Genomic DNA, 105,339 nt, shown 5'->3' on the forward strand with positions numbered 1-105,339 from the left:
TATTCCATCGACTTGGGAGGTGGCTTTTCCTCAATGGTCACCTGGCTACAGACATTCCATCAGGCTGCAGACATATTTCTGTACACATTTCTTGGCTGGAGAACGGAATTGCAGAATTCATATAAGAATAAATTTCGAAAAATGGTTGTGTTTTGGTTCACATATTGTTTCCAAAAATGAGAATTGGGTAGATTTGCCTTTATATGTTACCTGAATGGAATTTCTCCCCTCACATCCCTAAGTGTAAAGGTAAAGGTAAAGGGACCCCTGACCATTAGGTCCAGTCGTGACCGACTCTGGGGTTGCGCGCTCATCTCGCATTATTGGCCGAGGGAGCCGGCGTATAGCTTCCAGGTCATGTGGCCAGCATGACAAAGCTGCTTCTGGAGAACCAGAGAAGCACATGGAAACGCCGTTTACCTTCCCGCTGTAGCGGTTCCTATTTATCTACTTGCATTTTGACGTGCTTTCGAACTGCTAGGTTGGCAGGAGCTGGGACCAAGCAACGGGAGCTCACCCCGTCACAGGGATTCGAACCGCCGACCTTCTGATCAGCAAGCCCTAGGCTCAGTGGTTTAACCACAGTGCCACCTGACACCTGTAAAAATACCATATATATACCTATATGCTGAAGAATTATCTTATCATACTTTGCAATGCAGAGCAGCTGGTATTTGATCCCAGCTCCCCCTCCCCAACCCATTCCTGCTTAACTGAGAAGCAGAAACTCACACAAGCTAGGCAAAGGGAGAGGATTGTGGGGAGCAAAAATGCAGTTGGACACTCTGCACACCCAAGTGAGCAATGAAAAGGCCAATGGAGCATTTTAGGTAGACTTTTGGATGTGAGTATATTGCCATTAGCATTTAATTCCTGTTGTTGTTTTTTTAAGTTCAGAATATTTACAGAGTATCATAGTGACTTAGGGGGAACTGCCACCAGGACTTATTAAACCAATCATCTGGAAATCCCTCTGATGAGTTCCATTTGGGAGGAACACGGCCTACTTTTCTAGCAGGATAGCCAAGGATTCTGGGAGCTGGGTGGGCAAAGAGTAAAATGAACCCAGATCTATTACAAACAGGGGTGGGGGTGGGGAAATTGGATTCAGTTAGCATTTAAAGGAGAATGTATTTAATTTGCCTTTCTCAAAACAGTATGTGAACTGAAACAAAGTTATCTTTCCAAAGTTGTACATGTCTGAATTTCTTAATTCAGTTCTCCTGCCTATGGGTTCAAAAATGCACATGCTAAGGCAAAGTGTGCGTAAAAATGCATGTATTGGTGAAAATGATTTGCAAAAATGTGTACATTAGGCCAAGTCACATACAAATATGAGTATATTAGAAATTTGCATTAAAATGCTGAGTATTTTTTAGAAACAAAATAATAATAATGAATGAATCACAATTGGATATGCAAACATGGAGAGCCAAAACTTCAGATTGGAAAAGTGAGAAACAAAGAGAAACCAAAATTGGCAGATTCACCCATCCTTAACTACCAATCACCCGTAGGGTGCCTTCATGATGAAACCTGTAGCCCAAAGTTTGAGAACCATTGTTCTAATGCAATCTAATGAATTTCACAGGGGAAACTAAGCTCACATCTCCTCTCACTAGGATAACTCTCATGGGTTTCTGAAATGGTTGTTGCCGTATGTGGAAAATTGCTGGGTTATTTGTGTTCTAAGAGGCCTCTTCTTACAATTCCAGAATTATGAGGAGCTTTGCAAAATCACCATACATTAATCTTACTTTTATCTCATTGAAAATGCATTTAGCATGAAAGGCTTTACCAGCTGCACAGTTCCCCTTCCAACTGTTAACATTAAAAGATTTTGACAGAGCCCTGTCATGGACACAGTTCAGCCTGAAGCATCTTTCAGCAGCCACATCCTCTATGGGCTCCTGTTAAACATTTGCATAGCTTTTTTTGGTAGAGGAAAAATAAGTGTTGCTCCATCGACACTGGAAGCACAGCTAGGTAGTTTTAGACCCTGGATTTACTTGGCGTTGAAGGGGAGGCCCCTTAGACAGCCATCTGTATTACCAATTTTGAAGTGCACGGTTAATGTTAGTTTTGTTCCATTGTTGCCCAACAAAGAAGAGTTGAGCCCAAGGCGTTCAGTACCTCAGAATTAGGTGTTCTTCTTTCCTTCCTTATTCAGATATCAATTAACAGACCATCAGGGGTGAGCAACATAGCACAGCATTTATTTACAAATGCTGGGTGTGGTGTTTTTTATAAAACATATGTGTATTTTTTTCAAGTATAAACAACCATGTACAACCATGGAAAATGGCAACAAAACTTGTCGTCTCACCAGTAGTAGCCATTACACCCCACCCCAATTTTCCTAGTGAGAGACTCCAGAAGTTCTGGGCATAGCTGCCAAGTTTTCCCTTTTCTCGCGAGGAAGCCTATTCAGCATAAGAGAATTTCCCTTAAAAAAAGGGAGAACTTGGCAGCTATGGTTCTGGGTGCTTTACCCAGCATTCAGCTTCCTTGGAATGAAGGTCAGTGGAGACTGTGGTGTCTTCAGGATATATGGTTTTATCACATATATACGAAGTGAGCATCAGATGGGAGTATTAACACAGCATTAACACCCCAAAGGATCTTGCTTCTCCATTCACTACTGCTTTGGACCCAGAACAGAGCAAGGCACGTGTCTTATGTCTGCAGCTCCTAGCATTCAGCTTTTCAAGTGAACGCTGAGAAAAGAGGGAGCTGTGGACCTCTAGGGCAGCTGAGAAGGAATTATAAGACTACAGGGTCCTTTGTTTCAGCCTTTGTTAGACTGCAGGAATAATTCAGCCAGAGAGTAAAATTAAAGGCTTCCTTAACTGGAGTGTCACACTTGCACAACAAGCCTACTTCCCCAAAAGAATTGGGCATTTTCAGGTGGGGAAAGGTTGGAAATGCACTGAACAAATTGTGCATAACACTTGCTTGACGCCATGTCATCTAACCTTCCTACAGACAGGAATAAACAAGTCATCTGGACATGACCAGAGAGAGAGAGAGAGAGATTCCTGATATGTGGGCCATTAACAAAAAGCTGCTTATGGGATGCTTTTGCTTTTGCATCTGCCATGGAAAGATCCTGGAATTCATGCTTTAAATTTTGACGTCACATGTTGTGAATAAAGCCGATGGTGGAGAGGGGGGGGGAGCTATCCTGGACCACAGGTCAGTCTCTCTTGTTTTAAATGTCAGGACTTAGTAATAAAAATGTATAAATAGAATTCACCCGGATAGATCACAGAGGAGAGCAAAGAGATGGTTGCTATTTGCTTGAATTCTCATATTCAGCTAAGTGATGTTGCCATTCACTCCCGAGACATCCAGAAGGCAGCACAATCCCATATTATATTTCCATACATGTTGAATATTCACTGCCCAACAGGATAAATCCCAAATGGGCAAGACTGACCATACATTGTTCTGATCATCTTGACGGAACCAAGAGTTGAAATCTCTTGCCACATAGCAGTCCCAATCACTGTGAGGTTATACTGTTCTATTTAGAGAAGGAGCGACTGATTACATATATTGCATAAGCAACCCCTGATGCAAAGCAATAGCCTTGGAAATTAATGCTCAGTGTGGGTGGTGTGTCATGACAACAGCTGCATGGATCACTAGGTCTCACCTTCCGTGTATTAGCATATCCACAGATCTCAGGGACAAAGTGCCTTTTGCACACAAATGCATGCTTCCGTTTTTTGTTTAAATGGAAAAAAGCAGCTTTGGTAAGGCGCCTTTCTTAAATAAAGGAAGAGAAGGGAAACAGGAGAGTGTAACCCTTTCCCCACCAATCATTGATCAAAGCCATTCTAGGTTGACCAAGTGTTTTTGCCAGAACAGTCACACTTTTGGGGCTCTGCATTTGGTGATAAGACCCTGCCAGATCCAAAATTTTGAATTGCTTCTCTCTGGCAAAATGAAAGGGGAAAGTTCTCAATGTGAGGTAAGCAATATACCGTACTTTCTTCTCAGCTCTGTTATGATCACCTTGAAAACACCACAGACCCACTTTTTCTTCATAACAGGAATAATAGGTGTTGCCCAATCACTCCTATCAATCTTTGTTGTCAATCCACTGGCGAGAGCCAGTGTGGTGTAGTGGTTAAGAGCGGTAGCCTCGGTTGGGCTAGTCACACTTCTTTGAAGTCTCTCAGCCCCACCCACCTCACAGAGTGTTTGTTGTGGGGGAGGAGGGGAAAGGAGATTGTTAGCTGCTTTGAGACTCCTTCGGGTAGTGATAAAGCGGGATATCAAATCCAAACTCCTCCTCTTCTTCTTCTTCTTCTTCTTCTTCTTCTTCTTCTTCTTCTTCTTCTTCTTCTTCTTCTTCTTCTTCTTCTTCTTCTTCTTCTTCTTCTTCTTCTTCGTCACTGCCACTCTGAGAGCAAGAGGTACCTGTCAGGTTTTCAAAAGCTTGAGTTTTTGCTCTGATTGTCAAAGTGATGCTAGCTTAATCTCCTTAAGGTGTCTAAATGTCCCTTTGAAAAACTGGTGCAGCTCCAGGTAAAAAGCTATTTCAGCTGCTTTGTGAATTGACTTCCCAGTGAAACTGGAAATCCTTGATACACGGCCAGTCCAATCTAATATAATATTTAACCAGTTTTGTCCAAACAGCACTAGTCTCCTTGTCAAACACGGAGATCTTGATTGTGACTACAGGTGCTTTCAAATGAGTGCCAATTATGGGATTGGTGTTTTTCACACATGAAAGGTTTTTTGCTTTTATTTTTTGCAGAGTCCACACAACGTCATTGGCATCAAAATGCCAGCCACTATTTCCCTCCATTTAATTCGGATTAACCCTTTTCGAGAAAAATCCATGCAATGGGAGGAGGAAACAGAAGAAAAGGGGTGAAAGAGGAATGTGTGGCCATGGTGCTTGTTTGCGAAGCCATAATTTGGGAAACCATAGACAACTATTTGTATGGAGAGACAAACAGGATCCTTCTTGAGGCTTGTCAACCACTGGTAGTTAGAAAGGATGGTCATATTTCATCACTTATTTTTAATGAGGGCTTTTTTGTTTTTGTTTTGGGCCATGGCACCCGTCAGCAAAAATGGCTTGGAAGGTGGGAAGTTCAAAGCTCATCAGTTTGCATTGTCACCATTCTGAGCATGAGTTCATGTAAGAGATTGTGTCAACAGTTGATGACTCTAATTAAAACTGATTACAATCAGAGCATGTTTGATGGGGTTATAATGTCCAGCATGTATGTACATCTCTGAAATCATATACCAATGAAAAAGAAAAAAATGTCACTTGTGCCATTCAATTAGTCTTAGCATCAGTTGCATTTAGTTATGTATTCTCTCACCTACAACTCGAATCTGAGACTATTAATGTAGAGGCTGAGCAATAAAGTAGGACATATCTGCAATCATGACTCTGCTTTTTGTTGTCAAAGTGGTTGTTTTGCTCTCTACTTGATGGATGGGAAAGTAGATCAAACTTTACTGATTCATCTTCCTGGGAGCATTAAGACTGCTGGGCCAAGTTGTTTGCCGATACTTAACTGATTAGCCTACTTTCCCCTCCATGAGCTGGAAACGGTTCCTTTGATTTAAAAATGCAGTCTTCTTTTATTTGACATCTGCCAAAAAAAACCCAACACAAACCCCTCCTTGCTACAAAAGCTGAAAGCACTCACCACAGAGTTGTCTTCCTAAAAGCATGAGCAATAATAGTGCTTTGAAGTCAACTCACACAGTTCATCCTCTGTAACAGTATGGATCAAATGCTAAGTCCAAGTGCTTGGCTGTGGTCTGTTTTAAAGTGTCCTGTGCCTTTGGATCAATTGCATTTTGTGTAAGAGCATCCCTTTCCCCTCTGATCCATTTTTAGCCCAATTAAGGATATGGATTAGGCAAAAGTTAGCATTCATACAGTTCTTTGAATATTCATAGCATTTCATGTGTATCATCTACGACGTAATCCTTTCAACAACCTTATATGGTAGGTCAATATTATGCTCCCAGTATTGCAGGTTCAGTGGTGGGATTCTGAGGCTGAGATGGTGAATTGCATATGGCTACTTACTCGTCCAAGCTTTGAACTGGGAACTCCTCAGCTCATACTTTTAAATACTTCTTAAGCCCATTTAATGCACCAGATGTGTGATGGAGTACAGGATGTGTCCTAGTTGCATGGAAGTCTAGGCATGAGCAGTTCATGCCTATCCAGGCGGCATGGCCCTACCACCTGGTCATCACATGAGCACTCCTTTAAGCAGGTAAATGAGGCGTTCATTTCTTTAAAACTGCTTCTCTTCTCTGTAAGAAACTGCTAGCTATACACTAACAAAACCACGAGGCACATTGGTGTTGAAAACGTCACTAGAAGGTGCATATACCAGTACTTGTACAGTGAACCTAGAGAATGGGCAAATACTGAGAATTTGGGATATGGTAACTTAACATGATGCATGCATACCTTGGTAAACTCTATTGGCCATATGTCACTGTCATCATGATGCCTTCTGCTTTGGGATTTTAGGAAGAAGAAGCGGGAAGTGGGCAGATCTCCCAGAGACCAGGGAGCATGGCTAGCTTCTCCTCTGAACCCAAGCTTGCTGAGGCTATGGGAGACGCAACAAGAGACACTATTGGGATGCAGTATTCTGAACACTCTCCATCAAAGCTAAGGTGTATATATGTGTAAATAAAACTATATAATCTTAAAGACACTGTAGTCTCCTCTGTGCCTCATTTCTCCCAAAGGAAACACAAAACCTGGTTAAGTGCCAAGACCCCTGGAATCTGACACCGCTTGGAGATTGGTGTGTCCCATAACAAAGCTGCGTGCATGTATGCTCTTTATACAATCTAGCACATTCCTGCCATGAAACTGGAGGGTGACAGGAGTGAGGGTTGAACTGGGACACTCAGCATTTGGCACCTTGCCTCCTACACCACCAGTACTCTGGCCATTCTGCAAACCTATATACTGTAGAGGGTCACCTAGGCAGCAGTAATCATCAGATGACATCCCCACCCCCCAAAAGGCCAATCTTGACCCACTTTGGCCTATGAAGCCCTGGCTTCAGGGCTTGGTCCATCAGTCCAACAGCAACTTATTGTTATGAATAGCTTCATACTCCTAGTGCCCTGCCTCATTTGGGACTCAACTTTTGACTATGCCTGTTTGGATTACATCTGCCTTTGCCCTTTGGCCCCTGTCTTGCTGCTTCGGGCCTCAGCCTTGCCTTTTTGGACTGCACCCATGTCTTGTCATCTGACAACCAGAAGCATACTCTTGATGACAGAAATGTTATGACTGCATAACAAAAGTTGCCCATTCTGCTTCCCCGGCCATCTTGACCATCTGAAAGCAGCAGTAAATAAAAGCACCACAGATTCAACTCAGAGAGAGAGTCAGGATATTGGCTTTCAGTTTTTAAGGACCTTGCTATCAGAATCCTTCATGCCTTTAGATTCTCCAGAAATTATTGCGGCTACAGGTGTGGTTCAGGGACACGGGTGGCACTGTGGGTTAAACCACTGAGCCTAGGGCTTGCCAATCAAAAGGTCAGCGGGTTGAATCTCCGCGACGGGGTGAGCTCCCGTTGTTCGGTCCCAGCTCCTGCCCACCTAGCAGTTCAAAAGCACATCAAAGCGCAAGTAGATCAATAGGTACTGCTCCGGTGGGAGGGTAAACGGCGTTTCTGTGCGCTGCTCTGGTTCGCCAGAAGCAGCTTAGTCACACTGGCCACATGACCCGGAAAAACTGTCTGTGGACAAACGCCGTCTCCCTTGGCCAGTAAAGCGAGATGAGCACCACAACTCCAGAGTCGTCGGCGACTGGACCTAATGGTCAGGGGTACCTTTACCTTTACCTTTAGAGGTGTGGTTGCCCTCGAAATCTGTTCAGAGACTTCAACTAGTGTGTCAGTCCAATTTTTAACAAGGCAGATTTAAGAGGCATATTACTTTGCAGTAGTGTTCCAGTCACCATTCTGATTTTACCTTATAGATTCCCAGATGGCTTCGCCATGCGGCAACTTTCCTTTCTCTCAGTGTCATGCCTGCGGTTAGTGGAGGGTAGCTTCTCAATGGCACCTTCTGTGTGCTCACTCTCAACTGAGAATTGAGGTGCCACCACTACCCACACACCTCTCCTTTAGAATTACCTTTAAAAGCCAGGTAAAATGAGGCAGCACAGTACCACTTGAGGGCTCCCTGTCTTTTGCATGCATGTACTGTATGCTTTACAGCGAAGATATTTAAAGGCTAGTATACTTTTTGAATTGTTAGCCTTCTCTGAAGTTTGAGAGATAGCATGGGTAAAACAAAAACAAGATCAAGAAAGAGAATATATGGCCATATGTGCCACCCACATCATTACACGAAATTTGGCAGATTTAGTTAGAGTAGTGGACTGAGGGCAGCTGTGCCTCTAGATCAGCCTTGCCCAGCTTGCTGCCATCCATATATTTTCAGCTACAACTACCATCAGTCATTGCCTGCACAGCTACGCTGGTTGGGGTATTGCAATCAGAAACATCTGGAGGGCATCTGGAAGGCTTAGTCAGATCCTGAAATCTGAAATAGTGCCTGGGTAGGCTTGTGAGCCATGTGGCTCACGCCTTGAGAAATGCTCTTCTAGAAAATTAAATAAATTGGACCCCTTGCATATTCAAGCCTACCTGGTTTCAGAAATCCTTTCCAGACTTCAGAGTTGGTGCAGATTATGTCATCACTGCTAAATTAGGTATTTTCTTTGTTGCAGGCTGGAAACCGGAATCATCTTTCTGCTGGGTCAGGCAAGTGAGGCAAGTCCAATTACATTTATCTTGCTGAAAAGTTTCCTTTGTCCTCAGGAGCAACAAGGTGACGAGAAACTAAAGCTGAAGAAGTCATAGGAATATACTTGGCATAACAGTGATAATATATTTGTGGGTTGAAGAAACAACGCATGATAGCACAATATTCACGATTCCTACCAGGCTAATGTACAACCTTTATGGCCTTTTAAATAAGAGAATAGAAATAAGAGGAAAGATAAATGCATGCTTATTGAGAATGCAGTCCTTGCAAACAAACCTGCCGGCACCATCAGTTTCTTGAGAATTGGGACGCTTTCTCTAATGCCTCAGTGCAAAGCAATGTTCTCTTGCCAAAGCATTTCAACATAAATATTTTAACAGTAGCTGGATGGATAGGAAAATAAACCATGAAGTTCCCACCTCTGGTTTCCTGCGTCCCCTTTCCTCTGTATCACCTGGATTCTCTACAGCCCAGACAAGCCTGGATTGGACACACTCAATCAACCCAAGGTCCTTGACCTTCTGGAGAACCTGAGCCTGTTAATCCTTATTATTCCATGCTACTATACCACCACATACCCAAATCTCTGTACCCAGGTCAAAGAAAGGCAGGAACATAAAGTGTACCATAAAACAGAGAGCATTCTGTTAAAAAGGGCACACTGCTACTTAACTAAATAAATAGAAGACCTTTAAAACTATCGATACAGAGACAAACGACAGTAAGCTAGTCAGTAAGCTTTAAGCATCTCAGTTGCATCTGGGAAGAAGCTGAAATAGAATATTTGCTGTGCATGTAAAAAGCTATTGTACTAGAGCCCATTTTAGGTTGGATTCCGACTTAGTCAGAACAGATCCACTGATAACTATGGGACATAAGCTAGTTGTGATTAGCCTAAATCCCGTTGATTTCAATAGGCCCACTCTAAACAGGACTAGGCCTGAATCCAACCCATTGTCTAAGTGGTTTGCCTCTAGGGAAAGGGTAGCAGAAGTGGTTCCCTTCAGGTGTTGCTGGACTACAGCTCCCGTCACCCCCAACCCTTGGCTGGGGCTTCTGGGTGCTGGAGGCCAGCAACATCTGGAAGGCACAACATTGACCACTCCTGCTCCAGAGGGTTGCTAGAGCTTTGCAGGGCAGTGGCAACAGGAGCTGACTACAGTCTCCATCTTTAGCTCAGGAGGTAGACTTGCCTGAAAATGCAGAGGCCCCACCCTCATTTGTATTAGCCAGCACGGGGCTCAAATCCACAACCTTTGGTACTCTGAGCACCACGTTCTGAGCCAGTCAGCTGCAGGAGGGAAGAAAGTGTGGGTGTTCTATTATCTATCCCTACTGTTTCCAGATAAGGATGATGAAAATGCCTGTCTGTCCTGGAGAGCTGTTTCCAGTCAATATCAATACTGAGCTAGATCGCTCAATGGCATAAGGCAGCTTTCTCTCTTGGGCTTCTTGTGTTTCTATTCAAATAGGCCTGAGCAGCTTTATGGGATCAAATGGGACATGGTTGACACAGTGTCTATCCTAGTTGAGCAGGTAGATGCAATTGTACCCTCTTGCCACCTGCAGTGGCAGCACTGAAACATGGGAAAGAGCAGACCAACAGCTCCCTCCACTGGCAAACTAGCATTGTTGCGGAGATTAAGGCTCCTGTGTAGGAATGGACAAACCTATGGTATGTTTCTATTTTCCATGGTTCCTCATTTTTCCAAACTTAAGTTCAATTCTCTACATCTGTTTGTTATCTTTTCAAAAAGTAATAATGAAAATGCATTTGAATTTTAGTGTGAATCTCTCTTAATATACGCTTTGGAGTGCAATTTTGCCTAATACACAGTTTTGCAAGCAATTTCCCTAAAGTGATGCATTTTGTATGTTGTTTCTATCCAGTGTGCACATTTTTATACACACTTCCCCAGGGAATTCATTTCTCTACATATAACTTGGCTGCAGAACTGCACTGCAAAATTTGGAGAAGCGTGAATTTTGAAGAGCAGTGGCGTTTTGGTTGGCATCATGTTTCAGGAAGAGCAGGTGAATTCAATTTTACTTTAAATGCAAACTGAATTGAGTTTCTTCTCCCTCCCTACTCTTGTGTCTGTGCGGAGCAAAAATGTGAGGACGTCTTGTTCATTGCAGCATTCTGAAGCAGCACTCTGTGGCCAACCACAAAAGCATCACCGTGTACCATACAGAGTTTTCATTTATTTTGAGAGACATGCAAAACAATTTCTACTTCCACAAAATGACATTGTGAGGCATTAGAGGAAACAGTTTTACAACCCGCTATTTTATTTGTTTTGGCAGTCAATGTTCCTAAAGCATTTCCAATATAGAATTTTTCTAGTTTATATCTGCATAAACAAATTGTTCATAATAGAAACTTATGAAAGACATTTAAAAAAATCTCCCAGGGGCTGGCTAGTCCTGTACTTTTCTCCTTCATGTCCTGTTCTTATCGTCTGATCAACCTCATTGTGGTGGTCATATACACTTTTATATTCTGGAAACTTTATAGCAGAGATAGCATTACTACCGGTAGTTTCATTCAGTTAAACTCATATCTCTCACAGCCCTTCTTTTTATGCTTCTGCCCTAAACTTGCTATTCTGGGGGACTTGAAATCATACTAGACATAAAATCACAATGTGCCATTTGTTGTTGTTGTTTAGTCGTTTAGTCATGTCCGACTCTTCGTGACCCCATGGACCAGAGCACTCCAGGCACTCCTGTCTTGTACTGCCTCCCGCAGTTTGGTCAAACTCATGTTCGTAGCTTCAAGAACACTGTCCAACCACCTCGTTCTCTGTCGTCCCCTTCTCCTAGTGCCCTCCATCTTTCCCAACATCAGGGTCTTTTCCAGGGAGTCTTCTCTTCTCATGAGGTGGCCAAAGTATTGGAGCCTCAGCTTCACGATCTGTCCTTCCAATGAGCACTCAGGGCTGATTCCCTTCAGAATGGATAGGTTTGATCTGCTTGCAGTCCATGGGACTCTCAAGAGTCTCCTCGAGCACCATAATTCAAAAGCATCAATTCTTCGGCGATCAGCCTTCTTTATGGTCCAGCTCTCACTTCCATACATCACTGGGCATCAATGTGCCATTTAATTTACCACAATTCTTTTAATTTCCCTTAAAATTCCTACACATGTTCTGTCTACGTGGGACCCTCCAAATGAGCTTGTCTTTGGACAAAACCCAGTAGTAACTCTGATGGTAATCTACCCAGAAGAGATAATGAAAGACAGGGTTGTGATTTGTGGGGTTTTGTGTCTCCCAAAAGGCAGGAGATGGAGGATGGTGCCTGAAGGGAGGAGGCCATAAGATTCCCCTCTGTCTCCCCCCCCCCACTGCCCCCCAGGACCAGGAGGGGACTTGAAAAGGGGCATCAGAGGAGGGAGGGAAGGAAAGAAAGAGGGACAGAGGCCAGTGTTGCCCGCAGGACCCATGACCATCATTCAAGGCACCCCAGGGTGCCACGGCACACTGGTTGAAAGCCACTGGTCTAGACCAAGGATGCCTAACCTGCGGCCCTCCAGGTGTTGCTAGATTCCAACTCCCATCAACCCCAGCTAGCATGGTCTAAAAATAAAGGGGCGTATGAAATCCAGCAACATCTGGAGGTCCAGAGATAGGGGGGCACCCCTGCGCTAACTGAAGATTTTTTTTTGTGGGGGATGCAGAATCAACACTAGAGCATTTTCTTCCCCTGTGGATATTGTTCAGGGCAATTATTGTAAGCACTGGATAATATTTAGCATTCAGTAATAATGACAAAATAACATAGAACATGGCTTCAGTTTCATTTATATTTTTCAATTTAAGCTGTACCAGACAGGAATTCTTTCTCTCGGCAAATTAGCTAAAAAAGAATGCTTAGCTGGTGAAATTGGTGCCTCATAAATTTATTAAGCAATATAAAATCAGATCAGGCTCGATGGCTTTAGAGATGCATTCCCCTGGAACTTGTCTTACTTCCTATCCAATTATTAGCATTTCAAAGCTCCCGATCTCCCTTTTGAGCTTCGTAGGAAAGGTTTTTATCTGTATATTAACTTTCTCTACTTTGTAGCTGTGGGATCTCTCTATTTTAGCTGCTAGAAACAGCAACACTGTGTCCTAAACTGGGGTTGGAAAGCAGGCTAGCTCTTTCAAAATGGCTCCATGACCTAACAGATATCATTACAGTAAACCTAAACTGTGCAGGGAAAAGAAATCCCCACATGAGGGATACATGTTCAATGTGCTTTGCTTAATTTGGGCTTGGGAGATTTACTTGGGCTGTGCACTGGATTTGGCTGAAACCCAAATCTTGAATCTGGGGCTGCCAGGAGATGGGGTGTCAAGTGGGGAAGCGCTTGAGAAGGGGCACCCTACAAGACTGAATATAGCTGAATCTAGCCTGCACATATCAGACTTATTCCCCATCAGCTGATGTCAGTGTTGCATTTCATATGGAACCTGCTGGATTGTGGTTTCATCCACCCTACTCTGTAATGGTTAAAGGCCACACCTGCCAATGGCCTGGGGACTTTCTAGCCAATGGTTGCCTCCAATCCAGGTTCAGTGATAGTTGATGGGTGGTGCAGCCTGAAACCTTGTGGAAACACCATGGAATGAGTCCATGGCTAAGCGAGTCCCATGTCATAGCAAAGTCCAGTTCTCAAATTTCAAGGGGCTCATAGGGTCCCTTGTTCCCTTTACATTTGTTGTGGCTCCACTGACTACTCTTGCTAGAAGGTTGTGAGGAGCACAATCCAAAGCTACTCTCCGTTAACGTTTTTTCAGGTGGGAACGGAACCACTAAAGTTCAGTGCCACCAATTCCCATCCTACAGAGTCAGTCCAGGAGAATGTTGGTATTGAACACCACCGAGAAGTCAAGCATTATCAACGGGGTTGCAGTAACACTCTCTTGATAAAAGCCATTCATCACGGTGACCAAGACTGATTGGGTCCCAAAGCCAGACCTGAATTTGGACTGAAATGGTTCAAGATCATCAATGTCTTCCAAGAATGTCTGTGGTTGTACTGCCACCATCACTATTAGCAGCTGGCCGATAAATGTGCAGCACAGTTTTTCAATTGTCCAGAACAGGTTTTCTTCTTTAGGCATGGATATATAACAGCCTCTTTTACAGTCATTTAGAGAAAAGATCCTGTCTACTGTATCAAGGGTTGCCAGTTATAGTTTACTTCTGTCAGCCTCTCTGTATCTAATAGTGGGGTGGGAGAGCTGGAAAAAAAATCACCTACCTATGTACTATCTGAAACCAAAGCGGTGCATTGGTTGCCAGATGTGAAATATATTGGCATTATTTTCAGCAATCCCACCCCACTATAAGGAATGTGACTAAATAAACATGTGGTTAACTCTGATAACAGCCACAGGGTGATTATATCAAGCAATTGGAAGATACATATCTAGTTTCAGTGCTTCTCAAATAGTTTAGATCAGTGGTTCCCAACCTTTTTTTGGCCATGCCCCACCTAAGCATCTCTAAAATCCTGATGCTCTCCCTCTGTGACATATAATTCTTATTGTTCAAAAAGTGAACTCCTATTCACATGGAGGAAGCCTAAAACGCTATTAACTTGGTCTAACTCATTCTCAAATTGCCCCCCGTGTAACCTCCCTGAAAACTTTATAAATCAGGATGAGTGCTGAGTAAACAGGTTGTCTAGAAGTGAGTTTCATCTATGCACCTTCAAGAAAACACAAATATATACTGTATAAGGAATTTGGATCTTCTTCTTTCTTATTGGAAGCATGACTTAATCAAGATGAATGGGTTAGCTTTAGAGTGCTATCATACTACAGCCATCTATTAAACAGATGTTGTTGTGACTCTGCTGTCAGATTTATTTATTTTTTAATGCAGCTAAGGAGATAAATACTGTGTTGTTGTGCTGGAGTGGGATTGCTAGTAAAAAATCTGGATGAGGACAGAACTTACGCACATACTGCTAAGGAGAGGTCATTAGGAGGACTCCAGTGATCATTAGCAAAATTAGGCTGTAGCTTTTTCATTGCTCACAATTCTTTTACAGTAGCCTTGCTGCATAGCAACAAGAAAGATCACACCATTAAGTTTGGTGGGAGGGAGGGATTTTGAAAGCATTGCTCTTAGCAAATCGCAGCATCGTTACATAACTGATTTCACTTTCAGCTGTTGCAACCAATCCTTTTACGATCGCTCCTTCCACAATCATCATTCAGTTTAATGCCTGGCAAATATCGAGCCTTTTCATCTCTGTTCTCAAAACCGTAATGGATATTTGTATTCTGCACTCGGTCTTTGTTTCCTCCCTTGTTTGAATTGCGAATACTTGCCGGGATATTTTGTTTTTGTTTGCCATACTATTATGAATTCCATGTCTCAAGCTGGTTATTGGAGTGCACACAATAGTGAATTGCTAATATTTCCCCTCTGATGCATATTTTGCATTGAATTCAAAATATTATTAATCTCTAGAATAAGAAGTAAGTACCTGCAAGCAGGACCTGAGCACAAGATCACTCCTCCTCCTGCGGTTTCCAGCAACTGGTATTGAGAAGCCTTCCTGCCTCCGACCATGGAGGCAGAGCATAGCCATCACGGGTTGCTTGTGGTTGATAGCCTATCATCTACGAATTTGTCTCATTCTCTTTGAAAGCCATCCAAGTCAGTGGTTATTGATTTGTTTGCATTAGTGGATTTTGCAACACAGTCCTGGGGAGGATCCCTTAGAAATAAGTCCTACAGTGTAGAAAGGAGCTTGCTCACCTCTCGGTAGGTGTGCATAGGATTGGAATCTTGCACACATACCTGGGAATAAGTCCCACTTTTTACCCATTTCCTTGCTGTTCATTCACCCCATACTTTCCAAACTGCAAAAAGATCTTTAATAATAATATTAAAAAGTGCTTTAACTTTAAATGTGCTTAAAGTTCCGGTATATGCTTGAATCCCTCCTGCAAAATACTGACAAGTTGAACTTGCAGGGGGGAAACTTCCCTAAGAGCATTTCTTTTAGATGCATCTCCCAGCCACCTATACTCAGACAGGGAATTCTGGTATCTCTTCTGCCCCAGGAATATTTGCTTCTAATAGATCTCAATGACAGGGGAGATCTCAAATCTCATTCCAGGACCTACACTTAGAGCTCTTTATTGCACTAAAATGGCAGGTGCAAATCATGCTGCATTGATCCTGCTAACTCCTAATGACCTAGCCAGTCTCCATCAACTTCATCATTTCAAAGAGAGATTTGTTATCTGCTCTTAAGCTTCGTGCAAGTACTTTGTGAAGCAATGGGGATAATTTCCCATCTCTTGCTACAGTGCCTCTAACCCTCAGTTTGCTCTAAATAGTAGAAGTAAACATGCAATGATGGAGGAGAACAGGGGCCATGTTATGCTGTGGTCCAGTGCTCTCAAAACCCAGATCTTTTTTGCTAGACCTGGGGTCTCCTGACCCTTCCTGTTTTCCAAAAAAAATATTGCTTATAGGCAATCTGAGTGCACTACTAACTGCTGTGTCAGTGAAACGACAGCCACTCTCCATCTTAATTGACCCAGAAGCCTTTGCTTTAGTTTTAACATGTGCATTAGCAGCAGTTCTTGCTAATAGACTGAGAGGTCATGTGGAGGGCTCAATCCTCTCCTTTCCCTTCCTAGGAAGTGTGGGATAACACTCGTTCTGGCGTAACATCACGTAACATCCCTTAAATCAAATAAGAATGATGCTCCATAAATAGATTGCCTTAGAAACCAACTTAGTTTGTTCTTGGTATAAGCTTTCGTGTGCATGCACACTTCTTCAGATAAAAACCCCACCCCACCCTCCCACTACCGGTATATATAAAGGTCTGGTGACTTCTGTTTCAGTGTATCTGAAGAAGAGTGCATGCACACGAAAGCTTATACCCGGAACAAACTTACAGTAGTTGGTCTCTAAGGTGCTACTGGACAATTTTTTTATTTTTATATATATTTCGAATGTGTCAGACCAACACAACTACCTACCTGAAGCTAGATTGCCTGGAAACACCCAAAGTGTACCAGGCCCAGAAAAACCTGCAGGTACTCATAGCTCAGAGTACATCCTACAGTGGACTCCCCTGCCACCCACTCAGAAAACCAGCTTACATTCGCATCTATACATACAAATGGATACATGAAAATTTATGTCATGATCTGTGCCCCAAATATTTTAACTACTGTATCCCTGGAGAGGGAGGTATTCTCCCTCCCTCCCTCCCTCCCTCCCTCCCTCCCTCCCTCCCTCCCTCCCTCTCTCTCTCTCTCTCTCTCTGTTATCTCTTTTATTTTATTTTCTTAATCCCATGTGATGTTTGATCTAGAGCTGGAGAAGAGGAATACACTCTAAGTTGAAATAGCTTTTAATATGTTTAGTATTGGTAGCCTTGCACTCTTCCTTTTTCTTCTTCTAGGGAACAACTCTTACCTATCTTTCCAAATATGGTGAAATTTAACCTATGAAACACCACAAGGAATCCCCCAACATCCATCAATAGATGTTGTGTCAGCAGAATAAATACATTTTTGGAGAAATTCAGAACACCTATAACATGCCATTGACTTGGTATGTGTTGTTTTGAACACAGGGAATTGGGTATTCATTGAAGTTTTCTGTACCCAAGAAGGCAGTCAAACTTTTCTTTCCTGGGACTGATTCAAGTAATTTAAAAGGAGAAAACTGTTTTTGATCCAACTGTGTGATGGAAAGCAGACTTACTTGCATCCTTGTTTCATTCCCATGTTATGATTCTGCTAGGATGAAGCTCATAGAATTTTGATTATATCCACATTGTTGGAGTTTCATATATCAGTGTGCAATGGTCCCCTGACTTATATTGCTCATTTCAGAACTGAGGCAGAAGATTTAACACCGCCGCGGTTTCCGCTTCAAAACAATTGTGAATGTAGATGATAACAGATGGGAGTGTTCCTCCCGAGTGCATGTTTGTGCCAGATATCCTCTTTACAGCTTGTTCTGAATTGCCTAGATTACAAGAGCTGCTTAATTCCAGTGAAGGTGAAGAAACAAATAGGATGCAACATGAAAGGCAGATTCTGTGCATCCTAATGAATTTGCTCTGCTTATGTAGAGAAGAAGGATAAGTGACAGCTCAGATGGGCAGGCAAAGAGGCTGCTTGGTAAGGAGAATGAAAATTTTCTAAAGGCTGCTCTTCTCTTGAGAGTAATAAAGAAAAGAGAGGGGCTGCAGAATTTAATGAGAGGCTTCCCTTCTTAGATCTGATAACTGGGAGGAAGGGATGTAACACATTTGCCACTGGGGCTGGGGCTGGGGCTGTGAGAGATATCAGCACCAGCGACCCAGTGAAGAAGGCATGGCCTATGTGGGGCTAACACCTATCTGCTTCAAAAGCCAGGAGATTCAGCTGCAGAATGCAATTTTCTGGGGCACTGGGAAACAACGGGAAGGGGAACTTACGTACACCCAGTGCTTTTTTTCTGGGGGGATGTAGGAGTACGCATACCCTTAAGCATTTTGTGAACCTAGGTTTAGCCTTGTTGAGGGGCAGTATTTCAATATGAGTAGGAAAATGAGAGTACCACTTAACTTTTTTTAAAAAAGAAAAAAAGCACTGCATACACCTTTGCCCTGCTGTGGTGACTACTGCACAGTTGTCTGTTTTATTGTGTATTAAATATATTGTAAGCTGCCTCAATAAACTTTCGTTAGTAGGCAGGGCATAAAGGTAAAGGGACCCCTGACCATTAGGTCCAGTCATGACCGACTCTGGGGTTGCGGCACTCATCTCACGTTATTGGCCGGGGGAGCCGACTTATAGCTTCCAGGTCATGTGGCCAGCATGACAAAGCCGCTTCTGGCGAACCAGAGCAGCACACGGAAACGCCGTTTACCTTCCCGCTGTAGTGGTTCCTATTTATCTACTTGCATTTTGACGTGCTTTCGAACTGCTAGGTTGGCAGGAGCTGGGACCGAGCAACGGGAGCTCACCCCGTCACAGGGATTCGAACTACCGACCTTCTGTCCAGCAAGCCCTAGGCTCAGTGGTTTAACCCACAGCGCCACCTGGGTCCCTGGCGGGGCATAAATACACCAAAAGTTGGGTTTTTATTGTATAGTTTTACATTTTTTTATTGCTGTGAACCGCTTTGATATACATTTTAATGGCACAGCAGTACACAATTTTTTAAAATGAATAAATAATAAACTACTGCTGAATCTTCATTGCTCAGCTCCATAGACCACCAGTATATATAGAAATGCAAAATAAATGGGGAAATCCACATCAGTTTAACACAGGCATCCCCAAACTGTGGCCCTCCAGATGTTTTGGCCTACAACTCCCATGATCCCTAGCTAACAGGACCAGTGGTGAGGGATGATGGGAACTGTAGTCCAAAACATCTGGAGGGCCGAAGTTTGGGGATGCTTGGTTTAACATATTTCATCAAATAACATGCCTTCAAAAAGGAAATACTGTATTTTTCATTCTAAAAGATGCACTTTTCCCCTCCTAAAAAGTAAGTGGAAGTGTCTGTGCGTATTATGGAGCTAATGTGTGGTCCCTAGAGCCAAATTGCCCAGGGGCAAAAAGCAGATCGTGCTTTTTTTTTTTTAAAGAAAGCGCTAAAGGCTAACAAGAGGGAAAGAGGGGTGTTGAAAAGAAGCTGCTCAGCAGCTGATTGCAAGAGATTGGGGAGGGAGATAAGGGACGCTAGCTCCCTTCCAGCCACCCCCTTGCCCAGGCCTCCAATGTTGAATGTTCTGCAGAGTGAGGCTGTTTCTTTCCCCAGCAACATGTGACTGGCTGATTATCTGGCTGATTAGATTATCAGAAGCTGCAGAACTGTGAGTTGAACAGGATTTTTTCCCTTTGCAAAGTAAATTCAACAACTTTGAGCTGATCCTTTAAAAATGGGGCTTTTCCTCTTTGCAAAAGAAGCTGCACAACTGTGAGCTGATCCCCAAAAAACAGGGATTTCCCCCTTTCCTCCTCTGAAAACTAAGTGCGTCTTATGGTCAGGTGCGTCTTATGGAGTGAAAAATACTGTACATTATGTCCCCTCTCCTGAACAAAAGGGACACTGATGCCTGCCATTAATTAGCAGATAGGTACTGCAGGTATGATAGGGGTTCTGTACCCCCTTTAATGCCTGTCAGAGACTGGCTGGATACTGAGTAGTGGGCTGGATCCTGACTTGGAAGAAGGGATCAGTGATCTCGGAGAGCCTGTGACAGCCAGGAGACAAGAGTCAGAGGCAGGAGAAGCTGCAGGATTGGAGAGTGAAGAATGGGTGCAGAAGTAGGGAGAGATAGGTCAGGCTGGTGTAAAGGCTTCCACACCTGCTCCTGCTCCTGCTGCTGCCCCCACCTCCACTGCTTTACTGTCTCCTAGGGCCAGGCATATTTGGTTGGTGTGAGGGTCTTGGCGGCGAGCCCTTTAGGCTCAATTGGCCGTTAGGCATTGGAAATTGCATTAGAGCTGAGGCGAGTAGGTAGTGCCATCACCTGTCCTGCAAATGGATGAGTATTCTGTTAAATGATTTAGGGGATGTGGCCTGGTCTGAAGCCTGGGGAGGTTAGGGACATAAGGCACGCCCCTAACGGTGATCACAGGAGGAGTTCCAGTTGATGTACATCACTGCGCTCCTTACTGGTGGTTAACTCTTCCCAGACGTCCAACACATGGGTTGGAGTCGGACATAGACGGTTAGGGTCCAATGAGCTTCTCCCCCAGCCGCCTCGCACACGGCCGGCATCGGACGGGGCTTCGGAGACCTTCTCCAAAGCCCCGCCGCATGCCGCCGCCAGTCCCCCAGAGCCTATAGGAACACATTGATTAAGTTTCAATGCATTCCTATGGGAAACTGGGACTCGCTAGACGAAAAATTCGTTACACGAATTGACCCGTGGAACGGATTAATTTTGTCTAGCGAGGCACCACTGTATTCACGCTTCAAGATAGCATGGTAAGCCTTCCAAACACTGCCATTTTCAGTTATTTTAGCACTGAGTAGGTACATAGGATCATGTTGTAAATCTGCAAAGAACAGAGCAATAGAGAACTTCCGATTATCTGTGTATGCACAGACTATTTTCCTAGCAGATTTAACTCTCCCAGATTGGTTTTTTGTTAACACAACAGTGACTCACTGCAGAATGTGCTTGAACACCAATTAGAAGCATTGTGTGTCTCACTAAATGCTGCTGCGCAACTATCATGCATACCTTGCGATTTTCAGACCTTCTCCTTACAACCCTGAGTGAGAGTCATATCTTTCTGACCATTTACTGTAGCATTTTCAGTGCTCTGGAAAGCACAAGTACTTTGCTCAAGAACACTAAATACCAACCCAAAGCAAGTAACAGAGTGCAGCTGAAGAGCAGGCCGCTTCATCAAACCAACCCAAAAACTTCTCTTGGCAGCAGGCAGTAGAAGCTGGCAGAATCCTGAGGTAGCTCCATAGTAAACATTGCCCTAATAATAATAATTTATTATTTGAACCACAACCATCTGACTGAGTTGCCCCAGCCACTAAGAAGCCTAGGAAGGCCTGAACAATTGATTTCATGTGACTTGCAAAAAGCTCTCCTCTACAGTGGTACCTCGGGTTACAAACGCTTCAGGTTACAAACGCTTCAGGTTACAAACTCTGCTAACCCAGAAATAGTACCTCAGGTTAAGAACTTTGCGGCAGCAGGAGGCCCCATTAGCTATAAGAACAGTTTCAGGTTAAGAACGGACCTCCGGACCTCCGGAACAAATTAAGTTCTTAACCAGAGGTACCTACCACTGTACTGACAAACACTCTTAACTTTTTTTTTTAACAGTCATTAACATTTTCCTGTCGCTTCACACTTCATAGTACTATTTTGATGTTATTGTCCTTCGTGTGTTTCACTGGTTTCTGCAGTCCAGATCTTGAAAAGCCTAAGATTGATTTTGAGGGGGGCAAATCTCCCCCAGAAAGAGCAGGCTAGATAAGGTTTTGCTCAAGTGGGCACATTTTCATCAGTTGGACTAAGACCTGAGAGACTAGGGTTCAAATCCCAATGAAACTCACTGTGTGACCCTGGGCTAGTCACTGCCTCTCAGCCTAACCTACCTGGTTGTGGTGGTGGTGGTGGTTGTTTATTAGATTTATATACCACCCTTTATCAAAAGCTCCCAGGGAGCATAATAATAGAGCATAATCATAACATAATCATAACAGTCACCCCCCCCCACCTTAAATAGACCATAGATTATGCAATGGCCGAAAGTCTGGGTAAAGAGGAATGTGTTTTCCTGGCACCTAAAGACATGTAATGGAGCCAGGCGATCCTCTCTGCAAAGAGCATTCCACATATGGGGAGCCACCACACAAAAGGCCTGTTCTCATGTTGTAACCCTCCAAAATGCCAGGCAGGGTTCAAGGATCCTTTCAATTGCAGCAAATTAAATCAGCCCTGAGTGCTCACTGGAAGGACAGATCATGAAGCTGAGGCTCCAATACTTTGGCCACCTCATGAGAAGAGAAGACTCCCTGGAAAAGACCCTGATGTTGGGAAAGATTGAGGGCACTAGGAGAAGGGGACGACAGAGGACGAGATGGTTGGACAGTGTTCTCGAAGATACAAACATGAGTTTGACCAAACTGCGGGAGGCGGTGCAAGACAGGAGTGCCTGGCGTGCTATGGTCCATGGGGTCACGAAGAGTCAGACACGACTAAACGACTAAACAACAACAACAAAATTAATGTCATCTGCCCTTCACAATGAGGGGTGGGGATGGAAAGAAAGGCAAGCATGAAACTTTACCCCCACACCCTTTTGCAGGATTCCTATACCTTTAAAAGCCTGATGATGACAAGACTCCCACCCTGACAATGGGGAGTCTCTTCAGGATTTGTACCCCAGGCCTTCGCTTTGAAAGCCTGCTGGTTGGATAGCAGCACTGCAGCACTTGGGTTGAAAAACATGCATAGAGGCGACTTCTGGCGCTGCTGACATTTTGGAAATGGGCACAGCGGCATCGGAAGTCGCTTCTACGCATGTTTAATATTATAAATGAGTCTTCTCAAGTGTAGCAACGAGTTTTAGGTGCTGGTTTCAGCCATACAAAACAACTCAAGTGTACTGTTCTTGATCACAGCTCTTTATTTTATTTCTTCAAGTGTACAAAACTATTGACCAATGGTAGAGCTTTAAATTTACAAATGGCCTTTTAAACAAGTTGGAACTCAGCTGTACATTTAAGCATGCAACACACAATTTCCACTTCTTTCAAAGGAATTACTTGCTTCTCTTATCACACTGCATGCAGCATGATTTTTTTAAAAAAGAAAACAGTGCAATAATAATGCTACTTTACATGATATGTAGAAACAAAAAACTTTCATGAATAGGGTTTTCTTCTCTCTATATATAAAATATGTGCATTAACATTCACATTGTCTGACATAACTTCTTACTTTTCCTTACATATATTGTATGCACTGGATTAACCACTGGTCTGTACAGCTTTAGTAAAACAGCCCATTTTCAGTTAAAAAAGTGTAACAGTATAAAAATCCAAGCAATGTGTTAAAGTAAAAAAAAAATGTGGTGGGAACTGTGTGAAGCTCAAAAACTAAAGAATGTGAACAAGAGTTCAAGAATAGCAGAAGGCTTTATATTTAAAAGTGCTTTCCAGATTTGAGCCAAAGTTTAAATCCACTAAAAGTGATTTTTGGTTCACACAAGGAAGCTATTTGATTAGAAGTGTTCTTTTCCACAAGCTCCATCAAGAACTGGATACCGAATTTTCTTTCAATTCTTAGTAATTTTCCTCCTCACATCCCACACACACTTTTGTTCACAAAAGTTTGTTTTCTCAGAATGTTTTGACCCATGAAAACCAAAGTGAAGCCAAAATAATCTGTCTGTGATGTTATGATTTTTATTATGGCTATTTTTGTAGTATCACAAACAAAGCATTGCAGCTTCATTGTACAAGAAGACACACTCCAAAATATGGAGGTCTTGTTGGGTCCTAGTCATTACTAGTTATTCAAAGAAAAAAAAATCTGATGTGTTCTTCAATAAATGTGCCATATCTTTTTCAAATTGTTTGTCTGAAAGTTAATATTGGAAATATAGCAACTTCCAAGTTTAATGAATAGATATGGCACAACCTTGACAACATTGTTATCATAAACACACCTCATCTCTGTTTGAATTTCCATCAAGGCACTATTACAATACTCAAGTTTCTGATGGCCTGCTCTCAAAAGATGCCCAAAAATTGAGGATACAGTAGAAACATAGCAGTCACAAGAGTTTAGCAGTTAAGTATTCTATTTACAATAGGATAAAAACCATGAAGAGTTGTTAAAGCAAGTAACTACCATCGTGGTAGATGAGATGAATGTATTTAACTCTCATTCCATTTCATTAACATTGAATTGGCAAGAAGTTTTTCCTCAAAGGCACAGGAGGGCAGTGAACTGTAACATCCTTTGATACACACAGGTTAGCTGTTAGAATGAACTTTTCATGAAAAGGAAGCATGCTGTACTCCTATAAGGGATGCTTAATAGCTAAAAACTAACCTAACACGTGAGTTACAAGTTTTTGTGTATTGCCAGAACTCTATTTACTACTTACACCCAACACATTTAGTTTCTTTTTAGGTATGTGAATGGTTACATGGCATATTAAAGGCTTATAGTGCATTTCTTTTAAACAAACAGCCATAAATATGGCAGTAACAAGCAATTCTGAATATTTTCTACTTCTGTACATAAAATATACACAATCAAGTGAGAAATCAAGTGCTCTGCTTTAAATACTAAAAATTAACAGGGACGTCATTGCCTTCAGAGTTCTACAAACTGTACAATCAGGGTTTTTATAACTATGTGCAGAAAACAGTCGGTCTGAAGGAATTTAAGGTCATATACACATAGCTAAATATTATATACGAACAAACTAGGCCTATAATCAACCACATTGTATAAAAAAATTAATCAGGCAATAAATTCCTTTGTTTTGCTCACCCAAGGAATTCTGTAAAGGAGCAAAGCAGGAATTTAAATTTTAAGAGCTGTGCTTTTTATATTTGAGACAGGAGAAGACAGGACTCTTGTGATGTAACTTTGCCACAGAAAGTTTTCTTAAAAGCAAATAAATAAAGAAATGCTCCAAAGAATAAAGCAATTGAATACAATTTCCAGCTCTACAAAAGAAATGCACGAACAGAACATATGAGCAAGCAGGCAGGCGTGGAATATATTAGGTATGCACATTAAGCAGACAGGGGCCGAAGTCCAGTGAAAGCAAGTTAACATAACAGTGTTGACCACTGGGTATTGCAGTGTATGAACAGCTGGTTGTCCCAAATGCTCACTAATACATATAGATCATCAACCTCAGCAAAAATATTTGGTCGTGCTACTGTCACCGGAGATCTTTTACCAACTTGTATTTGTGACTATGACAGCATCCCAGGCAATCTGTAAAGCATCCAGCTATGCAGACTAAACCATCTGCTACAACCACATTAAATCTTAACTTTTGATTTGCAGCAATAGAAACCTGTTAATACACTGTTATGGAATTGTGTGTTAAAGGTGCACTATTTGATGCGTATTTAAAGATGATATTTTAAATTTGGATTTGGCAAAAAGTCCACAAGGCAGAACAAAAGGGAAAGACCTGAAAGACAGGAAAGACCAGGATGAGAAGCCTGTCCAAATATTTCTGGACTCCGAACTCTTCACTTTTACAGCCAGAAATGATGGGAGTTAAGAGTCCAACAACATCTGGAGGGCCATAGGTTCTCCATCCTATATAGGTCATATAAACAAGCAGAATAGCAGGACTAAAAATTGGTTTTGAACAGATTTGTCTTTTGGAAATTTATTTGAAAGAATCCAGTAAGACTTGAAGACTGGGTCTTTTCATTTACAGTGAGCGCAAGGATCTAGGCAAATGTTTATAAACAGCACTGTGTGGGAATTACCTGGCTCCAGGGATTTATTATTGAAACTCTGAGGTTGCTAGCAAAGACTGTATATTATAGCATAACTGTTCAGACACAATTACATTCAGATGGCTCAAATGGCTCCATTAAACCCAATGTTTGTTGAAAACCATGCTGGTGCTTCATTACCCTAGAAAGTCTTTTCTGGTATCCAACAGAACCGTTTTTCTACCCCAACAGTAACCATGGCTTCCACTGTCTGCACCTCAACATAATGAGTTTCTGAAACTGTTCACTGTATAATATACAGCACCTTGAAATTTGCCAACAGACAATGCTGTTTGGGAAGATATGAATTAAATGCTGTTGAGCACACAAAGCTCTCTCTTTGGACTGCTGTAATGGTATTTCTCCTAAATTCACTAATGCGATCAATGGAATTCCATTTTCATAAACTAAGGAAAACAGCAGATAATTAACAATCACAGAAATGTGCGATTAATGAAATGTTGGACTAACTGCGTAAACATCTTTTAATGGCAATGAACAACTGAGTAGTTTAATCTTTTTCCCACTATTAAGTTTCCAAATGAGTATCACTGGATATAATTTTCCTAATGAATGTATGAAGACCATAATTCCCACTAAACTCTGAAGACGTTTTAGGTTAGAATTCACTTGTTTTGTTAATATGACCACTGAAGATTATATGATTACAGTGAAAAAAGATATGTGTTTTTGAATTCCCAGACTGCTATATTCTGTACTGGTATTTATCAGAGCAGTCTACAACACTTTAGAATATGGAAGGCAGTTATCCAGCATTTTAAAGATGCAAAGAGAAAGGTACTGGTATGTAAGCATTGTCCATGTCATCTGGATAGGACGGAATATAACGGACATTGCTCCATGTGAGCACAGCCTTTTAAGGCCAAGACTTAAATCTTCTGTGTCCCCGTGTTTTAGATAATATTGCCTTATTTGTCGCCAAACCAAGATGAAAATATGGTCCCACGAAGAACATGATATTTCCACTTCATATATTCATCTGTCCAGTCATTCTATTTAAACCAGTAATTGATTGCAAGCTGCAAGAGAATCATCAGTAAAATGAAGACATAGTGCTTGAAGTTAAAGAAGTTATTATCTGGAGTCTGTGAGCTTGAAGTCATTCTGGTTCTTAGAGCTGTGATGTCCCTGCAAAAATTATGAACAAAGGAGGTGAATTCAAAAGGTTGCTAATTCTGAAATCAGCACCATAGAAGTTATTAAAATGTCACATACAGTCGTACCTCGGTTTATAAACACAATTGGTTCCGGAAGTCTGTTCATAAACTGAAGCGTTCATAAACTGAAGCGAACTTTCCCATTGAAAGTAATGGAAAGTGGATTAATCTGTTCCAGACGGTCCACGGAGTACTTAAACTGAAGCGTTCATAAACTGAAGCGAACTTTCCCATTGAAAGTAATGGAAAGTGGATTAATCCGTTCCAGATGGGTCCGCGGAGTACTCAACCTGAAGCGTACTTAGCCTGAAGCATGGGTGTAATTGGTTCCGGAAGTCTGTTCATAAACTGAAGCGTTCATAAACAGAAGCGAACTTTCCCATTGAAAGTAATGGAAAGTGAATTAATCCGTTCCAGATGGGTCTGCGGCGTTCGTAAACCGAAAATTCATAAACCGAGGTGTTCATAAACCGAGGTTGCACTGTACTGAATACATGGCAATTAGATCAGGATTTGTTCCAGCTATTTTAGAAATTCCTACAGTACTGGTTTTCACCAGCATCAGAGGCCACAATTAGAGCCTCGGAATGAAACCCCACGTTCTAAAAATGGGGGACCAGAGGGGGTGGGATTCACTTTAGAGCTGGCAGAAATATGTGGGCTCAACTTCTACAAGCTCCAACAGTGTAATATTTGGAAATTTCTGCTCCAAAGTAACTTTTTCAAAAGCATGTATTTGGCTATTTTGGGCATGAGTAAAGCAAAAGACATCTGTTTTAGGGATGGTAAAAACAGAACAAAAAGAAATACCAAGTGACTATCCTCTAAGCAATGCTCCTATACAGTTGCCATTAATTTCAAAGGGATTTGGCAAGAAACACACGTCAGATCGACTCCTTATTTAGAAAGCTAAAACAGACTCACATTTTTGGTCTGTGAAGCTTCAATTAGTTTCAGTAGTAGATCTATCAACTAAAGTTTTAGTTAATCTACCATAATAATAGTAATATAGAAAATTCTGGTAATCTACTTCTTCAATGTAGAACATTAGACCTAGATATTAACTCTCATCCCATAGGCAAAAATGCCTAATAACTATTCTTAAGAACCTAAGCGATCTTATGATCAAATGTTGTCTTGCTTTGGCCAAGACAAACACAAGAAACAAAATAGAGAATGAATATTGTGCAGATCTAGAGGATGCACTGAGGCACCTGAGATAAGTACTCCATGAAACAAACATGGGATTTTCCTACTACTGAATAAAACATGGGTAGAGACACAATAAAACGTGAATTCCTGGTCCACCCCACAAGTACAAAGAAACTGGTTAAAGAAAGTTCGGAGATTATATTGCGTTCATCTAAGAAACTGGTTATGCCTCACTAAAGAAGTCTGATTTACATCTTTGAGAACAGATGACCTACGAGGATGATTTGATATAATGTATTTATTTAGCAGTTGATTCACATATAAATAAGTGGTGTTTTTATTTTGAACAAAGCACTCACAGTAAAAACAGACAGAAAAAATACACACCTTCTAATGTCTTCTTGTGTCTCTCTTATAGAATCAATGGCACTTTGCAGTTCACCAAGGTCTAGCGTCTTCTTTCGAATTCTTGCACTGTGTTTGTGTTGCCCTTCAGAAATAATTAAAATAATGCAAGATAGGTTAAAGAATGGAAATCTTTAAAGAAGGCAAATGCTTTTAGTTCACCAAACAAAATCAGGCAACTTTTCTCTTTTTCTGCCTTTCATAGCTCAGGAGAAAAAAAACTGTTACCAATCCTAAAATAAGTGCACCATTTTACAACACAACCACTTCAGTCTAAAGAAGAACAAAGTAAAGGCATGTATCTACTACTGCATTCTATCCAAAAAGAAAAAAGGATAGTGTGAACTTACCTTCACTACCAGAGGAGTCCTGATTATCAGGTTCTGGCGATGAGAAGCCACTCTCCCCCTTCTTCGATTTTGCAGACCTCTTTATTTTTGCAACACTAACCTGCAATTCATAAGACATAATCTGCTCAGTAACAAGACAGATAAAACACCTGCTTTGATATTAGAAAGAGGTCAGTCTGTTCATAATTTTGACGAGGCATTGTGCTCTTTAGAGTGGTCTCTGTCAGGTTGGAGGGCTTGACTCTGGTTGTTGTGAACTTTGTGGGGTGGAAGAAACATCTGACCATATTATATGAGACTGTTTGAGGTATATGGAAGAAAGAGAGCCTCTCCTTCATAAGGTTAATGATCTGGGTACTGCTAGTCTGTTCTTAAGGGCTGCTCTTTGAGACCAAAACCTCTGGGGCTTGGTGTTGGGAGATTCTAGGGATATTTTTTGAGAGATACAAGGATTTATAAAAGACTGTGAATGCAGTGAAATAATACTGTTTCCACTAATGAGGCCTTTTCTTTTGGCCTGAAACTACAATTAAACCCAGTGAGGAGGAGGAGAGATCAACAACCCGCTTTCATGTTTGAAATGCAAGGTAAGGATGGGAAGGAGTTCTGCTGACTGCCATTTAGCTTCTTCAGTTCTGCTAACAGTGAACTTTCCTTGCTTATCATCAGGTAAGAAGGAAGGATTTCATTACAATTTTAATCTCTCTAAGGCACATAGCTGCCAAGTTTTCCCTTTTCCCGCGAGGAAGCCTATTCAGCATAAGGGAAAATCCCTTAAAAAAAGGGATAACTTGGCAGCTATGCTAAGGCAATTGGCCATGAGACAAATATTGGACTTTGCATTCTAAAGGATAATCTGCAGTTTTTTACTTGCCCACTTAATATCATACAAGAGCTTACCATTGGTGTCCGATGTCTGACTTTTGTTTGGATAGCACAATCTTTTTCAAACTGTATCATATCATTCAGTGGATCCCAAGGTCTTGTGCTGTGGGCAACAGAGAATGGACACAATGCAAGTTAAGTAAGTCTACTTAAAAAGAGAGAAATCATCCTGTTTCTTTTCAAAATGCAAGGTGCTAGCATTTCATGAAGAAGATCAAGACTGGAATATGCATCTTGTCTGATTTGGAGGGTCTCTTCATCTAAAGGAAAACATTATCTGATATATCTGCAATAAGGATCATATAGCCAAGAACTATAGCCACGTATTTAGTATGTGACAAGCTGTTTCAAAATTGCTTACTAGTACCATATCCCAAGTAGAAAGGGAAAGCAAACCAAAACTTACTCTGCAAATCTGTAGTTCCATTCCCCTGTGAGTGGATCTGGCTCAAACAGTTTGCATATCCACTCTTCATCTGCAAGTTTCCTTTCTTTGGCAGCCTTTCTCTGTGCTTCTTCAAGAATACATTTCTCCTGAGTTGCTTCTGATTGGTCTTTGCTATTTATAGCTCGGGTCACATGTTGCCAAAGTCTACCACATACAAGTAATACAACTGTTAGGAATCAGACACTGGTCCAAATATATTCATTGCAAGTTTATTTCTGCTGTATCATCTGAACAAAACTTACAATTACCACATAAGCTTGATTTCAATTTATTACCTATTTTAGAAATTACTTCTCCAATTTACTCCAACTCAAGTTCCTGTATTTTTTGCTGTACTATGTTTTTCACCCTCCACCCTTCCTGCTTCCAGCCATTAGCTGCATGATTCTTGCTATGTATTAATCTATAAGAAAACAGGTTTGATATGAACTTACTTCTCTGACTCAAAGTCACCTTGCTCATCAAACTTCACTGTGTATCTTCTTAATCTGCGCTGTCGGATCTCGGGTGTTGGATTCCAGAATGTCTCTGAAACATCTGTCTTTTTGTCCCTAATAATAACTTCACTGTCCTGTGATGTTTAACATATTAGATTACTTTGTAGTCAAAGAGTAAACAATCTTACAAAGTCAATAAGAACAAAGACCTCCTTCAGAATGTCACTTTTTGCAACCATGAGGTTTGTTCTGCCAGTTTGGCATACGTGGCTGGGAACAATTTAAAGTCAAATCTGAAAATAGATCTCTTATTTCAGCAAGAGGAACTTGATTTAAGGGAACCTGATTTACTTTCAGTCAGGTTTTGACCTTAGATGTAGTACTTCTGCAAAACTTTTTGCTACCAATGGAAGCTAGAAAACAAAGAATTTAAAGTGGAAGTTCAAACTTTCAAAAGGCCTCTAAAAAGGTACAATAAATATTTGACCTGAACGGCAATTAGGGTAATCAGAGGGGGATTGGGGGGGGGAATGTGTCATTCTTAACAGCATTACGTACCAATAATTCAATGAATGTAAGAGAAATTTTAAATGGCTACCCAACATTTGAAAAGAAATATGCGACTCACCCAGTGGCCTTCCAGAGTAGCTAGCACTTCTTTTCCCAGTTTAATTTTCCCCATTATCTGATTAACACTGTCATTGCTGCCCAAAAATGGCTGTTAAAGAAAAAAGATTAGATGCTTGATAATGCTGTGTAGAACTTTATAAGATAATATTAAAACAAATGATGGTTTAATGAAAAAGTTCCCATAGTGCTCCTTCCTTACACCTATTGTGCTGCAGATGAAGTAAGCCAAAGGGAGGTTTGCCATGTCTTCTGAACCCAGGCACGTGGTTTGTTTATTCCCAAATCATGAGTAGAAACCAATATTTGTTCTGCTTGTGGTTTGTTTGGTGGGAAACAAACCAAAAGCTCATGTTCAGAGGACACAACAAGCCAGATTCTGGCCAGAAAATGACAGCAGTAGGAGAGCAGTTCTTTGGGAACTTCTGAGCAGCGTGCAGCAGCACGCTGCTCATTCACATCCATGTACTGTTTATTTAAAGTAGGGTTTTGTGTGACAAGCAAACTAGGCTACTAAAAGCTGCTAAGAGGTTTCTGAAATGTCAGCCTAACTTATTTCAAAGATAATGTCTGTCATCATTCCCCCAGAGCTAAGTTTCTTTGAGAGATATCCGAAGAAAATTATCCACAAAGAAAAAATTATGCTGGAAGTGCACAGTACACATCATGACTACCGCAACTAATAACTATGGCACTATATCTGAGCTACAGAAGTATTAAATTTACTTCTTCATTTTTATTTAAATCAGTGCTGGGGGATCTATGGCCTCTGGATGCCATTCCCATAATCCCTGGCTGGGGCTGATGGCAGTTGGTGTCCAACACCATCTGGGAGGCAGCAGGTTCCCCATCTCTGGTTAAAATGAATGGATTAATATAAAAGTCTCGTTTTTCTGCATAGTTTCTAAATAAATGTTATGAACTATTCTACTGATTAAAAGGGATGCGGGTGGCGCAGTGGTCTAAACCACAGAGCCTAGGGCTTGCCAGTCAGAAGGTCAGCGGTTCAAATCCCCGCGACGGGATGAGCTCCCGTTGCTCGGTCCCAGCTCCTGCCCACCTAGCAGTTCGAAAGCACAAGTAGATAAATAGGTACTGCTCCAGCGGGAAGGTAAACGACGTTTCCGTGTGCTGCTCTGGTTTGCCAGAAGTGGCTTAGTCATGCTGGCCACATGACCTGGAAGCTGTACGCCGGCTCCCTCTGCCAATAACGCGAGATGAGCCCCTCAACCCCAGAGTCGTTCGCGACTGGACCTAATGGTCAGGGGTCCCTTTACCTTTACTGATTAACAAATACAGCTCACCTTTGAGTCAGATTTTTTAAATAAAAAAAACCAGAGTGTGATTTTTTTTGTCCAGAACTGTAATATGCTTAAGATTGTGCTGTTTACTCAGAAAAATGTCTCACTGAGTTCAATAGGTAAGTGTGAAAAGAACTGCAGGGCACTGGGGGGTTTATTATAATGATTATCACCATCACCACTAATGTTCAAAGATTGCTTCCAGCATTTCAAAAATAAACTAGGCTAATAAAAGAAGTCTCATTTCCTCTGCAGAACCAAAAGAATGAAACAAAATTAAAAAACTCCTTCCAGTAGCACCTTAGAGACTAACTACAGGTGAAACTCGGAAAATTAGAATATCGTCGAAAAGTGCATTTATTTCAGTAACGCAACTTAAAAGGTGAAACCAATATATGAGATAGATGCATCACATGCAAAGCAAGATATGTCAAGCCTTTATTTGTTGTAATTGTAATTATTTGTCGTTAGGCAGGTCAATTATAAATAGAATGTAATTAAAGAAATGTAATAGCGATGTTTATTTTTGTATTATTGTAACTATTTGTTTTATTACTGTGGAATTTCCAAAAGAATGCATTTGTAAAAATTAAAAGAAAAGTAAAAAAATAATAAGCTGCATTACTGAAATAAATGCACTTTTCGACAATATTCTAATTTTCCGAGTTTCACCTGTAAGTTTTTTATTGATATGAGCTTTCTTGTGCATGCACACTTCTTAAAGCTCATACCAATAACAAACTTAGTTGGTCTCTAAGGTGCTACTGGAAGGAATTTTTTTATTTTGTTTCGACTACGGCAGACCAACATGGCTACCTACCTGTAACCAAAAGAATGAATGCACTACTCTGTATGAATTACATCTCTACCCATTTTCTAACCCTAAATCCTCTGGTGCCTATAAACAGGTTTGACTAACCTTTAGCTTGAATTCAAGTGCTGCACTGTATCCAGTTTTCTCACATGTGATGCTAACAGTTCCTCCAAGCTCTAAGGTCATTGTGCCATACAGAATTCCTGTAAGAAAGAACTCGCTTTAATTCTAATTCTGCTACAAAGCTACCTCCATTTTGTACTTCCATTTCTACCTACATATAATGAAAGATGGTATACTAAAGCCCATGCCTTTTGTTACATTGCAAGAAAAATTAACTGACTGATGGATAACAAGAGGAAAAATCCACCAACATGGCTAATCCTTTTCTTTAAAAAGCCACTGTCTATCAAAGGCTCATAGCCCTCAAGCAACAAACAAAGTCAGCAGAAATCTTCAGCTGGTTAAATTCAAAAATACTAAAATCCTCGTTGGAAGACATTACTTATTGGAAGTAATTATTTAGAAGACATTTATTCTACTGCTTTATCTTCTCTGCAGAAATTCAAATTGTTTCAAGTTCAGATATGCATAACTACTGTGTGATAACCAACAGCACCATATACGGAGTAACTCTGCTGATTTTAATGAGTCTGCTGATTTTAATGAGTATGTAGCACTGTGTCCTTCATTGTCCTGTTCTTAGGTATACAGAGAATAACCTCCAAATGTCCCAGCACTGTGCAAAGCTCAGTATGACCTACAGCTATCAATTTCTCTCCCCTTGGAGACTCACAACCCTAATCTTCTTTTAGAAATGATCCAAACTATCTGGACTGTTCTTTCACATAGAGGGCTCACTTTTGCATTGAGTAGGAGGGTTTTAGCGTATTTTATGCTCCATCTATCATGTATACCCCATTATTCAATCTTACATGAAATAAAGGACACGGCTGAAGGAAGAAGTGGCCTTTGTGGAGCACAACTAAATATTTATTGAAGGATTTTTGCAGACAGGATGTGTCTGCCAAATTAGGGAAGGACCAAATTTCCACCCAAAAATGATTTTTTTGGTGTGAAAATTGGGATATACTCTGGTCCATGATTTCTCACGGGCCAAAACAAGCAACAGTTATTTTTTAGCAATCATTTTTCTCCCTGAGTTATGGTTATGAACAAAAGAAGAAACAGTAGTCATTTCTTCTCCAGTTTCTTCACTTAATCATACCTCCATACAAGTCAGCCCAGACTTTGTCTCATTCTCAAGCTATCTGTGCTTGCCAGAAGGCAGGGAAAGCACTTGTAACAAGAATGGATAGTAAGTAGGTTGGATTGGCCAAACTGGTATTTTTACCTTTACAATGTGCATATGGCATGGTCATTACATATTCCTCTCCTCTGTTTAGGAACAGCAGTCGTCCTTCACCATCCAGAATGGCAGATAATGAATTTCCTGACAGACAATAAAATGTTAAGATTCAAAGAAGCACATCCAGAGAGTGTACAGAATATTTACAAGACTAAAGAGTGTCCTCACAGAAAATTCTGTAGACTAATATTTATTTAAAAGAACTATGGCACTCTTTTTTCTGGAGAGAAAGCTATTTCAATTCATTTTTATTTAACACACTTTCATCATTAAAAATAGGCACATTTTTGTGCTTTGTGACACTGAAAAAACTAACCCAAGATCTTACCGTAAAATTTGGATTTGGCCAAGATATTACCACTAAGGCAAAATCCATCCTTTCGATTGCTTACATAGAAGGCAGATATTGGAGGATGATGAGATACCTGTTGAAAGCAACATAATTCAATATAAGCAGGTGAGTTGCTGTGAAAATCTGTGGCAACAAGCAAAGGGTGTAGAAGAATTATAATTTGGACTCCTAATCACTAGGCAAGTGGATGTAATTCACCAAATATGCAGCTAAACACCAAATATTATTGGAGATACTTGTGCAAAAACATGACATCAACATAATTAAACTAAAGAACTAACCAAAAACCTGTGGTAGTTATGACTGCTGATAATTGGCTTATTGTTAAAGAGAAAGTAATAGTTACAAGTGAGTCAAACTGAGTTACACATGCACATACCTCACAATTGCATTTCAAGCACCAGTTTTACTACTAGACAGAGCCACCATCTTTTCTTAACAATTACTTATTATTTTGCCCTTGAATTAGCATTCCACTCATAAACTCTACTCTGTTGTAGAGAACCCATCAAACTTGAGGTACTCAAACATATATCCCGAAAGAATATTTACATATGGGCTAGAAAATTTGAGAACTGTAACATGTTATTCTTAGCAAAATAAAAAAATTCCTTCAGTAGCACCTTAAAGACCAACTAAGTTTTTATTTTGGTATGAGCTTTCGTGTGCATGCACACTTCTTTCAGATCTGAAGAAGTGTGCATGCACACGAAAGCTCATACCAAAATAAAAACTTAGTTGGTCTTTAAGGTGCTACTGAAGGAATTTTTTTATTTTGCTTCGACTCAGACCAACACGGCTACCTACCTGTAACTAGAACTATGTTATTCTTAGTTAAGGTGGGAAGTACAAACAAGTCGTATCCAAATATAGAGAATCGTTCTCAAACTTCACAAGTCAGTTCTCAATATAGACACATATATCACCACAACGCTTTCCTTCAGATTACCCAACTTTGTGAAACAAGTTTATGGGTTTCGAAACATCACCAAGCATATCAGAAAGAACCTCAAGTTTTTCCTCAGCAAAGACTTGGGATGAAGTTGGCTGAGAGATTCCTGCTGACATTTGAAGGAGATATCCAGAGTGTCACATGGAATATTTTGGAATCAATGCCATCAGCAATGGAATCTGTCTAATCTGTGCAGTTAAGATTCTTTTGGAAAATACATTTGATGTATACCTCAAGTCTGATGAGTCTTCCACCATAAAAATTGCAGTCCTGTACACCACTGTATGCAAGATTTATATGAAGAGAAACCAGTCACTTGTCCTTTTGGTGTTTCCTTCAACATAGGAAAGAGCCCTATGCCTAAAATAAGAAGAAGTGTAATCTACCTGATATCCCTTAAACAGGAAAGGAAAGAAGGAAAAATAAAACATGCTAAAATAGAAGTGTTATGGTTCTGTTATGCCAAGCTCTCCTCTGGTCATCTTCATTTATTTGATGATACTGTAAATAAATACAAAACTTGAAGAAATGCTAGTAGTTATTTTTTTAAAAACCATGTTTGTTACATCTTTGGTAATACCTGTTCAGCTATATAATATGTCTTGCTATTTGTTCTTGGATGAACCCACAAGCAACGGAAGGTCTCACCGAGGATGGGGTTGTAGGGTTTTTTAAGTCCCTGAAAAGAGAGGCAATATTTGCTAAGATAATACATTGCAACTGAAAAAAGAAGGGCCTAATAGTTTTCAATTCGTAAGTATTTAAAGGAAAGCCCTACGGTGACATTCTCTCTCAGGATAAGCTATGGTAAATTTCATATTTGTAGGGCATATAGAGGCACAGCAACTATGGAAATGTATTTCAGTGACTCACATTACATTTTATTAAACTAGTCCAGTAGTCAAATCACTAGACAACATTGCCTGCCAACTTTGCACTGTAGTACCACAGTGCTCACATCAAACATAGAGAGGCAGCATTGTGTATTTATTTGACCATGTACTAGTTGCATGTACTAGTTGCATTTTTAATCCACAATTCCTCCAAGGAGCTCGAAGGGGTTTGCATGGTTCTCCCTCTCCCCATATTATTATCACAACATCCCTGTGAGGTAGGTTAGGCCTTTACCAAAGCTGCCATGGGCTTTGAAGAAACTCAATCTCAGGACGCAAGGGAGAAACGTGCTAAGAGAAAGGCACGCGTGGCAAATCCACACCGTGATCAACTCCCGCCTGGAAACCAATGTCCCCACTGTGGAAGGGCGTGTGGATCCAGAATTGGCCTCCACAGTCACTTACAGACCCATTGTTAAAATCGTGTTTATGGAAGACAATCTTACTCGGCTATGAGTGATCGCCAAAGAAGAAAGGTTAGGCTGAGACACTGGCTGGCCCAAGGTCACCAGTGAGCTTCATGGCTGAGTGGGGCTTTGAACCCTAGTCTCCCATGCCTCAGTTCAACACTATGCCACGCCAACTCTCCAAATGGCATGTATTTCACAGGGACCTTTGCCATAGCTGCTATTTGGTTTCTGAGGAGTGAGTCAACCAGACACAGAGGATTATATGATTGCTGTGTATTAGTTGTACTAGCAGAATGGTTTGCGCAGCAGGACAGAAAGCCAGGATTGTTCTCGCAGGTGGTTGTGCAACAGACTGCTGTAGCCCTGATACTTCCTGATGTACAACTTGCTGCACAACAAGCTACTGCTAACACAACTATTGTGCTAGATTTTACACTGCACAACCATTATTCTCACCCTTAAGCTCTCACAAGAGCTGTCACTATTTGGGGGCTGAGGGTAAAACTGACCAATGGCCCACCCTCCAGAAGCCACATGGTATAGTGAGCATGGTCGTGGCAAAAAGTTTTCATGGTCACAGAAGACCTTTATAATCAAATTAAATTTTTAATTCAGGAAGGTGAAGAGTGGGAGAAAAAGGACCTCTTTAACCCACCCTGCCAGCTACAGATATAACCAACAAACACCATGATTAAACCCACCACCCTACCGGCTTATTATACTAGTATCCAGTAATAGTAAAAATAATAGTAGTAGTAGTAATAATAATTTATTTATTTATTTATTTATTTATTTATTTATTTATTTATTTATTTATACCCCGCCCATCTAGCTTACATGAGTATATAGTGGGTGGTATACATGAGTATGTAGGCAAATTTTGATCTGTACCAAAGTGTTATGGGAGTGGGAGCAAGTAAAAAGAGTGAAAGGGGAAGGGATTTGCTACCACAAAAAGTGTTTGGAAAGTGTTACCTTTGGCTTTTTGTAGAATCCTGACAAATACCATTTCACAACTTGTTTCATACGATTGTAAGCATTCTCTTCAAGGGCAGCTCTAGAAAACAAAATTTGTTAGGCAAATCTAAGTACTTTTTGGATGCAGTCTTTATTTTAATTAAATAACTATGTACAATAAAATTTCAAAACTATTCACATGTGGAGAGAGTAAAAAGCAGATCTTGTCTGTACACAGTAAAGAGCAGTGTACAAAAGTGTGAATAAGAACTAATTCAAATACAAGATGGAAATACAATTTAAAGCCAGTATATATATATATATATATATATATATATATATATATATATATATATATATATATATATATAAAACTATATAACTATATATATAACAAGGCAGAAGACAAAACAAGTTAAAACTAAAAAAAATATCATGTACAAACTAGAAATAATAACAACGCTAAAATGCCTGAGCAAATAAGAAAGCCTTCTCATAACAATGAAAAACTTGCTGTGTGAAGTCCTTTAGAAAGAAATTCTAAAGTTGGGGCAAAGTCTAAAGCATAAAAGGCCCTCTACCTTGTAAAAACCATAACAAACCCCTAACTAAAGGCAGTACTTGCATCAGCACCTTTCTTGGTGCTCTCAAGACATGGGCAGGTTGGTGTGGGAATAGACACTCCTTCAGATACATGAATCCCAAGGTGCTTAGGAATTTAAAGGTAAGCCCCACAAAAGAAGGGAAAATTCTAGGGGCTAGAAGTATGATTTATTGCAGGCCTGACAAGTTTTACAACTTATTAAGAAAGCAATGTTAAAAAATGCTTCTGAAAACAAAATATTGAGCGGATACATCAAGTTAGTTTTTATTGTAGAGGAATGAAATCAACTCACTCAGATAAGAAGTCTGCATGATAGTAGTAATCAGAGAGTTTATCCAAGAAAGAACGAGTTTCCAAAATAAACGTGGGCAACACCACCTTGGAAAGGTCCATTCCTGGGCGTACTTGTTTTAGTAATGTCCATATCAAGCTTTTGTTCTCTTCTGATACTGTTTCTGTTTGGGAAGCTTCTCCTGCCTTCAACAAAAACAAAGCAGAATAGAACATAAACATGATACTAATTGAAAGAGCACATTTGCAGAAGGTATTTGGTTTCAGTCACCATGGTTTAAAATTGCCAATGCCTTCTCTATGAATTCATATTTATTTTGCATTGGTCAGAGCCCATGTTTGTCAGTAAACTTGCTTTACCCACCTATCAAAAATACATAATGCTCCAAAGAACAACTTAAGAGAAAGCACTCCAATTGTCTCAACTGTGCGCAATTTATCCCTAAGCAGTTTTGGGTTTTGGTTTTGTTTTGTTTTGAATTAAAACCCGGAGCCTGCAACCCTGAATGAGCAAGGGCCAAAACACAACATGTGAAGCAATTCATATGCTGCACTTAGGAAATGTGAACTATTTTTTTATAGAACACCAAATAGCTATTTATCAAACCAAGGCTAGATAGCCTGCAACACACTATAACTTCCAACTCAACCATGAGATTCAAAATTTCTGTTTTACTTTGATTAATGCCCTTGGGCATGTCCTCGCTGCTATAATAATAATAATAATAATAATAATAATAATAATAATAATAATAATAATAATAATTTATTTATACCCCGCCCATCTGGCTGGGTTTCCCCAGCCACTTTGGGCGGCTTCCAACAGATACATTAAAATACAATAATTTATTAAACATTAAAAGCTTCCATTATCAGTTGTCAATCTAGAATAATCTCTGTTTACCTTTGGGTCAGTTTAGTTGAATGGCTGGCTCTTAGCGTTTTTATTTGTCAAGTTATTTCTACATCTGCGTCAACTTTAGCCAACCATAGTCCCTTGGCCAAATCCTACCAGTTTCTTCTGCTTTTTATGGTGGCCTCTTATGCTTAGATATGCTTTAAAAATTAACCTACCAAAGCAATTAATCTACCAGTGGTCTGAAATCTGACCTACAGCTAGAGGGACATTACCATAGACAAGAAAGTGTGTGTTAAAAAGGCAAAGGAAACCATTTTGCAATTCGAATGTTTCCAAACTGACTATGTGAGGCCCCTCCAAGGTACAATTTTAGTTTCAAAATACTGTGTTAAAACCAAAACATTACTACTGCATAAAAACACTTTTTTTTTAACCTCTCCAAGCTCTTCGTGAACTTCTTCCAAATACGTTGTTTCCTTGATATGATCAGGTTCAGGGTCAATGTATGAGTCATCCTGCCGCTCAGATGTGTCAGTGTCACTTTCTCCCAAGCCATCATTATCCGATTCATCGCGATCATGATCATTTTCCCTATCTGATTTATCAGAATACATATCTGGATCTTTGAAGTGATGCCTTTCAATTTCACTATCATTTAGCCTACAAAAAAGAAGAGATAGGTTTCAATCCTGGGGCTTTCCTTTATACAATTTAGCAACTCAACTCAACTTATGGCTTTTGAATGGTCAGTTCAGTAAACATTAGGCACGATAAGGTCAAATTTAAGCACTTTCTGGTCTTACTTAATGGAAAAACTAAAAGCACATTTAAATGAGTGGGACATAGGAAAACTTAAATTTGGCTGGGATCTATACCAAGTTTTAATTCATGCAACTGCAATTCCAGACTTTTTCCATATGGTTTCACCTCTGTTTATACTATAGCATCATTACTTTATCACTAACCAAGTAACTATGCATATAAAAAGAACTGCAATTACTATAGCTTAGGCTGCAATTGTATGTTTTTGCTTAGGGTTTATAGCAGACCTTACCCCATAGATGCAGAGAAACGACCCATACTTTCCATTTTAGATGTTTAAAATACCTTTACATTTATACTCGCACATACATAGGTAGTGATCAAATTAAGAATGTACTTAGCTTGCCAATTAAAATTGTAGATATCATTTTAGTATTAAAATATATAGCATTTCTTGCAAAATACATCAATATGAGTTAATACAGAAATGTTTGTACAGCTACAACACTGCAATTAAAGAAATCATTGCAATAATTTATCTTTGAATTGCTACAGTCACAGTGTGGGGTCTTTTAGCAGTTCAAGCCACTGGTAAGTACCAGCATTGTGACTCACAGCTAACTCAACCAATCACCGCTCTGTAGTTTGTTGCTCCTGCAGTTGTACTGAGTGATTGAAACATGGCAAGTGAGCTGAACAGGAGTAGTAGGACAATAGTTTCTATTTGTAACCGTTTCATAACTTCTGGCAAAACAATAGCAAACCAGTTCCATATCATGAAGAATGTTTACTACAGGCGCAAGCCCTATTCCAGAACTGGTGGTACTTAGCTATTTAAATGTGCTTGGGAGGGATAAGATTGCAGGCAGCTCCCCATTTATGCACGTTCAATATGTGCACAACTGTGTATATGGAAGTGACCAGAAAACGTCATAAAGACATCACTGAAATGTCACTAAAAAAGCAGGGCAGGGGGCAGAAGGGCGTCTTTGCAGGCTTTTCCAATGGCTTTCAAATATACACAATTTCACCGACGTGTGTAATGCCTCGGAATGTAACCCCCGTGTAAACTGGGGGCTACCTGTATAGCCTCAAGGTACGGTAGAAATGGCCAGGAAATTCCATTTCCCAGGTCCCCCTACAAGTCAGCTCTATAATATTGATAACTGTTTTGTTCCTAGGGGATTTTTTTAAAAGGAAAACATTACAGTGGTACCTCGGTTTACGAACACCTCAGGTTACGAACTTTCGGTTTACGAACCATCGAAACCCGGAAGTAAGTAACCCGAGGTTTCCGAGGCCTATGGAGGCCTCCACGGAGGCATTGGAACGTCCGCGACTGGGACGCAGCCACAGAAGCGCTCCGATGCCTTCACGGAGGCTAACTGTGTGGAAAGGAGCCCTGCGGCTGCGGCCACGTCTCTTTCAAAGCGGGTGGGGGGGTCCCTTTGGAAGCGCTTACCTCACGCATAGAAAACAGCGGTGAGAGGCTTGGCTGCGCGGCGGTGGCGCTCGCAGCTCTCCTTCCCTCTCTACGTGGTGCCAGCCGGGCGACCTTTCGCCTCCTCAGAGCAGCCGCTACCACCACCAGGCGCCAGGACTGCCTGGGGTGGCTCGCGGTGCGCCTGGCTCTGCTTGGAGCGGCGGCGGCAGCAGCAGCGGCGGCTTCTCTCAAGCCCAAGCCTCTCCACTCTGCAGGGGCGCAATGGTGAAGGCCCGGCCTCGCTTCTCTTGACCCCTCCGCGAGGCCGGGCCTTCACCGTCGCGCTCCTGCAACGTCTCTCCACCTTCGCCGTCGCGCTCCGATGCCTCCGTGGAGGCCTCCATAGGCCTCGGAAACCTCTTGGCAGACAGTGAAATTCATGTTAAATTGAAGCTTTAGGGGGTGTTTTTCATCGTCTGGAACGGATTAATCCACTTTCCATTATTTTTAATGGGAATGTTTGCTTCGGTTTATGAACACTTCGGTTTATGAACAGACTTCTGGAACCAATTGTGTTCATAAACCGAGGTACCACTGTATTGTCTTAGCAGGGAACAGCAAAAAAGAATTGTAACATTGATGAAGGGTGCAGGGCCGGAGGCGGCTTTCAAATCATTTATTTGCCCATTTACCTTGTCTACAGGGACCCTCTAACAGTGTTAGAAACTGAGATATGAAAGCATCTTAAACCTAGCTTATGGGCGCAACAATGGAATGTCTAGGCCAGGGGTCCCCCAAACTACGGCCCCCGGGCTGGATGCGGCCCAATTGGCCTCCCAATCCGGCCCGCGACGACTCCCACCACCCACTGCCGCCGCCCGCTCTTACGGCGCGCGGCGGCGATCTTCAAAATCGGCAAAAAATCGCCGAAAATCCTTTGTGCGCATGCGTATGGGCCTCTCCCAACCCAGAAGAGGTCATTTCCGATGCACTTCCGGGTTGGGGGAGGCCCATACGCATGTGCACAAGCGATTTTCGGCGATTTTTTCCCGACCGTGTGCGTGTGCGCATGCGCACGGGCGCGCACTCCCCCGCCCTCCGGCCCGCTGCGTGCGCACTCCCCTGCTCTCCGGCCCGCCGCGCAGTCGGCGCGGCGGGCACCGGCCCGGAGCCCGGTAAGTCTGGGGACCCCTGGTCTAGGCGCAATTTTTTAAAATAACAATACAAAGCTGAAAATGAATGAACTGCAGCTAAAATATTATGTTCATTTTTCACATTGTCTAGTCCAGACATCCCCAAACTTCGGCCCTCCAGATGTTTTGGACTACAATTCCCATCTTCCCTGACCACTGGTCCTGTTAGCTAGGGATCATGGGAATTGTAGGCCAAAACATCTGGAGGGCTGCAGTTTGGGGGTGCCTGGTCTAGTCCTTCCCCTGCCCCTAATATTCTTAAGAGGGTCTCTTCTCCAGTCTTCAGAGAGTAGCTGGAAGTGGGGAAGCAGAAAAAGGTCCTCCTTTCATTCCACTCTGCAGTTTTAATCCGAAATCTTAGGTGCAGTACTGCACCCAAAGCTCAGAAACTGCTTGCGCATTAATGAACTTTTCCCCGTCACAAAATGTGCCCAGACAATGGGAATTTCGAACACTACCCTCTAGGATAGGTATCCACCAGCCTATGAGAAGAATATGAGGCGGGTGGTGTAAAAGAAAAAGGGACGGATGAACTGTCTCTTCCCTCCAGCTTATGCTCTTCCACAACCATAAACTAGCACATATATGAACACAATTGCATCCTTAAGCATATCTGTACTCAACAGATTAACATGTGAATATATAAAGAAACTAAAAACTTACTTTTAGATACCATTATTTTAATACCATGTGCCTTTTTTGTGTGCTTATTTAAAAATTCTAGTGATATTTTCAGTAAGTATAGCAAGCAGGAGTTTTGCCAAGACAGTGAAAAAAGTAACCAATAAAAGAAAACCTTAGAAAACTATTTAAACGACAGTAAGAATTTAACCTTGGAACAGCCATCATCACACCCCACCACCACCACCACCACCACCACCACCACCACCACAATAAAGGTTATAAATCTGAACAACTTACGGGAAGCTTTCACTACTATGCACGTTGTTTGCACGTAGCAGACCATAGAAAGACACATGTGCACCATCTGTTAAGGTCACTTCATGCTCTTTACCTTCTCTTATCATTGTGCGCTTGAGCAAACCTGAACACTTCAAAGCCAGCTCCAATGCATCCATCCAACACCTACCTAAAAATATATATTTTTTGTTAGTATAATACCCCATGTTACTGAGTTCACCATTTGAATAGTATGCTAGATCTGCATTTCATATGGGAGTACCTTTAAAGCACAGAACCAAGATTTTATATCTGACCTCTCAAGACCAGAAATGATTTATCTGTGCTCTTTCAACACATCTTATAGCCAGATTCCAACTATATTTTTTGGCTAAGTCTCATTTACTTCAGCAGGACATGATTTTATTCACGTATGCTTGGGACTGCAGCACTTGTAGCTTCTGATATACTGGGGGGGGGGAGGCACTGAACTTTGGGCTGCATCCAAAGAAGTCTTCCACTGTTAGCGCAAGGAGTTCCTCTCCCTCTTCAATTTCTGCACATCCCCCCTCCCATCTGTTCTCAAGGTCCCCCCACCCCCACCCCCTACAAAAACCAACAACTATGAAGTAGAGGCTAGGAAGAGGAAGTCTCACTGCACAGGCAGGAATCTGAATATATAGTCACAGAATCAACGAGTCATGTACATTAGACCAGCTGTGCCTTGTAAGTCTTACAAGGCTGAAGTCTTTCTGCAGGGAAGCTGTACCTATATTGCACTATCATTGTATTACCAAGCTCTGGTTTTCATATTTTTTAATCCACATGTATCCTACTGTGAATACTTTGAGAAAAAGAAATCTGGGGCCAAAAAACAACTGGGCTACACATGGTGTTGCTGGTAAAAAAAAAATTCCTGAAACTGTTTAATCACATTAGGATTTACTGTGTTGCCCTTCGCAGAAAATGTTATTTACAGAATGTGCTTTTATTTACCATCTGATTCTGAAGCTGCTCGGATGATCAAGTAGCTGCTGGGTAACGGTTGTGTTATGGATCCAACAGCTTCACCTTTAGGACCCTTAAAATACAAACAATATAGATGCAAGAGTTTTAGATTAATTTGAAGGCACAATTTTAATGAAATATCTAGGATTCTCTGTCAATCAGCAATTGCTATTGCAATAACTCTATGTGACCAATGGCCATACTTCACTGGAATCTGCTCTTCAGATTAATTTTAAAAATATCCCCTATTTTGGTCCCCCACCTCGTAAAAGGTCTTTAGAACTAAAAATTTCCAGGTGCTTCTCCCACTCATTCCTGTATTATTATTATTATTTTTAAAGAAAAAACATTGTAGAGGCCACAATGTTGGTGGCATTAAAAACTCAGATTACTCATTCATGTTGGAGTGGGAAGCAAGAAAGCAATGACAGCAAGAATACGTTTAAGTAGAACATGCAGCTGGCAAAGAAGAAGGGCACAGCCAACACCATCTGTACGCTTTCTTTCTTCAACCACTGTTGAGAAATTGGAAGGTAGCTCAGCTACAAGAAAAACATCACACATTTCAGTCTGGAGAGTTGGAATGATCCTCATTTGAAGCTCATGGACTCCCAAATGTGTGTAGATAAACAGGAGGGGGTGGACAGAGCACACTACAACTTAGTACATAAGAAGAGTCTGCTGGATAAGGTCAATGGCCGTCTAATCCAGTATCCAGTAAGTGGTAATCCAGCTGCCTGTGGGGAGCACACAAGCAGGACCTCAGTACAAGAGCATGCTGCCCAACCTGCGACTCCCAACAACTGCTGTGTCTGGGAGTGGAGGTGGAACACAGCCAACGTGGCCAGTAGCTGTTGACAGCCTTCTCCTCCATTAATTAATTTATTTAATCTTCATTAAAAACCATCTAAATTGATGACCATCACTTCCTCCTGTAGAAGTGAGTTTCATAGTTAACGATATGCTGTGTACAACCTTTCCTCATAAGGGAGTTGCCCCATCCATCCATCCACCCAAACATTGTGGTTGGGTTTACTGGTTAGCATCTGGAATATTCAGTATCAGAGCCAAAAGCCATAGAAGTTATACTGCCTTGTGTATCAAGAGATCCAAACCTCACAAGTGTAATTATGGCTTCTCACAAGAGATCCATCCACAAATGGGTTGGGCCCTTTTTGGTTGTCTTGGGCAGTGTTTCCCAACCTTGTGCCTCCAGATGTTTTGTGACTACAATTCCCATCATTCCTGACCACTGGTCTTGCTAGCTAGGGATGATGGGAGTTGTAGTCCAAAAACAGCTGGAGGCACAAGGTTGGGAAACGCTGGTCTTGGGGATGGTGGTATATATAATTCAGGTGATGCCTTTGTTCCTAATATCCAGGGCTGATTTCTGCTGCTAACCCATTTTTAAGTGAACTCTAGATGGGGTATGGAGGCACTTTGTCCTCTCCTGGTTCAATCTTCTAGCCTCCTGTTGTATCCACCCACTCTTATATAATCTCTTGGTAATCCCAGTAAATTTACAATGTAAGCAAAATAATACAAATATACATTAGGCCAATAAAAAGTAACAAACATAATTCTCACAATACACACGCTAAAATAGGAACTTAAAACAGCAAAATAAAAATGTGGCAATTTTTGATGTTTTAAAAGAGAATCTTCCCAATACGATTTTAAAGCACAAATCATTAAAAGGCCTGAGAGTATGAAAATATATTATCCTAATACCTACAAGATAATAAAATAGGTACCATTAGGGATTCAGGAGCTGTTATACAGCATTACTGTGCACATTTTATATGTGAAAAGATTATGATTAGTGGCTGCTTTCACAATAAAGACCACACAGGATTATGCAGAGGGCCAATACTTCTCTAATGCAACCACATCAGGGCTTTGGGATGTCAGAAAATCAAGCAAATTTAGCAAAGGGATAGCTGAGCTGACAACTGAAAGCACACTGAGATCATCAATATTTAACAATGCAGATAGGTTTAATGTGTCATTGGTGTAATGTTCTATTCAACGCCACCTGCATTAAGAATACATATTCACTTACCTTAACAGCCCAGATGGATTGCTCCAAAGGATGGAAAAGTTTGAAACAAAATCCATCCTTTTTTGAAGGCCGCTCAATGAGTTCACAAGCGTTCAGAAGTACTGTTCCCACCCACTGGCCATTTTTAGGAGTTTTGTAAATAAGCAGTACTCCAGGTTTCAACACACACCAAAGTTTGGTCCAGCTTTTCAGTGTACCTCGAATCTTAACAGAAAAAGAGAGAGATTTTTAATTTTAAGTACATTTTAAGTACATTTCAGTCCCAATCCCTCCTGGCCAGGCAATAAGACCCTTCTTACAATATACACAACCAGTTCAGAATCACAAAAATGAAGAAGAGCTATTCAAATCTCACACAAATACTTATAGGCACAACACATCTTAATGTTTGTATACTGTTAGTTGAGCGTAACTAGTAAATCAAATTACCAAAGGATATCAACTGCACCATGCAGACAGTATTCTTCTAAAATGAAAACTAATTTACTATGTCAGAAGTTATTTTACATTTTACATATGTAAATAAATGCAGAAACTTGGGGTGATTCCCATGCCTGCAGAATGTGTCTCAACGGATACCAGTAGACTACTGGTTAGGGAATGTACTTGAAATATGAAATGCAAGTTCAAATCCCTAATCAGAAACGAAGATCACTTTGTAGCCTTGAACAAATCACACACTCTCAACCTAATTTAACTTTCATGGGTTTGTGAGGATAAAACATTACATTTGTATCCTGCTCTTCTCAAAGGCAATCAATCAATGAAAAAGTAGTATGTTAACAGCCCTTACACTTTAGCCAATACAGGAAAAAAGGTATAAACAACAAGAGTCCAGGTGGAATATTTTATTGATCAGCATAAGTAATTTAATTCTCCTACGACATGCAAGAAACACACTGACATTAAGCAGCTTAGATTATCTGATACCCGTGCTACTTTTACGTCCTCCTTCCAGGAGCTATTCATATCACCATTGAAATTCACACATTTGAAACTCCCAGAGCTTTATGCTGTCATGTAGGAAATGTGGCTTGGTGAGTCTGCAAGAAGGAATCTGTTTTAAAGTAACAGTTTCCTGTTTCCAGAAGAATCTCTCATAATTCACATTTAATATAAAGTGATCACCAATTCAATTAGTCACTGCAGACAGATGTAGCCATGGCAACCACTGTAAAGCAGCGGCAAGGTGTCCCCGTTGGTTCCCGATGCATCAAGTACTGAGCCTCTGGGATATAATTAATGGAGTTTTTTCTAGTGGTAAACATCAATCAGCAACCAACTAGGATCTGAATTCTTTTACATTATGACAAATAAACAACAGCTACAACTTTCACTCAATATTACACATAATTCCTGACCTTCAGCCAGTCAGCCATAACAATGACTGATGGGTCTGTGATTGTGCTAAGTAGTTCTTTTGTGGCTCTTTTCTTCTCTTCCCTGTAATTTTTCTTTTGAACCTGTAAATAATGAAAGAACAATAAATTCAGAGGGTAAGAAATTTAAGAAAATGGAAGTCATGGTGCTATAAAAGCAAAGGTCAAAATGAACTGCAACATGCTTAGGTCAATCCATAAAAGTATGAAGAAAACAAAACCGTTTTAGGACAGATGTTTTATGTATCAGAAGAAGTGGCATTACATAATACTCCCTTCAAACCAATTTCATATAAAGCAGGAATGGGGAACCTATGATCCTTCAGATATTAACTCTACAACCTCCATCAGCCCCGGCCAGCATGGCCAATGGTCAGGGATGATGGGAGTTCAGCAACATTTGGAGACCTGAAGTAGGGGTGGGTGGTATATTGATGTTTTGTCTCTTACTGCTATGAACTCCAGACCGCAATAAAGGTTTCATATTTTTTCACCTTGTAATATATTGAGAATGCACTGCGCAGCTTGCAGACAGGAAGCAACACTTTACTGCAAAGTAAATGGCCAGGTTTCCTGCCTGCCCAATCTGCAAGGCATAAGCCCCTGCCGCCTGCCAGCTGGCGTTGCAGAGTAAAGGGCTTTACTTTGAAGTAAAAGCTGCTTTCTGCCTGCACAATCTACAAGGCGCAAGACAGACCCAGCATAGCAATAAGCTTCCCTGCCAAGGCAGGGAGATTCCGATCAGCAAATATCCACGTGGCTTTGCTCTTGCTTTTGTTATGCAGGTTTAAGGCACACACCTCACCTCTTGCTAGGAAGAATAGAGACCCAGCTTCCTGGCTGATCTGATAGCAAACAATGTTTCTTTCCCCCTCATAAGATCCACATGGCTTTAAGGCCCACACCAGGCTGCTTGCTAGGCAGAATAGACACCCAGCATATTATCAGGCTAAGCACGATATCAGTCTCTACTCTGCCTAGCAAAAGCCCTGTGGATCTTATTTGCTTGCTTATTGGAATCTTCAGTCGTCAGCAGTGCTGTGGACAGAGAATTAGCAAACAAAGTTTCTTCTTCCAGATACGATCAGTGTGGCTTGGCTTGGCTCCTGCTTCTGTTCAGGCAAGGAAGCAACAATTTACTTTTGCAGTAAAAGCTTTATGCATTTGGAAACTAAGGTGCGGATGATGCTGATGACTGGGCTGCTGCTGCCAGTTCAAATTTTAATTGCTGGTTTTAGATATATAGTGATGCATTTTAAATACAGTGGTACCTCGGTTTATGAACACAATTGGTTCCGGAAGTCTGTTCATAAACTGAAGCGTTCATAAACTGAAGCGAACTTTCCCATTGAAAGTAATGGAAAGTGGATTAATCGGTTCCAGATGGGTCCGCGGTGTTCGTAAACCGAAAATTCATAAACCGAGGTGTTCATAAACCGAGGTTCCACTGTATTGTTTTTAAGCAGTTTGTTTTTATCATTCTTTATTCCATGACTGGTGTTTTTAAATGTTGTAAGCCGCCTTGAATTCCAACTTGGCAGGATATAAACATGTTACATAATAAATAAATAAATAAATAAATAAATAAATAAATAAATAAATAAATAAATAAATATGAGAGGCAGTGGGGTGGAACCGATGGAACGCTTTTCACTCAGCAAAGTAGTAATGGGCTGGTAACACATTTAATATTTCCAGCAGAAACAAGTCATGTGGACAGCTTCTGTGCATCCCTAGCAGCAACAACAACCAGCACAGCATATATACTTTATCTGTAGCCTAGTTTTACAAAGGTGGTGAAGTCATGTCTGGGCTACAACATTTTAGACCACAGATGGGAGTTAATAAGGTTGAATAATACCTGCATGAAAGTGAGCCCATAAACAGGCTTACAAACTCACTGAGAACTAGGCCTGCAGAGGGCAAAAATAAAGTTATTGTGTATCTCACATTTATCTTCTGAGGCCACTGAGAGGTGTCGTATTCCATAGCCAAAAGGCTGGAGACAGTAGGTTTTCTATCCCGGAAAGCAACTCACCTTAAGAGACTCCTTCTTTGTGAGCTTGGTAGTAGAGGAGCTGGGGGAGGATGCGGTGATGTCCTTCTCAGAGCCATTATAAAGCTTAGATTCTGACTGAAAATATATATAACACAAGAAAATGATTAATGAAGGATTAGAGCAGTTGCTGTTCAGTCAAACTTCAAGCGAAATATAGAAGCCACGAGTTTTTCAAGTTGCTGCTTGCTCCCTTTATGTCACTTTATTTAATCAAGGCATAGAAAGAGCTTGTAAATGAATCCTTCGTGTGGTGCTTCAAAACGTTGGCTTCTTCTGCCGTATCATTTAACAATAACCCAGTTTGAAGAAAGGTGTCTAAAACTTGACATTGTCCACTGAGCTTTACACATGCAAACACAAATAGCTTTTCTTGTCCAGTGCCACCTATGCACTTACTAACCCCCTGGCCCATCAAGGAAAATATAGAATTTCTCCAGACTAAGATCTGTTTCCTGTATCTGTTATATCGATGTTATTCAAATACATTATTACAGCCTGCTTTCCCCAAAACACAATTACTTCTAGAGATCCATAACTTCACCTCACTTAAGTGCCTTTAGCACTGAAAATAATTCTTTATTAAACATGTTGCTGTGGCATCACATGGCTTTTATTTATCCTGCCTTGAAAGTTCTAAAAATGGTTTCTCTGCATGTGCCATCCAATAGCTTGGAGAGAAAACTGGTTGGGAATGACGGGTGAACCCTGCAGTGTTGCAGAGCTATTCTAGCAGTCTATCATCACTCAACATTGGTTGATAATGTAACCAAGTTAACTCATTAGGAACTTCTCAGCATCTTGTACTGGCTAAAAATAAACTTTGGATGAGTTACAAGGCATTTGTTACCCTGTATAGCAAAACATGTTTTATTGACACAAATTGTTTAATACTGAGATGCCCAGGAACCAGCAAAATCTTCTGGCTAAATTTAAGGCTACCCCCCCCCTCCAAAAAAACCCCTATTTTACTAAGTTTTCAGAGATAGACAAAGGGAGGGAGGGAAAGAGAGAGAGCACACACATAAACACCCACCAATCTCAAGAAGATGAGACAAAAGCTCCAATCCACTAAGCTCAGTCGCATGTACACATACGAAAGTACATACTTTCTTAACCTGGGTTTGGCACAGTGAAAGCTTTGGTCACCTTGGCTTTCTATTTGTATGAGGAGAGGGACTCCAACCTTGTTGATTCTCCTTGATCTCTCAACGGCTTTTCATACCATTGACCATGGTATCCTCATGGACTGGCTCCATTAAACAGAAGTTGGAGGCAGTGTATTACTGTGGTTCTGTCCCTATTTGATGGACCAAGTTTAGAGAACAGCTCTGGCAGATTTCTGTTTGTTCCCATGGCAATTATATTGTGGGGATCAATTCTGTCTTCCATGCTAACACCTAAGGGAAGTCATTGGGTGCCATCATCAAAGGATTTTGGGCGAGTCATCATCAAGGCACTCTATATCTTTTCCATCAGAAGCAGATGAAGCTGTTCAGAAGCTGAACTTGTGCCTGGGGAGGGGGGAATGAGTGGGTGGTCTGGATGGGAGCCAAAAACCAAGCCTGAACCCTGAGAAGAGTTCTATGGCTTGGTAGTTTGCATCTTGTTCAAGTGTGAGTTGCATTCACCATAAAACATATAGCATGTAGTACATTAGAACCTGCAACTTACCCAGGGGTTATGTTCCGGGGATTGCGCCTAAAGCCAAAATCATGTATAGTGAAAATTCATTGGATTCAACGGCAGAGGGAATTGCCAAAGTCATTTTCCCCAGAACTCCGCCCCCTTTCTATTTTTTAATTGCCATGTATATAAAGGTGAATGTGCACAAGTTAAATGCATGTATGTTGCAGGTTTACTAGTGGATGCTACCATGTCACTTGCGGCACCTGTGCCTATTGCCAGCTATGGATAGTTTATCTAAAATAATATGCCTCATACTTAATTTAACCAAGCAGCTAATAGAATTCACTAGAGGCCCACTGGACCTCCTGAGCAGCCCTCACATTTTTCACAAACTGGCTTTAAAAACAAATATTGGTGCTTGCTTTTGTGCTATAACCAAGAATTACACATAAACATAATTCACCTTGCTATTTAAAATAAGCCAAAAATGAGATAGGTATGGAAAAGATTAAATCATTTGCAACCACATGTCCAAGTTCATTTAGATGCATCGGACAGAACTATGCTTACCTTGCTTTTTGACATTGATTGTGTAGAATCATCTTTACTTTGTGATGCATCATCCTTCCCTCTGTCAAAACCTTGAAGAGAAATGGAAATGGTTGCAAAAATTCAGTGTATTCCATATGCCATTAATGTTGAAATCCTAAATAAGACAAACCTATTAAAACTCTGACCAAATATACTTAAGGACATGGTGTATATGTCATCATTTGTTCACCAAATGTTTTCGTAATTCCTTTACAACTGGGATTTTTTTATATATATTGAAAGCTGTGTTGTGTGAGACCTAGGGTCCAAAAGTGGTTATGCTCCCAACCTACAAAATTCAAAACATGAATGGTAGTTATCAACCCTCTCCCAATTTAATACATTTGTATTTTACCTTCCAGGCATTCAGAGGTACCTCAATTACTCAGTTATATGAAAATATCCAACTACTAGTAGCACGTAGTGCAACATAGATAAGCACAGAGAGTTTCAGTCCACAGGAGAACTGGTTTGCCAGCCCACCCCCAGGTTACAGCAGCTCCAACAATGCAAAGCCTTCTCATCAGGCATCAGAAAAATAAGATGGAAGTGGAATCTACCGTAATAAATTCATGATCAAGTAAGCCACTAGGATTAGGCATCATCATATTCACACCATACTACCACACACATCCAGGGATGTGAACTGATCAATGGAGCATAAAACAGAATGAAGCAGAGCTTGTGCAAAGCCAAGTAAGGAGAGTAGTGCTAACAAGCCGTTTCTATTCCTTGTGTTAAAAAAGGCAGATCGGAGTAACTACATTCTTCAAAGAGGCAAGTGCATTCACTATGTTAATCAGAAATTCCTCAGGAAAGTATTAGCTGCAAATGTTATCTTCCTGGTAAACTTACCAGGAACTTGGGAAATTCCCTAGAACAATTTGGGATTAACCGAGATTTTGCAACAACTTCTAGATGCACAGACTTTCTTTGGACATTTGAATAGCCATGGGGCAAGGGCCAGTGCGCAACATCTTACTGCTCCAAGCATTCATGTACCTTGTGATATGTCTAGAGAATGGGGCTCATGACACCACAATTAATGTCTAGGGTGCTCTACTCTTCACACAAAGTCAGTGAGCAAGTTACACACACGTAAACTGGTTTTTAAAAAGAAAGAAGCAATGTGAATCAAATGCCAACTACTGACTTATTCAACAGCATGAAAGTCAAAATAACAGATACTGTGTATCCCTCGCCCAGATAATTCATGTAAAAGGCTATAATTAAGGCAAGGTTGCAGGACCCAAGTTAACTACACTGCATTGCATTTGAGATCTAGCACACATATATCTCGCTTTGTCATCTGTGAGTATTAAACCACTCTACATGCTAAACTGGACTTTCAGTAAGATATGGCAAAAACTCAGTAAAAATAACAACATACATCCTTATGAGAGTTGTTATGCAACTTACTGGCTTGGGTTAGATATCCTGAAAACCAAAACTATGAAAAGGAAACATGCAATGTTATGGTTACATTCAGAACTCTGCAATAAGTGACTGAAGCTGCAGTTATACAAGTACAGCAAATCTACTTGTCCTTTGTTTGTTGTATAAACGTTTATTACTTACACAAAAAAACATGAAAAGAGGGAGCATTATTTCTAGTTTCCAGGGGATTCACATCATGTTTGTGTTGAAACTACTAACTACAAAAGAAGAGGTAGACAACTAATAGGTACATTAAAATGAAATTAGCTTGAAGGTTGCATTGGTCTTAAATAAACCAATTTTTACAGTAGTACTAACTCACACATTTACAGTAACCTTGCAATTGTGCATTTTCAAAACTGATCAAGTCCATTAGAACCAATGCAAACTAGATATACAACATTATGAGTATTTCCAAGTTATTATTAAGGAATGTAAGGATTAAAGGACATAACACTGATCAACATGGCCTCAAATTTTACATTTTAAGATTACTTCTAACAGTCAAAAGTCCTGCTATGTTGTCTACTCCAGATTTCAAAAGGACCTGCACCTAATTAGAAGCCATGTTTCATTAACTTGAAAATCATTTGGTTGTAGATTGCAGTATGTTGAAAATTCTCTTAAACTGCAGGTAAGAAAAACACCACCCATATTCAGTCAAGTATCATTCTCATTATATAATATCATCACCATCATCATCATGTACAATCACACACAATCTACAATGAAGCACTCCATTCTTTATGCTGAAGTTAAAGAAAGTGCTGCCCGAGAACACATGCCAACCATGAATCATTATTTCCAAATCTCATTTTATTTTATTCAACGTGAATCCAGCTGCTTTTGCAGCTTAGAAAATTGCTTTAAAAAAGAAGTAGTAGTATTTTGTAGAAGCTTTTACAAGAAATATTTTCATGAGAACATTAAAAAGTGAGACAAAACAAACCTCGGAAGACTGGTGAAAGTGCATTGTATCCTCCGAATGAAGCATTCCGGACAAGTTTCCGACCATCAGCCCGTGGAGGCAGCGAAACTCCAGCACATGAAGAAAACCTACGTCGGTGTGGACCTTCTGCCTTCATGAGTTAGATGCTCTGTATAATGATTATTTTCATTCAGAAGGATGATGGGAATAAGAACGTTGCAGAAAGTCTTTTCCCGTCACATTCAGATTAGCAGCATGCAAGACCCACAAAGATCAAATGCCATGTGCACACTTTGAACAAGGAGAGATGCCAGAGGCTGTTGAACTTTGTAACCAAGCTAAGAGATGTTTATGAATTCAATCCAAGCTGCTACCATTCCTCCATCAATAACATGTCATATTTCAGTCAGCGTGCCCCGAGACAAGCTGTTACTCCTCATTGTTTTGCAGGCACCAGACAACTGTCATGACAAAGTACATCAGAATGGAGGAGTTATTAAAGAAATTCCTTTGCTGCCTAATCATTCAAGCTCTATTTTATTGCACACAGAACAATTATGAGTATATTTCTAAAATTCACTCAAGAAAATTAAGAGTACTACTGAGAATCAGAGAAGGAATTTCCATTAAAGTATTTTCAGTACTTTTTATTGTGGATTAAATAGCATTTGCCATCAAGAACTCACATAAATGGCTCTGAAAGAAAAAGCACTGCTTCTGAATGTAGTATTAATAGGCACATTAAGGGTACATTTTAGTGATACAGGAGTCAGAACTTCTGTCAGAAATTTCCAGAATTTACACAGAGTAACAAGTATCAAAAAAGTGTAACGTGTTTATTGATGACTTTGCTTTTCAACATAATTAACAACTCTAGAGAAAGGGGGTCACTTTTCATTAAATAGTCTGACATGTTTTCAACATGTTTAAATACAAGCTATGGTATTTGCTCAACACTACACAACAACAATACTCAATAAATATGAGTAAAAATGTTATCTTTAGAAACCACAGGCTAACTCTTTTAATGGAAACAATTGAAACAGAATTTACGCTTAAAATTTCATTCAAAATTTTGCAAGCATTTGACTGCTTCACTTGCTCATCATGCAAATTAGTTAGGTGGTCAGTTTTGCCTGCTTTCCATTCAAAATGTCTAACTTTATACAACATTTTTTATTTTTTTTTAAAAAACCCTTTCAAGTCAATTTCCCCTTGCTTTGACGAGTCATTTAAAACAAACAGAGATTCTATAGCTGAGATTCAAGGTTGTTTTTTAAGCCATCATTTTGCCTGAATTCACAAAATTAAATATAGCAGGAAATCTAAAAGCTTGTCCAGTGGGGAAAAAATTAAACCAATAAAATACTTTGCTTATATCAGATGATCAAGAAAATTCTTAAGATTTCAAACCACTTAATCTCACTGACTAACAAAACAGAAATGACTTGGATCCAACTATTTGTACCATATAACATATTTTTTTAAAAAAACATTTCAGTTTAAATCTGGCAACTGTCAGGTTTAAGCCATACAATAAAAATATATTACTAATACATCCCTCCCTGACCTGATGGGGAATCCTCATCCTGTGAGCTCACACAGAAGGTCACACACATCCTATTAGACTCCTTTCCCTCCTGCCTGCTTTTCCAGTGCCAAGATTCTGCAGTAGGATATTCTGCTTTGGATACGCTTCATACATCTCACTCTCAATTTCTCACGCTGTATGTGAAATCCATATAAGCCAACATATGGACACAGCTTAGATCCCCTTAACAGCTAGAAAACTGCTAACTGAAAGCTATGACAGAGCTTAGTTCTCATAGGTACAATCTGTTATAACCTTTGTACCACAAAGGCTCACATTATATTTTTTCACTTTAATAATGGGAAATGCCATGCTATTTAAAAAGAAAAAAAGTGCAGTTTCACTATTTATTATAATGATACATATTATAATATTAACACACCCACAGAATCTCTTCTTGAGCGTAGGGATCTAAGGACGGAACTAGAGGTTACAAGAGTAACAATGGTTTCCTTAGCAACACCAAAGTGGGAAAGGGAGGCACCTGAAGAAGAGAATCAGTGGGGTGGGGGAACAGTAGTAGTAATAATAATAATAATAATAATAATAATAATAATAATAATTTATGGTCAAAGACCAGCTCAGTGGGGTAGTATTTAACCCATTCTCCGCCCACCAGTTCTACCCTACAAATCCACATCCCACCTGGCTATTTAAAATTTGTATCTCCCCAGCCAGGCCGTGAAACTGGAAATAAACTCAACAGGGAGAAAACCAAGAATATTTGTGAAAACAAATCACCCTGCATGGGAGGATTAAGCACCCCTCTCCCCTCCCTCTTGCCACTGACCCTCCTTGGTAAGTGCCTCTTACCCTATATACGCTTGGTAGCCATGCAAACACAAATGGACGGTAAACATTCAAAAAGGAGTGGACCCCAAATCTGTGTCAAATGGTTTAACTACTAAAAAAAACAGGGTCCCCACCCCCATTGTTCAGCCCTGACACTTAGTTCCAGGCTCCGAGGGCCTTCTGGTGGTTCCCACATTGCGAGAAGGGAAGTTACAGGGAACCTTATTGGTGGTGGCGCCCACCCTGTGGAATGCCCTCCCATCAGATATCAAAGAGATAACCAATTGTACGACCTCCCATAGATATCTGAAGGTAGCTCTCTTTCGGGAAGCTTTTCATGTCTGCTGTATCGTGTATGTTTTACATTCTGTTGGAAGCTGCCCAGAGTGGCTGGGGCAACCCAGTCAAGATGGGTGAGGTACAAGTAATAAATTATTATTATTATTATAAATAAACATGAATCAAGATATCTGGTGAGAAAGCATCATCATTATTAAGTAATGTAATTTTGATTCAATATTCTGAAGCAGAAGATTGTTGTGGTTTGGTTGTTTTTTACATCTATGCTACAACACCAATATTTTCTACAGATTTTTCCTCATGCGTCACATGTTGAACTCATACTAATCCCTATTATTGGAGCTTATTTCTGCTTAAAGAGGTCTCTAATCACCTGGTGATTTGGCTTGGAAAGGCAGTTCGCACTCGAGCCTACTTTTTCCGAGATATATACATGCCTGTGATGTTCTGCTTTTAGCTGTAGAAAGAGACTTACTTGCAAGATGGAATGTTCCATTATGACAAAAAATTCTGACACACAGAAAGGCACCATAACAGGGGCAAAGCTACACTTAATCCTTCTTTGCAACATCTAGGTTTCTATATGCAAGATGTGTGTTGTTTTAAAGTTGAGCAACTTTCCATCATATGAGCTCTCATTTGCAGTCTGAAACAGTACAGTATAACAAAGACACAAATTTGCCACTTTTAAATCTCCAGGCCAAAGCTGATAGTGGAACACTACTGCCCAAACTTAAGTTTTTATTTATTTATTAAATAAATAAATAAATTTGTCACGTATAAAGTGATGAACTTTTACATATATCCTCCTTGTATCAATTTCCATTGTCAAGTCTTTTTTATATCAGCCTTATAGCAGCTTTACCTCTAAATCCTACATACCTTTCTCCCTTTCCTTATATCCCTGCTCCAAATTCCCAGGCCTAACTTCCTCACCATCTATCTTTTTCCTTCTTCCTGATATCTTTATTGATCTCTTTGATCTCTATCTTCCCTTCCTCTTTTGCTGCCCCGCCCTCCTGAGCATTCTCTCCATCAGGAAGGCAGCAAAAACAAAGTGCAATGTGATTTGTTTCCACTGTGTATTCTTATGTCAATATGATGGTTCTCTTTGCAGACTTTTTTTTACCCTGTGGAAACACAGTGCCAACAATATTCCATTACTCTTTCCTATAACCCACAATACACAGCTTTTGGCCAACATCCATTCTTGGTATTTATTTATTTTATTTTATTTTGCTACTTCCTCTGTTAATTCATATTTCTTACTCAAATGCATGGTGCATTGAAAGGCGTAAGAACCTCACAGCAGTCATAAGATTATAGAGGAGAAAACGGGCTCAGCACTCTTTCACAACAAAACATACGTCCTTCTTTGACATTTATATGCTGCCTATTCAACGCAATTAAATCTAATGTTATAGGGAAAGGGTTAATATTTTGAAAAATATTCATTAAAAATAGTAAAGATAAAGCATCCTCCATCTTGTGGTCTGGCAGGGGACAAAAGCCAGGAGAACAGCAATTTGAGACAGAGATGCATGCAGAACAGCAGAAATTATCATCGATGCTCCTCCAAGGTGAATTCAATAAGGTAATCAACAATGATAGCTACTTAACAATTATTATTTTATTTGTTACATTTATATATGCACCAGTTTGCTCCAGTAAAAGTATAAGGTTTGAATACTGAAACATGGTGACTTAAGCAATGCAAAGTTTCAGGACCCTAAAAACAAGTTATCTTACCATTGGATCATTTAAGGCTGCAATCCTAACCACACTTATATGGGAGTAAGCCCCCTTAAATTCAATAGGATATACTTTTAAGTAGACCTGGTTAGGATTGTGCTGTAAGAAAATAGGCTACTGTTCCAAAACCTCATTAAAATGCAACTGAGGCATGGTTGAATTCGACAGAAAACACACTTAGTAGTATAGTTTCTGCACAGTATATTGCAAAAAAACCATAAATGGGTGTAAATTATTGTATGCACAGAAGTAATCTTGTTTCAAGTATAAAAAAACATTTGCAGTGGTTGTTGGTAAAAGAAAAAAAAGGGGGGGGGAATCCCTTCAACCACTCTGGTGACTGCTATCTTGAAAATTCAGGTTCACTATTATGATGGTACTGTTCAGCCAGTGAGACAAAAATCATACACTATTCTCTGTCTAATGAAGCCCAAAGAGCAAAGAAATTGTAAGGATTGCAGGGTCATTAAGGCTATGAATACAGAAGGCGATCAGTGATAATAATCAAAATGTGTTAGCCATTACTTTCAAAGCCTTATATCAGGGTTCCCTAAATTTTTTGGGCTTGAGGACACATTCAGAATTTTGAAAAACTGACAAGGGTACAACCACAAAATCACTGCCATTGATGCATAACCATTCACAAAATGCCTCCCATTTAAGATCACCCTCTCCAGATTAAACCCCCTCCAAAAACAAACAAACACAAAACCCTATCTCAGAATCTTCCCTGTCAACTCTATCACAACTATACCAATCATGGTCACTCCTTTCCCTCCTCCAACTCCCCCCCCCCAATACTTTAACCTACCCCTACCCCCATGTCCTTGCCAGAGCAGGTGGAAGTGGCATTTCTGTATGGGAGCCACAATGAATTTGGGGGAGTCTATAATGCCCACTTTGAAAGGATATGGGAGCTAAGCATCCCCCATACAGAAGTGCCACCACCCACTTGGGTGAAGAGTTATTTGACTGGGAGACAGCCTTTGCAGGTAACCTGGGCATGGAACTGCAGATCCTGATGCCTGCAAGTCCTGCTTTGGGAATGCCCACCCAACACTGCTTGTTACTTGCACAAAGATTGAACTGATGAAGACTCTTCGCTACAAGACTGTAGCTAACAGGATCAAGAACAAGAGTCTTGGCTATGGGGGTGAGCAACACTGATGCAGAATACCTAACAAGCAGGGTCATTTTGGTGTCATATACAAAATAAGGTTATTACAAAAGGTTTTCAGCATTGCTAAGTCACTATTTTGGCATAAGCTTTGCCACAAAAATCACTATAACCATTTGGCTAGAAGACTATGCTTAAGTAACTGATAATCTTTCTTTGTCCTTTTGTTTCTCCCTTGAAGTATTACAAAAATCAGTGTAGCTGAAAATGTTGAGAGCTTCTGATGTATTTATATACTTTTTGTTAACGATGACATGCCTATGCTTTTCAGTTATGCAGAAATAACATTCACATATGTTGCTTATTTGCATCTAAAAGAACAGCTTCCAAAAAGGATTCCCTAGGGGGTCATTACTGAACATCACCAGTTTTGATATTCAGCATGATTTTAGTCATTTTTATTAGTATAGGAATAATTCAAGAGCTTTGTCAGAACAGATAAAAAATCTACCCAGTCCAGTATTCTGTTCTCACAGCGGCTGACTAGATGGCTATATAGAAGTCTACAAACAAGTCATGAGTACAACAACTCTTCCTCCTAGTTGTTTCCCAATAACTGATGCTTTAAAACTATTGAAATCAAACATAATTGCTCATTTTCAAAATACATTTGGTGCTCTGTTCCCGACAGCTATTCAGTTGAGTTTGAATTACATCAGTAGTAGCTATTTTTACATTTAGCCCTAATTGTAATGTAACATGGCATATTGCTATACATATGCTGCACTTGTTAATATGGCTGTGAACAAATTTTAATCTAGAAATACATTAAAGTTCAATTTCATGTTTAAAATGCAAATTTTCTACTTCAAAATAAAAAAACATAAGCTGAAATAAGAGCAAAATAAGACATAACCTTGACATGTTCAACTTGAAATATAAGGGCTTTTTGAAGCAGGCACCAAAAAATTAATCCTTTTGCTGCTGTAACAGCAACAGATATTAGAACGTGTCAGATATTTAAGATATCCAAGACAGCTCACAAAATCAATTTGTGACTCTGTGTTCATCCTGAGGCAGTGGTGGGGTGGAGAGTCAGCTTTAATAGTCCCACTACTGTCAAACCACTTTTCCGGTTAATATGATTAAACACTACAACACACAATCTTATTACATCAACAAACCTACCATAAGAAAGAAACATGTAATTAAATCCACATTACCTACATCTATGTGCAACATGTAGGCTTCCTCATGCAATGAGTTTGTTTGGAAAACAAAGTCAGCTGCTAGTAGCCATCAAGCTACTGCTGTATAATATGCAATCCAACTTAAAAGATATTTAGATATACTTGCCTTTAGAGATGTGTCTTCAACTCACCCGAATGGAAATCCAAAACACAAAAAAAACTGTATATTACAAGAATGGCAAACTGTTTTACAACCCAAAAACTAGTATTCCCAAGGTTGACAGAATCAATGCAATCTCAATTTCTCCTGAAGCACAGTTCCTCTTAGTACATCAGGCTACTGCTCAGACACTTTTTATAAAAGCAGCTTGCTTGGCTGTAGACTTGCCTCTCAAACTGCTCTATTCCACAGCTCCTCCCACACACTTGTTGACTACTCAGGTTTCAGTTATTTTATCCCAAGCAAGACCTCTGAATTACAAGGACAACAGATTAGGCTCAAATGGGTCAAACCGGCCAAATTTAATTCCTAAAGAAAGATTTGTTGACAAGTCCTTTCTTTACAACAAGGGAACAATAAGCCAAGACAGAAAGCTCTATTCTAATTATATATCCAGGGTCAACAAATACATATAGAGAGGAAAACAGGATCTCAGCAGCGGCCTTGCCACTGCTTTGTGCATATTCAGGGGAGTATCTGCATGGCACCTTTAACAAACACATAGGGTTCCTCTGCTAATACCCAATCAAAATGGTTGGACACAGCACACACAATTCTGCTCAATGCATTCTGGTAGATACTTTAAAACTAGTTTAGACAGTTTCAGCAAAACACAACAATCCCCAAATAACCCACAGAGAGCTTGCTTATCATGATGGGGGGGGTTAGATAAAATATGAGGCATGGTATAAGAACGTAAGAAGAGCCTGCTGGATTAGGCCAATGGCATTATGTTCTCACAGCAGCCAACTGGATGCCTGTGGGAAACCTGCAAGCAGGATTCTCCCCTCCGGTGGTTTCCAGCAATTGGTATTCAGAAACATTACTGCCTCCAACTGTAATGAGAAAAACTTTTCTCTATCTACTTCCTTCAAACCATGTGTAATTCTATAAACTTGTGTTTTATTTAGTTTGGACTTTTGTTACAATGTGCTTACACAGTTTTCTCATCTACCATTGCATTGCCCTGTCACCCAGTGGGGCAAGGGAAACTGCAGCCTGATTTGATCAGATTCATATATATAGTACTATTGCTACTAAAGTGCAGGTCTTTGTAACCTTAATTACAGAATTAAGAAAAAGCTGAAATCCAGGATCAGTGCTGTGCCGTGTCTGAAATGCTCCATTCTGTATTGCACAGCATGTAAATGACGACTCTGTAACTTGGTTCCACTCCCAGTCATTAACGACAACAAAAAACCCATAAGGTGGCAATCTTTTAAAGAGCAGTATATGAAAGGGATCCTATCTGAGAAGAATGGAATAGTTAGAGCTGCAGGAAGCTTATGAAACATCATGCCACAGGACATGTGGATACCACCTTCACATATTTTAGTGGTAAATGGATTTTACACTGTGCAAGCACAGAAACACGTTCTGGTACAATACAGGGATGTTCCCCTCCCCCAATCAAAGTAAGATATAATGGTTTGAAAGGAAAATGGAAAATATTCTAGTCCAATGCTCTGCCCCAATGTTTTGGGGTTTGAGGAAATAAAACCAAGTTGAAAGGAAAGAGGAAGGTGTTAAAAATATTTAGTTTTCACGCTTTTCTAGGAACTGGTGAAAATCTTTGAGTTGCATGTGATTTAGGCTTTATGTGCTATCCCTGGAATGTAACCCCCACACACGTCAAGAGTTGCCTGTACAAAGCCCTTAAAGAACTGGGTCCAGTGTACCTTCAGAACCATTGAAATCATCTGGAGGAGCACTGTTAATTGTCCCCAATGTTACAAAGGACTGACTGACTACAATTTGAAGTTGGGCATTTAGTGTTGCTAGTCCATGGAACACTCTTCCAACAGAGATGTTTTGTTCTCCCAGTTGTTTAATTTTTTATTAGTCTGTTGCCTGAATGATTATCTGCATATGTATTTTAATTTCTGAATGATTTTCTATGTTTTAGAGTGTAGACTGCCCGATATATTTTATGAAATGGTGGCATAAAAGCCCTTAAATAAAATTCCCCCAAATACCTACATCTGACAAAAAACACATTCCATTCCATTCCCCTATACTGTTAGACAGATTGATCCAAAACTACAATACTGTAAGAATTCCTTAGGTCTGTTGTTCTTCCCAGTTAAAGGGCTGTTCCTTACCCCTTGGCACCCACAATTCTACTCACAATAAAATCATTTTATTCACTTAGAATGCATAATACACAATGAGTTGCTGTGTTAATTATAAACCAGTCAGATATGTATGTACAGAGGTTGCTGAGATTGCAAATGCAGGAACATGCATGATAATGACTCAAAGGCATTCCACTACATTCAAAGACATGTGACTCAACTATAAACTGTTCTTAATTTCCATGTAGTAGATGGAGCTGGCTTTCTGCTAGCTTGATAAATGTTAACCAATTTAAAATTAGCAATATTTAAGCAGGCATTTTACAAACATAGTTGTCTAAAATGTTGGATATCAGCTGCATAGTAGCAATATGAATGTTCCTGCCTACTGAATGTATTAGAGAAGGTTAAAATGGTTAGTTGAGCAGCCACAATCTCTAAGAAAAACTTAAACAGGAGACCAACAGAAATTAACGTTTTAGAATTTAAGTTTATTGTCGTTTTCCCAATATTTTTATAAAACAAACAGGACACAAATAAACAAAGCCAGCTGAAAGGAAGAAAGAGAGAATAATAATAATAATAATAATAATAATAATAATAATAATAATAATAATAATAATATTATTTATACCCCACCCATCTGGCCGGGTTCCCCCAGCCACTCTGGGCGGCTTCCAACAAAACATCAAAATACAAAAATCCATCAAACATTAAAAGCTTCCCTAAACAGGGCTGCCTTAAGATGCCTTCTAAAGGTCTGGTAATTGTCGTTTTCTTTGACCTCTGGTGGGAGGGCATTCCACAGGGTGGGTGCCACCACCGAGAAGGCCCTCTACCTGGTTCCCTGTAACTTAGCTTCTCGTAGCGAGGGAACCGCCAGAAGGCCCTCGGCACTGGACCTCAGAGAAAAGCAAGAGTTCACTTATTAGGGGAAAGGAGCCAAAAATAGATACAAGAAAAAATCTGTTCACAGAATTGAAGAGGTAACTATCAGTTAATGGGTGTTAGTATGGCAGGCACTCAAAAGGATGCAGCACTCAAGACTTCTATTCTTTGGTAAGCAGATGCAGAGGATTTGTTCTTCAAGTATTGGAGCACTAGCAATTTTAACAATAGCAGGGCATGAACATCTACCTCTTGTGGGCTTCTGAAAAGCCTCAGACCACTGAATATTTCAGAAAGAGGTTCATGTAGGAGATCTTAGACCAGTTTTCACTTGATTTATCTGAAAGCACATCTCTTCTAAGAAGAAAGCCATTACTGGGCATTGCCACATCATGTGTAACAATAAGTCAGGGTTGAATCCACATTGCCAGCTTTTAACTTCCAAGTTATTGTTCTGAAGAATCAGAATTGTGTCAAGTCGGCTTCAAACATCAGTTTTTGTTGTATTAAATGCAATCAAAAGGTCCCGTGTTGAAAAGCAGATACCATAGTGGCAAGAGCTGGTGTAAAAGTCCTCAAACGGTGGCCTATAAATCACAAGCTCAATTCAGGTGATCCATAAACGGTTGCAGAACAGTGCTTGGTCCTGCACTTGATTACTATTTTTCTGATGGAGATCAAGGTTGTTTTGACTCCGCTGGATTATCAGACAGGGAAATCCATGATTTTCACAATATGACGCTGATTTGATTATGCTAGTGCTAAAGAAAATGCTCTTAAAATAGGAGTTGTGCTATGTGCTTTGATTTGATTAATAATAATAAAGTAGTCAGAGGCTAAAAAAGCTTGAGAACAAGAACCAATGAACATCAGCTCTATTTTTCTCTTACAAGACTACATTCAGCCTTCCTTCCACAGTAAGCTAGCAATACTTGCATTTGAAAAAGTATGGTACTGCCTCAGAGTCTGTAACAATCCTGGAGGACTTGATCAGTCTTTCTTGTACTTAACAAATCAAAAATACCTATGCACAAATGACTCTTGTAGAGTGTCTAGATACCAAACCCTCTTGAGAGGAATGTAACAGAAAATGAAAAATTCCAGCACATAAACACCAATACAGCTGTTCTCAGTAAACCCAGTTGTCCCGCTATCTGTAAACATGGATTACACCAAAGCATAACCTTAGCATGGTTGAAGGAACTGAAATGAAACTACCCTCTGAGAACACAGCATGCCCCTTTGGCTACCACTACTGTGGGGAGGAGCAAAGTTAGTTCATCCATAATGTATGGATCCAAAAATGACCTATTCTGAGAGCAGTGACAAATAAAAAGTTTATAGGATAGCCCATGAAAGTACCGTGGATAGGGGGGGCCTGCCATTTTGGGTAGGAGAAAGTAATTGGTCTCACAAGTGAATTTGCAATCTAAAGAGGGAAACACATGAAGAGTGGTTACAAAAATGAGACATGTCACTGGGTCTGGGAATGTTACAATGCAGTGGAAGGTGAATAGATGTAATTTCCCCTTGGAAAGTTGTATGACATTGAGGATATGATTCTGCAAAATTGGCAGAATTTTACTTCATCTCTAAGCTGTGAGAGCCTGTTAATAAAGCAACCACGTTTCTCCATATGAACTTGAATATCCATATGTATATGGCTCTGTGTCCTTCCTATGGCTCTAAGTCAGTCCCAGAGGATCCAGGGACCAAAGCAGAGGGAATAAAAATCAATGGTGTAGTATTTTTTCAATGAATTAAAAAAAAGGTCTGAATGACATTTCCACAAAATGTTGTGAATACTAAATTTCCCTTAATTAAGTATGGTAATATTAAATTTGGGTATCATTTGGTATAAGGATGTTAAGAATATAGTTTACATCTCAACTGATCAATATCTCTGCCAGAGACATCGTTTAAGGAGGCATCTGTATGTAAGTGATGAACCAATCTGACCACTTCTCAAATGTTAATATTTACACAGGCATTTCATTTTCATCTCATGAAAACAAATTGTTCTGGTTTGCTCAGTAAATGCCAAGCCCTACTTCGATCTATCACTCACAGGCATTTCATTTTTGTTTGATACTCTGTTTTTGTGAGGATGGGGCTGTGCCAAGACAGAGTGAAGCAGAAAGGAACAGCTTTGAAAAGAAGAATCATAGAATTGTAGACTTGAAAATGGCACCAGACTGGAAGTGTCCTCACTCAGGAAATGCTTAAGCAACACAATGAGTTTCAGACTAGGTTGCTGGGACAAAACAGTTGTCGTTATTTAAGTATAATGAACCATGATGCATGCTAGAAATAAATTATAATACAGGTCAGGGATACCAACATGGAACCCTCCAGATGTTGTTGGACTACAACACTCATCATCCCTGTCTACTGGTCATGCTGGCTGCTGCTTATGGGAGTTGGAGTCTAACAATCTCTGGAGAGCACAATGTTGACTATCACTGTTCTAAGTACAGTGGTGCCTCGCTTAACGAATGCCCTGCTTAACAAAATTTCCGCTTAACGAAAGGTTTTTTCTAGTGGAGGTTGCCTCGCTAGACGAATTCGTTTTATGAAAAATTCGTCTAGCGAATCGCGGTTTCCCATAGGAATGCATTGAAATTCAATTAATGCGTTCCTATGGGCAAAAAAAAAATTCAATGCCTTCCTATGGGATTCGCTAGACGAATTTTTCGTTATAAGAAAAGACCCGTGGAACGAATTAAATTCGTCTAGCGAGACACCACTGTAATCTGAAATGTTACAGGAAGAAAGAAACAACTTGCAACTTTCTATATACCAAGTTCAGCTTGCTTTACCTGCCCATTCACTTCAAGTTTTGCTCAAAAAGGCTGCATAAGTTTACAACAATACACACACATATTATTCTACAGACAACTAGCCATAAAAAGCCAAGGGTCAGGGCTAGCAGTGACAACTGATAAAAGGAAGAAAGGGTACCAAACAGACACGTTCAAGCTAAATATTCTCTAAAATCGTCATAATGCCTCTTTACAACCCATCTCACTATGATTTTGAAAAGAAACAAAAACTAACTGGAATTAGAAAATTTGAAATATTTCCATTTTCTTGGGAGTTTATTCATCTTGCATTTGGCCTGGAAACTTGCCATGCATAATCTCTGCTACAAAAAATGAGCAGCACAACAGCACAAGTTAAGGTTTCTCTCTTTATCAATCTGTGCATCAGAAAGCTGGAGAAAAGATTCCCCAAAAGTAGAATTGCTCTTCCTCAATTCAAAGAAGAGTTCTGAGGCAACTGAAAGCAGCTAAACATTTACAGCCCAAATCCTTAGCATTTTCTCAGAAGTGTTATTTTGGGCAGTGAGGCTTGTTCCTGGGTAAGTGTGCACAGAATAGCAGCCTTACAGCATACAGTATGCTTACTCCAACAGAGATCATGCAAGCGTGAATAGGACTAAAGTCTTAGAACACTATTTAGCAAAGGGCAGGCTAATCTACAAGCCTCCAGATGTTACTGGATGATATTTCCCATCACCCCAGTCAATGGTAGTTCAATGGTAAGGAATGTGTATATTTGTAATCCACCAACATCTGTTCCCACCCCCTAATTTATGCAGAGGGTATTAATTCAACCAATTGGTGTTCTCTGTTATTAAGAATCATTCTAATCAATTCAGATCTGAATCACAAGAGTGGAAACTGTTCACAAACTGCAAGGAATTTCAAGCGGTACAAAGCACAAATTCCGAATTTTAACTTTTGACTCTTCATTCTATTTAAAAATTTCAGAAATTTGAATAGCCATTAATGGTGTACAAAACTGTCTTACAAATGCTTTTAACATGCATACAAATGCAACCTGAAACAGTAGACTGAAAACAGAAGACATAAACTTGCACATTTATTAAGGTAAGAAATTATTTTCTGAACCAGATGAGAGGCAAAGAACAGAGAACAATTTTCAGCTCATCTAAAGGATTCCACATTTTAAAACAGTTTTTACTGACATGTAGATGAACACATTTGCTGCAAGTGCTGCAGTAACTATTGAAGACACTATGGGCTGTTTTCAGCTAACCTATTCCACTAGTGGAAGCCTGTGCAAGGGCTCCCATTGGCACAATGAAACTTTCCTCCCTCCTTTTATCCCAGATCTGCTCTGGAAGGTTGGGAGAACTCCCAGAATAGCATTGGGGGGGGGGGAGGGGATTATTCAATCAGACAAGCAGAAATGCTTGTGCTGATGAAACAATCTATTTAGGGCTAGGTTGAATTCCACCCTTGATCCAGTTTGACATTCCAGTCATCTAATGAAATGCTTCTTACCATGGCCATGGACTGTTCCTGGACTAAATGATGGCTGCTGTAGATCTTTGGTTGGAGTAAGATAGCCTTCTTTTCCTTGACGCTGGCTCATCTTTCCTGGACTCAGAACATGAGCTTCATCATTGTTTGTTACCACACCTGAAAAACAAAGAGGATTATTAATTAATTATTCACTGCACATGGTGTTTTACAGAGTACAGGTCCATGCCCAAGGAGAAACAAAGGAGGGAGGCAAAGCGAAAGCAGGGTATATAGGAAAGCAATATGCAGTTCTTCCAGTCATGTGTGCTTAGGCCAAGTTACAGTATGGCATGGGAATAAGAGGCTTACACCAATGGCTTCACCGAAATGGTGGGATTTGTGGGAGGATTTAAAGGAAAGTAAGAACGCACAGTTGTTCTGGGAAATGGTTGTAAATATGGGAGAAAAGGGTGGCATCTTTTGAGAAAGCAGGATTTCTTCAGGGGCTGGAGCTAGACGAGGTAAAATCATGGGCAGGGATGCATTGGCTATAAGAGCGGGAAGATCAGGGTGGACACATTAGTCCTCACAATGGACATGCTATTCCTCACTGCCTACAACATTTCATCAGTAAAGACATACAGTACAAATGTCTTCCAGTGTTACTAAGAGTAAAATGGGATTTGCTGCCCCATGTGGTCATCCCATGCCACTCTGATAACTTTAGAATATCATTTCAGGCACAGGTCTATGAACACAGCTGCTTCCCATTCCCGAGGTCTATAAAACTTCTTCAAAAATCAATTTCAGAATTTCTTTTGCGCAGCATTTTGAGTCCTACTTGTACTATTAATCACATCTTCCTATAATCTTTAAACCAAACATTCCCAATATTAAATTTCTAAAGCTAACAAATAGTGGTACCAACAAACTGGACAGATCCTTCCATGTTCAAAAAATGAAAAAGTTATGTCTTAGAGTTGTACACCTTTTAATTAACAGCTTAAGTAATACCCAACCTAACACCCATTCATAGATTCAATACCAAAAGAGTATAGCTTTTTTAGAGCATCAACTTCAAATCTAATAAAACGTACATGTTTATTTTTTAGATACTGCTTGCTGTCTTTTTGTTAATAAGAATTGCACGTTCTGATGTCATCTCATGTTGCTTCAAAGCCCCCACTTTTAAAATATTTCAATACTGCTACATTGCCCTCTAGAGACTTCACTATGAAAGTGCAAATTTCTTCCATTTTTCCACCAGTAGTGATTCTGTTCTGCTCTTGGAAAATATCAAACTCTCAATATTAAAATATTCACCATAAATTTATTGTGGTCAACAGACCAGAGATAAGACCAAAAATAAAGCCATACAATTTACCATACTCTTAAGCATAGGATAAAATGCAAGGCAGAAGCCTTGGTAAAGCAAATTCTAAGGGATATTTCTTTTCCAGACCTTTTGGCTTACTCATCCACAACCTGCTCATTTTGTTCCTTAGACTTTTTATTATTATGCTCCTTTTAAGTTAGCTGCTTATTTTAGGAGTATTTTAGGAGTATGCATGTATTTTGGCTTTTACACATAATAACCAAGAGGTAGAATCTGTGGAACATGTTCCTTTTCTTTTTGTAATGTTTATGCTGGAGCTTATTGGCAAATGATTGCCCAAACTGGCTGAACTACCTGTAAGGTCAGCTCCATTTTACATAAAATACTTGCTGGTATATAAAATCTCAAAGGCTTCAGCTATATAGGTATACAACCATACAGACTGGATCAGGCATCCCCAAACTTCGGCCCTCCAGATTTTTGGACTACAATTCCCATCTTCCCTGACCACTGGTCCTGTTAGCCAAGGATCATGGGAGTTGTAGGCCAAAACATCTGGAGGACCGCAGTTTGGGGATGCCTGGACTGGATCCTCCCAAGCACACCAAATTAAATGACTCCAACATACAGCTGTGCAACACACATAGGCATGAAAGCATCCTAGTTCTCAATGAGTTGGTAGAATGTCTGAGATGTACCACTTCCAAGTGGAAACTTGCATGTTGAATATTTTAGGATGCAAGTAAATCCTATCCACATAGAAAAGCAGGAATCAGGGAGAAAGTTGCATGGGGTATTAAATATTTTTCAGATGGAGGAACATTCAATTCTGCAATTCCCCACATGCACTTAGAAGCAGAACATCTCAGAGATTCGACCCCCTCAATGATAATTAGGGCGTAATTACCAAGACTACTCTACTGTAGAGAAGATCCTGACATGACAGGTTAAGCCACTGATTTATCTGCAAAATTTAAAAATTTAAAAAAGAATCCTCAGATCTCCCTTTGCCAGAACCTCCTATTCTTCCTGGAGATTCAGCAAAATCTCGTTTTCCTCAGCCTCTTTTACACACAGCAACCACCTATCCTTTGCTTCCCACTCAATTCAACCTCTTTCCTTTGGGAAAGCAGGGGGTCAGTAGAGATTTATCTTGCCTAGGTTGACTTGAGCTGGTCATGCATAGCATACTAAACTACCCAACCCTGTCCCAGTTACAAACATAGCAATATAAACCCACTGCATCCCCTAGTGGCAGTTGTCACTCTGTATATATGACACAAACTACACTTTTCTTCATTGATTCAACGTAGCAAGTGAAAAACATTATAACACCACACAAGACTTTAGGGAAGGGAAATGAATTAAAATATATACAGTATTTGATTTTTCATTCTGAACTTTGAAAGGCTTGCATCCCACCCCCCTCCCCGAATCCTCCATTTCAAATTACATATGGGTAATATGAGTCATGTTGATTTTTATAAAGGAACAGAATTTGTGGTTTTAATATATTGCCTCACACCTTAATTACAGAATGACTCCCATGGCTCCATAATATAGTCCTAATGTGGGCAGTAATTATAATAAGAAATACACCTAGTTTGGTCTCATACTTAAAAGGAGAAGGCTTAGCCCACTAGAAGTATTAGGTATCTAGTTATGAGGTAAAGTCTTAGATGGGAGTTCCTTCGGAGATGATATTATGCAACCATAAAAGTTTTTAGTTGCTTGAAGCCCACTTGCATTCAAAGAACAAGTGAGCTGAGCTACCGCATTGGTGGGAAACTGTGGCCTTCAGATGTTGCTAGACCAGGGGTGGCCAACTTCCAAGAGACAGCGATCTACTCACAGAGTTAAAAACTGGAAGTGATCTACCCCCTTTTTGGGGTTCAGGTCAAAGTTGTTGAGGTTTTTTTTAAGGTGGAAAGCCCTGTTTTGGGGGGTTCACATAAAAGTTGTTGAGCTTCTTTAGGGAAGAAAGCGATGTTGAGCTTTTTTATTTGAAAAGAAAGCCCTGTTTTTTGTGGTTCAGGTCATTTTAGGGGTGCAGGGCAAAGATGTTGAGCTTTTTTTAGGGCAGCCAAAGTTTTTTAGCTTCTTTGGGCGGGAGCCACTGATCTACCGGTGATCTACCACAGACGTCCAGTGATCTACTGGTAGATCACGATCTACCTGTTGGACACGCCTGTGCTGGACTATACAACTGCCATCATACCTGACCACTGGCCATGCTTGCTGGGGTTGATGGGAGTTGGTGTTTAACAGGTTCCCCATTCCTTGGGGTACAATCTGCTAGGCAAGGAAGGGAAATCCTCTTCTCGACTTGCAGTCACACACACTGAATGTGGATACTGATAAGAGATCCCAGACACTAACATAAACCAGAAAAATAGGAATCCAAACTCTCACCCCTCACTTCCAGTAACATGATTTACTGAAGAGGCACCTTTCAGTGAAGGTGGAACTTCCAGGTGAGACAGAACTGCTGCTCCTATATAGGGCTCAGTCTAAGACTAACTGCTGCTGAAACAACATCTGAGCAGGGGCAAACTTTGAAAATATGGCACCCTATGCAAGGCTAAAATTTGTGGATCCGCCCCCCCCTACCCAGTTGTGACTAGACACTATCCAATAGGAGCCCCACAAAGCACTTATGACTGCATTCCATTTAGCACTTCCCTGGCAATCTCAACTGAGAAGCTGGGATTGGGTGAGAACAAGTGACAAAATATTGGTGTTTGAATGTTGAGTAAATACAACGTTCATACAGCAGAAATTCAGTTAAGAGCAGATATATTGATTGCCGCAACTACGGTATACACTTTGCTTTTTTAAAATGAATACAGAGTGCCTAAACTGTTTAAGAAGTACAAATTCAAAACAGAAATTCAAACAATGGAACTAGTTGTGTGGAACTTTGGATCTCAGTCTCTACATATGATGTCTCAAGACTTTTCCAGTACAAAAAGGAGCTTGCCAACTTTGCTCACCATAGTAGTGTGTTACAATTAGTTAAGAGAAAAGCTCTTCAACAGAATGGTGTCAGCTATCTGAGAAGGCTTTAGCAGGCAGTTCCTTTTAATTGTATTCCAACAGTAGTGCTAAATATTGCTTATTTATAGTCCCAAGAGAAACATTTGATAGCTGCCTATATATTTTTCATTTATCTCTCCAATATTGGGTTATATCCCCAGCACAGACCACCCACAATTTTGGGCAGGAAACTACCAAGAACCCCTGGTCTGGAACAGGAACATGGTACTGAATCAAGGCCTCTCAGCTGCTTTCTCTTCAAAATAGGAGCAACAGTTATAATGCACACTTTTAAAAAGGCTTAAATCAAGTAACACACTGTTTAGCCCCAAAATAATGCCAGGATGCTTTGCTTTACACAGTAATCCAATTAGAGCTTACCAGGACTGCATAGGCTCCTGGAAAGGAGCTCATCCCTCTCCAGTCCTTGTTTATTCCCACATTGCACTGAGCTAATCCATGGTTTGGCAAAGTGTGGTGTTCAAACCTGGGCTCACAGTTAACCTCTCATTTTGTTAATTTTGAGTTGCAGACAAGAATAAACCCTGGCTGCAGCTCGTGGCTAGTTAGGAGAAAACTTCGCCACACACTAGGGTTTCGGTGGCATGCTAAACATGGGAATAAAAAAAGCTGGAAGAAGCAAAGCACCTGTGACTTCTTTTCCAAAAGCCTGTGCAGTCCCACAGCCATAGTTTGGCTTACTGGGTCATGTAAACTAGGCCAATGAAATTTTCTTCAGAACTATTGCATTATGCACATACAAACTTATGCAGATTTAAAGCAAAACTCAGATGATTAATTGAATAAGATTTCCTTCATCAAGCAACAGCACTGCTGTAATAAAATCAGAATACTGAGATATAGCCCCACAAGAGAACCTTAGTAAATTTAAATAGTTAATTAAACAAAAAATAGCTAAGATATTTAAGACAGCAAGTCAATATAGAACAACCCAATTCTGTGCTTTATCTATTTGCAAGATCTTTTATTTGTTTACTATCACTTGGATGGCTACTAGCTTCCACTTTGCTATTAAAACAGGGAGATTATCACCAACAGAACAAGGTTACTAGTCACTACAGTACAGACTAAATTATACTGGACTCTAATCAACAGAGCCATATATAGGTATTCCATTTTGAGAATGATTTAAATTTAGTATTCCAACTTTCAAAAAACCTAAGGCCCCTACTATTTTCACATTCTTCTTTGTGTATTTTCTTCACTCACAGCAGACCTAAGCTTGTGTGCATGTGCACACACGTGCTTGCACACAAATGCACAGTTTCTGTAGTTCAGCTATTCCACCTCCCGCTGCTACTTTGTGTCTGATCATTCTTTAAAAGCTCGGCACTTGACAGTGTTAGTCTAGTGGAAGAACCTAATCATGTCATGATCTGGGAACATGAGAATATAGCTCTTCACGTGTTGTAGCAGAAATCATTTACTTACTTGAGGATCCCTGGCAGTCTTTGATCTCATCATGATGCTTGAGGTGATGTGCAATTGAGTACGCAGAACAGCAGACAAAAGCAGCAAGGCCAAAAATGGAGAGGGGGAATACAGCAGAGGCAGCCACAATTAAAGGCAAGACAGAAAAAGGGAAACAGCATGTTAGTTTGAAACTAAAAATAAAAAATGCACATCAGTCCTGATTAATTTTCTTAAGAACAACACAGCACCAAAAAAAGAGAGATAAAACAAAGCACGTGTGCTTAGCAACAGGCCATTATTAGCTTTGCTACAGTTAATGAATGACTAATTTCTCCAGAAGTACAAATATTTTTCAAAATTATTTTTCATTTATCCAATCACATAAAGGAAGTTTAACTTTCATTCAATCTATTAATAGTAGAAAGTAGCAGCAGAACTGAAAATCAAGTCTTTACCTTCACTCGACAACAGCTAACTAAATTCTACAGTATAATATTACATCAAATATAGTGAGTTATAATGGAATCTTACTCTAATGAGGGAAATATGAGATTCATACAATATTGTCAAGTATATTATTAAAAATACAATTTCAACTAGGGATAATAATTTCTTCCAATAGCAAACTGAGATAGTTGAATGAATATCAATTTGGAAGCAAAACAGGGTAACCCAAAAATGGGGGTGAGGTGTGGGGGGGGGTAGTCCATAGGCAGCCTTGGGGAAGTGGGTGGGAAAAAAAGTTTGAGGAATAATAGGCAAGGTTAAAAAAATACTCCCTTCCTTGAACTACAGTGATAAGTCAAGGCCAACCCTAACATTAGGCAAAGTGAGGCAACTGCTCCAAGCAGCAGTAGTAGTAGTAGCAGCAGCAGCAGCAGCAGCACCACCACCACCACCACCACCACCAAATGTTCTTTCTGAGCAACTCCCATTTCCATTTGTTGCTACACAACCTCTCCTGGGTACCTCTAAACTGGCATGTTGTCTGCTATATAGTCTAAACTTGATTCGTACCTACCTAAATAAGCAACTGTCTAAATAGTTGCATGGCTGAATATTTACTTGATCTTTGAAGCAACCAATGAACATCACTATGACATTAATGTTAAATACAATAATAGTAGTAGTAGTAGTAGTAGTAGTAGTAGTAATATTCAATATGCATCTGAAATTCATTATGCTTAAACTATGGTGTTAACTAAAAACCTTACCTCAAATCTATTAAAATACTTCCTTCTCTGTTTAAAGATTCCTGTCTGTTATCTCTACTAAAGGAAAAGAAAATGTACCATATTAAATCAAGTTGGGGGGGGGGGTTAGCATAGCTCAGTGGTAGACTAGGTGCTTTGGTCTCAGGATCAATCCCTAAAAACTCCAGATAGGGATGAGAAACATCTCTGTCTGGAATCCTAGAAAGCTATTATCAGTCAGTGCAGACAATAGTGAGCTAGATCAGGGGTAGCCTTCAAGTTGTTGGTGAGGGCTTGGGGGAGTGGGGAGTTGTAATTCAACATCTAAAGGACACCACACTGGTTACTCCTGAGCTAGGTGGTTCTTAGGCTGTATAAGGCTGCTTCCCATGTTTGAAAAACTGATCATGACCCGCTTTGAAGTGGGTCAAACTAGCAACACTTTTGCTAAGAAAAGTAGGAAGATCTGCACACAGTCAAAAATAAAAAATAATGATCAGGACTGTGTCCCGTATTGCAAATAAAAGGTTATAAGCAAGTTCAGTATCTGAAAAATTTGAAAAACAACTCGCTACAAGAGAACTTTTGCCTTGCACTGGTGGTAACATAAATAATACGTTCAAGATTATGGAATATGTTTGCCCTGATAATGTTATGGAGGCACTTTGGGACTGTTTGAAGTTAGCATAACACATCTGAACGCAATGCTACACATTTTAACAGACTTTTATTTTACAGTTATAGATTTAAATAATAATAATGGTAAGTCAAACTGTCATGAAACAATAGATTGAGTGTTGCAAATCAACTAGAATAATCACTTGCTAAATGAATGTCTTCCTAGCTCATTGTGAAAACTACATGTCATCTCTCATGCAACACTTTGAAGGAAAGAGGAGGAGAAAGACAGAAATAGCATTTTAAGCATAAATGACTCAGATGAGTCTTACAACAGAGCATCTACATTATCAGTACTTACATGATAAAATAGAGCAGAGGATAGTCTAGCCACTAAGACCTCCACAAGCCTGTACAACTGAGCAAATGCCAACAAGAGAAGCACTGAAATGGGAAAGCTGAGTGAAGCAGATAAAAGCTGATCGTCCAAGATTATTGTAATGGCCAGTATGTAAATATTTCAGCACTGCATAGCTAATCACTTTCAAGGAGCTCCTAAGCTCCTAAGCAACAGGCTAACACACAAGTTTACTGAGGTCTGCTACTGCTATATTGTATTCGTGGAAAAAAATCCTATATACTGTACAGCCTCAAACTAATTAAAAGAGCTAAACTACAATTTGACATATAAAAATCTCAGTTCATATTATGTAGGAAATAAGCAAGAATTTAGTTTTTCAAACTCTTACAATGTGGCAGTTTACTTGTTGAATAAATCAATTTATATAGAAGAAAAGGACTTATTCAAAAACTGGGATTCAACACTTTCTATCATGTTGCTTACCTAAGTAGAGATTTAGTTATTTCTTTCACTTGTTCATTTAAAGATTTGAAGCTTTAAATTTACAAGTACAGTGGTACCTCGGTTTATGAACACAATTGGTTCCGGAAGTCTGTTCATAAACTGAAGCGTTCATAAACTGAAGCGAACTTTCCCATTGAAAGTAATGGAAAGTGGATTAATCCGTTCCAGACGGTCCGCGGAGTAACTGTTCATAAACTGAAGCGAACTTTTCCATTGAAAGTAATGGAAAGTGGATTAATCCGTTCCAGACGGGTCCGCGAAGTACTTAAACTGAAGCGTTCATAAACTGAAACATGGGTGTAATTGGTTCCGGAAGTCTGTTCATAAACTGAAGCGTTCATAAACTGAAGCGAACTTTCCCATTAAAAGTAATGGGAAATTAATCCGTTCCAGATGGGTCCGCGGCGTTCATAAACCGAAAATTCATAAACCGAGGTGTTCATAAACCGAGGTTCCACTGTATATTCCAATTTGATTGTGTTATCTCACAGTCTTACTTCCACATAGTTCAGGAAAAGCAGCCCAATTTTCAGAATGGCGTTTTGTTTAACACTGAGATCTTCTATGCTGCTTCTATGCTTTTTCTGTTCTAATAATATTCCAAATCTTTGCAAACTACCACATGATGGCGGTTGCTTTCACAGTTCTTTATCTACCACTACAATTTCCTGTTGCAGTTGCTATATATTCTGCTTCTTGTGTAATCCTGTTATTTCTTATTTCCTACCACGTTCAACATGAGTTCTCTACTGGACAGTTTAAACCAGCTGTCACCAACCTGGTGCCCTCCAGAAGTTTGGGGGTACAGCTCCTGCCAGCCCAGCCATGCTGATGAGAGTTTTAGTCCAAGAGATCTGGAGGGTACCAGGTTCGTGACGGCTGGTTTAAATTAAATCGGAAGTGTGAAAGGGAAAAAGCAAGCAAACTGCAAGAGTTTATAAAAAGTATATTTGATATTCAATATGTTGGGAAGTTTTTACATTGTAGACACACAAGTTGTGAAACACTGGAAGGTTCTACTCTATACTTTCTACTAAAATTCATCTGCATTTGTGGTTTAAATTGCTACCAAAAGAACAAAACCATCAAAGCATTTCCCTCTTTTTTTCTTTTTTGAGGGTAGGGAATTCTGATGATGATATGTGCTCAAACCTCAAGTAACTCTCTTTTACACACTTTCCCAGTGGGGAAATTTTTTGATGTTTATTGTAAAAGGGAAGGGGCACTCCTATTCCCACTTACCTGAGATTAAGTCCCCCTGAACTCAATGGAATTACTTCTGAGTAGACATGTTTAGGATTGCAATATTACAGTAGTTGGTTGTGAAGCTACATGGCTGTCTGAGGAAATGCCCTTTCTTTAGGATTTTACCACTGTCAGTCACTATGTACAAATTTACTTACCGAAGTTCTATCCGGCTCCCCTTCAAAGCTAGTTGTCTCCATAATGAAGCAGAACTTGTCTTTCACTTAAAGTCCTTCCATTCTGTATCTATCAAGAAAAAACACACCTAAAATTAACTGTGAATATAGGTAACATATTGCAACTGAACGAATTACCTTTGATGAGTAACACAGCAGGACACATTGTTCACCACCAATACAATTTATTTCTAAAAATAAATAAGCAGTATTTGTAGATTATATACTGCTGACTTTGTTAGAAAATAAAGAAAAGGTAGATAGGTGAGCAAATTTTGTGCTCCAAAGTATTTACACAAAAGCTAACTGGATACAGATCACTATTCAGTAATAGGCTTTGTGAAGATGACTTGACTCCCAATTTAAATCAGTAAGTTGATGAAAATAAGCTGATGATACAATGAACTAGCTAGAATCAATTTCAGAATTCTTTGTAGTTCAGTGGTTGTCAAAGTGTGTGGCAAGCCACACTGGTGTGCCAGGAGAGGATAGCAAGCGTGGCAGGAAAATTCAAGGACAATCGAAGAAATATTTAAACATTTCAGTGTAATATAGCATATAGTATCAAAATAGTTGTTGTTTTTTAATTTGCAGAATATGGATAGATATGTTTTCAAAATGACCGCAAGAACATCAAGTGTAGGACGGCCATATATTTGGGATTCATCCTCCGAAAATAGCATCCTGGTGGATTTTTCAGAAAGCGATTAAAATGTCCAGGAAAATCTGGGTGTATGGAAGCCCTTTTTTTCGTTTTTCTTTTTTGGTGAATTTCCTAAAATATAACTCAAAAAAACCTCAGCAACTTTTGTGTCTGAATTTTAACTTTTTGAAATATGGCAATGCTAATCAAGTGATACTACAAGCTCACATGTCTCACCGAGTTTGTATAAATAAGGTACATATGTAAGAGGCTCGTTTATCATTATATTTTGGGAATGATTCATGCTTTATACTTCCTGGGTGTCCAGGATCATATTACAAAGTAATTGTGTCCCGTGTTATAAATCAAGCACTGTTAGGAGCCGTTTCTATTTGCTTTCCAATGTATCCATAAAAAAAAAAAGTTTGCACAAGCAAATATTTTTTCTGAAAGTGTGGCCCAGAGAAAAAAGTCTGAAAACCACTATTATAGTTGATGTTTTTAGCTTTTGGGAAATCATGAAAGGACTTCCCCTCAAGAAGTTATAGGAGCAAAAACTGGGGGAAACATAGAAAGCAGTTTTGAGCGTAATTGGTGCACTGGGAAGTTGGGGGTTACAACTGAGGAAGGAAAGGTCAACCCTACTTCATCTAATGCAATCTCCATGAAAATAACACAGCCCTCCAGCAATAATGTTTTTAAAAAAGCTAAAGCTCCAAGTGGTGTGTTAAGTGAAAGAGAGGAGGGGTGAATGGGTGCTATGTGTAGGGTTGTATGAATGCATGTGTGTGTACAAGAGAGGGAATTGGGTTCATCTAAAACAGGCATGTGGCCCCCATAAGGTTAGCTATAAGGGGATGTGGCCCTCAGGATGAAAAAGGTTTCCCATACCTACTGTAACCAATTTGCATATAAATCCCTTCTGTTAAAGAAGTTTCTAAGTACCATTTCATCATCATTATCAATGCCAATTAAATTCCCACAATCCTGTGTATGCCATCCTCAACAAGTGGTCTACAGTATCTGCAGCCATGATGTGAACTGCTTGCAGAAATTGTTGTTTCCACTAAATTACAGTATCTGTAATGAATATAAACGGTACTATCCAATAGTACTGAAAGCACAACACACAGAAATGTTTTGCCATTGTACAAGAACTACTGACAGTGACTAGTGCTGGAAAGTTTATAAATCCACCCCTCCCCTATAAAAGAAGCCAAAATAATTTTGTTACTGATGTTAGCAACAACAGAAATGCCATAACAGAAATAAGATTCTTTAAATCCTTAAGATCAAAGAAGTAAGATGGTAAAAGAAACACATCCCAGCAGGAAACGTTTCTTTCACTCTCTCTAATAACACACAAACTTTAGATAGATAGATAGATAGATAGATAGATAGATAGATAGATAGATAGATAGATAGATAGATAGAGTTGTCAAAAGCCTATTTGCATCAATGTATTTAAGCAATGCCAGGACAAAAACAAATCAATAAAAATCTACGCAACTAACAACCCAACCATAATCATATTTACTCTGAAGTATTTTACTTCCGAAGTGCCAGTGCACATAGCATTGCAGATCAAGGTCTAGTTGCAGTATAAAGATCCCACCCCAATGAACCACTGTTTATCAATTCAGGAACAAGCCTTGTATCTTTCCAGTTATTCCTTCCCACCTTCCATCATACACTCAACATTAAGGTACCTGGTTTGTAAAGCCAGTTTCTTGTGTTGTCTGAACCATGAAACAGTAGTTTTAAGGCTTGCTCCAAATCAAGACCTGAAAGTAGAATCAGATCCTGGTTTGAAATGAGTTTTTTGAGTTCAAACCTCCTAGAAAACTGTATTAAAGAAACCAGGAAAATTCCATCAAAGGTGGACACACAAAGGGAGAGGGAAGGGTTAGGAAAAACATGTGAACACTATCATTATCAGATGAATATACTAATGTCTGCACTGGGCCTAAAGAAAACTTCAGCTGAATTTAACTTTCAGAGGTAATGCCTCATACTTATTGCACAGAACAGGCATAGCCATGATTATTTTGTTCCGAACAGCAGTGGAGGCCATGGTAATGTTAGCAATTCCCCCACCCCACCCAACAATGTGTTATGCTACAAGTTCGTGCATCCATGCATTTTGCTGTAACTCCACCACAGTTCAACCACAGGATCTACCCCAATAGGTTATCTATGTAAAAAAGAAGAAGAATGGGATGGATTTGATATTGCCTTCTGGAACATATCAAACCTATATGGCCACCAAAATGAAATTTGGATTAAAATATAAATACTAAAATAGAATGGTCAAATTTCATGTTATTTCAAAGTTTTAAAGTTTAGTCATTTGCTTAGGACAAAGGACTTACACATTTGGGGACAGCAAAGGGTAGGGATTCATTGGTTTATTCCAGCCTCACATTTAAACCACAAAATCTAGACAAAATATGTATTTTAAAATGTATTTAATCTCAATGCATGCATGCTAAACATATTTTACAGTGGTACCTCGGTTTATGAACACAATTGGTTCCGGAAGTCTGTTCATAAACTGAAGCGAACTTTCCCATTCAAAGTAATGGAAAGTGGATTAATTTGTTCCAGATGGTCCGCGGAGTACTTAAACTGAAGCATTCATAAACTGAAGCAAACTTTCCCATTGAAAGTAATGGAAAGTGGATTAATCCGTTCCAGACGGGTCCGCGGAGTACTCAACCTGAAGCGTACTTAACCCAAAGCATGGATGTAATTGGTTCCGGAAGTCTGTTCATAAACTGAAGCGTTCATAAAGAAGCGAACTTTCCAATTGAAAGTAACGGAAAGTGAATTAATCCATTCCAGATGGGTCCGCGGCGTTCGTAAACCGAAAATTCGTAAACCGAGGTGTTCATAAACTGAGGTTCCACTGTATATTAAAATATGCATTTATAAAAGATTTTTACACTTTAAAGCTGAGAACTGTATCACAAAATTTTAAGAAATGCAAAATCTGAAGATACTTATATTCCAATCAGTGTATAATTCCAGGAGCTGTGATTTAAGTCAGTTTGCTTAAAATGTGAGTCAAACGAAGTCTCCACCATCCCCAGCAAAGGACTTCAAAATAGTCACTGCTTGGTCATGTAACATATATTTCTTCTCCAATCAGTTACAGAGAGAAGATTCTGCAGGCAAAAATTTTGGCTGTATATTCTAAAAATAAAGACAATTCTAAACAATGATAAATGCTCTCTTAGCCAAATATATTTATGCTTAACTTCACTTAGGCAGAAATGTAAAATTCAAATTTATAAATGGAGAAAAAATACTACACTTGCTCATCCAACAGATGGGCATTTACAAGTATTTTCCACATTCAGCAATTAAGGCTTAAGTGAGAGGAAAATGAAGTAACACCTCCAACGCTTTCAACATGCAACTGCCACCTATTTCTATATACTGTTTATAATTAACCTGTATAATCATTCAGTCCCAAAACATGAAAATGCAAATTGTCATATTGTATCTTCAGAAGCAGAGGAACAGATATTTGAATTCTTTCCCTATGCATCCCATACCTAACCATTAGGCAAATTCCTAACACCATAGTAAAAACACCTTTTGTCAACCAGAGGTTGCAATATGTAGTAATATGTATTTACTGTGAATCCCGTGGCTTACCACATTTATAAAACTTGCATGGTCACTTATCCATTTAGAACTACGGAAGTCTGCAAAATTACAATGTTTTTCATTCACTCAGATGAGACGTATAAGCTCATTTACTCAGAGTAGTTTTCAAGCAAAAGTTGCTTCTCTATTCACAATCTTCCATTTTTAAAATGTTTTTTATTGAGCTTTTAAACAGCACATATGAAAAACAGAAATCTAAAAATGATATCCAACAGTCTCAAACGCAGGAAAGTTATCATAATATAACCTTCCCTGTTACCTGGCAATAATGTTACTTCCCTTTCCTTAAGAATACTTCCAAATATTTCTGCTCACCTCCAGGCAGCACTGAGGGCAGCACAAGGACTTGAGGAGGGGGTCAAATTTAGGCCTCACCCATCCTTCACCCCCGCAACAAGTCAGTGTGTGGCCCATGAATTCTGTGTCAAAGTACTCTTACAGTCCACTTCGTATGAAAAGTTGAGCCAACCTGATATAGATAATTCAGAAATAAGCAGTTCTAGTGGTCAAATAATTTCAGCAGAGAAGACATGGCTGCTTGTTTTTCTGACTGCTATAGTTTATTTAAAGTCAGTCCTTATGGGCTTCAAAATGGCCCAAGGAACTACAATGAGCAAGCTTGATTTGAGTGCTGCAAACAAGTTAAATACATGATTAAACATGGTGTCTTTGAAGTCGTACCCCACAAATCCATTCAAACTGTTATAATGGAAGCAGTAACAATGTGGGTAAACGTGGGAAAGTCAGAAAGTAATTATTTCTGACAAAACTGCTCCTACATTGTGACTATAGTATGCAGCATAGCTTCCACTGCATTTTCAACACAAATAACTGCTGAAATATTAGATGTTAAAGCTTTCACACAATCACAGATCAAAGTCAGCAATGCGTTATAAATGAGCAATTCAATTTATTACTGTAATTAATGAAAAAATATTACTGAAAAAAATCTATCAAGAAGAAGGTAAGACTATAAACAGGAACTAGCTTTAAGGAAGATAATATTACCAATAAACGATATCACCCCTTTGGATAAACTACATAAACTACTGGAAAGGCTTATAATTAGGGTAGCCCTGTTACAGCCTTGGGCTTCTTTGGAATTACTGAAAATCAAGCTTTCCAGCTTATCGAGACAAATAAAGTGGTAAGAATGAGAGGCTGTCATGTGTTAATTGGGCAATGAATCAGAGTACCAAATCACAGAGATACTTGTGACAAAAATGTTAAGCAGTCATTCCAAAAAAGGCATCCCATATACTATGTGCAAACAAGTACAGTACTTTGTATATATGTCACCCATTCAGGATACCCCATTTCTAGGAGCTCTATTACCCTCTCATGAAGGTGGAGAGCAGAATTCCTATGCTCATAAAGATGATCACTTAGCAACCAAGTAGCAAAGGGAAATTCCAGGAGGACATTTACATCTCCTTTGCCAAACAGTAAACTGACTCTTCATAACAATTCTGGCATGCGGCAGCTCCCACAATAAGCTGAGAGACCATGAGGCTTGTAGCAATATGCAGCTTTTATTTTCAGGCCAAATCATTTAGCAGATAAATGTTTGAACAGAAAAGAGACAATGCCAAACTTAATGTCTCAGGATTGCTCAGCCGCATAGCACACTGCTTTGACTCCCATAGCTCATGAACATAAGCTTTGAGCGTTGTTGTTTTTAAATACAATCAAACAGTATATAATTTTTGTGAACCAGATAATAGGTTTTACCCCATTTAGCAGCCATTTTGCTTGGGTTAAACAAAAATGAGTTCCTCTCATATTTCAGAGTTCAGGGCAAATCACACTGCTTTTTACTCTTCACCATACAGAGATACTATGGGACGCAGGTGGCGCTGTGGTTTAAACCACTGGGCCTCTTGGGCTTGCTGATTGGAAGGTCAGCAGTTCGAATCCATGCGAGGGAGTGAGCTCCCATTGCTATGTCCCAGATTCTGCCAACCTAGCAGTTCAAAAGCACACCAGTGCAAGTAGATAAATAGGTACCACTGCAGCAGGAAGGCCGCTCCCTGCAAGGCCCTTTCCACCAGGCCTAGGGGGCAGGCCCCCCACCTACCAGCCCCACAAAAGAGGCTCCTCATGAGGCCAGAAGAACATCGCCCGGCTATTGTTTTATTGATTTAGTATGCTGTAAACTGCTTTGAGATTTTTATTAAAAATATAAAGTGGTATAGAAATTTAATAAAATAAAATAAGGTAAACGGCATTTCCATGTGCTTTAGCTTCCGTTGCGGTGTTCTGTTGCACCAGAAGCAGTTTAGTCAAACTGGCCACATGACCCGGAAAGCTGTCTGTGGAAAAACACTAGCCTGACAGCGGAGATTAGTGTCGCACCTCATAGTCACCTTTGGGTGGACGTAACTGTCCAGGGGTCCTTTACATTTACCTTACTATGGAGTACAGTCCAAGCTGTGGACATGATGAGCAGGCTACAAGAGATATAATGGCAACAAGATAGCACAAGAACAGCCTAAGTGAGTCTCCATTGTTTTTTATTGTATGCTGAAAAGTTTCACTAACAATAAAAAAAAACATGGAAGTCTCTTGCAGTGAACTGGAGACTTTCTGCAAAAAAGAAACAACCATACCTCTAGGCAGTTTATTGAGCAACCTGCGAACATTTTAGACAAATTCAAATAATCTGTATAACCTTTGATCCTGCTTGTTCCTGAAAAATACATAGCTGTGGGCAAACTAGTGAGCAACTCACAAATTCTTTCCTAGCAGAAACTGAATACCACTGACAAAATATTGTACTAGGTTAGTGAGGTCTTGACACAGCCTTTTTCTTAGCCATTGCAAAGATTTTAATAATAGATAAATAAAACCATCAGCAGATAGCAGAATTCTAAGAATTAAAGATTTTTAAAGATCAATATAAATAAAAGATCTTTAGTGCCAAAAGGGCATTAAATTTGACATCAGATTACCATCTCCAGGGAGAGAATGCCCCACACAGCACCTCTGCTGCAAAAGCCTTCAGATAAAGGGGAGGTGGGGAAAAGGACAGAGGAATTCATGTGTAGGATTAAGAGATCACTATTACTACAAATGCTACAAATTATAGATTCATTCTACTCTGCCTCAAATAATACACACCAAGATCCTTTAAATGGCCAGTAACCACTTTCTTTCACTTCTCTAACAAGTGGGCAAAGACAGTAAAATAAAAGAGTCAAGATGAAAACGAGAGAATGGAAATGAAACAAGAGCAGCTAACATATGCAGAACAAGACACCATCAGCAGAAACAGGATAGTAGGAAGCAAAAGGTAGTCACCACTGCCTTCAACTTTACAAATCCTTAGTCAACAACTAGCTTTATACAATTTTAAACAGAGGAACAGAACCACATAACAATGACTTTACTAGAAGGAGAACCTCCAAGACATACTTTTAAGATTGTCTAAAAGCTATTTGCTTTGGAGCACTTTTTCTGGAGTGAAGCCAATGGCGAACCTTGCCGCTTGGCTGCCCAGAGCGGCAAAGGCGGAGGCTCCCCTTGGGAGCGGGGTGTCACGACGCATGTGTCGTGACGTCACGACACATGCGTGGTCCGTCCAGGCTGGCGCTGCTGCTCCCGCGTAAAGTTCCGCGGGAGCAGCAGCGCCAGCCCAGCTGCCGCTCGCACACACCAGCCCGTAACGGGCTGACTGCGCATGTGCAGCATCCCAGCACGTATGGAGTGTACGGTGCGCGGGGGCGAGGAAGGGCGGCCCAAGTGGAGCCCCCCCCCCATAGTAGAGCCCGGGGCGGCCCGCCCCCACCTTGCTATGCTACTGAGTACAGCTATATATCCTGGTCCCCATCATTGGACTTGGAACTGTCACCACAAGCGGGTTATTTAAAGGTTTTATTTAGCAATTCAGTACAGCATACAAACTTAAGCCTTCAGGTTACAATGTCATAAAGCACAGAAGACCTCTAAGGTGCATGACTAGGTATTGCTAAGACGTTTATCCAACAAGTGACACATATCCTAGAGTCTGCTTATGCATGCATGGGCATGACTATTTGTGCAGCAAGCAGCCCAAGTCTGAAGACTGGCCAAGCAAATGGGCACGCCACTGAGCAGACTGGGCATGCAGCACTGGCTTGAGCCGGTGCTGATGCCCTTGAAGATGAAGACATCAAAGCTGGCTCACTATCCGTTTTCTACCCAAGTGCCTCTCTCAAAGCAGACAGCCATTCCCTAACAGGAAAAGGCTCTCAAGCCAGCTCACTTGCAAGTACTGAAGCCTTCAGGAGGCCCACAGGCAATTCACTTGAGCCCTCCTGTGGATCTGAACCTCTTCATCCCCCAACTTCCCCTGGACCACCCACTTCTTGGGTTCCTGAATCATCAATGCCCAACCCACTAGAGCCCTTGTCCAGATTGGATTCCTCCAGGTCCCTGAGCTTCTCCCTTTCCTCCTTTGAATGATACCACCCTCTCCAGTAATTCTCCAGGCAACTCACAACACCATATGGACTTGGGCATTCTTTGTGGTAGCTTACTCAATCGTGAGATCAACTTGCCTTACTTCTCTTACCTCTCAAAGTTTATAAAGCAAAATAAAAAATCAAGAAGGCTGTCAGCTGCTAAATTTTAATGAGTTTTATAGACAGCTAGTTCATTTTTACTTCTAACTGATTTAGTTTAGTTACTTTATTTTTATTTATTTGTATAAGCATTTCACTATTTTTGTAATCCACTGCAATAATATTCCATGTTAGTCAACATAATAAATAAAAACATAGGATGAGTCTATTAGCATAACATAAAATTATCTGTGTATATTGCAGCACATGCAGCTCCTCAAACTGCCACGTGCCTTTTTTCTGCTTTCCACACTTAAAACTAATGTTCTTAAACTGGCAACAAGCCTCCTTACTGCTAAATGAATCTGCAGTTTGAGCAACAGTGCTGCAGGATCTTTGCTAAGATATCATAGCAAGTGTAAATTTTTCTGAATAATCTATGCAAGTCAGCCAAGGCAACCATTTCCCAAATTATTTCCAAAGGCGGCAAAAGTAGAATAAGATCCTGAAGACCTGATAAATAGAGTAAAGTAAGTTTACAGACAGTCCTCAAAGCACTTGTACAGATAGAATCCCCAAAGGAAAAACCATTTGAGAATTGTAAGCATATGCTGAGAAATTTGAAACTTAATCAACACCTTTAAGGATGGGAGGAAAGTAGAGGAATACAAAATAATATTAAGACAAGGAATGAATGGTTCCAAAGGCACTAGAGAAAACTATTATACAAAAATATTATCTGAAAACCATAATATTTAGGGAATCAGGAGCAATGAAATGTTACATTTTACATCAGATAAGAATCTAATCTATGTAATTCAGTGAAAGGGTGTTTTTTTAGTGCATATGAATTGCACACTCTAGACGACTGAGCTGCAGTCTAAAATTAAACTAGCATATTGTTCTGTTGGCTGCTACAGATATTTGCACAGAAGTGGAACCAACCAATATTTGTTTTTGGTTTAGAGTTATGTTCTTCAGAGAGCCAAGATCCAGTTGCATCCTTTTGGGGATTCACAAAAATGCCAGCAAAGGAGATAAAGAAAACAAATCACTTGTAGTATGTGTGCAACATATGTGAAATGACTAGTTTTCATGAGATTTTTTAGGACTGAGGGCCCTTGAAAAAATGTAACAAAGTAAAATTACTCCACAGGAAACGAAAACAATGTTTGCAAAATTTCTAATGGAATTATAGTACCCCAGAAATCATTTTACAGTGAAAAAGATAAAAAAAAACCTGCATCTGTCAAGACTTCCAGATATATTAAAGGTAGTGTGTAATAGAAAAGCAAATGTCAGCAGTCAGACTTCCCAATCATAAGCTGATTCCAATATACTTGAAAAAGTAGAACTTGGAAAAAGGATACTGGATGTAGAGTCACAAATTAAATCATACTGAAACTGAATTTGTACAAGGAAATCCTGTCTGCTCTCAAATAGGAAAGAAAAACGTTTTTGCTACATGGGGGCAAAATCACTGAGATTTCTGAGAAAGGCAGTCCAGTGGGGAAAGATATACCTCAGAAAGACATCCAACAAAGAACAAAAAAATCTTTACTGGGGTATCCAACAGAGAAGCATATACAATCACTGTTACTAAAGAAATGAGGCAGCAGGGAGAATAGAAGAAATACAGTAAATGTGGGGCAAAGGAGATAAATACACATATTACTGAAGGACACATAGCTCATTCTGACAGTCAGCCCTCAAGCACCTGGGCCATCACAGAAACAGAACTATACACTTGCATGCACGCACTCAAAATCCTGTCTTTTGTACAATTATTTTTGAAGACAAGCACATATATTATAAACATCTATGCTGAAGTATTCTTCCACAGCTGTATGGTCTCTGTAGTTACAAAAAACAAAACAGACGAAGCAGTCTCCTTATTAAATTCAATAAACTTGTGTTGGCATGGAAATGTGCAAGTTTTTTAGTTACACAGAACCATGAAGCAGAAGTGATCTAGTTCACAAGTTCACAAAAATCAGGATTAAGGTTTTAATCACTTTAAACTGGCCTCTTCACAAAACAGTATTAGTTGACCAGACAAAAGAGATTTGTGTATGTAAATAAGCTCCATTTTTACAGCTCAATTCAGTGCTAGTATTTACCACTGAAACCCTAAACAGGGCCAAGATATTTGAAATACTCCCTTCTTCCATATGAACCTGCCTGTCGGATAAGATAATCCAAGACACTGCTGTATACCCTACCACCAACAAAGGGTTAGTTAGCAAAAATATTGTACAGGGCCTTTTCTGTGGCAGCACATTGCTATGGAATTCTCTTAATAGGAAGGTCAGACGGTCTCCATCACTGGCCCCATGACATGAGAACGGGCTATGTATTTTTTTATTCTACTTGCCTTTGGTTTTTTAATTTGAGACTGAAAGTTTAACTCTGGTCTTTCTGGTTTTTGATCTTCTAATCCTGATATTGTTTAAATTGGTTTTTATTTCATTTTAACTTTTGTAACCTGTCTTGGGGCCATTATTAGGGCAGAAAGGCGATATATCCTCAAATAAAATGTTTGTTGTTATATGCATCCCAGTTGTAACGGAAAAATTCACTGGATCATGGACACAATACAGTAATCAATGCTGTTTAATTTATAAAAGGTGAGCCAGTGGTAATGAGCCTCATTTCCAGAATCAAGCACGAGCAGTCAGCAATGTGGAAAATGGGATTTAAAAGGAGTAAAAATACTCCTTCCCTGCTGTCATCACTGCTGATAATTCTCTTTTCCCCACCCCTATTAAACTTCCTGTTGTCTTTCTCCTTTCATATGCCCCACTGCATTTTTTATGTTATTTTTTAACAGCTTGAGTATCCAAAAGCTAGGTTCTGGTGAGGTTCCCAAATAAAAGGCTATAAAACCCTTGCACTTGCAACCTACCTCAAGTTGGTGACACTGCCAGTAAAAACAGCCCTGCCTCTACAGATTCATGCAAACAGAGACCTGTTCATTGCCACGACAACTGGCAAATTATGTAGGCATGCATGCATCATGCTGGATTCACCACAAAAATATATCCTCCTGCACCTGCAGTGAGTGCAAAAGACATGTTGATGTTTGCTAGGATAGAGGCGGCATAAGCACAGGGGAGGTTATTTTAAACAGTCAAACCAGCTATAGAGTATTCTTAAACCTGGCTTGGTACTAAAAAATTGCCCAATCTTGCCAAACACAACTGCAGATCATATCCAGAAAGTCTAGCTGGTCCTCTGACCTTGCAACAACTCATCCTTTCCTCAGATGTTTTACAACTTATTTTTTCCATTATTTTCTGTAGCTGCAGAATTTCTGAATGGTGCAAGGATGCACCAAGAACAGAGGGAGAACTTCTATTGATTCAACTCTGTTTCTATGATATAACACCAATCACAAAATCTAAAGTGTGAACAAAATCATGGCCTATTTAGAAACATGTTGTTGGCATCTGTCTGTTTCCAGAGACAATAAAGTGCACCTCCGGGGTTGAAGTCAAACCGCTGCATTGGCAGCACCTGAGTGACCTCCCTAGGATGCAAGCCTGAGCAGTGTGTATGGGGGTCCTGGGCTGTCCAGAAGAAAATATCCCTCCTCTTGGCCTTGATGATGTGGTCCAAAGGGAAGGAAAGTAATACGTTTGGCACCAGCTTGGCTGCAGGAGTTGACAGAAGGAGGCGTACAAGGCACCATCCAATTGTCTTAGGGATTCCACTCCAGATTTGTGTAGGATTTACTCCTTAGCCTTTTCATCTCCCAAAGATATCCCGCAAAGCAGCAGACGTTTAGAATCATAGTTTTCCTTCTCTTAGATGGGTTACCTTCCAAGGTTGACAAGCCCCACCTGTCACTCACTTCCCTCTGCAGCACATGAAGAAACCGCTTTCTTGACCATTGGACCTGTTATTGGTCTCATCCTCTCAATCTGCTGGAGCCTATCTTTGAAAGCAGGGGAAGTCCCTAACTCACTGAGGGTTTGAAACACACCAGTTATACTCACCTGGTTTAGCAGGCCAGTAGAAGCTGTTCCCTGGGTGTGGTCACTGTCACACACTGACAGCTTCTAGGAGCCACAGGTGAGAACTGAGTGCAGGGTGGGGACAAAGGGCACAACGTGCCCCACTATAGCAGGCATCCCCAAACTGCAGCCCTCCAAATGTTTTGGCCTACAACTCCCATGATCCCTAGCTAACAGGACCAGTGGTCAGGGAAGATGGGAATTGTAGTCCAAAACATCTGGAGGGCCGGAGTTTGGGGGTGCCTGCATTAGAGGTAGTATTCCCCACCACAACACCCCATTATTACCCACAACACCCCATATACCCCTTCAGAAACAAACACTATATAAATTAGAGGGGTGTGCTGGCACAGAAATTTCATAGAACCAACTAGAAATTGCATTCATAATTATTTAAGAGCACATAATACATACTCAACTGCATAATAAATAACCTAGCTGCTGTCTAACACTCAGACTCCTAGTTACAGGTAGGTAGCCGTGTTGGTCTGACGTAGTCGAACCAAAATTTAAAAATTCCTTCCAGCAGCACCTTAAAGACCACCTAAGTTTTTATTTTGGTATGAGCTTTCGTGTACATGCACACTGTGCATGCACACGAAAGCTCATACCAAAATAAAAACTTAGTTGGTCTTTAAGGTGCTGCTGGAAGGAATTTTTAAATTTTGTTTCGACTCAGACTCCTAGTAAACAACTGACCAACCCACTTGCACAGGCTTGACTAATTGGAGGAAGAAAAGCAAGTACTGAAAAATCCATGTCAAGTTGTGGGACTGCCAATTATTGGCAATGACAACAACAAGGTAGGGTGTGATTACTTTGCAACTTATATGGCACCACCCTATCGCCTGGTTTTCTTGCTTAAGCCTCTTGCAGCACCTTCAATTCCCCTCCACCCACAAATTGGTTACATATATATCCCTTAGCAGCTCTGCAGAGAGGGGCAGGGTAACTGGCACCCTTAGTTATAGGTGGAGGAAGCCAAAGAAAAATTGCCTGATTGCCCTCTATTTACAGGAAGTTACAGGAAACTGAAAACACGTGTTATAAACTGAATATATCAACATGATGAATTCAAGTAGGGTAATGCACATTAAAATGTGCCTTGTCAGGAACCTTTATTCACCTGACCTATTGTTACAGAGATAAAACCCACGTGGGCAAGACCAGAGAGCAGATATAAGAATTAGGACTCACTCCCAGGGGTTGCCAGTTTCCATCGCTTCCACCCCCGCTCCCTTGGGCCACAACAGCTCTTTAACTTTTTTTTATGACAGCAGCACCGGCAGGAACGGAGTCCCCTCTCGCCTCCGTGGCTGCTGTCAAAACCCCCAGGGCTGGGAGACGTGCCCAAGGTCACGCCGCGCCGTGCCCAACCCGGGAACCCCCTCCTAGAGACGCTCCTCTGAATGCGCAGCCGCCCCACCGCCTTCCCCACCGCCGCGAATCCTCACTCTGGGCCAGCAAACGCCCAATGGGACAAGGGCGCCCCACGGCTCGCTAGGGCAACACCCCACCCCCGTCCTTCTTACCTCGGTTCCCAGGGGTCCTCGGGCGAAGGGGCGGAGTGACCCCCTCCGTCCCCCGGACCCGCCACCCCCGGAGAGAGGGGCCGGGCCAGAGCGACCAGAGATGGCTTGAGGAGGAGAAAAGCGGAACGTCGCTGAGGGGAGCGCTGCCTCTCCCCCCCCCCGCCCGCTTCACGCCGCCGCTCGAGCTGACTGAAGCCGGTCGGCCGCGCGCCCGCCTGCTCGCTCTTCTCCCCCTCCCTTCCTCACTCGTCCTCGCGGACTCGGTGCCGTTGCAGGTTCGGAGTCGCCGCTTGATTCTCTCATCAACGGCCGCCGCGCTCCCTCTCTATAGCTTCCTGCGCACAGACCCTGCTGTGGAAGGGGACCGGCGCGCGGCGGGCGGGAGCGGCGGGGGAGGAGGGAGCCTTTCGCGCGCAACCACGCCCTTCTTGGGGGTCACGTGATAGGGGATCCTGGGCACGGCGCTGAGGTAACTGGCGGAGACGCCGCCCTCTGGTTTTTTGTTTTGTTTTGTCTTTTTTTTTTAAAATCTTCTGGTTCTGCAGAGCTACATGCAGGCGAGCAGAAAGGCCTCGCGCTGTGGGCCCGCCCTTTTTGACTCCCGATGTCCCTGCGCAGAACAGCCTGGCGAGAGAATACGTACTTGGACCCAGTTCTCACGCATATACATACACACACACACACACACACACACACACACACACACACACACCTTTCCCCAGCTCAGGGCTTCGGGGGGTGGTGATGCTCAGGGCGCCACCATAGACAGAAAAGGCATTTTTTAAAGCTCTTGCTGCAGTCGTCGCAGCAGGACATTTAGCCCAGATCAGCACCCCCCCCCCCCGTCTCCCTCTCATCAGAGGATGGCAACCTCTGGAACGGCACTACTAGGTATTACTAGGGAAGATGTGGAATAAGCTAAAATAGTCGTTATCTTTTTTCCAAAAGTCCCCATTAGTTTTCTTCCATTAAAACAATGTTTTATGTAAGAGCTGTTGCTAAAAGCAAATTTTCGCTCATTCATCCGGGACCTGAAATTATGTTAACTCCTTAAAATTAGCAAGACACCTACCTGGCTCTGTAACTATCCAGCTACGGTAGCTGCTACTTCCTACCTATACATAGCAGAAATCATTATCGGAGTTCTTCGTGTTTGATCTTGCAGCCCCCTCCTGGGCCCCCGAAACTTCTTAAAACACTGCATCTTTCGGACAAGCCGCACTGATTTGGAAGCATACTCTTTGGATGCGTGATTCTCTACACTGCCCCCCACGCCTACTTTTATATCTAGCTTAATAGCTAAATATACTTGTGTAATGGGCATGGATGGCTTAGTGATGGCAGGTTAAGACTAAAAGCTTGAGAAGAGTTATGTGTGCTTAAGCCTATTGAGTTCAGGGGTTTTTGGCACACCTCTCTTGATAGGATAGGCTTGGACTGTACACTATAGTTGGTGACTGACTGATTGATGGTTGTTAGTTGCTAACTGGACACCCACCTACGGTACTGTGGTGTGGTCTGTAGAAATAAAGTTTCACAGTTTTCCTTCTTCGAGATGGGCTACCAAGTTGAGTTTTTGTAGAAGGTTTCCGGAAAGAGGTGGGGAGAGCTTCAAGAGAATGTTTGCTTTCTTACCACTGTTTTATTGGGCTAACTTATACTGCTGAGAGCAGCTATATGTACAGAATTAAAATACAGTATAGAGGCAAGGAAGTGCCACCAGATCGCAAAGCATGTAAGGTGAGTGGGTGTTTTTAGTGTTTCCACTAATATGTGAAGGGAAAGAATTAAGAAACTGCTCCTTCCCTGCTCACACGCACTAGCTTAAGTGAGGCTGGCTTTACATAACATGTAGAAGAGAGGCTGGATCTAAATGCAGTAGTATGTGGTGGTAAAATGAACTACCTTGCCAGGTTGCAGTTAGAGCAGCATCCCCAACCAGGCCCCCTCCAGATGTTTTGGACCACAACTGGCATCAGCCCCAGCCAGCATGGCTAATGGTCAGGGCAATGGAAATTGTCCAAAATATCTGGAGGATCCCTGTTGAATAAGGCTGAGATAGAAAATTACATCCTGGACACCTTAATAGGATGGGTTGTTACAGCTTTTACTGTGAACTAAAAGGTTGCTTGACACCTATAGACTCATAATTCAGAAAACTGTTCTGCGTTTTTGGCCTTTATAACAAGCTTTCCAGCTCAGCAACCTTTTCAGTAAGCATTTTTCTGTTTTTTTCTTTGTGATATGACTGCAGCACAAAGACTTCATTATCTGATTCTATTGTTTGTTTACATCACAGTTCTGTTCCTGGAAGACAGGTTTTGCTGTCAGTGTATTTTATTAATAATTCTTCCCTTAAAACAAACCTCTATAAATAAAACTCCTACATAAAAGAAATCTTACCAAGAGTCAAACATTAAATGCTCTCCAAGTGTAAGATTTCAATAGATTTGCTAACTCCCTATCTTTACAGGTAGGTAGCCGTGTTGGTCTGACGTAGTCGAAACAAAATTAAAAAATTCCTTCCAGCATGCACACACAAGCTCATAGCATAGCTGCCAAGTTTTCCCTTTTCTCGCGAGGAAGCCTATTCAGCATAAGGGGAAATCCCTTTAAAAAAGGGATAACTTGGCAGCTATGGCTCATACCAATGACAAACTTAGTTGGTCTCACGCAACACAGAGGTGATATTTGGAACTTATACAGTATTTGGTGATTTTTTTGTTTTTGCGACTTATTTGGTGATTTTGTTTTTTCAACTTTTTCCGGTTTATTTGTTTTTGTGACTGTGTGGAACCCAGTTCAGGTACTGTATTTTCAGAAGCACTCTTGCAATTTGATTTTGTGACTGTGCGGAAATGGATAAAAGCTGCAAAGCCAAGAGAACCATTAACAGAACAACAAGTCCATGGGCTTGTAAGTGAGTAGTGATGATGTGGAGGAGTTGGTGGAGGCCCACAAGACTGAGTTCACCACAGAATAACTTCAAAACATTCTGACGGAGCAGCGACAGGCAGCAACTGATAAAATATCTTCAGAGCAGGAGGAGAGCAGAGAAAGTGTATCTACTGCAATGATCAAAGAAATGCTTGCAAAATGGGCTGGCGTGCAAACTTTTGTTGAAAAAAATCACCCTGATAAAGCTGCTGTAATTCATGCCACTTACACTTTCAATGATAATGTTATGTCTCACTTTAGACAATTTTTAAAACATCGGAAAAAGCAACTCGCAATTGAAATTTTTTTAGTGAGGAAAAGAATTAGCCGGTCTGAACCAGATGTCAGTGGTTTTTAAAAAAGCAAGGGAAGGAATGGCAGGAGAGGAGTCACCGATTGTGATTCTAGAAAAGTATCCCAACACCACCACCCCCAATCCAAACAATGACTATCATCAGTGCAGAAAAAAATACATTTTCATTTTTATCATGTACAATACCGTTTTATTTATTTTACAGTACAATACGTTGTTTATTGCTTTTATCTTATGGATCAGTGGTCTCGTTAGATAGTAAAATTAATGTTAAATTGCTGTTTTAGGGTTTTTTAATCATCGAACTGATTATTCTGCATTACTTTCTATGGGAAAGCACACGTTGGTTGTTGAATGTTTTGGAAGTTGAACCGACTTCTGGAACGGATTAAGTTCGAGAACCAAGGTACCACTGTACTGTTTTCTCAAGAGGGTGTGAGACAAGGATGGACCATTAGATGGACAAATATATTCACTTCTGAGCTTCTGAGTTGTTTGTACTGTATCAGTTCAACCTAAGGAGAAAATTGGACAGCCCAGCAACCATTGATATTTGGAATTCATTCCGATCCTGTTCCTTAAGAGATACTACAAGCAAGTTTTAAAATAAATTGTACTTAATATTTTGAAATTAAAAGGGTGTTAAAAATAGTTTCATAATGTTTAGCTTTGGCTAACCTATTTGCATTTAAGTAAGTTGTAGAGGAGTTGCTGACAAACATCTGCATGGGTGTTCCGCTCTCATCTAGTACCGGTAGCTCAAGTGATGCAATGCTAATCTTCTAATTGAGAATAATAATGTTTATGAAACTTCATTAGAGACCTAAATGCTTAAGCATACTACTTACGGTAAGTGAAACTGATCAGAACAAAAGCAAGCAGGAAACCGGACAGAGCAATTCTCTTCTCACATTGCACCAGCACCAAACATTCACTAAGCACAATGTCAGATGAGCAGCTCTTACATTCAATGCATGCTAAGTCTGAGAGAGGAGAATGAAAACACACAACCAGAAAATCAAACATTTCCACAGCCCACCAATCGGGGACTGTTCCAGCGACATTGCCCACATGCAACACTGACATGAACTCTCAACAGTGGGAACATGTCCCCAGTGTCATATAACACACAGCAAGCAAATATTGCCAGAGCACCAATTCATCAACCCTAGGGGCAATGCCAACAATACTACTTTCAATTCCAAAGCACCCTTACAAGCATTCCAATCTTCTTCATGCTCCTCACAACCACAACTTTGGAGCAAAAGAGAATAAGAGGGGAATATCTTCTGAATGCAATGATTTGGAATTGAATTTTTTTCTCCTGGATCTGGGGCTAGTGTAAAGTCATAGCTTTGATGAGGGTGTGGCTGAAGACTGAATGTTTGTGGGTCCCATGTAAGTGTACTCCTCCCCTGTGCCACTCAGTGTAATGTATGTCAGGGGGGGGCTGTGTTTCATTGTAATGTTTTTTGGACCTCTTTAGCTCCTGTGCTTTGCAAGCCCCAGAGCTCCAAGATGAGGCCTTTTTTGCAGTCTCATTTTATAGCACTAAATGACAGTTGTGTTTAAAAGGCCTGCTACTTCATCATGACACACTCATGACTCCATTTTCTGCCAGCTGAGTGTTCCAGCTGTAATCCCTCAGGCAACAGATCTTCAGTACTGTATAAGATTGATTCAGAAAAGTAGAAGGGACTGTTGCTGAGTTGGGCACATTCATTACGGTAATTCTATCACAAAGTAGATTCCATTCTCTTAACATCACTGGGTTGTGTGGATTAAAAAAAACATGAGTCTTAGAGCAACTGTTAAAATAGTTACTCATAATGAGGGAAGAGCAAAATTTAGTTCACATGACGTCATAAAGAAATCACATTAGACCTGAGTGGTGTGATTTCATCTCTTTATTTCATCAGCATGAGTTACACTTCTAACAAAAACACAATATAATAAATTCATTTATAGTCCCTGGCAGCACAGAACTGAGAAGCCAAGAGCCTCAGCCTTTCAGATCCTGAAATGTCAAAGTCTAATACATAGAATTTTTCAAAGTAGTTAGATTGTGTGGATGAGGATCAGTGGGAAGAAGACAACCAGTAGCCACAACTACTTAGAAATACAGCTGGAAACCACCCTATTAGTTATTTGTTATGAAACAATTAAACAGACCTACGCAATATGAATAACAGATTTCCTTAAAAGTGGGGGAAATATGCTTTTGACTGGCAACAAATACATACATAACCCCCATTTGCCTTTTTCACTCAAAAGGCTATGTGCTAAAGTTCCCTGTTTGGCATAGCTGCCAAGTTATCCCTTTTTTAAAGGGATTTTCCCTTATGCTGAATAGGCTTCCTCGTGAGAAAAGGGAAAACTTGGCAGCTATGCTGTTTGGAGAGGAGAAATCTACTGTGACTTTAAAAAAAACAAAAGGCAAGCAGAATATAACAAGTGAGTTTTTGTCCCCACTGCATTTTTACACTAGTAAAACCATTGCTTGCTCTAATTTTGGTTTGGTGTGGCTAATAAAGGCAGAGAGGAGGCCGCTAGCTGCCCTCATTCCAGGAATATCCCAGTGGTGAGTGGACACAGCTTTTACAACCCAATTCTGCGTATGCTTACTCAGAAACAAGTTCCACTATGTACAACTAAGCCTTTTCCCAGGTCTGTTTCATTGGATTGCAGCCACAGGAAAGGGAGAAAGCCCTTGAGTGCACTGTCTCCCTCATTAAGACAATGCTTCCTTCCGTAAAGATTTCAGTATCTCACTGACTGCAGGAAAATACATTATTAAATTTTTTACACACTTCCAATGTGGCAGTTAATATTTGTTAGCCAACAGTGAAATTTTACGAAATCCAGAATCAACACTAGTACAACAGCATACTCTTTGATGTGGGACAACTGCACTCAAATCCCTTTAGATTCCGTGACTGACTTGGCAATGTGTTGAAACTTTTTGTACTAATAAAACAGGGATTGATGGACCCCAAACCATCATGAGGTCTAGTGACAAAGTAGAAAAACATTGTAAATACAGTAAATATCTCTTGGGCTCAAGATTCATTCTCTATTGTGCTTTGTATTCAGATATCTTGAGAAGTGTGCATGCATACGAAAGATACCAATGACAAATTTTGTTGGTCTCTAAGGTGCTACCGGTACTGGAAGGAATTTTTTTATTTTATCTCCCTTGTTGCACTAATTTGCCACTGGAAACTACTATGAAAGTCCTGCTTACCTTTCTCCAGTCATGGATATTTAGTATTACTGCATTGGAATAAGCTCACTTCTGAATGCTTCTACTCATCCTTCCCTACTCATCCTTCAGTAGAATTCCTTCGGGATATTTCATACACAAGAGGAAAAGACAAATTCCAAAAGTGAAGGCACTGAAAAGCTGAGATTGCTGGCTTCTCAGCTGTAACCAGGGAACATGGAGGTCATTTATTATTGTACTGTGTTTTTGGTGAATCTTGGAACACTTCAGATATGAATTGGTTTGTGGCAGGAGTGGGGAAACCTTTTCAGCCCAAGGTTTTTATTACATTGTGGAGACTGCATGCCACTGGTAGGCAGGGTCAGAGGCAAAAAGTGGCCAGAGTAACTCCTACCTTTGTGGAGAAAACTACATTCCAGTTATGCAAGTGTTAGCAGTTTCTATACACTCACGTGTACATCTTTCACCCAGGCAAGCAAGAAGCATTATTGCAGTTCAAGGGCACATTAGAGCTAGGCAAAAATACTTGAGAAGGATGCAGAGCAGATCTGAGATTCCTCAGCCCTTGTTTACTAGGACATTAGCTTTTATATTCTCAAGTCTACTGCATCAGATGTATGATGAAAATGGACATCTGTACACTGGGAGTGAGGGACCGTGAAGGATTGAACAAATTAAAAAGATGAGAATGAATGATAACATGAATGAAAAATTACTTCCTAGCTAAGAAGTAGCTGTATCTGAGCCAATTTTTTTTTTAAAAAAATCAATTTGTATTCTGCAGGCAATCTCTTCTATCATCCCTGACAGAAGAATTGCTGAAGAAGAGAGGTAAATTAAGAAGCTCTACCGGGAAAGACTTCTGCCTAGGACAAAAATAATAATAGTACTTACTTTAACCACTGCCTTTTTCTGGACAAAAAAATTGGAAGAGGTTGGCAGCTTGCAGTTTTGCAGTAAGCTATCAGGTCTGCTTCATATACAGTACTGCATTTGTAAGGTAAAATGATTTTGCATGTACATGTGAAAATGTAAAGGATAAACATGACAAGCTTGTTTGAACTTGTGTCCTGTAATATACAAATACACCTGCCAAAAGCCTTGGCTTGGGTTTCTGATTAGCTTACCCCCATTGGCAAACACAGGTGTGTTTTAAGTAACTATCATTTGACTGGACCCAGTGTATTTTCTCATAAACCTGATTTTATACGTGCCTCGGTTGGTAAACAACTTCATGGCATGGAGCAGAAGCACACCAACCCTCCATAAGCAGATAATGTCACCTGGGAGCTGGGCACTCATGTGAAAGACTGGTTGCATGAAAGTCCCAATTGTGTGATTCTTCTCCCCACCTTACATTTGTTGGAAAGGTCTCTTTTGAGAGAAGGGTGAAAAACCACATGCATAGGCTCTCTACATGGTCAGTGCTTGGAGCACCCAGGTTGCAAGTGATATTATTTGTGTGGGAGATTAGAGACACACCCATGCTATTTCTCCATCATAAAAAGCCAATTATTAGCTAAAGTATGTGTGAGCCAGGCTGCAGTCCTATGCACACCTGGGAGTACATCCCAGTTAACACACTTCGGATAGCTACTTAAGCATCACCAAAGAAAAAGAGAAGATATACATCACTCCTCCACCCCCTGCCAAAAATAGAGGACACAGATTTGCAAAATTTCTGCATGGACCAATGTATATGTACTGATGGAAATTTAGAAATAATTACTGTAATTTAAATAGAAATGCAACAACCTCACCACCGTGGGGAAGACACCGAACAGATGACTGTGTGAGCATGTCTTATGGACAAGGCTTATGCAGGAACACAAATCTTTTGTTTTGTTGACATGGGACCTTGAGATTTCCACCATTAATTACATAATATATCTCATTACTAAGGTCTTTTGTATGCTGGCTTGGTACTATACAAAAAATTCACATGGCTAAGAAAATGGATACAAATTCATCATGGTTTAGCTGTGTTTTGATTGAGTGATTAACCTAACAAGTAGATGCTAAATATCTAAACATCCTTTACCTTTAACATATCCTATCTTAGGGTTTTTTTTCCTATTTAGCTGCTATAAACACAACCTCTTTTCATAATAATTTTTTTATTATAGAACATTGTTTTAATTCTATCTGCTTCTGAAAGCTGCATATAAGATTATTTTATTTTATTTTATTTAAAAAGGAGTGCCATGGCTCTCATCTGACTATGATGGACATTATCTGATTTCGGTACAGTTATCATTTCTGACAATTCAGCAAGATAATTCTAGTTTTCCATTATCCAATACCAAAAGGAGGTCCTTTCCTCCAAAACAATCTATTTTAGCTGCAGTTAAACAAAAGATTTTTTTCTCACCAACATTTATCATGCCATATTCCCTGTTTCCCCAGTCAAATACAGTCACCTCCACATGCACAAAGACTTACTTGCTCATAGCACATGACATTTCCATCATATTATATTTAGCTGTTGCAGCAGATTATTAATTTGAGAGCCTTGATGAGATGAATTGCTTGGCAGCAAAGACACAGAGTACGCCTGCTTCTCCTTTTCCAGCTGCTGGACTCAAGTAGCTGTTGTTTAAAATCTGTTTTATCATAATTTAGCTGTGTTGAAAATGGGTTGGTGATGTTTTCACATATTAAATATTTGTATCCTTACTTACCTGCAGCATACTCATCTTGATAGCAAAGAGCTGTGGCTTTGAGTTAGTAATATCCTGTGTTACATAACGTTTGTTTGATAATGGATGGGTTAAGCTTGTTGGGATGCCAAGCACACTCACTATTAGAGCTGTAGCTGTGTCAGTGAAATTACATATTTCAAAAGCCAATGGCCTCAGAGTACTGTACTGCTATTTTTGCCTCATCTTATATGGGATAAACATGGAAACAGTTATGAGGCTTTCACTGTTAGCCTCCATTTTGTGCTCAGGGGTGAACCAAAGATGGGTTTGACCTTGTTTATAATCTTGCCATTGATTTATCTGTGCTTGACCTTGCCAGTAAGATCATGAGGATCCAGAAAGTTCATTTGACTCACTAGAAAGCTATGTTGCAATAATGGTAATAAGGTACTGGTGAACTAAAGATCACTTTCATATGCAAGGCGCAAGCTTCCTCTACCACACAGAAATTCCGTAGAAGTGTAGAGACCAGATAAAACAGTAGCATGTGCAAGGCAACAAAAAGCCACTTGCCATAATCATTGTTCTTGATAGGTAAATCCATTCAGGAGGACTATACATAAGGTAAAACCTTCCAGATGAGTCATCCTTGCTTGTTTATATGCCACAGTCTACCTCTTACCAGACTGGGATGCAGGTGGCGCTGTGGGTTAAACCACAGAGCCTAGGGCTTGCTGATCAGAAGGTCGGCGGTTCGAATCCCTGTGACGGGGTGAGCTCCCATTGCTCAGTCCCAGCTCCTGCCAACCTAGCAGTTTGAAAGCACATCAAAGTGCAAGTAGATAAATAGGAACCGCTACAGCGGGAAGGTAAACGGCGTTTCCGTGTGCTGCTCTGGTTCACCAGAAGCGGCTTTGTCATGCTGGCCACATGACCTGGAAGCTGTACGCCAGCTCCCTCGGCCAATAATGCGAGATGAGCGCCGCAACCTCAGAGTCGGTCACAACTGGACCTAATGGTCAGGGGTCCCTTTACCTTTACCTCTTACCAGAACCTTACCCATTACATTACTAGGGTAAATCCCCACCAGGATTTTTACCCAGTCCCCTTTAATGCCCTTATTTTGATTGTTTCTTCTCAGTCATCATGCCAGCTCATGATGATGCATTATTTTTTACTAGAAAGCTTATGCTTTGGGTACCTGCCTTGAGTCTTCTGGATAGGACAGGCTATCCATTTAGATAAATAGTATTCTGGAGTAGCAACAGGAAGACTTGATTTCTCTCCACCCCACGTTCATATCATTGACATTGTAAATGAAAACATATTCTCCAATACAATCCATGTGTCTGTGATTGTTTTGGGTTCCACAAGAGGAGTAAAGTAAGAAAATTCAGAATAGAGATAAGATATTATGCTTTCCCTGCTAAATCCCAAGGCACAATGCTTTGTTCCCCCTTGCTCTCTAAGTTTGCAATTAAGTTTGTGCCAATGCATATATCAGCTTTCCTGATAACGCGAGTGAGTGGATGAGGGTTTTTTTTTACAACTTGGCGTCACAGCCCAGACTTTCTCGCTCAGATTTTATCCAACAAGAACCTTACAGCAATCTGATAGGAATTAGTAGAAGTCAATTAGAAAATAGCCCATAGAGCGCTGCTGAACATCTGCTTGGAGACTTCTACTTTTTCATGCAGGTTCACAAAGTAATTTGCTGATAACTTTCCATTTTAAAAATGTTGCTGCTATCGCAGAGCTCAGCAACTCACTTTTAAACATTGTTTACTTTAAGTGATGTTCCTTTGTGGTTTTTCTCAACAACACCCTTTATTGATGCTATGGATTGGCAGCTGCTGCTTCGTTCTTTTATACTACTCTTGACTGCTGTGCTGCAGTTGTGTGAGATTTGATTTTCAATCTGAAAGTTGCCAATTCAACGTGGTGAAAAGGTCCACAAATGTAAGTGCTGCTGTGCGCACTCATTTTTCATGACTGTTCAAAGCCCCTCGATTTGCTGCTGCTTCAGCACCATATTTTTTTTACTGGGAGTATTCCATTATTTTTTACATTACTGCATTTACAGTATTCACTTATTCTGCATTTATTCATTTATTCTGGACCGGGCAACAATTGATGGCCATATTGTTGGTTCAATTAAGTCAGTGACATCTCTTTTCTTGTTTTACTATTTAGATTTTCTGTTGATGATCTGCAGAACTTTGCAAATGAGCCATGACCCTTTTATATAAAGTTATTTATAAAGGCATTAATGCAG

The 105,339-nt window shown here is 40.3% G+C and overlaps 1 protein-coding gene across 7 annotated transcripts; it reads right to left on the reverse strand.

The window, feature by feature from the left end:
- Positions 1-22,919: 22,919 nt before the first annotated feature.
- Positions 22,920-94,333, reverse strand: OSBPL8 (oxysterol binding protein like 8). Of its 7 annotated transcripts, XM_035126745.2 has the most exons (25): positions 79,525-79,612; positions 76,660-76,716; positions 75,464-75,500; positions 69,679-69,816; positions 55,465-55,612; positions 53,058-53,128; positions 50,841-50,936; positions 48,785-48,886; positions 47,424-47,627; positions 45,350-45,434; positions 44,375-44,543; positions 40,510-40,735; positions 39,218-39,402; positions 38,340-38,421; positions 36,642-36,740; positions 35,086-35,182; positions 34,743-34,841; positions 33,494-33,591; positions 31,275-31,364; positions 30,644-30,780; positions 30,168-30,353; positions 29,777-29,864; positions 28,877-28,976; positions 28,509-28,611; positions 22,920-26,940 (listed from the first exon to the last, which is right to left on the reverse strand). In XM_035126745.2, exons 5-25 carry the CDS (start codon positions 55,598-55,600, stop codon positions 26,805-26,807), a joined length of 2,589 nt encoding a protein of 862 aa, XP_034982636.1. In that variant the 5' UTR covers positions 55,601-55,612; positions 69,679-69,816; positions 75,464-75,500; positions 76,660-76,716; positions 79,525-79,612; the 3' UTR covers positions 22,920-26,804. The 7 variants fall into 7 exon arrangements, with proteins under 7 accessions (XP_034982636.1, XP_034982639.1, XP_034982634.1 ...); XM_035126748.2 differs by lacking the exons at positions 75,464-75,500; positions 76,660-76,716 and adding an exon at positions 93,950-94,333; XM_035126743.2 differs by lacking the exons at positions 55,465-55,612; positions 76,660-76,716 and adding an exon at positions 93,950-94,332.
- Between the last annotated feature and the right edge of the window lie 11,006 nt (positions 94,334-105,339).

Source organism: Zootoca vivipara, chromosome 10 (assembly GCF_963506605.1).
Source record: "Zootoca vivipara chromosome 10, rZooViv1.1, whole genome shotgun sequence".
NCBI lineage: Eukaryota > Metazoa > Chordata > Lepidosauria > Squamata > Lacertidae > Zootoca > Zootoca vivipara.

Bases quoted from the DNA above. Each gene is read 5' to 3' on its own strand.
- OSBPL8 (XM_035126743.2), bottom strand. From the start codon at position 79,566: ATGGAGACAACTAGCTTTGAAGGGGAGCCGGATAGAACTTCG. The intron at 69,817-75,463 runs GTAAGTAAATGA...TTTGTTTTTCAG, and splicing joins AGACTGCCAGGGATCCTCAA to GTGTGGTAACAAACAATGAT. The intron at 35,183-36,641 runs GTATTACCAAAG...TGCTTTCAACAG, and splicing joins CATATTATATAGCTGAACAG to GTATCTCATCATCCTCCAAT.